The sequence below is a fragment of the Tasmannia lanceolata genome, unplaced genomic scaffold (assembly GCF_043159265.1).
Source record: "Tasmannia lanceolata isolate RefF3 unplaced genomic scaffold, GAP_Taslan_0.1 ptg000024l, whole genome shotgun sequence".
In the NCBI taxonomy this organism is placed as follows: domain Eukaryota; kingdom Viridiplantae; phylum Streptophyta; class Magnoliopsida; order Canellales; family Winteraceae; genus Tasmannia; species Tasmannia lanceolata.
Window position 1 is genome coordinate 15,729,065 of NW_027518701.1, and position 144,179 is coordinate 15,873,243.

The 144,179-nt window shown below is 39.2% G+C and overlaps 7 protein-coding genes across 9 annotated transcripts; 3 read left to right on the plus strand and 4 right to left on the minus strand.

Annotated features, from left to right (window-relative positions):
• Nucleotides 1–20,975: 20,975 nt before the first annotated feature.
• LOC143857324 (uncharacterized) lies at nt 20,976–23,039 on the minus strand. Its single transcript, XM_077367747.1, has 2 exons — nt 21,778–23,039; nt 20,976–21,665 (listed from the first exon to the last, which is right to left on the minus strand). The coding sequence occupies exons 1-2, from the start codon at nt 23,032–23,034 to the stop codon at nt 21,657–21,659; spliced, it is 1,266 nt and encodes a 421-aa protein (XP_077223862.1). The 5' UTR covers nt 23,035–23,039; the 3' UTR covers nt 20,976–21,656.
• An 88-nt stretch (nt 23,040–23,127) lies between these two features.
• Nucleotides 23,128–29,733, minus strand: LOC143857082 (uncharacterized). Its single transcript, XM_077367355.1, has 2 exons — nt 29,149–29,733; nt 23,128–25,025 (listed from the first exon to the last, which is right to left on the minus strand). The coding sequence occupies exon 2, from the start codon at nt 24,853–24,855 to the stop codon at nt 23,128–23,130; it is 1,728 nt and encodes a 575-aa protein (XP_077223470.1). The 5' UTR covers nt 24,856–25,025; nt 29,149–29,733.
• Nucleotides 29,734–63,561: 33,828 nt separating this feature from the next.
• Nucleotides 63,562–106,622, plus strand: ARP4 (actin-related protein 4). 3 transcript variants are annotated; one of them, XM_077367157.1, is made up of 22 exons: nt 63,562–63,621; nt 64,469–64,762; nt 64,958–65,011; nt 65,962–66,053; nt 66,369–66,542; nt 66,654–66,727; nt 68,529–68,609; nt 71,341–71,401; nt 71,567–71,616; nt 78,063–78,117; nt 81,693–81,770; nt 81,855–81,908; nt 86,902–86,955; nt 87,041–87,101; nt 88,413–88,464; nt 88,659–88,725; nt 95,404–95,466; nt 95,579–95,641; nt 96,372–96,434; nt 101,162–101,226; nt 104,545–104,613; nt 106,259–106,622. In XM_077367157.1, exons 3-22 carry the CDS (start codon nt 64,999–65,001, stop codon nt 106,302–106,304), a joined length of 1,335 nt encoding a protein of 444 aa, XP_077223272.1. In that variant the 5' UTR covers nt 63,562–63,621; nt 64,469–64,762; nt 64,958–64,998; the 3' UTR covers nt 106,305–106,622. The 3 variants fall into 3 exon arrangements, with proteins under 3 accessions (XP_077223272.1, XP_077223271.1, XP_077223273.1); XM_077367156.1 differs by lacking the exon at nt 64,469–64,762; XM_077367158.1 differs by lacking the exon at nt 64,469–64,762 and having other exon boundaries at nt 66,390–66,542.
• A 9,339-nt stretch (nt 106,623–115,961) lies between these two features.
• On the plus strand, nt 115,962–117,402 carry LOC143857083 (uncharacterized). Its single transcript, XM_077367356.1, has 2 exons — nt 115,962–117,334; nt 117,390–117,402. The coding sequence occupies exons 1-2, from the start codon at nt 115,962–115,964 to the stop codon at nt 117,400–117,402; spliced, it is 1,386 nt and encodes a 461-aa protein (XP_077223471.1).
• A 24-nt stretch (nt 117,403–117,426) lies between these two features.
• Nucleotides 117,427–118,821, plus strand: LOC143857234 (uncharacterized). Its single transcript, XM_077367650.1, has 4 exons — nt 117,427–117,624; nt 117,722–118,097; nt 118,186–118,517; nt 118,605–118,821. The coding sequence occupies exons 1-4, from the start codon at nt 117,432–117,434 to the stop codon at nt 118,655–118,657; spliced, it is 954 nt and encodes a 317-aa protein (XP_077223765.1). The 5' UTR covers nt 117,427–117,431; the 3' UTR covers nt 118,658–118,821.
• A 17,053-nt stretch (nt 118,822–135,874) lies between these two features.
• LOC143857086 (uncharacterized) lies at nt 135,875–140,772 on the minus strand. The gene is made up of 3 exons (XM_077367357.1): nt 137,517–140,772; nt 137,198–137,450; nt 135,875–135,947 (listed from the first exon to the last, which is right to left on the minus strand). Exons 1-3 carry the CDS (start codon nt 140,638–140,640, stop codon nt 135,875–135,877), a joined length of 3,450 nt encoding a protein of 1,149 aa, XP_077223472.1. The 5' UTR covers nt 140,641–140,772.
• A 108-nt stretch (nt 140,773–140,880) lies between these two features.
• On the minus strand, nt 140,881–142,774 carry LOC143857239 (uncharacterized). The gene is made up of 2 exons (XM_077367657.1): nt 141,427–142,774; nt 140,881–141,315 (listed from the first exon to the last, which is right to left on the minus strand). Exons 1-2 carry the CDS (start codon nt 142,222–142,224, stop codon nt 141,118–141,120), a joined length of 996 nt encoding a protein of 331 aa, XP_077223772.1. The 5' UTR covers nt 142,225–142,774; the 3' UTR covers nt 140,881–141,117.
• Nucleotides 142,775–144,179: the final 1,405 nt, after the last annotated feature.

Below are 144,179 nucleotides of genomic sequence, written 5' to 3' on the forward strand. Positions count from 1 at the left end.
TTAGATAAATATTTCTTGACCATGATAGTATTTAACTAACTGGAAGGAGATTCTGAATTTTAATGGTTCATCTTTCTGAGAAATTGGCTCAATCACCATTCCATCTGAGGCTCTTCCAAGCTTAAGGTGCCTTCCTGGGGTATGATCTTTTTACGGAAGCTGGGCTTTCTGATGTTTCTACTTCTGAATTTTTCTGAGTTGATCTTCCTTGAAATGAAGCTGCTTGACTAGATTACCGAGCTCTTTCATACGATCGCAGGGAGCTGCCGAGGCCAGGCCTCCTTCACCAAGACAGTTGCATCATTTGGACATAAGAACGACGATTGACTCTTTCTAAAGAGAAAACTTAGATAAAAGGCACTACTCAAAGGATTGAGCAGCCCTGAAGGAGTGAACATAGAATGACAAAGATTGACTAACTACACTGACAGACACAGTAATGCTTCTGACTTAGTTAACGTTTTATTTGGTAAGTCTATCCTTTCAAGGAATGTTTTTTTCAATTGGTACACACTGGACTTTTTATTTAATTACGATCCCTAAGATTACTTAGCTTCAATGCTCCAAGTTTTGAGGATGCCACTTGAATTTGCCTGAACTCCAGTTGATCTTCAGTCTTGATACCGGCTGTAACCTTCTTATAATGATTCTCTTACCGCGACCAAGTCACCTCCTCGAGGTTTTTAATTTGGCGGACCGTGTTAGCCTTAACTTTTGCCTGAACCACCTTTCTAGGTTTTTGATCCAGCAGGCCATCCCCTTAGCTTTTGCCTAAGCCTGCCCTTTCGGGTTTTCAACTTAGCAGGGGAATGATCTTAAATTTTGCCTAGACCGCCCTTTCAGGTTTTCAGTCTAGCAGTTCTTTTCTTATTCATCATCATTTTTTTTTGTTACTTATTGTGTCTCGGGACCTAGATCATTAGTTCTGAATACCGGAAGGACTTTATAGGTAAGATAGGGCTTTTCAAAGAATGGCTTAAGGCTCGACAAAGATTTCGACCGAACCTGTGAACAGGTTGCCTACGTATCCCAGGGTAGGAATCAGATCGTGCGTAGTTCAGGGCGAATGCCCCTAGTTTGAAGATAGATTGTTTGAAGGTTAATTGATTTTTCTTTTTTTTTCTCTTTCTAGAATAATTGACTTCTCTTCTTTTGGAACTTGTCCCCTTTTCTTTTCTTTTTTTGAATCGACCGAACTCGGTTCAACCGAGCTGCCTACGTACCCCAGTGTAGGGATCAGGTCTCGCGTAGTTCGGGGCGGATGCCCCTAGTTTGATGGGTTTTCAAGAAAATTTTATTCAGGCTCGAAGGGTTTGCAAACCGGTATTCTTTTGACATTGGGTTCTGATTTTGGGATTTATTCGGCCAAAGGAAGCCTTCCGATGTTCAGATTGAGAATCGATCTAGGTTACTAGAGTCCCTCTGGTACTGATTATTTATTTATTTTTTTTCTCTCTTTTGTTTTTTTTTCACGGAGTTTGACGGCATTTCCCGGTAAGAAATAATTACTCTTCTTCTTTCAAGATTCTAATATATGCTTTCGACTTTCATAGAGCGAAACTTGTTCTTTGACATCCTCCATCTATGAATTTGTAACTCTTGATATCTGATTATCACTTTTCAATGCTTGCTCTTGAACTTCTTATCTTGAATTTGTTGGCTTCATGTTATGAATTTGAGAACCAAGGTCATTGATTGGAAATATGAAAGTTGTTTCCGCTCTATGCCTCTTGTATAGCATATGTCTCTCACTTTCTTCATTCTCTTGAGCTTCCTATCTATGTCTTGCCCCTGGTATCGGTTGTAGCTTTTCTAGACAATCTTCTTATTCTTGAAATAAGTTTATCAATTCTTCACACTCTTCAGAGGGTAATGTACTTTTAGTCGGCATTCACTGAATCAAAGTTTCAGTGCCAATGTTTACCACTTCAATTTCATCTTTGAAAGGCTGGGACTGGCGCTCCTCCTCTTGTTCAAGTAATCACTGTAACTCAAGTGGAGGTTCGTCATTTTTGTCCTCATTTGAGGAAGGAGTCTTATTTTAAGATCAGAAGAATACTTAAGAAACAGACACCAGTGAACTTTTGGAACTTAAATTTTATTTAAAGAAAAGGCTATTACATCTGACGACCTATCCTGAACATTCTCAGGATTCACAACTCTAAATAAAAGGAAAGCAAAAGATAACTTGCCATGGACTAGGCATTGACCTTGAACCGTAAGCCGGACTCAACAATTGTACTGACCATGATGACTGACTCAACATAAAATAGTAAATGACTAAAACTTTAACTGCTGCAACTGTCTAGCTTCGGAGGCTCGGCGAAAACTGAATCATCATCATAACAAGTGCCTTTTAACTTCTGGTTCTTCTCATTCACTGCAACTGAACCTGAGCTTCTCAAACCCCAAGTGTCTAAACATCATCCAGCGGCGGTACAACATGGTTTTGCATAGGATTATCAACAATATTTGGCACTTGCTGAAATGGTAGCTTGCGCTCATTGATCAACTTCTGGATCACATGCCTCAGAGTTATACACTGATCAATACTATGCCCCGATCCTCGATGAAAATCGCAGTGCTCTTCCGCCCTCCATGTCCTGGGGAGCGGATTAGGAGGTTCCTTAATGCGAGGTAAATAGATATCGCCGGATTCCAATCCTTGCTGTAGTATGATAGATGGTGGAAACAAGAGAGGGATGAATTCCCTATTGGGCTTTTGCTGAGCTGCAAGCCCTGATTGATTATATTTGAATACCATAAGGTTCTGTAGCTCGTTGATATTTTTTGAAGTACAATTGCCGCCGCTACAAGCCCCATGTGTTGTGGCCACTTTAATTTCCTGACCTATGGAGACCGGGCTCAATGTATTTCGACCCATCATTGTGCATTGCTGGTTGCGATTATCGTGAGACTTTCTCTTCATTTGCTCAACCCACGGTTTGCGGTCATCAGGAAAGGATGGAGCTTCGCCGCTTGACAAAAGGTTTTGAGGGTCGAGGAGCCCCATGTCCATAAGGTCTTGAATATCATATTTCAAGCTGAGGCATTCATCAGTTGCATGACCATGACGTAAATGATAATCACAAAATTCTTTCATTTGGAAGGTCTCGGGACTGGGAAGAGGATTAGGAACAGGCTCTGATCCCAATAGTGTTATCATTGTTTCCTTGAGCAACCATTTCAAAGCATCAGGTCGCGAGATTGGCAAGTCAGTGAATTCTCTTTTAGGAGTTTCAGATGGCGGCTCTTGGTCATATTCAAGAATTAAGGACCCAACAGAATCCTGCTGGTGCTGAGAGACAGAGTTTCTGGTAACAACATCCTGGACTTTGGTATTTTTGTCAGCGAAGTGCTCCGAACTTTGGGACTGACAATACCAGGTTTGCATTTGTTGCTTCATCTGATGAACTTCTTCTGTTAGCGCAGCTATTTGTCTAGAGAGATTCACAATTAGCTCTTCCGAACCCATAACCATGGAGAGGCCCAGATTTTTGCCCTTAGAAATAACAGTGGTTGGACCAAATTTTTCAGTAAGTTGAGCTTTGATGAATTGATTTTTTTCCTTCAATTCCTTCACCTGTTGGACGAGCTGGGTCAAGGCTTCCATGATGTAAGAGAGTTGTGAATTTTTCATAGAGACTGTCATGAGTATGGAAGGAGAGGATTGGAGACGCTTCCAAAGAAAATGGAGAATTAGCTTCTTCACTGACCACGAATAGATTCAAACCCAAGAAGCTTTCCTGGATTTTAAGCTGTGAATAGTCCTGACATGGAAACAATAAGAACGGTATATGAGCTCGACATTCAAGGAGTGTCCATTCTCAATGACTGAAAAGAAGATTACACATTTAAGTAAGTAATTGGGACAATAGAATGAATCCTAAAGGACCAAGACATGACAATGATGACAGATTCGTATAGGGGAATGCCCCTAGTTCAAGGATTATGAGAGTGAACTCTGAAGGACTTAGCAAAATATTCTTGAAAAATATTGCCCTTAGAGTAAGAAAAGACTAAAGGTACAAGTACGATCAGATCATCAAGATTGCACAATCAAATGATTGAGACACAATTCCTGCCAATTGAGAAAGGGAATGAAGATATAATCTAATCACACAAGAGGCGAATGGTAGACACATGATCAAAAGATTAGATGAGATTACATAAGATTACTTTCAACGGGTAGATCAAGAATAACTAATCCTATGAGATCTTAGGAAAGATTGGATTTATATCCTAACCCCAAAGGAAAAATTTTTAATCTTCGTACATTTTAACAGTGTTACCTGACGGCATCAAACCCTAATCCTAATCTAGGGGAGTGGAGAGAGGATCTCGACTCATGACTTTGTTTGTGCACCTAGGGACCGATCGTAGCCATTGGAAGATGGACCACGGCCTAATCTAGACACAAATGGGTAGGATATCCTAAGCTAGGCTCACACACGTGATGCACATGTGTTCGTATACTACATGCATGTGTGGGTTAATCTAGGGGTAAAGCCAAGAGTTCCCTTAGCGCGAATCCATGTTCGATATACTGTACCAGTGTCCGGCGTATCAGTACGTGAACAAGAGATCCATTTACGTACCATGAAGGTACTAGGCTAAGAGTAGAATGCTTCTCTAGCACAGAGGCACCAGGTGATGAAATCCCAGTCAACAATGCTAGATAACACTCCGGGTTCCTAAAATAGGATGTGTGTGCATGTGAGATACAAGGATTTAGATGCAAGTGATGTAAGTGTGTGCAATATGTTTGCGCAATCTATGATGCCTTCAGGTTTTGTTAGATTAAGTTTGAGTATGATGTGATGAGAAAACAAAGCATGGAAACTAATCTAACAAGTATATAAGAGATAGAGTTTTCATGAGCCAGTTAAAATAGATTCAAATGAGTTATCCTTTGGAATTGTAATGAAGTTAGGTGGTCCCCAGCAAAGTCGCCAAACTGTGGGACCCGATCCCGCGAGAGGGGTGGGGCGCGAGCCGCCACGCTCTCTCTTGGTCTCTCATACCCACGCGATTGGCGTGTGCATTTTGATTATTGATTTTAATTCATCTTTTATGTGAACTTGGGATCACTAAGGCAACCGAATTCCACACAAAAGAGAGTGACAGAGTCGCCACCTAGATGTGGGATCTAGGACCCATAATTAGCCAGAAATCTAGACTCGTTACCTGGTTACAAGAATGGAAGGTATGGGGAGTTATCCACCACATGCACCATTCCTGCCCGATAATCGATCTTCAATTCCAAAAGTTAACTCTTTTAAATTTATTATAAATGGCTCATTTAACTCTTTGTTAATGTGCGAACTATGTGACATGCATCCTATGATCTAATTTCAATGTAGATCCTAAATGTGTATCTTGATTTCTTAATTTGTTTTAATTCAATCTAAGTGAGAGTTCTCCTAAAATTCTAATTTCATGGAAAAATCCTAAGTGATTTAATTAAGCATTTACAAGAAAATTAATATACAAAACCCCACAATTTGTTGTGGAGCCGACTCGCGGTTGGTATGCCATTAGACATCCAAGCTGCCTACGTACCCAAGCCTCACTGGGATCAGAGTCGACGTAGTTCGGTGCACCTAAGCTAAGCTACTTATGCCTAACTCAACTAAGACACCGATCTAGACTGGATTGACTGTTTCAACAGTTTTAAGAGAAGTTATTTAATTCAAGTTGAAGATTTTATTATCCTAGGATTTCATCTAAGATGCTATATGATCCTCTCTAAGTGCAAGTTGTCCCTTAGACTAATGCAGGTTAACCTACATCCTAGGTAACTAGGTTTGTCCTAGGAAAAATTTGGGTGACTAGTGTAACTAAACCTATGGCACGGTTGCTATCCATAGCAAACGTCCGTGATGAAGCTGGACTCCTAACTCTAGGACTCCCTAAAACCTAAGACTCCCTAAGACCTAGGACATGACCTGACATAAGTGTTCCTAAGTTGGGCTCTAATGGTTCTTATATCGGAAACCATAATCCAATGGTTCTGAAAGACTCGAGACAAATCGATTCAAGTTCTTGAAGTTAATTAATTTCAGATTTCAAGGATTTTCGGTTTCTGGACATTTAAGGAATACCAAAGGTTCTATGGTTCACCAATTTCGGCCTCGAATGGCATCCAAGGAAGGGAATCGTGCGCTCTTTCCTTGTGCAATTTAATACTTAGGTTATAGCACCTTATTGCCTGGCATATCTCAGGATTTCCGTGAACAGTAACCTCGGAGCCAATAACATGCTATAGCTTAAATATTCAAATTGTCAAAGATCGGTTGCAGTTGGGATACGATTATGGATGCACTAGTCATTTTACCAGAAAAATCTAAAGATCCTAAGATTTCTGTTTCAATGGATTAAAGAATTAATATGTAACAAAAATTTAAGGTTCTTTATCAATTTTGATCATGATTTTTAATTAATTTCAATTTTGAGTGGATTTTATTAATTTTAAACCGCATGAGTGATTTTACAAGTGAATTTATTGCAAACGAATTCAAAATGGATTGAAATTTCTACAGAAGCAGCAAGATGGGAATGCATGTAGCTTACTGGAAAAGTTTTGCAGATTTTTACATTAAGCTCCTATTTAATTTTGATTTAACAATAATATGACCAGATTGTTAAAATAACACAGAAACTACTAGAAATAGAAATATAAATTCATTAAAATTTCTACAGAAATAAGATATGGGTAAACATAGCATGCTGTGAGATTTGCATGAATTTTACATACCATTTACTACCAATTTCAAATTTTTTAATTTTAAGACCAGATTATGGATTTACACTACAACCCTTAGGAACCAAAATCCAAATCACTTGAATATTTTACAACAGCAAGAAATATGAAATATAAGACAACTGTAAAAATTTTGAGAATTTTAATTGTGATCTGATGTCAGTAAAAAGTCTCACAAAATCTGATAATTTTCAAAGAAAACATTAAATAATATATCAAACAAAATCCAAAAATTCTCAAAACTTCATGGTAGAATGTATCAGTATCATATTATGTTTCCACGAAATTTCATTAATTTTAGAATCTGTTTAGTATATATTTTATTTTTCTTCGTCAAAAAGATGTTTTTGAAGAGTTTTCTATTTTTAAAACACGATTTTCGAGAAAATTACGACTCCGGAAAATGTCCTTTAACCTTGTTCTGATGTGATGAACACAACAAAAATTTGAAATTCCACAAAACAAATCATCCTGAGATAGCTATTTTTTCAACTTTTGTAATTTCTCAGCCATTATTTTAAATGAAATTCCACTCTTCACTCAAATTTTCAAAATCCTTTGGTTCAATGTCTGATCCGATCCGATGGTTATTTTAGTCTATTTAAATACATCAGTGTATTAAATTTCGGGACGAATCAAAATTGAAACACTCATGTAGATCATGATTTTGAGCACACACATATAATATCGAATTAAATTCAATTAAATGCTAAAAACCATGCAAAAATATATAAAGAATACCAAATAATCCTGGAAAAATTTAAGAATAGTGCACCTACCTGTGATGGAGATCCTCGCCGAATCCAAAAGCCGAAAATTCCAAAAAATCTCGCCGACGCTCGATCCTGCGTCCTTTCTTCCCTTTCTTTCTTTATTTTTTTTTAATTTCCACCACGTTGATCGCGCTCCTTGTCTCTAGGGTGCGTAGATCCGAGGTATACGCTTTGTCGCACCCTTTTTTATGATGAAGTAGACCCAAAGAACACTCCAATAATTCTTGATTGTATGATGCCTTGGAGAAGAAGAAGGAATTCAAGAATTCCTTTTGTGAAGAACACTTGAGAAAGAGATCACACTTCAAGGGAGAAAAGAAAAATAATTGGGAGGAGAGAGAAAATGGACGAATTTCAATTTTTTCCTCTTTTTTTGGATTGTTTGCTTTGATTTTTTTATAAAAAAAAGTTAGGGTTAAGAGAGAAATAGCAATTTCCAATGTGAGAGCTCCCTTTTTGGCTTGTTTCCAATTTTCCCCTCTTGCTTTCTTTCTTTCTTGTTTCCAAATTGGATTTGATTCCAATCTTAATTTCTTGTAAATCAAGACATGTTATTCTCATTTCACATTGCTTCTTTGAAAGAAAACCTTTTTAAGCAATCATTCATCTTTTCCTTCTTTCATTCTTTTCATTTTTTATTCTTTTTATTTTTCTTTTAACAAATATGATGTCACCATTGTGACATCATCAAGGTGGGTTCTCAACTCATGTGGGTCAACCATGTGGGCTGCCCACCATGGTGGTTGACACATATGGGTGAACCCGCATGAGCTCCATCTTTGCGGGCTTTAGCCCAATGGGCCATTTCACACGGGTTTCGGGTTTTTCCGTAAAAAAATAATAAAATCTTTCTAAATTCAACATTCTATATATGGACCCAACACATTTGACATTTATGGTACATCCCTCACACTTGGTCGGACCATCTTTTTTGGGAAATAACTTTTCGGACCAAAATGCCCCTACTTGACTGTTAGACATCCAAATGCGACCAAAATACCCTCAGATAGGTTCACCCCTAAAGGGAAAAATTTAAAATGGAAAGTCTTTGTGGTCAAACTTCAAAAATAGAAACTTTTAAAATTGGGTCCTTTCGGTGAGCAATATTAAACAGAATCATTTGGTATCCCCTGAAAATACCCAAAATACCCTCAACACTTAAAATTTCCAAATTAAGCGAAACTCCTGAGAAATTCTAAATTTAGCAGGTTTTCCAAAATTCAGGAAATCATTCATAATCTCTCAGACATATTTCGGGGATCAAAAGAATTACACAGGAAAAGACCAAATTACCCCAAGGTGCTAGAATTTGGCGAGACTAGGAAAAACCCTGAAAAATTCTAAAAATAGCAGATTTTCGAAAATTTATGAACGGACTCAAGATTTCTTAGACACAACTTAGGGATCAAATATGATAGGTTTGGAAATGTCTAAAATACCCCCGAAGTGCAAGACTAAGAGAAAATCTTGAGAGATCTAAATTTAGCAAGTTTCCCAAAACTTACGAAATTACTCATAATCCATCATCCGTACCCTCGAGATGGTTTTGGACATATGAGAAATAATTGAAATATCCATAAGATGATGAAAATGTGGAAGCCCCATGAGTTTCTAAAAATAGTAGCTTTTTCAAAATTTGTAAAATCACTCAAGATTTCTCAAATATAACTCGGGGGTCAGACGAGACACATCGGGAATGACCAAAATACCCCTACAGTGCAAAATAGGCAAAAATGAGGGAAACCCTGAAAATTCTAAAAATAGCAGGTTTTTTCATTTGCTTGGAAACTTGAACTTTCATCTTTCTGAGGCCAAAGGAACCCCCTAGAGACCTTCAGGATTACGAATCAACTTCAAAACTCTCATAATGAAATGAAATCTACCATAAAATGCATAAAATCCTAATTTAATGCTGAATACGGATATAAAAATTGATGATACTACCGAATCTTTTGCTTTTTAAAGCCTAGCAAAATGGGGGTGTCTACAGTATGATAGGGAGTCTACTATATTTGACTGCTAGCCGCCCCGACATTATGTTTAGTGTTTGTCTATGTGCTAGGTTTCAATCAGACTTAAGGAATCACATTTCCTAGCTGTCAAAAGAATATTCAAGTATCTCAAAGGGACTCCTAGTCTAGGTTTATGATTTGAAAGTTCTAAAGAGTTTATCCTAACAGGGTTTTCAGATGCTGACTTTGCCGGATGTAGAATTGATTGAAGAAGTACAAGTTGCACTTGTCAGTTTCTAGGTAGATCCCTCGTATCTTAGTTTAGCAAGAAGCAAAATTCAGTTGCCCTGTCTACTACTGAAGCTGAATATATTGCAGTAGGGGCTTGTTGCGCACAAATCCTTTAGTGAAGAACACCTCAGAAGACTATGGTCTCAAACTTGATTGTATTCCAATCCAATGTGATAACACAAGTGCGATCAATCTAACCAAGAACCCTATCTAACACTCTAGGATAGAACATATTGAAATTAAGCATCATTTTCTTAGAGATCATTCACAAAAAAGATGACATATTTATTGAATATATTCACACTGACGCTCAACTTGCTGACATATTCACTAAACCCCTAAGTGGAAAGATTTTGTGATCTTAGGAGTGGTTTGAATATGTGGTCTCTTCAACAAGTAAAAGAATTTGATTGAGCTATTACATGTATATACATATATTCTATGTACTTGAGTGTTTGTGTGCTATTGAGTGCATGGTCTTGATGTCAACTTAACTTTAAAAGCTACTCAATCGGTGCTCTTAGTCCTCTTACCTAGTAAGATGGAGAGTGTACCCTCACCATTTAATTAAGACATCTAATCATTTAGCTATATGCCTCATCAAGACCATGAACATGTCTATTTGCTTCTTAGTACTATATTTACTTAGGCACGTATTTGTGGGACCCGATCCCGCGAGAGGGGTGGTGGCGCGAGAGCCGCCACGCACTATCTCTTGGTCTCTCGTACCCACGCGATTGGCGTGTGCCTTTTATTATTAATTTTAATTCATCTTTTATGTGAACTTGGGATCACTAAGGCAATCCGAATTCCACACAAAAGAGACTGACAGAGTCGCCACCTAGATGTGGGATCTAGGACCCATAATTAACCAGAAATCTAGACTCGCTACCTGGTTACAAGAATGGAAGGTATGGGGATTTATCCACCACATGCACCATTCCTGCCCGATAATCGGTCTTCAATTCCAAAAGTTAACTCTTTTAAATTCATTTTTAATGGCTCATTCAACTCTCTGTTAATGTGCTATCTATGTGACATGCATCCTATGATCTAATTTCAATGTGAATCCTAAATGTGTATCTTGATTTCTTAATTGGTTTGGATTCAATCTAAGTGAAAGTTCTCCTAAAATTCTAATTTCATGGAAAATCCTAAGTGATTTGATTGTTTCAACAGTTTTAAAAGTGATTAGCCCGAGTCCTCAGATGATCTGGTATTCATCCAAAGAAGCCTACGTATCCCCGCCTCCACGAGAATCAAGGCAACGTAGTTCTTCGCGCCTATTCTAAGCTAGGATGCCTAAGACACTTAGACTTCTATCCTAGACTCGATCTAAAAGACCGAACCGGTTATTAAAGTTTCTTGTACGATTATTTAAATTTCAGTGAATTGTGGATTTTATGACACCCTATATGCCCTAACTAAATGCAGATTAGCCCTAAGCTAATGCAGGTGGTTCTTACAACCTATGTGTGACTAGGCTGTATTTCCTAAGGAAAACCAAGGGTGGACTAGCGTATCCTACTCTAGTCATCACTCGGCGATATGGATCGCCGACTGACCGGACGGAGGCGCTCCTATAACTCTAGGACAGACCCCTAACTCTAAAAACAAGCACACAACAAACAAACAATCAAACTACCTATCAAAAGAAAAACCCTAACTCTAAAACTCTCTATCTAGGAGAAACTCCTAACTCTAGAGGAAGATCTTTTGAAAATAAGATTTTAAAGATTTTTGAAGAAAGTTTAAGATATTATTTACAAAAAAGGTTTGGCTGGACTTGGGATATAAATCCCAAGCTGCACTACGTACCTCGGAAGAGGATCAAGCCAACGTAGTTCGAAAACGAACTCTCAAACTACGCTTCTAAAAGAAACACTCACACTTCAGATTTTTTAAGGTTTTTTTATATTTTCAAATGTTTTTGATATTTTTAAAGTTTTCAAATGTTTTTGAGTTTTAAATTTCTAATGTTTTTGGATTTTAAAGCTTTTCCAATGCTCAGGACCTTTAGATGTTTTCAATCTTAAAGGGAACACGCAAGAACAACCACAAACTAGGGCAAAGCCCTAAATCCAAAAGGGGAAACCCCGAACAAACAACTAACGTCTCAAAGAGACGAACCATAACAAGAAAGATAGCGTCCCAAGAAGAGAGAAAATGATCCAAGATCCCAAGCAAGCAAAGCTCTAATAAGACTGAGTTAGCCTCTAATTAAAGCGAAGTAATCAACAACTCTAAAGGAGAAACTCCTAACTAAAAATATTAAAGAAGGGTACAAATGAGCAAATGAGTCAATGACTCTCTAATAGCGGTGGAAAAACGAGTCAAAGACTCCACTGATAACAACTAAAGGATAGACGAGTCAAAGACTCCCTAAAAGAGATGGAAACACAAGTCAAAGACTCACTGACAACAACATCACACAAACAAATGAGTCAAAGACTTTTATATGAGGCAAAGCATGCCTCCTATGGGTACACCAATTTCGGCCCAGAATGGCATCCAAGGGAGGGAATCGTGCGCTCTTTCCTTGCGCAATTTAATACTTAGGTTATAGCATCTTATTGCCTGGCAGATCTCAGGATTTCCGTGGACAGTAACCTCGGAGCCAATAACATGTTATAGCTTAAATATCTAAATTGTCAAAGATTGGTTGCAATTGGGATACGATTATGGATGCACTGGCCATTTTTCGAGGGAAATCTAAAGACCCTAAGATTTCTGTTTCAATGGATTAATGAGTTAACATGTGACAGAGATTTAAGGTTCTTTAGAAATTTTCAGATGATTTTCAATTAATTTCGGATTTTCAATGGATTTTATCAATTTTAAACATATGAGTGTTTTTACAAGTGAAACTGTAGCAAACGAATTCGAAATGAATCAAAATTTCTACAGCAGTAAGATGGGTATCCATGCAGCTTACGGGATGAATTTTGTGGATTTGTACATTAAGCTCATATTTAATTTTGATTTAACAACAATAAGACCAGATTGCAAAAATAACACAGAAACTACTAGAAATAGAAATCTAAATTCCATGAAATTTCTACATTAGTAAGATATAAGTGAAAATAGCATGCTGTAAGATTTCCATGAATTTAGAAAACTATTTACTATCAGTTTCGGATTTTTTAAATTTCAAACCAGATTATGAATTAACACTACAGCTCATATGAAACAAGATCAAAATCACTTGAAAATTTTACAGAAGCAAGAAGTATAGAATTTAAGACTACTGTAAAAATTTGGAGAATTGTATCTGTGATTTGACATCAGTAACAATTCTCCCAAAATCTGATAATTTTCAAAGAATGCATAAAATAATATACCAAACAAAATCCAAAAATTCTCACAAATTCATGGTAGAATGTATCATTATCATATTATTTTCCCACGAAATTTCATTATTTGTGGAATCTGTTTAGTATATCTTTTAGTTTTCTTTGTTAAAAATCATGCAAAAATCCGAAAATATACCAAATAATTCTAAAAAATTCCGAAAACAGTGTACCTACCTGTGATGAGTTCCTCGCCGAATCCAAGAGCCGAAGAAATCCAAAAATCCGGCCGACGTGCGATCCGCTCCGCTTCCTTCTTTGTTTTTATATTTTCCTCTCTCTCTTTCTCTCTTATTTTCTCTCCCTCTCTTCTTTTTTTTTCCTTCTCCTCTTTTTTTTTCTCTTCTTTTTTTTCTCCCCTCTTCCTTCTCTCCTCCTTTTTTTTCTCCTCATCACCTCTCTTTATATAGTGAAAAACTTAGTGGAGAGGTGGAAATAAATAATGAGAATGGTGGGTGTGGTGGAGAATAATGGAATATATAATGGTAATGGTGGGAATGGTGGTGAGAATAATGGAATATATAATGGTAATGGTGGGAATGGTGGTGGGGATAATGGAATATATAATGGTAATGGTGGGAATGGTGGTGGGGATAATGGAATATATAATGGTAATGGTGGGAATGGTGGTGGGAATAATGGAATATATAATGGTAATGGAGATAATGATGTTATTTTAAAGGGAAAAATGAAGTTAGTGGAAATGGTAGAGAAAGTTAAGTCATGCTAATGGTGAGTCCCACTTTGTGGGTTCCGCACAAGCGGGTCCCACATCAGCGGGTCCCACACAAGCGGGTCCCACACAAACGGGTCCCACACCAGCGGGTCCCATATCAACGGGTCCCACACAAACGGGTCCCACACTAGCGGGTCCCACACAAACGGGTCCCACACCAGTGGGTCCCACATTCTCTTTTGCTCGGATTCTCATGAATAACCCTTCTCAATATTCAACAGAAAAATACGAAACATGGCGGAAACGACCAAAAATATTTAGAAATGTAACAAACGGACGCGGAAAGGAAAGACATTGGAAAACCGATGGAAAAACCCTAATTTCTTAAGGCAGAGCAAAATGGGGTGTCTACACGTCCAAGCATAGCGAACTTGGGTCCGGTCAAAATGGGGTGTCTACAGATGCCCCTCTTTGGCAAAGCGTGTGTAACACGCGAATGGCAAAGCTGAACAGACGACACATTTTGACTGACCCGAAAGCAAAGCAAATTTTTGGGTTTTTAGTTTTAAAACGATATTCACAGAGATAAAACTCTACCAACAATAGGGAGATAGCCTCTCACCGACTCTTAACTCGGCAACGACAACTCAAAGAGATAGTCTCTCCCTAATACTCATGACTCAACTGTTTAAATCAATACGCAAAGACTCTATTAAAGCAAACACAAACATACTCTGTTAAAACAAAGCTTTTAAGAAAACGAACCCAATAAAATTACCTCAAAGAAAGCAGACCACTATCGATGCAGACGTAAATCAACCCTTCAAAGAATATCAAATCAAATTACTCAAAGAGTATGTAACACTCATAGAGTCTCAAATCAAACACTCAGAGAGCTTCAAACACATAGAAATCTTTATACTCAAAGAGCCTCAACCACCCGAAGAGTCTGTAACACTCAAAGGGTCTCAACTACTCAAAGAGTCTCAAACACATGCAAAAACCTTTATACTCGAAAGAGTCTCAACTACATAGAGAAACCTTTATACTCAAAGAGCCTCAACTACCCGAAGAGTCTGTAACACTCAAAGGGTCTCAACTACTCAAAGAGTCTCAAACACATCAAAGAAACTATTTATACTCAAAGAGTCTCAACTACCCGAAGAGTCTGTAACACTCAAAGGGTCTCAACTACTCAAAGAGTCTCAAACCAACACAAAACATTTATACTCAAGGAGTCTCAACTACCCGAAGAGTCTATAACACTCAAAGGGTCTCAACTACTCAAAGAGTCTCAAATCAACACAAAAACATTTATACTCAAAGAGTCTCAACTACCCAAAGAGTCTGTAACACTCAAAGGGTCTCAACTACTCAAAGAGTCTCAAATACACACAAAAAACCTTTATACTCAAAAAGTCTCAACTACCCGAAGAGTCTGTAACACTCAAAGGGTCTTAACTACTCAAAGAGTCTCAAACCGACACGAAAATATTTATACTCAAAGAGTCTCAACTACCCGAAGAGTCTGTAACACTCAAAGGGTCTCAACTACTCAAAGAGTCTCAAACCAACACAAAAACATTTATACTCAAAGAGTCTCAACTACCCGAAGAGTCTGTAACACTCAAAGGGTCTCAACTACTCAAAGAGTCTTAAATACACCAAAAAAAACATTTATACTCAAAGAGTCTCAACTTCCCGAAGAGTCTGTAACACTCAAAGGGTCTCAACTTCTCAAAGAGTCTCAAATTACAACATAAAAACATTTATACTCAAAGAGTCTCAACTACCCGAAGAGTCTGTAACACTCAAAGGGTCTCAACTACTCAAAGAGTCTCAAATCAACACAAAACATTTATACTCAAAGAGTCTCAACTACCCGAAGAATCTGTAACACTCGAAGGGTCTCAACTACTCAAAGAGTCTCAAATCAACACCAAACATTTATACTCAAAGAGTCTCAATTACCCGAAGAGTCTGCAACACTCGAAGGGTCTCAACTACTCAAAGAGTCTCAAATCAACACAAAACATTTATACTCAAAGAGTCTCAACTACCCGAAGAATCTGTAACACTCGAAGGGTCTCAACTACTCAAAGAGTCTCAAATCAACACCAAACATTTATACTCAAAGAGTCTCAATTACCCGAAGAGTCTGTAACACTCGAAGGGTCTCAACTACTCAAAGAGTCTCAAATCAACACAAAACATTTAATACTCAAAGAGTCTCAACTACCCGAAGAGTCTGTAACACTCGAAGGGTCTCAACTACTCAAAGAGTCTCAAATCAACACAAAACATTTATACTCAAAGAGTCTCAACTACCCGAAGAGTCTGTAACACTCGAAGGGTCTCAACTACTCAAAGAGTCTCACATCAACAAAGGAATTGCTAAATTATCTCATAAGACCCCAGATTTATATGCCCGTGGTGTAACACGGTTCCATATAAATCCAGATTTGTATGCCCGTCATGCAACACGGATCCATACAAACCCCCTCGCAGGTATGCCTGACTCCCAACTTGTTAGGTAGGGACACGCTGCGGACACTTAAAAAGTCCCAAATGCCACACTCAAAGAGTCATTCTTATTATTATTTTTTTTATTATTTTTATTTTATTTTTTATTTTTAGAGATTGAAGCTTTACCAAAGCAACACGAGCCAAATACTCGACAGGAGAGCTTGAACAAAAAGAGCGTGTTCAAACTCTCTAGTCTTATTTGAGGAGAATGTCCATTTCAAATATCAATGTGTATTTGACATCTTTTATGACGTGAGTCATAAAAGATGCCCCTAGTATGATTACTTCCATAACAAAATTCATTTGGAGAGCAACACAAGAAAAATGGGCCAAAGGCTTTCATTAATGTACACTTGGGGTTACAAACTTTTCTGATGAACACTTGGGCTTATAAGGCTCTTAAAAATACAAGAACATGGTTCTGCTCAAAATCCTGCTTCATCACTACCATCTGCTAATGCTGGAATTGGGCTGAAAGCCTATCAACCTCTGAATTGCTCTGCTTTGCACTTGTTCACAGGGGCCATAAATTCTCTGCTTCTCTGAGAGTTCTGCTTTCCCTCCTCTCTCTTTTTTTTTTTTTTTTTTTTTTTGCCACCCCGGCTTGGGGAGGAACAGGACTCTGAAGAATTGAACTCGACTTGACAAAGGAAAGACTTTGACAAACAACGAACGAGGACATTGACGGACATCTGACTCAAATACCAAGATAGACTGAAATCTGCTTCTTAGTCTGATAGGGTTTTTTTTTTTTTTTTTTTTTTTTTTAAACAAAAAAAATGGTAAAAGCCACTCTCTTAGAGTCTTTTGAATACCGTGTTTAAAGGTGTTTCAACCCTCTTTTCAGGATTTCTGCCATGGTTATCCTCCCTTCAGATTGCTCGATTTCAACTTCTCTGGCTCAAAGAGTACCAAAAGAAGTCTTGATGGTGCTTACTTAGACTTTGAGAAGGTGCCAGAGAAAATCGAAAGTTTAGCTGGCTTTTTAAAGCCTTGTCCTCTCTCCATGAAGTCACTGCCATGACCAAATCGCCTTTTCAGGTTTTCGATTCGGCGGACCATATGCCTTAATTTTTGCCTGGACTGTCTGCCCTTGCAGATTTTCCATCCAGCAGGCTCAGCACCCTGATTTTTGCCTAAGCCGCCCTTTCGGGTTTTCAGCTTAGCGGGTGAATGACCCTAACTTTTGCCTAGACCGCCCTTGCGGGTTTTCAGTCTAGCGGGTCTAAGACTCCATCATTTTTCTTTCTTTCTGTTTCTCTACAAACCTGGGCCTGAGTACACCAGAAGGACTTTCGGGTGGGCTTAGGTTCAAACCGGTTAGACTTTGGTATGTTTGCATGTATCTGGACCGAATCTGGATCCTCCAGACTGCCTACGTATCCTTAAAGAAATTGGGAATCAGGTCACGCGTAGTTCGGGTTTAAAATCTTTTATGACGAAAGTCATAAAAGATGCCCCTGGTTTAAGTTTAACAAAGAAATTTTGATTTTGCTTTTGGCTCACAGGTTCTTTTAGCGGAAAGGGGTTTCATTATTCATTTTTTTCTAGGCCCAACGGGTTTGCAAATAGTTTAAAACATTTGGGTATTGGCTTGAAGCTCAAATCGTCCAAGGATGGCCTCCTGGTGTACTTAAGCATAATATTTTTTTAATTGATCCAGGTTTGTAGGTTCATTTAATTTTTCTCCATTTTCATTGAGCAGTCTTACGGCTTTTCCAGGCAGGACTTCATCAACAATGTAAGGACCAGACCAGTTTGGCCTGAACTTTCCTCTTGGGTCAAATACCGGTGCCCTGTAGGACTTCAATACAAGATCTCCAGGCTTCAAATCTCGGACACGAACCTTCTTATTGAAAGCTCTCTCAATCCGTCTCTGATATCCTTGGATATGATATAAGGCTCTCAGCCTCTTCTCATCTATCATCTGTAGCTCATTGTGTCTGGCCTTCGCCCATTCTGACTCTGGCAGATCGGCCTCCACCATCACTCTCAAAGAGGGGATTCTTAACTCAACAGGGAGAACAGCCTCCATTCCGTACACCAAAGAATACGGAGTCACGCCTGTTGAAGACCTGATCGATGTTCTATAAGCCCATAAGGCATAAGGAAGTTTGTTCGACCAGTCCTTATATGTCTCAGTCATCTTACTGATAATGACTTTGATGTTCTTATTTGCTGCTTCAACGGCCCCATTCGTCTGCGGCCTGTAAGGAGACGACTTGTGATGCCTTATCCTGAACTCTTCACACAGGTGTAACACTTCTTTCTTGAAATGTGATCCATTATCTGAAATCAACTCGTGAGGTACTCCGTATCTGCAAATTATATTGGTACGGATGAACTTCGCAACTGTGTTCGAAGTGATGGAAGCATAAGATGCAGCCTCTATCCACTTTGTGAAATAATCAATAGCCACCAGAATGTACTCATGTCCGCTCGAGGATCTCGGATAAATCTTCCCAATGATGTCTATTCCCCATACCGAAAACGGCCACGGCGAAGTCAGGGAGTGCAACTCCGAAGGAGGAACATGAATAAGATTCGCATAGACTTGACACTTATGGCATTTTCTTACAAATGCGAAGCAGTCTGTTTCCATTGTAGGCCAATAGAATCCAAGTCTAAGGATCTTTCTAGATAGCATCTTCCCGTTCATATGAGGTCCACAAACACCCTCATGAGTCTGCTCAATAAGTTCTGCAGCTTTATCTTCATCAACACAAAGGAGTTGTATGCCATCAAATGACCTTCTATATAGCTCTTCACCGCAAATGATGAAATTCGCAGATAACTTCTGGAGAGTTTTCCTTTCCTTGCTTGAAGCTTCCGGAGGATGACCCTTGCCTGAAATGAGGTTTCTGATATCTGTGTACCAAGGCTTCCCATCTGGACATCTAGCTGAAATCTCTATAGCATTTACGTGCGCAGGGGCCCATTGCAGTCTGATGGCTAACGGTTGAACTTCCATTGTAGCGGAGATATCTAACATCGAGGCCAAAGTGGCCAAAGCATCAGCAAAATGATTTCTGGTCCTTGATAAGTGAGTAAATGTGACGCTCTTGAATTTTTGGACTAGAGATTCCAAATACATATTATAAGGGATCAATCTATCTTCTCGAGTTTTCCATTGCCCATTAATCTGGTAAATGATCAGGATGGAATCCCCGAACACATCAATATCTTGAATCTGCAATGCTAAGGCTGCTTCAAGTCCGGCAATACAGGCTTCGTACTCTGCCATGTTGTTGGTGCACTCGAACTGCAACTTGATGGAGATAGGAATGTATTCTTTCTTCGGAGAGACCAAGACTGCACCTACTCCTTGCCCACGACTGTTTACGGCTCCATCAAAGTACATTAACCACTTGGTACTGAGAACCTCTTCTTCTTCGATATCCATAATTTCTTCATCAGGGAATTCGGCTCTTAGAACAGCATTCTCCTCAACTGGAGCATCGGCCAATTGTTCAGCTATAACCCGCCCCTTAACTGATTTCTGAGTGACATAACTGATGTCGAACTCAGACAATAACAATAACCACCTTGCAGTCCTTCCTGTAAGGGCAGGTTTCTCAAACAAGTACTTTAGAGGGTCCATTCGTGAAAGCAGAAGAACCTTGTTTGAAAGCAAATAATGTCTAAGCCTCTGGGTTGCCCAAACTAATGCGAGACAAGTCTTCTCCAAAACAGTGTATTTTAATTCATACTCTAGCATCTTCTTGCTGATGTAGTAAATGGGTCTTTCTTTCTTAGACTCAAGATCCTGCTGAGCAAGCATGCAACCCATCGCTGTATCCGTGATAGATAAGTACAACAGCAACGGCTGGCCTGGAATAACTGGTGAAAGAACAGGGGGCAAGGATAGGCATTGCTTAACCTTTTCAAAAGCCTCCTGACACTCTTCATTCCACTTCTTCGAGGAATTCTTCTTCAGAAGCTTGAAAATGGGTTCACATGTCATCGTCAGATGTGCTATGAACCGTCTCAGATACTGAACTTTGCCAAGGAAACCTCTGATCTGCCTTTCTGTCTTCGGCGGCTGCATTTCTTGAATCGCCTTGATCTTCTGCGGGTCCACTTCGATCCCTCTTTCGCTGACCATAAACCCCAAGAGTTTCCCTGACGTAACGCCAAATACACATTTACTCGGGTTCAGACGAAGCTGATACTTCCTGATCCGCTCAAAAAACTTTCTCAGGGCAACAGTGTGCTCAGGCCGAGTCTTCCCCTTTACGATCATGTCATCAACGTAAACTTCAACCTCTTTGTGAATCATATCATGAAGAAGAGTCGTGGCGGCTCTCTGATATGTAGCACCAGCATTTTTCAAGCCAAACGGCATCACTCTGTAGCAATATGTACCCCACTGAGTGATGAACGCTGTCTTCAACATGTCTTCAGGTGCCATTTTAATCTGATTGTACCCTGAGAATCCATCCATAAAGGATAAAAGAGCATGCCCAGCAGTGTTATCCACCAGGAGATCAATGCTTGGAAGAGGAAAGTCATCTTTAGGACTTGCTTTGTTTAAATCTCTAAAATCAACACACATTCTGACTTTCCCGTCCTTTTTGGGCACCGGTACTATGTTAGCGAGCCATTCAGGATATTCCACCACCTGAATGAATTTTACTTCTAACAATTTCTTCACTTCTTCATAGACTTTCAACTCCCATTCTGTTTTGAGCTTTCGGAGTTTTTGCTTCTTTGGCTTAGCACCAAGGATTAAGGGTAATCTGTGCTGGACGATTTCCTCACTTAATCCTGGCATATCATCGTAAGACCAAGCAAAAACTTCTTTGAACTCTTTAAGCAGGGTGATCAATTCCTCGCGTTCTTCAGGGGATAAAGTTTTGCCAATCTTTATTTCCTTAATTGAGGTTTCATCACCAATATTCACAGTTTCAACTTCCTCATCAAGTGGTTTTGCTCGGCGACTCTCCTCCTGTTGGATCATATGTCTGATTTCAGGGGGAGTTTTGTCGGCATCCTCATCAGAGGGGGAGTCTTGATTGTTATTATTAAGATTATCAGATTTTATAGCAGATTCAGCAGATGAAATAGAGACAGGAATGTACTCAAAAGAAGAATCCTTCATTTCATTGAAATTTGAATCATATACATCAACAGACGAATTACCCTCATCGGGGGGTACAATGAACTTTGGACTCATTTTTACAGACTCGATGGAAATGTTGACACCTGCGTCAACTGACTCAGAACTATAAAAGGAAACAGCAACAGATGCTTTATTATGAACAGACTCCAACTCAATCTCGCTTGAAAAGGAAGAAACGTCGCCGATCTTAGGTGAATGGTCCTCTATGGTACCTGCATCAAAAGACTCATTAGAAGATATAGACTCTGAATCAAACCCGGAGACTGACACGTATTTATGGACGACTGACTCTTCTGAAGGGATTCGTTTGTACTGGAAAATAACCTGGGGTAGGACTTGAGAAGTCCAGTTAGTCAGAGGTTCCTCAGCCGGGGTGATAAGACGAGTTGGGTCAAGTATCAGCGGGCTCCTGCCAATCACGGCCACAGTCTGTGACCCTTCTTGGAAAAGTGAATTCAGAAGACTCGGCTCTATGTGCTCTGTCCAATCAGCCTCAGACTCTGTCTCTACAATCTGCATACCCACTGGCTCATCTTCTAGCTCAAGATCGAAGAAAATCTCAAACCCCGGAAGCATCTGACCTGTGCTCTCATCCAACCAAAACTCTGCAAAGCCACAGAAAGGAAAGGCTGCGCCTTCTTTTCGGAATCGACCGTTCATTTTCAAATCAATGGGTGCCATTGGTAGCCCCAAGCCCCGACGACGGTTTTCTGCCCATTTCAGCATCAACTGCTTCATCTCTACAATTTCCTTCTTTGTAGGCTTGTAACCCAGTCCGAACAAACCATTGAATGTTTTGAACACAGGAAACTCGGTCAAACCTTGATGATATTTGCCTAACCCGGCGCCTGGCATATAGCCCTGTCGGCGAATCATTCTGATGACATTCGAATTTGTACTGGTCAGGAAACAAATTTCCTCATTCAAAGCCTCTTTGAAAGTGATCGTAGTTACCTCTAGTGAAAACCCCGTCAAATTGACATCTTTGGATCTTTCCCCAGTTATGTCCGGAGTGATCTGCCCTATCTCGAGATCAGGATCCCCCTTTACTGTTATCACTCTGTTCCTGCGAATGAACTTCAGTTTTTGGTGGAGAGTAGACGGAACAACCCCGACCTTGTGCATCCAAGGACGGCCAAGCAACAGTAAGAATGAAGCCTTAATATCTAAGACTTGAAATTCTACCTCAAAGTCTTCTCCGCCAATCTGTATCTCAGTGACCAAAGTCCCGATTACATCTCGGCGAGTGCCATCATATGCTAGAATACCCTGCTCGGATGGAATAAAATTCTCAGGACTGAACCCCAGGGTTGCTGCGGTGCTTAATGGGCAAACATTCAGTGCAGAGCCGTTGTCAACCAACACCTCTGGCACCTTCTTCTTGTTACAGAAGACTGTGATTTTAAGAGGCTTAGTATGGTCTCGGCCCTCAGGAGGTAAATCGTCATCAGCGAATGACAATGTTTTCGCAGCTCTGGCCATGGCTACGAGACTGACAAGCTCGTCAGGTGAGGTATTAACAGAAACTTGTGCTGCATTAAGCTCTTGAAGGACTAGCTTTCTGTGCTTCGATGAGGCCATTAGTAAACCCCATATCGAGATATTAGCCTGAGTCTTCTTCAGCTGCTTTAACAGGCTCTCATCTTCTTCGTCTGCGCTCACTTTATTCTGCCTCTAATTTTCTGAGTTTCTTGCAACCCCTGCCGGGTTTTCTACACTCAATTCTGGTGGTTTGAACACTCGCCCACCTCGGGTCATGTGACGCATCTCGTTACACTGATCATCCAGCAATAGCAGTTCGTCTTCGTCCGTTCTGAAAACATAAGGTGCATTACTGACATCCTCTTCAAAGTCCTCCATCCTTAGAACATAGGTGGCTTCCTTTGCTTCTTCCAGACCAACATTCTGAAGCGCATATGACTGGGCTGAAGATGACTCAGCGAGTTCAGCATCGTCAAACGACAGCACATAAGGTTCTTTTTCTCTGAATTCTCTGAGCTCTTCATCGTCAAAGTTCAAAACATATGTTTTATCAGATGTAATAGCGCAAATGAGAGCAGAGGGATCAAGGATGGGCTCATCTACAAAGATAGCGTTTGTAGTGGGAGGAGCAACAGCACGGTGGTTGGGGAGAGGATTCTGAGTGATATTCGGCCTTTCAACTGCAAGCTCATCTTTATCGATCATGTTCTGAATCGCGTGCTTCAAGGCCAAACAGTTCTCAGTCATGTGTCCCGGGCCCCTGTGATATTCACAGTATTGATCCCTTCTCCAGTTTCCGGGCAGCGGATTAGGTACAGGTTTGACATCCGGAAGTCTGATCTTCTTGTCTCTGATCAACTTCTTAAGTATCATGGGCAGTGGAAATGGTAATGGGTCAAACTGCCTGAACTGCTTCGTCACCATTGGTCTAACAACTTCATCAACAGGCTTGGTCACTGGTCTGGTATAACTGACTGCTTGTACTTCCTTCGGTTGGATCATAGGCCTCTTCCCCTCTCGGACATCAGATAGCGTTTTGGCTCGGAGGCCCTTAGCAATAGCATCCTCGATCTGGGTGCCGGTCTTAATCAAATGATCGAAATTCTGATAGTGCTGCGGCGCCATGAAGTGAAAGTACTGCGGGGACAAGCTCTTGAGGACCAACTTTATCTGGTCTTCCTCTGACATTCTATGGCTCAGTTGGGCAGACTTGCGCCTCCAGCGCCTAATGAAAGATGTGAATGTCTCCTGAGGATTCTGCTTCAACAGCTTCAGATCTCTTTTAGTGACCTCGATCCCTTCCTCCATGGAGAATTGTTCTACGAATCGGTTAGAGATTTCTTCTAATGTCCTAATCTCTTCTGGTTTCAACCTCAAAAACCATCTTTTGGCTACCCCTATAAGAGACATAGGAAACAAATGAGCCATCTGCTCTCGACTTAAGCCATGCTGCTGGGAAAGAGTGATGAACCATCTGACGTGGTTTCTCGGACACCCAGTTCCATCATATTTGTCATAGTCTGGTGCCTTGAACTTAGGCGGGAATATGGCATTAGGGGACATCAGAAATTCAGAAATATCGAATCCCTTGGACGCTTGAACCTTCATGCTCTCAATGTCACGAGCCATCTTCTCATACTTATCGAACAACTCATTCTCCTTGTTAACCGGAGGGACAAAGTATTCCCCAGCATATTGCTCATCTTTTAGATCGATCTCTACGGGAGAGATGACTGGTCTGGTGAGGTTAGGAGATGTGGCCGGAGGAGGCTGAATGGCGGGATCTTTAGAAGTAGAGACCTTTTGAGTACTCTGGTCTTTTAGATGAGTCACCTCATCTTTCAACCCTGCTATATCTCGACACATATTTCTCAACATTTCCTGTATAGTTATCATGGGGTCCACTGGATCATTAGCCATTTGGTTGACTTCAAAAGAACCTGACAACTCTGGTGAAGATGGTAAAGGTGCTGTTGGTGACACAGTGGGATCAAAGTGACGAACAAGTCTAGATATTGAGGTAGGTCTAGACCAGGTAGGTTTAGCTTGGGTGCCCTTTTTTGAAGCGATGGTTGCTATCTTTCAGAATCCTGATTGGAAGTTAACATACTAGATCAATAATCATGAGATAAAGATTCTGAACAAATAGAGAAAAGAGTAATCTTGAAATACATCAACGGGTATGTTAATTTGGAAAGAATCCTCAATCTATTCCTTAAGGGTATAACCGTTCTTCTTTTGGGAATGAAAGAGTCAGGAACGATAAACATCCCTAATCAAAATAAGTTTCGATCTCAGCAACGATCATGCACTCAAAGAATACAGGTGAGATCAAACTTTTTCATCAATGATTTCGATATGATCCAGGGGTAAAAGATATATGATAAACATGGATCAATCAATGGCTCAGATAATAGACCATGGCCATAAGAATGACAAAAGTCGGGTCAAGGACCAGATCTAAAATCTGAATGATGGATATCAACAACAAGATGAGATCAAGATGAGATGAGATAGCATAAGATTGCTTTCAACAGATGGATCATGAATGACTAATCCTATGAGATCTTTGGAAATGAATGGGATTTACATCCTAACCCCAAAGGAAAAGTTTTTTAATTTTCGCACATTTTATCAGTGTTACCTGAAGGCATCAACCCTAACCCTAATCTAGCGGAGTGGAGAGAGGATCTCGACTCATGACTTTGTTTGTGTACCTAGGACCGATCGTAGCCATTGAAAGATGGACTACGGCCTAATCTAGACACAAATGGGTAGGATATCCTAAACTAGGCTCACACACACAATTGGGTAAGATATCCTAAACTAGGCTCACACACGTGATGCACATGTGTTCGTATACTACATGCATGTGTGGGTTAATCTAGGGGTAAGGCCAAGAGTTCCCTTAGCGCGAATCCATGTTCGATATACTGTACCAGTGTCCGGCGTATCAGTACGTGAACAAGAGATCCGTTTACGTACCATAAAGGTACTAGGCTAAGGGTGGAATGCTTCTCTAGCACAGAGGCACCAGGTGATGAAATCCCAGTCAACCATGCTAGATAACACTCCGGGTTCCTAAAATAGGACGTGTGTGCATGTGAGATGCAGGGGTTTAGATGAAAGTGATGTAAGTGTGTGCAATAAGTTCGCGCAATCTATGATGCCTTCAGGTTTTGTTAGATTAAGTTTGAGTAAATGTGATGAGAAAATAAAGCATACAAACTAATCTAACAAGCATAAAAGAGATAGAGTTTTCATGAGCCAGTTGAAATAGATTCAAATGAGTTATCCTTTGGAATTGTAATGAAGTTAGGTGGTCCCCAGCAGAGTCGCCAGTCTGTGGGACCCGATCCCGCGAGAGGGGTGGTGGCGCGAGAGCCGCCACGCACTATCTCTTGGTCTCTCGTACCCACGCGATTGGCGTGTGCCTTTTATTATTAATTTTAATTCATCTTTTATGTGAACTTGGGATCACTAAGGCAATCCGAATTCCACACAAAAGAGACTGACAGAGTCGCCACCTAGATGTGGGATCTAGGACCCATAATTAACCAGAAATCTAGACTCGCTACCTGGTTACAAGAATGGAAGGTATGGGGATTTATCCACCACATGCACCATTCCTGCCCGATAATCGGTCTTCAATTCCAAAAGTTAACTCTTTTAAATTCATTTTTAATGGCTCATTCAACTCTCTGTTAATGTGCTATCTATGTGACATGCATCCTATGATCTAATTTCAATGTGAATCCTAAATGTGTATCTTGATTTCTTAATTGGTTTGGATTCAATCTAAGTGAAAGTTCTCCTAAAATTCTAATTTCATGGAAAATCCTAAGTGATTTGATTGTTTCAACAGTTTTAAAAGTGATTAGCCCGAGTCCTCAGATGATCTGGTATTCATCCAAAGAAGCCTACGTATCCCCGCCTCCACGAGAATCAAGGCAACGTAGTTCTTCGCGCCTATTCTAAGCTAGGATGCCTAAGACACTTAGACTTCTATCCTAGACTCGATCTAAAAGACCGAACCGGTTATTAAAGTTTCTTGTACGATTATTTAAATTTCAGTGAATTGTGGATTTTATGACACCCTATATGCCCTAACTAAATGCAGATTAGCCCTAAGCTAATGCAGGTGGTTCTTACAACCTATGTGTGACTAGGCTGTATTTCCTAAGGAAAACCAAGGGTGGACTAGCGTATCCTACTCTAGTCATCACTCGGCGATATGGATCGCCGACTGACCGGACGGAGGCGCTCCTATAACTCTAGGACAGACCCCTAACTCTAAAAACAAGCACACAACAAACAAACAATCAAACTACCTATCAAAAGAAAAACCCTAACTCTAAAACTCTCTATCTAGGAGAAACTCCTAACTCTAGAGGAAGATCTTTTGAAAATAAGATTTTAAAGATTTTTGAAGAAAGTTTAAGATATTATTTACAAAAAAGGTTTGGCTGGACTTGGGATATAAATCCCAAGCTGCACTACGTACCTCGGAAGAGGATCAAGCCAACGTAGTTCGAAAACGAACTCTCAAACTACGCTTCTAAAAGAAACACTCACACTTCAGATTTTTTAAGGTTTTTTTATATTTTCAAATGTTTTTGATATTTTTAAAGTTTTCAAATGTTTTTGAGTTTTAAATTTCTAATGTTTTTGGATTTTAAAGCTTTTCCAATGCTCAGGACCTTTAGATGTTTTCAATCTTAAAGGGAACACGCAAGAACAACCACAAACTAGGGCAAAGCCCTAAATCCAAAAGGGGAAACCCCGAACAAACAACTAACGTCTCAAAGAGACGAACCATAACAAGAAAGATAGCGTCCCAAGAAGAGAGAAAATGATCCAAGATCCCAAGCAAGCAAAGCTCTAATAAGACTGAGTTAGCCTCTAATTAAAGCGAAGTAATCAACAACTCTAAAGGAGAAACTCCTAACTAAAAATATTAAAGAAGGGTACAAATGAGCAAATGAGTCAATGACTCTCTAATAGCGGTGGAAAAACGAGTCAAAGACTCCACTGATAACAACTAAAGGATAGACGAGTCAAAGACTCCCTAAAAGAGATGAAAACACAAGTCAAAGACTCACTGACAACAACATCACACAAACAAATGAGTCAAAGACTTTTATATGAGGCAAAGCATGCCTCCTATGGGTACACCAATTTCGGCCCAGAATGGCATCCAAGGGAGGGAATCGTGCGCTCTTTCCTTGCGCAATTTAATACTTAGGTTATAGCATCTTATTGCCTGGCAGATCTCAGGATTTCCGTGGACAGTAACCTCGGAGCCAATAACATGTTATAGCTTAAATATCTAAATTGTCAAAGATTGGTTGCAATTGGGATACGATTATGGATGCACTGGCCATTTTTCGAGGGAAATCTAAAGACCCTAAGATTTCTGTTTCAATGGATTAATGAGTTAACATGTGACAGAGATTTAAGGTTCTTTAGAAATTTTCAGATGATTTTCAATTAATTTCGGATTTTCAATGGATTTTATCAATTTTAAACATATGAGTGTTTTTACAAGTGAAACTGTAGCAAACGAATTCGAAATGAATCAAAATTTCTACAGCAGTAAGATGGGTATCCATGCAGCTTACGGGATGAATTTTGTGGATTTGTACATTAAGCTCATATTTAATTTTGATTTAACAACAATAAGACCAGATTGCAAAAATAACACAGAAACTACTAGAAATAGAAATCTAAATTCCATGAAATTTCTACATTAGTAAGATATAAGTGAAAATAGCATGCTGTAAGATTTCCATGAATTTAGAAAACTATTTACTATCAGTTTCGGATTTTTTAAATTTCAAACCAGATTATGAATTAACACTACAGCTCATATGAAACAAGATCAAAATCACTTGAAAATTTTACAGAAGCAAGAAGTATAGAATTTAAGACTACTGTAAAAATTTGGAGAATTGTATCTGTGATTTGACATCAGTAACAATTCTCCCAAAATCTGATAATTTTCAAAGAATGCATAAAATAATATACCAAACAAAATCCAAAAATTCTCACAAATTCATGGTAGAATGTATCATTATCATATTATTTTCCCACGAAATTTCATTATTTGTGGAATCTGTTTAGTATATCTTTTAGTTTTCTTTGTTAAAAATCATGCAAAAATCCGAAAATATACCAAATAATTCTAAAAAATTCCGAAAACAGTGTACCTACCTGTGATGAGTTCCTCGCCGAATCCAAGAGCCGAAGAAATCCAAAAATCCGGCCGACGTGCGATCCGCTCCGCTTCCTTCTTTGTTTTTATATTTTCCTCTCTCTCTTTCTCTCTTATTTTCTCTCCCTCTCTTCTTTTTTTTTCCTTCTCCTCTTTTTTTTTCTCTTCTTTTTTTTCTCCCCTCTTCCTTCTCTCCTCCTTTTTTTTCTCCTCATCACCTCTCTTTATATAGTGAAAAACTTAGTGGAGAGGTGGAAATAAATAATGAGAATGGTGGGTGTGGTGGAGAATAATGGAATATATAATGGTAATGGTGGGAATGGTGGTGAGAATAATGGAATATATAATGGTAATGGTGGGAATGGTGGTGGGGATAATGGAATATATAATGGTAATGGTGGGAATGGTGGTGGGGATAATGGAATATATAATGGTAATGGTGGGAATGGTGGTGGGAATAATGGAATATATAATGGTAATGGAGATAATGATGTTATTTTAAAGGGAAAAATGAAGTTAGTGGAAATGGTAGAGAAAGTTAAGTCATGCTAATGGTGAGTCCCACTTTGTGGGTTCCGCACAAGCGGGTCCCACATCAGCGGGTCCCACACAAGCGGGTCCCACACAAACGGGTCCCACACCAGCGGGTCCCATATCAACGGGTCCCACACAAACGGGTCCCACACTAGCGGGTCCCACACAAACGGGTCCCACACCAGTGGGTCCCACATTCTCTTTTGCTCGGATTCTCATGAATAACCCTTCTCAATATTCAACAGAAAAATACGAAACATGGCGGAAACGACCAAAAATATTTAGAAATGTAACAAACGGACGCGGAAAGGAAAGACATTGGAAAACCGATGGAAAAACCCTAATTTCTTAAGGCAGAGCAAAATGGGGTGTCTACACGTCCAAGCATAGCGAACTTGGGTCCGGTCAAAATGGGGTGTCTACAGTATTTAGTTATCTAGGGGGAGAAAAGGCTTTTACAAAAAAAAATGGGATTTTCACATGCTTTTATCTTTCCCCATTCTTTTTTATGTGACTAAATGGGGAGAAGAATGGTAAATTGATTATGTGTTTACATGCACTTGCTCATTCTTGCTATTATTCTTTGTATTTCATGTGTATGTTTCCTCTAGTCACCAGTATTAGCTCTACCTATGCTTATCTTGTGCTCATTGTATAATCTTAAATTCATGCATACATTCGTCAAACATAAAGATTATGATAAGCATATATTGAGGGGGAGGCACAATTTATATAATTGTTTTATTAAGGAAGAGCCTCCACCCCCATAATCAATTTAGGTTTGTCATCATCAAAGAGGGGGAGAATGTAAGCCCAATGGTACATCCCACACATGTTTTGATGATTAACAAACCCAAATTGATGGTGGTTAGCTAATGGCTTCTCTAGTGTTGTGATTTAGATAGGTTTCATTCATGTCAACACTTGAAGCTAAAAGATCAAGGGCGAGTCTTGGAGAAAGTCATGTCTTGGCGGTCATCTTTCAAGCCGTATGGTCTATCGAAGAATCAAGGGAACCACAAGCGCAAGAACAAGTTTGAAGACTATCTCAAGACAAAGAACAGATCATGCAAGCGATCAAGAAGATTGAAGCAAGAGAAGACTCAAGGTTTATTTACTTTAGAATGCATTGGAGTCATCCTGGCATTTAGTGTTTGCATGATTTAGTATTTTCAAAACTCATTGAAACTTATCTTAACAACTCATAAAAGATATTTGAAAACACATGTTTAAAGTCCAAAGACCATGGCCCAAAGTCCCTTGAACTCAATGTTTAAAACCAAGTTTTTAAAGCAGGGCCGGTCGACCAGGCTAGGCTGGGCGACCGCGGGTTGATGGCTCGAAATCCAGTATCAACCCAACTAAGGCGAACCGGTCAACCGAGGTTACACGGTCAACTGCGGATCGATTTCTTAATACTAAGAAACCATCCAGGAAGGTCTTGGAGGGCGAACGCAATCCCCCGGTCGACCGTGGAAATTTTTGAGCCGAAGTTTTTAAATCAACAGATAGCCCTTGACGGGCGACTGCGCTAGTCCGGTCGACTGTGCCATGTTTGAGCCCAAATTTTTATTAAACAGATTGCCCTTGGCGGGCGACCAAGGACACTCATGTTATCCGCGGCGGTTTAAAATTCAAAAAAAAAAAAATGAGCACCTGATAAGGGCGGGCAACCAGTCTAGCAAAAGAGTTGTTGGGTCTGCGCAGGGTAGGTAAACTTGACCTGTTTATTACAATTTTGCCCCCAAACGGTCTTAAATTTGCTAGGGCTATTTAAACATATTGATAATGGCAGTCGACAAAATAAATAAAAATCAATGAAAGCCAGAAATAACTATCAATTCTGAGTTAGCATAAAGCCATGTTAAGGCTTCGGCAAATTTATTTTACCCAATATAATGGACTTATTATACAGGCCAATAACCACTGGAGAAATACTGTGAACTAGAATTAGAAAGAGTTGAGCCGTTGCAACTGAGGATCTCAGGTTACAAATCCCCTTGGACGAATCAGTCAAAACAACAGCAAAGACAATCATTGTGTTACAGTGGTTGAGTTTGAACCTATGAGCCCAATTTTGTGATCTTTGAACCCATACAATAAAAGCATAAGGCCAACCAAAAGATAACATTTTTGGAGAAGATTCTTTAAAAACACAGTGATCCTACTTATAACTTGAATTGGAGAATTGAGTCCAAGGATCTCAGGATAAATGCCTACTTTGATGAAAATCAGTCAAAATAATGGGAAAGAGAATGATTTGCCTCATGGAGTGAGATTGATCCCAATACCTCACATTATGATCGCTACACTAAATGTGCTAGGTCATGGGGACAACCGAAAATAACAATTTTGGAGAAGATTCTTTAAAAACTTATGGATTAGGTCGGAACTTGGTTGGATCTATTCGATTTGGCAGGCCCCATATACAAAGTCCAAACTCAGAATCCATAAATAATCTGAAAAAATCAATGATCTACTACTACTAGATGAATTGTTTAAAAAGTTAGAAAGTCTTTAATTGACACACAATTTTTACTCAAAAGTCGATTAATATGACACATAGGCAGACCTCAACTGCAATAATAACACAAATCCAACAGATTTAACTCTTCATCATCTAATTTACTACCAACTAATTACACATAGAAAGCATTCTTCCCTTCAAGATAACTCAAAATCATTGTATGTGTTCGCATAAATAAAGAGATCACAAAACCAAGCATCCTCGCTCACAGAGCAAAACCATACTTAAGAAGGATTCCCAAAGCCACTAACGAATATCAGCTTTAAGCTATCAAATGAAATAAATCTTATTGTTTTTTTTAGCAGCAAAAAAATCAGAAATAGTTAGCAAATTTCATAAATTCTAAAAAATAAAATAAAATAAAATAAAAACCAAGGCAATCCTATTTGTTGGGGACCAACATCATGGGAATCGGCAAGTCCTGTTTTACTTTTTGCAATGGAAAGATTTTCCTAGATTGGCACATCCCCTCTTGTATGTTTTTCCTATTATTAAAAATATTTAAGGTGTCGTTCCAGGTTCCTAGATAAATTCCAGGTTTAAAAAATCCATGAACGGTGAAAAAATGGAGTGTGTCTATGCTATGCCACTTATTCCCATATTATAAATGCCATGTAATGCATCAATAGTTTTTTATTCTATTGTGCCTAATAGAATCGAATTCTATTGGATGATTTGCAAAGAAGAAAGTACACGGCAAGATATAAATGAAAGTAACAAATGATGCTATGAGTGATTACTCGTCTTACAAATCTTCCACAAAAGAAAAGGAATTTTCTGACCTCTACGTAAAAATAGTCAGTCAAAATGATTAATTTCAATGAAACGTGATTTATTAGTTCTTATCAATGAGTCAATAAGGCCATGTTTGGACTGCAGGAATTCTCAAGAAAAGTTTGGAAATGAAAAATATTTGTAAAAATTCCTACTTTGTTTACACGTGAAAAAACATACCTTGAATGAACCCTAGTCAATTTTTATTTGGAGGAGCCTACAATTTATGATAATATCCCTCTAAATCAATGACAATCATATTATTCCCCTCCAAATTTAGGCAAGGAAAAAATTCCCTTGAGAAAAGTTTTTCTTGCAATCCAGACAGGGCCTAAAATTAAAGAGATTCAAATTCCAAGTTTTAAAGCAGATATGCAATCTTTCAAGATCCAATCATAGCAAATCAAACTAATAACCACGAAAATCAGGTTAGAACACTAGAATTATGTAATGTTAAGAAAAGAGAAAATCAGGAGAGAGAAAAAAAAGTCTGGATTGATAAAAATTCAAAACAGGATGCCTTGATTATCAGGAAAATGGCATGACCAACAAGTCTCGCATCAAATCAAGCAAAAGATAACAAAATAAAGTATAAAAATGATAAAAATTCAAAACAGAGGGCATCGATTATGTGAAAAACAGCATGAACAACACATCTCGCACCAAATCAAGCAAAAAAAATAACAAAAAAAAGCACAAAATGAACCAAAATTCGTATTAGAAAAGTTTCAAAGATGGAAACCATCAAGTAACTGGAAAATCAGCAAGAACATAATATCTAAAATCAAATCAAGCTAAAATTAACAAAAAAAAATCTTATCGACAAAAATTCAAAGGCATCTGAAAAACCATCAAGAACAGAATATCTAAAATCAAATCAAGCAAAAAATAACAAAAAAAAGGAATATTATCGACAAAAATTCAAAGGCATTGATTACCTGGAAAACAGCATGAACAACACATCTCGCATCAAATCAAGCAAAAAAATTTAAAAAAATAACAAAAAAAAGTATATGAACAAAAGTAATAAAAAAATAACAAAAAATGAACCGTATAAATAAAAATTCAAAACAGACGGCGTTGATTATCTAGAAAACAAGATGAACAACAAATCTCACATTAAATCAAGCAAAAAACTAACAAAATAAAGTATAAAATGAACAAAAACGCGTATCAATTAACTGAAAAATCAGCAAGAACATCATATCTATCATCAAATCAAGCTAAAAATTAACAAAAATGAATACAAATAAGAGAAAGATCTAAACGAATAGAAAAAATCTAAATTTGACAAATATAGATTAAGAAAAAGAACAGATGAGAGTTCATTCCAAATCTCTTAGAGGAAATTTCTTTTTCAAGGAAATGCACTAAAGGTGATATGAAATTATTTTCCTTGAACTCAAAAGCTATGATTTTATTGCGTTGTGGTTTAACTTCAAACATTTTTAACAATATTTCAAATTGCATCAATGCAAAAGATATTTGGACTTCATTAGAAAACACTTTTGAGAAAAATGTTTGTCTCTTTTCAAATGATACAATTTCTAGACAAAAAGATATTTCAGAAAAATCTTTTGCAAATGAAGTTTCTTTCAAACATTTAATTTTTTATTTGAAAATTCAAATTGAAAATTTAAAATTGGAAATAAATGAATGTTTGAAAAGAAATGAAAAATTAAGTCAATTGAGCACATTTTTTATAAATAAAAATGTTGACTTATTTCAAAGATGCAATGCCTTTGAGAAAGAAATTAAAAGCCTTGAAATCACAAACATTGAACTTGTTGAAAAATATAAACATGTTTGTGAAAATGAAGAATAATTAAATAAAAACTCTCTAATAAGGATCAAAGACTTCAAGAAGAAAAAGATAAACACACTTCTAAGTCTTACCATTCGAATTGCTCATCATCTACCAATCATAATTGTTGTGGTAGAGTTGAGCATCACAATTCTGAGTGTAAGCTTGGAATTGTGAAATATAATAAGTTTGTTTGGATAAGAAAAGGTACACTCACACAAACAAACTTGGATGGAACCAAAGGGATTTGGGTTCCAAAAGAATCCATCTAATCTAATTAGTGAATGAGTTGGTTTAGAGGCTATGTTTAACTGTTATATTATTCACATTCATGCTAGATACTTTAAATTCATTGAATACATTTTGTATCTAGTTTTCTTGAGCTTAAATGATCATATCTTATTTATTTTTGTGCTTATTGAATATCTTTTAGAAAAGCCTATCTAAGTGCAAATCACATAACTTGTGCACTTAGCATCCACATACCAAATCCACAATAGAAAATTAAATGTGAGAACCATATGTGTGCTTTCATGAAAATTAACCATCATTTTTGCCCTTGAGTCCAATTGATCTTTCAAGTTCATTCATTGCATCCTTGAACTCTTTTTATGACAATTTTGGCATTTGCTAGATCTTTGTATATTCAACTTAGGTAGAATAGCATTTCTAGTAAAATTGAGTGCTAAAAGCCATGTCTAAGGAAATTCACTCGAATTCTTTCTTAGACATCTCATTTGCCATAGGTAAGTGTGTTTCTTACTATGCACCTAGTTGTCCTTCTAACCCATTCTTATGTGCTTAATGATGATAATTAAATGCATAATAAATCTTGATGGGTTAAATTAATGTATTCCAAAAATGCTTAAAATGAATATCCTCTCATGACCAAGATAAAACTATCTGGTCATAGTAGTTCATTTTGGAATGCATGTGTCCAAAGTGTTCATCACTTGACATTCTTTAGAAGTCCTTGGATTATTCTCCAGTCCTGCATGAATATCTTTGTTTGTGTAGAGAATTGAAAATGTATCTAGATTTAATGTATGAAACTCAATTGAATAAAATTGAAAATGTTATAGGAATCTAGTACCATTGTTGGGCAGTTTCTCATTGTTATGGTTATCATGTAACACATTGTGTTGGGAACACTTGTTTCTCACAAATCTTGGTTTTCCATGGGCGTTCGCACTTTGTGCTTAAATGCCCTATTTTTATATGGTGGTTTATGGATATAGGCATAGATGTTTGGACCATGATTTGTGTGTCCAAACATGGTAGACTATTCATGAATGCTCTCATTGAATGAGCCATGAATGTCTCTCTTAGACATGGGATTCTATTGATCCCTCTTATAATGTCTAAGTCCTATAGAATTGTGCTTAATTGATATTATATATGTATTCTATAGTTTTTCCTTTTGTATGCTACTAGTACATGATAAAGATGGTAAACTTAAATTTAAAAATCACTCAATTGGTACTCTTAGTCATCTTACCTAGTAAGTTGGATAGTATACATTCATCTTTAATTAAAACATCTAATTACTTTGGCTTTTAGCCAGCATCTTAACCATAATAAGCCATATGTGCCTTGTGATATATTTACGCATATTTAGGGGGAGCATAGTTTGCTAGGTTGTCATCTCTTTGGATATCATATGACTACATGTAGCAATTATGCTTTAGTGGCCCACGGGTGGTTTGAAAATCATTCACCTTTAAATCCCTTGGTGTCTATGTGGTTGGACAACCCTTTGGATTCATACATTGTATGAGTCACTTACAAAGGGAGAGCTATACATGCTCAATGTCTATCTGTCCACCTTATCATATGATGTGTGATGTGCATCACATATGATAAGTACACTCATGTGGAGCCACATTGCTCCATGTGTGTTGTAGTTGGGTCTTGTCCTATTCTTTAAATTTGAGATCATCTCTCATCTTTTGACAGGATCCCTTTGCCTGTACGTTAGTGCCATATCTTCTCAAGCATTATACTTATCTTGGATAGACTTATATGTTTCTATCTCTGCCATTGATAAGTATCTTGTTTTAGAGTTTGAAAAATCTTTAGAACTTCTCTTCATAGAATAGTGATTGAGATGATCATCCTATCTCCTATGAAGTAATCTCTTATCATGTGCTCTTAAAGATAAGAACATCTTTAATCATGATAAGTTCTAATGGTTGTGCTTTTACATTCTTATCTATAGCCATTGTGTATTGTCAAGCCTTGCAATATAAGAATTATCAAAGGCCAATGACCATCTCTTGGAAGATGGATGATTTAAAAATATTTTTGAGTTTGTCATGTCCCATCATCTCTTCCATGGTTTTAGCTTCGGAGGACCCCACTTAGATCATATGTCCTTCGCAGCTTGTCTATGGTACTTGTCTCCTTCCATCGTGCCTGTTGTAATAAGATGGTAGATGTATTCAATTTTCCTCTGTCCATCTTTACATTCTTCCACAGTGAAGGATAAACAGAGACTAAGGAAATTGAAGACTCTGTCTAAAGGTTGTCAAGTGTACTCATGATCATCCTCTCAAGGATGACCTTTTGATGAAGGAGAAGAGTTGAAACAAGTACCCAATCTCTCAATCCAGAAAGAACTTTTAAAGATGCTCCCTTATATGAAAGAAAGGGTCAAGCATTGATCTAAGCTCTTCTAAACATTCATCAGTAGAAGAGTGTCGATAGAATAAAAGAAGTTCAATTTTACTTCTTTCAAGAGATTTTCAATTACCACTTTTATCATTTCTTGAAGTGATAAAAGAAATGTGGTATTAATCTTCCATTTTGATCATGTATATTGGGCTCTGATATATGATCTCAAATAAGATCAAACTAAACCGCGCCTTTGTTTCGATTTTTTCCTTTACTTCCTGTACAATCATTTTCTGTTAATTTACGGAGAGGGGCGAACTTATTTGGGATCAGTTGCAGGTCTCCTTTGGAGTCTGTGACATATGATCTCAAATAGGATCGAACCAAACCGTGCCTTTGTTTTGATTTTTTCCTTTACTTCCTGTACAGTTATTTTCCGTTTGATTTAAGTTAACCCGTTTTGTGAGCAAGTTGCACAATCGGGCTTTGCCGTAGTAACTTACAATATCAATCTGGTTAACTTTCACTTACTTTTTGATTTTTTTGTAAATCAACTCCATTTACATTCGGAATTAAGCATAACCTAACAAGGGAATAAAATCAAATTATTTCATTTCAAATTCTTTAAAAATAAAAATCTAAGCTAAGAGACCAGATTAATCCGGGCAAGAGGGGTGCTGATAACCTTCCCCAATTGTAACCACGACCCTTACCCAGATATCTTTAAATACCACGCCTTATGGCAAACAAAGCAAAATATAAGGTTCTAGGCCCAGAGCAAAAGAACCCCTGATTACTATTCTTCCAACGAAATTCGAGTCGTTACTCATTTCCTTGGAAGAATAGACACGGGTCCTAGGCCCTAACCTAGGTGGCGACTCTGAGTTTCTCTAACTTGCAAAGTTAGGACTACGGTCCCGAGTTCGCAAGTAGCGCAGATCAAATGCACCCCCCTTCTTCTGAAATCCAAATCGTGGGTGATCCCTTGCCGTACTGCGCAAACGAGGGAAAAAGCCGGCTCCCACACCTGGTATGTGCCAGGTTTAGGTACTTGACATATTCGTCAAGTACCTAACAGTTCCATGGAGAGATAACCCCGTGGCTCTTTCCATTCTACAAGCAAGATTGGTTGGATTAGCGCTCTTTTCTGTAGGTTATATATATATATATATATATATATATATATATATTCACTTATGCTGCTTTCATTGATACAGTACAAAGGAAATCCGATCCCTTTTTCATTTCTGAATTTTGAGTTTAGAATTTCATTTTTTTTCCTATTTACTTTGTTTATTGGATTCATAGGAATTCCTTTCGATCGAGTAGTGAGTTTGGATATATTATCGAAATGGTTAACCCCATCAATAAGTCGCCCGAGTGAACTTACCACAAAGTGGGTTGTCATGGAAAGGGTGACTTGTGGAAAGGGCTACTTGAAAAAAGGGGCCAGAGTAAAATATGTCACAAAGTGGTACTCATAAGTTGGTGATGTGGGAAGCATGGTGGAATGTTGGGGTCTTGAGTGGGGTCTGCCTAAGTATGTGACTAGGTGGGGCCAACCTACTATGAGACATGTTTAAAGTACCAAGCCCGTTGCGTTCTATAGCCACTAAAGCTTTCGGCATATTGGTTAGGTACCTTCCATATGCGATTTGAAAGGGCAAGAATGAGAGAAAACAAAAAAAAAACTCTAAGTAGGTAATTTATTTTATGTGTTAAAAAAATGTAGGTAATATTTTTTTCGTTAGTTTTTAGGGATTTTTGATGATATATCAACTCGTGTCAGCTCAATTCTCTTCCTATCTGAAAACAAAAATGAGCATATAAATATTCCAATATTCCATGGAATATTTTTTCATGGTTTCCAAACATGGCTTTAGAAGAAAAAAAGGGACAAAAAATCATCCACATGAGAGATTATGGGGGCATGGTCCATCCATGACATGGTTTCAATCATCATAATTGGTGGGCCCCCATACTGTAGCTCATCAAAGACATGGGTGGAAGTACCAAAACAAGGTTATGGCAAAAAACATACGAGTGGAAGTACTAAAACATGGTTATGGCAAAACCACTCTTTGCGCTCTCTACTCTAGTCTCGAGAGCCTCAACGCGGGAATCCCCTCTTATTAACAACAGACTTAATGAGCAAAACGAAGAGAAAATTTGAGCTAGTGTTTGTGAAAGAAAAGAGGTCTTTTTTCAAAACTGGGGTTTTATCCTTTTCCAAAACTAGTGTTTCATTCTCCCCCTTTTATTGTAAGTAATACCCCATTCTCATCTCAAATCTCACTTCTACACCCTTTGATTCGTCTGCACTTGTTTCTATTATCTTTTAGACATTATTGAGGCAATACTTTGAATCCTTCTCGTTTATGTGACTTTTTTATGGACTTTGTTGAATATAATGAAAGAAAGAAAAAGGAATTCTTACAGATCCTCTCTTTTGCCAGTGTTTATTCTCTTGTAGAACTTTTATTTAAGCTCAAAATCATGTATGGAGGTGGTGAGTACGATATATGTTTTTCTTATTTATGTATTTATTGGTTTTTGATATCCTCGTGTTGAATGTATGTAGTAAAGTTACAGAATTTTAGTTTGGTTTCAGTAGTTAGGGTTTTTAGTTGCAATTCGTGTTGAAAATTAAATGATTAAATGACACAAACTCTAAGGCCTTGTTCGTTTTAGATTATGATAGTTGATTGTCAGTCCAAACCAATTATTGGACTCAAAATTACATTTAACTTTCAGTCCAATAATTGGTTTGGGACTAACAATTAGTTTTCATAATCTAAAACGAACATAGCCTAACAACTTAAGCTTTTGGCCTAATCTGTTGTAAAAATAAATGATTGAATAATACCAACTCTAAGACCTTATTCGTTTAAGATTATGACAACCGATTATGAGTGCCAAACCGACTACTGGGCTCAAAATTAAATTTAAATTTGAGTCCTATTATTGTTTTGGCAATCACAATCAGTTTTCAAAATCATAAACAAACAGGGCTTAACAGCTTAAGCTTTGGGAGCAATTAGTTGTTTTCATGTGATATCAGAGCTATTGCCTCACGGCAGGTCATGGGTTCAGTAATCAAAAGCTCCTTGCTGTTAAAAATCCATGAGTGCGGCCTACCCAAAATAAAGAGGGGCCCACATCAGGAGTGTTGAAATATAAATGATTAAAAAACACCAACTCTAACAACTTAAGCTTTTGGGGTAATTGGTTGTTTCATACGGTATCAGAGTTATTGCCTCACGGCAGGTCTGGGGTTCAAATTCAAAACCCAACAACTCCTTCATATTAAAAATTCACGTGTATGTTCAATCCCTACAAGAAGGGGCCACATGTGAGTTGGTGTTGAAATGACTTTTCTGCATACGCAATCAAGATCCTCTTAGTTTCATGACTTCGAAAGGTGTACTCGTCGGTAAGCTGATCGAAGCCTTTTCTCCTATTCAAAATATAAATGATCTCATCTATCAAGAGACTCGGCACAAGGCTCTTTTGTTCTGCGTTTACACTAGATACCTCACAAGGCAAAACTCCAGTGAAGCTTCATTTGGTATACTCAGTATAATAGACCAAGTTCTAGATGAGGCTAATCCAGTGTCTATCATCCTAGCCGAAACTCTGAATGGATTAGACAGGATTCAAGAAGATCCTGATCATCAGTTTTCAGGATTCCCCATCCTTCTCTACATTTGGCTTTGCTTAAAACTCTACATTGCTACTCCTAGTACCCTGCTAAATGTTTCCATTTTCAATTACCAAAACTGGCATCATTTTGAGCGCCTCAAGACAGTCACCAACTGGTATTCATGGATGTCCAGCTTAAAAGCTAATAACATTTATTGGAGAACTCTTATGTATTGTCGTGCTATCATGTCCACACCAAGATCTTGTTACATCCAACTCCTTGGTCTAGAAAAAACTTCATTCTATATCCCGAGCCGCATCACACGTCAATATGGAGCCAAGCAAGGGATCGTTGAACCAATCATTCGCTTCCGTCCCCCTCGAGAATCTTCCAACGCTCTCGCCAAATCTATTGCATTCGCTTGGAATACTAGGGAGGCTATGATCACACCTAATCTAGTTGCTACAATCGCGCACGATGAGGCAGCCAATTACTACTCCGCACTCAAAAGGGATGTTCTCGAAGGAACCGCATCCATCAGTCGCTGACCCCACATATGAAGAAGACAGAGAACACCATTTTTTCTTTTCTTTTACCTATTTTGCTTTGAAAATAGCCTGTTACAAGCCCCTGTGTAAAAGAAAAAGGAAATGTGAATAAATAAAAGTATGTGCATAAGTATTATATCTACTCTTTTGTTTGTCTGAAAATTTTCTTGTTATCTTTTGTACAAAACAGACCATGTCTACTGATACAATATCCGGATGAATACAAAGTTTACCTTTCGCTCGGTTCATAACCACCAGTCTATGGACTGCTTCTGTACAAATGATATCAAGTTCCTCTATCCTTTTTTACAAAAAATTTGTAAAATTGTTTTGTAAAAATGTCGTTAGATGTTAGGCTAGCACATACCTTGTTGTACAAATTGTAGAAATTGGTCTGACATTTAAATAAAAGTCTTGTTTGTACTCTTCCAATTGTTTGCATAATTCTTCTTTTCTTGCATAGAAAAGTTCTAAAACTAGTGTATGAATATTTCCATCTGCAGGAAGAAAGTTTTTACAATTGAAACCGTCATACCCAAGAAGTCAAAAGCCTGGTCCCGTACCCAAGTTCGTCTGGAGAAAACCTTGGATCTACCTAGCTCTCCAATTCCCGCTCCTTCGGTAGAAATTTCAGATTCTCCTAATCCTTCAACTCTTCTCGCCATCATGGCAGAACTTTCAGACCTGTTCCAGGACATTCAGGAACTGCAACCGCCGATAGCACCAATGTTGGATCTCTTTTTGCAACAGAGAATTGTGATAAGGTAGCAGAACCTCACTCCCCTCCCCCTGCGTGACATGGATGTTCATTTCTTAGCAAGTCTAAAGTCCTTTAAGACACTGAGAGTAAAATAGAGGCCCACATGGTTCATAGATGGATTGGTGATGTTAATTTTTTTCGGAGACTATTATTCATTGCACCCAAAGAAGTTAACACAGCAAAGAAAGTCGAAGAAGCTTCTGAACTAGCTTTTGTCTGGCAACAAAATGGTGCACCTCAAGGGCAAGTCATTGCAAAAAGATCTCGAAGAGAATTTTCTCCCTTGCCTGCCAAACCTTCTACCGTCATGAGGGTACTTCTCCGGGAAAAGAAGTTGTTCTTGCTCACACCTCGTCCGCCTCCTAACCCTTTGCCAAGAACTTGGAACAACGGAGAGTACTGTGAATACCATCAAGGTAGAGGACACCTGACCGATAAATGTCTTGCTTTGAAAAATGATATCCAAGACCTTATCGAGAAAAAGCAGTTTGTCCTCCCGTCTGAGCCAATCTCTAAATCAGAATACGATTCCAATCTGATCCCTCTTCTAAAGTGTGCATATTCCAAGAATCATGAATTAGGAGCAGAAATAAACAACCCTTCAGCCAAAGTAAGAAAACTTGAGGAAAAACCGTCGCCACGGTCCTACAGGGAATTATCCGCATTACCATCTGACCTGGTAACAGTTATGAGGCTCTGATCAAGAACAACAAGCCCACTGCTCGTGCACCTAACCCTCCCCCAGATCCACTACCAATACGGTGAGTGGGAATTCTGTGAATATCATCAAGGGAAGGGCCACCCAACTGAGAAGTGTGTCTCCTTGAAGTACGCCATCCAGAAGCTCATCGACAAGGGTGACTTCATCATCCCATCAGGGGCGGATGTTGCCCTCTAAAGGTCGTAGTTGCAAGCGGGAAAGCACGGCATTCACATTTTTTTCTCAGAATATGATTATCGAAGCTGGCAATGCAGAACCCTCCAACTGGTCGGATACTTTTATCCCACTCCTTACTCCTTCAGATGCAGACTTCTTGTCTTCTGAGTCAGACTCCCTTTCCGATTCTAACTCATATTTTGAAAAACATCAAATGTAGAAGAGCCCGATAAGGGCGCGTAAGTTAGTTGTTCTTCTGATGTATCTTGCGAATAAATAAAAGAACTTTTTCTGTATTCACTTTTGTCTCTCGATTCTTCTGAAGCAAATGCTTTAAACTAAAATGAACAAGCCCTCCTCAAACGAGGATGCAAAACCTCTAGAATATGAGCTTGAAATTATTAACGTAAGCACTGAATTCCTGCTTTAGGAGATTAAGATAGGCAAAACCTTATCCCCTGAAGAGAGTACGGAATTAACCAAATTGTTAAAAGAATTCAAAGAGGTCTTCGTCTGGTCTTACGAAGGTGTGCAAGGATTAAGTGAGAAAATTATCCAGCGCCATATCCCTCTCTTCCCAAAATTCATGCCGAAGAAGCAGAAGCTTAGAAGAATAAAGACCTGAATACGTCCTCAAAATCAGAGAAAAAGTGATCAATCAATTGTCAAGTATCCTGAATGGTTATCAAACATCGTTCCAATTCCCAAGGAAGACAGAAGAATACAGCGTTGCGTTAATCTGAACAAGGCCTGTCCAAAGGACGACTATCCAAACAATGGAACACTGAATGTCAAAAAAAAAAAGAGGGAGAGAAGAAAAATCAAGGAGTATTTATCTTCTCCCCCAATGTTGTCATAAGCTGTCGCCCGACAACCATTCGTCAAAATTCAACATCAGGAACGTTACTCAAAATTTTGTCAAAGACAAATTCGTCACAGAGCAGTTGACTGATGCACCTACTGAAGATGCAGAGCACAGCAGTGAATTTCTAGAGAGGGGGATATGGTGTTTAGATAATGCCGAACTCATGAAATCCTGTCTGAAAAAGCCGTCAGACTTTTTGACCAAAATGGAGATATAATTTCCAAACCAACCAACCTCGATCAAATCAAAAGATACCAAGAGCCTCCATGTGTCGACCAGAGCCAAAATGACTCACCTACAAAATCAAAACCTCCTTCTAAGATGCCATCAAGCCATGAACTACGCGGACCTGATCCCAACCCTTCTTTGGGGTACGTAGGCAGCCTGGGCAATTCAGGTTTAGTCACATTTGGCGAAGCCACACACCCAACTAGTTTTCCCGCAGAAAACCACGAACTACGCGGACCTAATCCCAACCTCTTTGGGGTAAGTAGGCAGCCTGGCAAAACTCAAGTTCGGTCATCCTTTTTGGCAAAGCCAACAAAAATCATCCCCCTTCGATCCTTTTCCCCGTAGAAAGTCTCGAACTACGCAGATCTGATCTCAATCCTTCTTTGGGATACGTAGGCAACCTGATTGTCTCAGGCTCGGTCGCAGTTGCCAAAACTAACAAACCTTTTTCAGGATCCCCACTAGTCTTCCCAAATGTTCAGAACAAGAAGATCTGAAGATCCACTAAGTCAAAAATCTGAAAGGGCGGCTTAGGCAAAAATTAGGATCATCGTGCCTGTAGAAACAAATCAGAAACACGTTTCTAGCAAAAGTTAAGGTACAAACAGTCCGTTAAGTTGAAAATCCGCAAAGGACAACTTAATTGTTGGAAAGGCATACCCTTCGAAATAACCAGATGAAGAATTATTTGGTCCAAAACAAGATGGGTTAGTACTTCAAACAATCTAAAGGGTCTCTGGAGCATGATTAAAAACCAGAGGCAAGGAACACTGCCTATGCGTAAGAACATTCAAACTCATCTATCTAGGGTTCGACTTACCTAAATAAATCAAAAGTATTTATTTCAATAAACTCGAGTCTCCTCTCTTTCCTCCCTATATGGGAATCCAGAAAAGAACCTTTCCCTCAGCTAAGTCAGTTGCCCAGCAAATGTAATCATATGTTGAAAGAAAACACTGCAAATTCTCCTATCTTAGAAGGTCCAACTCCATACTCCAAGTACAGAAAATCAAGATCCAGCTCAGTACTCCGTGTACAGGTCTTAGAAGGACCAGATCCAGTTTGGTACTCCGAGTACAGGAAAAGAATGTTCAGAAAGACGTAACCCCATGATCAGGAGCGCTCAGAAAGAATCATCTTGTCATTCCAATGAAATTGCTCTCTCATTTCTTACCTTGTATTAACTTTCTCTTGTCAATGGGAATATATACACTAGGGCATTTTGTATTATTAGCCATAGAAGTATGACTAATAATACAAAATGTACCATCAAATGATTAAGGAAACCATACTAGGGGCATTTTGCATTGTTAGTTGTCACTAACAATACAAAATGCTCAAAATCAAGTTGTTTAAAGAACTATACTATGAGCATTTTTGTATAAATACCCATCTAGAATATATGTCTATTTATACAAAAATACTCTTTATTTCAATACAAACAACACAAACAAATGCAGATAAAAACAGACAAGTCAAAACTGATCCATATCTATGTCTGATCAAGATAAAATACATCTCATCTCCAACTGGGGGAATCAAAAATCATTCTTCATCAGTAGGGTACGTCAAACCCTTCCCCTGAAGATCCTGGATTACATCCGAGATGGACGATGGGTCTACTCTCAGCTTGGAAACCAAAGACTTCCTCGACTCTCAAGATCCCTCAGCTGGCCTCTCTCTATGGTGATGCTCTAGCAAGATCACTATCAAATCAAGGAGTCCAGGAACTCCCGCTGTTTTCGGCTCATTTCGCTGATGTTTCATCCATGGATTCCCAGAATCTTTCAGCAATAGATCAATCAACTCTTTGGGCACTCCTTGAAGTCTTCCAAGCGCATTTATTCGATGTCCTCCAAATAAAGTTGAGTTGTTTTCTGTGGACCCCGATCCTGAGAGGGCGAGTGAGGGAACGTGTCCCCAACACCTTCTGGATCATCCACAAAGTGAAGAGAGCTCTGCCAAGGAACTCTCGAAACGGATGTCACCCTCACAGCATAGCATGAGTGGCAATATAAAAGGAAAGAGATACATCCTGATCCGGAGCCAGGGCTCGAAACCAAGATATATCTAGAAATAACTCAGAGTCGCCATCCATGGATGCGCCATGGAACCAAAACAAATGCTCTGTTTGCAATGGATAACCAGAGATAGAGAAGGTCCGTGCCTGATGACTAATGGAGAAGGTCCGAAGAGCGCCCCCAATTTGTCCGAGTGCGAACACTTGGTCTCTTATGCCATTTATTATTAACCTCGAAGAGTTTTGGGCAAAAATCATGTGAAATGGGAACAATCCTCAGGAGTCGTCTACCTAAGCATGCATTTCCTGAGGATAAAGATAATAAACACCCATAAAATAAAATGAAAGATGTGTTGCCTAAGCATAGCTAGGTTATGAGTGGCATGCCTACCAGGTGTCTAAGTTCTGGTGGACGAACACATGCATGCTACAGCTAAAGGTATCGGTCTGCATAAGAAAGTAAGAAAACACAACAAAATATACAATATAACAACATAACAAATCCTAAGACTCTAAACGATTTAGCCCGAGTCCTTGGATGGTCTGATGTTCATCCAAAGAAGCCTACGTATCCCGGCCTCCACGAGAATCAAGGCAACGTAGTTCTTCGCGCCTATTCTAAGCTATGATGCCTAAGACACCTAGACCTCTATCTTAGACTCGATCTAAAAGACCGGACTAGTTATTAAAGCTTCTTGAACGATTATTTAAATTCCAGTGAATTGTAGATTTTAGGACACCCTATATGCCCTAACTAAATGCAGGTTAGCCCTAAGCTAATGCAGGTGGTTCCTACAACCTATGTGTAACTAGGCTGTGCTTCCTAAGGAAAACAATGGGATCACTAACGCATCTTAGACCTAGTCATCAGTCGACGATGTGGATCGCCAACTGACCGGACGGAGGCGCTCCTATAACTCTAGGACAAACCCCTAACTCTAAAACAAGCACACAACAAACATACAACAAATCAAAGACAAAAATCATAACTCTAAAACTCTCAACAAAAAAACAAACTCCTAACTCTAAAACTCTCTATCTAGGACAAACTCCTAACTGTAGAGGAAGATCTTGTTGAAAACAAGGTTTTGAAGAAAAAGGGTTAAAGCATTTTTATTTACAAAGTTTGGCTGGACTCGGGATATGTATCCCAAGCTGCACTACGTACCTCGTGGGAGAGGATCAAGCCAACGTAGTTCGAAACGAACTTTCCTAACTACACACAAAACTCAACACTCTAGACTTTTTTAAGGTTTTTGATGTTTTCAAATGTTTTTGAAGTGCTTTTATATTTTTGACGATTAAAAGTGCGTTAACACCCTTTCAGCTAAAGGGGATCCGATAGAAGAGCCTCTATACCCACCATATCGCGGTAGAGTATTACAGAGGGAAACGGGATCCCTAAAGCCTACGGGGAAAGAAATCAAAACGGGGGAACTAAAGTTCCGATACGAGAAAAATAATCTCAAAGAGATGACCAAAAGCTGACGAGGCTTAGCCAGCAACCAAAAGAGACGAGTCCTAACCTGCGAGGGAAAATCCTAAATAAATGAGAGATGAAAAGCCTCTAACCCTAAGGGTGAACTTTTAAACAAAAGGGGACAGATAAAAACTCTACAAGAAGATCTACTAAACGATCAGCCGCTTAGGAATGGTCCTAACTGGCTAAACACTCTAAGAGGAGAGAATCTCTTAACCTGCGAAAACTCTAAGGCAGGAAGGGAAGAGGTTGGCTCAAGAAACGTTCCATCGTTGCCAAACCCGACAAAGCGTTCCCAAAATCGAGAGAATCCCGAAAGTCGAAAAGAATCCCAAGGAACGCACAAAGAATGATCTCGAAAGTGAAGGAACTCCTAAACCCTATAAGAAGTAATGATCTCGAAGAAGGAGAAACCTCTAAACCCTGTAGAAAGTGATGAGATAGGAAAATGGACACGAAGGGCAAAGGGGTGGCTCAAGAAACATTCTGTCATCGCCCAAACCCGACAAGATGTGCTCTCAAGATCGATGGAATCTTAAACTTCGAAAGTGATCCCGAGGGCCAAAGAAAAAAGGATTCCCAAAAACCAAAGATAAAAAGGAAAAGCCAACACTTGGAAATCGAGAGGCAGCGATTAGGATCTGTCCATGGTAATGGAATCTACTATTGAGGTGATAATATGGGCCATGAATATCCTAACCAAAAGGTGAATCTGATATACTCATTAGAATGAAGCAATGCCAATATCATCCTATGACACCATTATCCGTACTACAATATTTGGATAAAGTCACTGTTAGCATTGCCATACACTCATCTGTTTAAATGTTGATTATATGAATGACATGCCATGTAAGTGAATCAATCATTAAACCTGATGAGTATTAAACAATATAACGATGCTATTATCCTGATAGAGTAGCATAGATATCAGCCCTTTAACACCCTCTCAGAGCAATAATATCACCTCAAGTGTATTTTCCAAAGATACACCAGCTTATCTTGCTTCTTCCATCCGATATAACATTAAAAAATCATCACAATTTTTCAACGAAAATTTAAGACAACCATTCTAACAGAAATGATAAGCTGAGATAAGTGCACTTAGCAAACAAGATAGTTCCAACTGTATTTGGCGCACTTATCGAAACAGGGTATACTCATCAAATCATTAAAATACCAGCCTCCTATGACGCAGGGAAATGGCATTAGCATAACCATGCTAACTTAATTGTACATTCCAATCCTGTCCCTTATCACTTATGGAATCCTCAAATGCTCTCACAATCCATAGAGTTTTCTCAAATCAGCTAAGAAAAGAAAAGATAAACTGAATTGGTCCAGTTAGCAAAAGATAGCGGTGTTAATGAATGGAAGCTGAGATCAACACCTCCATGTTAAAATAGTTAGACCCAGCTCATCCCCTTCCTTTCAGCTGATGGAACCCAAAAAGAACATAAAATGATATCCCTCATACCCATCAACTAAATACTTATTTAATTTCTAGAGGTTATGCCACAGAGTGAGATATACTCAGCAAAGAAAAGGTAAACCAGTTTAATATCATTGAAGTAGCATTGAGCCCAAGATAAAATGGAAGCTCTGTCTCAATTGAGGTCAGTGAATTAATTTTAACAAAAATTTCTTTGCCCACAGGATATGTTTGCATATAACTCCAAGGAAGATAAAATTCATTGCTTAAACACATGAAGAAAGCCATGAAGAGAAAAACAGAGAAGATCAAAGAAGCCATCGGACCAAGAACACAGAACTGTCAGGCTGGTACGACTCGATCTAAAAGATTCTCAAACAATACGCAACAGCCAAACCAGATCTTTCAGAAACAAAATTAAGCAACATGTAACTCAATATTAATCTACAATGTTAATATAAACCCAAATCTAAAAATGCTGACAGCGGCTTAAGAACTCACCAGAATCCTTCAAGCCCTCATTTCTGGTTGCTTGAAATTGGTTTGAAACCCGTTCGGAATCGCATGAAAAATCCTCCAACCGAATCAAACGAAGAAAAATGGAGGACCCTAGGGTTTGCGAAAATGAAAGTTGTAAGAGTTGGATTTCAGAGATTGGAGAAAACGATGGAAGAAATTGGGGTTAGAGAGGTGAATGGCTGGCAGGGACTTGGGTGGTGGGAGAGAAATTGATGGCTGTGAGGTTTAAAGATGATGGTGATGACAGAAACAGAGGTGGCTGACGGTGGCTCGTTGGAGGAGGTAGCTGGTGGGTGGGATTTGGAAATGGGTTTGGAGAAGAAGAGAGAAAAAGAAGAAAAAAATGAAGAAGAAAAAGATGGAGATGGTGGTGGGATTCGGCCGGAGCTCCGGCGGAAATGGAATCAGAGAGGATGGAATCGGTGGCTCTCTCCCTCCCTTAGCTCTTTCTCTGTTTTTCTCTTCCTCCCTCAAATAAAAATCAATGGAATAGAAGGGATTTAATGGCTGTGAGGGTGAATGGGTCTTGCCGGATTTAATGGCGGCCGGCCGGAATCCAATGGGTTTGAAGGTGGAGATGATAATGGAAATGGGGGTTTGTGATTTGGGTTTAAGGAGAAAATGGGAATGGGTTTCAGAAGGAGATTTTGGTGGTGAGGGTAAAGGTAGCAGAAAAAGGGAGATGGTGGTGGAGTGATTGGCCGGCGGATGATGGATGGAGGTTGGTCGAATTTAATGTTGGCTGCAAAATGGGTGTGAAAATGAAGTGGGTTTGATGGTGGTTTGGGTGGAATATGTATAAGACGGTGGTGGGTTTTGAAATGGATGGAAGAGGGGTTGATTGTGGGGTTTGAGAAAGGGGTGGTGGTGTTGGCCGGTGGCGAGGGGAGTGCTCGGAGAAGATGGAGGTGCCTGTAAATGGGTTTGGGTAAGAAACGGTGGAAAGGGAGATTGAGATGGGTTTGGGTGAAAAATCGATTGAAGGTTGTAGATGGGTTTGAGGTGGAAATGAGATGGGTTTTAGAGAGATGGTGGTGGCTGTCGGAGAAGATGGAGTGGCGGATTGGAAGAAAAGGAGAAGAAGAAGAAAAGAAGAAGCAAAGGGGGGGTGGTGCTGACCAGTGGTGGGGATGAGGCTCGCCGGAGAAGGGAGAAGAGAGAAATGGCCGAGCCTCTCTCTCTCTCTATTTCTCTGTAATTTTTTTATGAAAATCTCCTCCTCTTCACTGCTTCGATGGCTTTTCTTTTTATACAAAGGAAAAATATATATTTAAACCCGCCCCCTTTCTACCTGGACAGCCACCTCTAGTGTATTTTTAATACCCTTTAACCAGCAGGGGGGGTGCCCAAGAAGAAAAAGAGAAACGATATATTTGCTACCCTCAAACCTTCCAAGACAGCCCCCTTGGCAAATTTAGGACAACTATTATTCCGTAAGAGGCGGCCCAAGCAGAAAACAGGGGGAAAAATTTGCAAAAAAATATCTTCCTTTGAAAAATTATCTCAACCATTAAAATCACCTTTTCATTCAATGGTGAGGATCTAAGGGTTTTTAACCACCTAGGAAGCTTCCTAAGATGCTCTCATAACTAATCCTACATTAACCTCCCTTGAGCTAGATTAGGGTCTAATGATTACTTGAAAAAGAAGAAAGGAATCTTTCTTATTTACAGAAATGCCCAGCTTCTGGATAATGCACCCCTCAATTAAGTTGTACACTAATCTGTGCACCCACATATCCTCCTGGACAGCCCGCAATGGCTAATTTGAACTGGTTTTTTCATATTCCAACACAACCCCTTTTCTGGCTAAATCGCCACCCTTCTGAACTTGCCCCACGACACTGTCTTAGCTCGTTTGCTAGGCAAACGGGCTCGGATCGCGACGAAATTTTACAGGGACCTTGGTGGGACCCTAAGCTAACCTAGGGCATAATTTGGGACCTTAGAACACTAGTTTATTAGGACAATTATTTAAAAAAAAACATGAAAGGGTTCGGTCAAAATGGGGTGTCTACATTTTCTCTCCCGAATAACCAAAGATTCGTATATCTTTCCCCGTAGGGTCTGTATAAAGCATGATCGAGGCAACCAATGCCTCCCAAAAATCTTTTTTATCAGGATTCTGAGATCCTAGGAGACAAATCCAATATATCTTGCATCATCCGTGGCAGAGTCCAATCACACCAAAGGAGTCTCACACCATGTCAAAATCCAATCCAAGGTGCGAAATCGTCCCGATTTCTCCCCAGCTGAGTGTATCAGCATTCACTCCCCGTTGGAAATATTCCTAGGTAATTGTCTGCCATCTAAAAGCCCTTCTCCTCAATAGAGTCAAGATAAACAAACGTTTGTCAAGTGCTCCCTGAATGAGAAGCCTTTGCTCGGGCAATCCGTCTGTCAACGGATTCATCAAATCATGGTCAAACACGACCGATTTCGACACTGATTGATGGATGTTCACATCCCCTTCAGAGTCGATTCTCCAATCAGTAGATAGAACATCGGCTCCCTCGACATAGTCAGGATCACCATCATCAGAATCAATCCCGATTGATTCTCAGCCAATTTTCGGCATCCAAGGAACCTTACTAGCTCAGATAGCTCAAACGGTCTTCCTCACCAGGGTCGAGGCAACACACTGTCATAGATCCTACTATCACTCACACCCGACATCCCCAGAGAGTCATTCGAACTTAATCTTTTAACAAAGAATGTATGTTCCCAAATTCTCCAACATGATATACCCAGCGGACTTTGTACCCAAACCCCCAACGGTATTTGCAACCAAAATCCTCAGCAAACTTTGTACCCAAATCCCTAGGAGAGTTTGCAACAAAATCCCCAGCAGAGTTTGCAACCAAATCCCTAGCAAAGTTTGTACCCACGTCCACAACAAAGTTTATGACCAAACCAGGTACTCAAAACCAGTGAGAGTCCCCTGAAGCATCAAACCAGTGTGAGTCTCCCTGAGAGCACCTGCCCTGAGCAAACAACTGAAGTCTCCCTAAGAGCACATGCCCTGAACAAACAACTGAAGTCTCCCTGAGAGCACCTGCCCTGAGCAAATAGCCAAAGTCTCCCTGAGATCACCTGCTCTGAGCAAAAAGCCAAAATCTCCCTGAGAGCACCGGCCCTGAGCAAACAACCAAAGTCCCCATGAGAGCACCTGCCCTGAGCAAACAACCAAAGTCTCCCTGAGAGCACCTGCCCTGAGCAAACAACTGAAGTCTCCCTGAGAGCACCTGCCCTGAGCAAATAGCCGAAGTCTCCCTGAGAGCACCTGCCCCGAGCAAATAACCAAAGTCTCCCTGAGAGCACCTGCCCTAAGCAAATAGCTGAAGTCTCCCTGAGAGCACCTGCCCTGAGCAAACAAACCAAAGTCTCCCTGAAAGCATTCTACCAAGATTTTTCATGCTATAAAAACTCTTTCGGGTAATCCAAACCGAGACAAATCAAATCCATGCAGTGATCCTACAAATCAAATCAAAGCCCGAGCAAGTCCGTTTTTACACGGTATCTCATCAAAATCATATATACTATCGAAGCAGAGTATCATATAAAGATCATGCATACGGTTCGTCATATCAATCGCCAGGTGCCAATTTGGCATTCCTGTTATCAGTGTTTACACTGGATGTCAAATGACATCCCCAGAGGTCCCTTCCCAAATCAGGTGTCCTTAACTTGACCCAGATGTCCCTCCCCAAAGTCAGGTGTCCTAAACCTGACTTCCAATCACACTCCCGGCTATTAGTAATGATGTCCATCCCAGGTCTCGTTCTAACAGTCGTATTTTCAAAACCCCGTCGGTGAGAGGTTTCCACTCAATGACCTGAAAGCAAGGTTCCTCGGTGAGGGCTGCACGCCCTAGCATCTGATGTGAGTCGTGCAAGCCTATCATTAGTCTCCATTGACAAAATTTTGCTGTCTCCTTACTTTGGCATTCAGGTGCCTTGCACCCTCTACCAAAGAGGGGCATCTGTAGACAACCAATTTTATCAAGGTAGTATTAGTGATAGGTGTCGCGAGGAAGAACCGTCGGTAAAACCGTGTGCACACGACATTCTAAATCGATAGGTCAACTTTCGGTCCAAAACGCTCTTTTGGCATCCAAATGACACCCAACTTCCCGAAAGCACCTGATATCTGGTCCAATGGAAAGCCCTGGAGACAAAGAATCCAGCGGACCTGACCGCGTGCGAATCGGAGTCCAATCGGAAGAGATATGGACGATAGAAGACGAAAATCACTACAGGACGAAAAAGCCACTCCCGAATTACCAGAAAGCCTGTTTTCATGCAGCAAACGACCTTTTCGTCAAACCAGAAGCATGTCTCCTCAGTACCCGCCATTTACGGCGCAAAATGATAAGCCCGTCTGCACACGACATTCCCAATTGGTAGGTTAACTTTTGGTCTGAAACTCTTAATTGGCATCTAAACGACACCTGGCTTCCCGAAAGCACCCAATTTCAGGATCATTGGAAAGTACGCAGACAACAAATCCAACTCACCTGACCACGCGTAAATCGGAGTTCAAACAAAGGAGTTACGCCCGTTTTAAACTACCGATAAAAGACGAAAACACTACTAACAAACGGAGAAGAGAGGAACCATCGTGGGAACCGAGGGTTGCACCATCCCCCCAAATTCGTCCCAGACGAATTCCAAAATACCCCCTCCCCCCCATCTACCTATAAATAGGAGAGGGGGGTAAAGGTTTTCTCATCCTAGGGTTAATCCCATTCTTCTCTTCCTCTCTCTTGGTTGAGGTTTCTCTCTCTCCCCCCTGTGTGATTGGATCTACAACCCTGCTTGGGTGTAGTTCTAAGGTGAGGCATACAACCCTACTTGGGTGTATTACTGAAGCCCCAAACCCCTGCTGAAATTTAGAAAAAACCCTAGTTACCGTGCTTTTTAGAAGAGAGAAAGTAGAGAAACAGTAGGTAGCTCACACTGGGCGTCGGCACTCCGCCGAAATTCCGAAGGTTTGGACCGACATCCTCTTTTTTACGCCGCTGTTCTACCAAATTTCACAGAACTACGAGCTGCTTTTCAATAGCAGCGCCTGTTCTGCCGAAATCTGGACAAACTCGGAGGCGATTTGGCTTTACAGCGCAGTTACGCCGCCGATTTCTCCGCAGCCACGAGGCTCTTCTCAAACAACCGCGGTTACGCTGCCCAATTTTCACTGGTAAGATGTAATCCATTTACTTTTTATTTTGTAAAGTAAGTTGCGAAATCGGGCTCTGCTGCAAGAAACTTACGATACAAACCTAAAACAAGGATAATCCATTTACTTTTTCTGTCGTGAAGTGAGTTGCGAAATCAGGCTCTGCCGCAAGCAACTTACGATACAAATCTAAAACAAGGGTAATCCATTTACTTTTTCAGTCATAAAGTAAGTTGCGAAATCAGGCTCTGCAAGCAACTTAGATACAAACCTAAAACAAGGATAATCCATTCACTTTTTCTGTCGTATAGTAAGTTGTGAAATCAGGCTCTGCCGCAAGCAGCTTACGATACAAATCTAAAACAAGGGTAACCCATTTACTTTTCTGTCGTACAGTGAGTTGCAAAATCAGGCTCTGCCGCAAGCAAGTCATGATACAAACTAAAAAATGTAATCCCTTTACTTTTTCAGTTGTGTATTTAATAAACTTATAGAGTGGTTTTCGTCCTAAAACCTCCGGCTCATTTAGCCCCCAGGTTTTTTACGCTAAAACCCTTTATAACCCTTTTTTTACTTTCTATCATTTATAGCTTTCTGCACACAGAAGGTGTGAGGTGGTGTCGTCATTATGACGTAAATCCCTCCGCCTTCTCTACTTTCTGCTTTTACAGCTTTCTGCACATAGAGGGTGCGAGGTGGTGTCATCATTATGATGTAAATCCCTCCACCTTCTCTACTTTCTGTACTATTATTTTTCGTTAATTTATGTAGATGGAAGAACTTATTTGGGATCAGTTGCAGGGTCTCCTTTGGAGCCTGTGATATATGATCTCAAATAAGATCAAACTAAACCGCGCCTTTGTTTCGATTTTTTCTTTTACTTCCTGTACAGTCATTTTTCGTTAATTTACGGAGAGGGGAGAGCTTATTTGGGATCTGTTGCAGGGTCTCCTTTGGAGTCTCTGGCATATGATCTCAAATAGGATTTAACCAAACCACGCCTTTGTTTCGATTTTTTCCTTTACTTCGTGTACAGTCATTTTCCGTTTGATTTAAGTTAACCCGTTTTGTGAGTAAGTTGCAAAATCAGGCTCTGCCGTAGCAACTTACAATATCAATCAGGTTAACTTTCGCTTATTTTTCAATTTTTTTGTAAATCAACTCCATTTACATTCGGAATTAAGCATAACCTAACAAGGGAATAAAATCAAATCATTTCATTTCAAATTCTTCAAAAATAATAATCTAAGCTAAGAGACCGGATTAATCCGAGCAAGAGGAGTGTTGATAACCTTCCCCAATTGTAACCACGACCCTTACCCAGATATCTTTAAAGACCGCGCCTTACGGCAAACAGAGCAAAATATAAGGTTCTAAGCCCGGAGCAAAAGAACCCCTGATTACTATTCTTCCAACGAAATTCGAGTCGTTACTCATTTCCTTGGAAGAATAGACACGGGTCCTAGGCCCTAACCTAGGTGGCGACTCTGAGTTTCTCTAACTTGCGAAGTTAGGACTACAGTCCCGAGTTCGCAAGTAGCGCAGATCAAATGCACCCCCCCTTCTTCTGAAATCCCAATCGTGGGTGATCGCTTGCCGTCCTGCGCAAACGAGGGAAGAAAACGGCTCCCACACTCGGTATGTGCCAGGTTTAGATACTTGACATATTCGTCAAGTACCTAACAGTTCCATGGAGGGATAACCCCTTGGCTCTTTCCACTGTACAAGCAAGATTGGTTGGATTAGCGCTCTTTTATGTAGGTTATATATATATAACACTTATGTTGCTTTCATTGATACAGTACAAAGGAAATCCGATCCCTTTTTCATTTCTGAATTTTGAGTTCAGAATTTCATTTTTTGTCCTATTTACTTTGTTTATTGGATTCATAGGAATTCCTTTCGATCGAGTAGTGAGTTTGGATATATTATCGAAATGGTTAACCCCATCAATAAGTCGCCCGAGTGAACTTACCACAAAGTGGGTTGTCATGGAAAGGGTGGCTTGTGGAAAGGAGTACTTGAAAAAAAAGGGCCAGAGTAAAATCCGTCACAAAGTGGGCCGCTGAAGATGGTGATGTGGGAAGCGTGGTGGAATGTTGGGGTCTTGAGTGGGGTCTGCCTAAGTATGTGACTAGGTGGGGCCAACCTAGTATGAGGCATGTTTAAAGGACCTAGCCCGTTGCGTTCTAAAGCCACTAGAGCTTTCGGCATATTGGTTAGGTACCGTCCATATGCGAATTTGAGAGGGCGAGAATGAGAGAAAACAAAAAAAAAAAAAACAATTCTGAGTAGGTAATTTATTTTATGCGTTAAAAGATGTAGGTAATATTTTTTTCGTTAGTTTTTAGGGATTTTTGATGATATATCAATTTGCGTCAGCTCAATTCTCTTCCTATCAGAAAACAAAAATGAGCTGATAAATATTCCATGGAATATTTTTTCATGGTTGCCAAATATGGCTTTAGAAAATAAAAAGGGACAAAAAAGCATCCACATGAGAGATTATGGGGGCATGGTCCATCCATGACATGGTTTCAATCATCATAATAGGTGGGTCCCCCATACTGTAGCTCATAAAAGACATGGGTGGAAGTACCAAGACAAGGTTATGGCAAAAAACATACGAGTGGAAGTATTAAAACATGGTTATGGCAAAACCACTCTTTGCGCTCTCTACTCTAGTCTCGAGAGCCTCAATGCGGGAATCCCCTCTTATTAAGAACAGACTTAAAGAGCAAAATGAAGAGAAAATTTGAGCTAGGGTTTGTGGAAGAAAAGAGCGCTTTTTCCGAAACTAGGGTTTCATCCTTTTCCAAAACTAGGGTTTCATTTTCCCCCTTTTATTATAAGTAAAACCACATTCTCATCTCAAATCTCACTTCTACACTAGTTGATTCGTCTGCACATGTTTCTATTATCTTTTAGACATTATTGAGGCAATACTTTGAATCCTTCTCGCTTATGTGACTTTTTTATGGACTTTGTTGAATAAAATGAATGAAAGAAAAATGAATTCTTACAGATCCTCTCTTTTGCATGTGTTTATGAAATCCCGAAGGGCAACAACCAAGAGGGGGGTGAATTGGTGTTTTCAAATTTTTCTATTTAAAAAGCTAGAGCAAGTGAGTTTGGCCTAATTAGTTCTAACCCTTGTTCAAGTTATATTAAAAATAAAAGGGAAAGAGATTACCAGCACTACAAGAGAGAGAAGAAAGAATGAGGAGACCACACGATGATTTATAATGGTTCGGTCACAACTTGACCTACTCCACTACCCAAGTACTTCGCCTTTCCTTGGGATTTTCTCCACTAAGGTGAGACTCCTTGACGCCGTCTCACAAAGCGTATACACATTCACCCCCTCCACAAGGGGACACACCCTTGTATTACAAATCCACCTCCAAAGATGTTCTTCTTCGTTGCACTCCGGCCTTGAAGCAAGAAACTCCTCTTTGTAATCTCACATACACATGAACAAAAGAAGAAAGGAAAATGAAAAACACTGAAGCCTCTTATAGGCGTATACAACTCTCAAAGCTCACAAGACTCCCAATGATTAACACTAAAACCTTAGAGAGAACCTCTTGACAAGAAATGAATGCAAGTTTAAATGCTCAAGAGATTTGAAGAAGAATCATTTTGATTTTCAAGAGAAAAGCTCTAAGTTTGATATTCAAATATTCAAAAGATGTTTAGAGAAGGTCTTTGATGGGGTTTAAATAGCCCTAGTTCATGTGGGAGAGAACAAGGGCAAAACTGTAATAAAACCGGGTGGTTGCACCTACCCACTATACACTCCAACGTCTCTTTTGCGAGTCCGCGGCGGTCGACTGAGCCACCGCGGTCGACCGAGCCACCGCGGTCGCCCGCCCTTATCGGACGCCCTTTTTAAATTTCAAAATATTTATCGCTGCGGTCGACCGAGGTAGTCGCGGTCGCCCGCCGATAGCTTACTGTTTTAGAAATATTTTGGCTTAAAAAGGTTACGCGGTCGACTAGACCTTCGCGGTCGCCCGCCATGGGCGTACTGTTTCTAAAATTCATTTTGCCTAAAAACTTTTCACGGTTGACTGAGGGGTTGGCGGTCAACCGGCCCGATAAATTTCGAGATGTCTTGGAATTCCAGTAAGCATATTGCGGTCACCCGGCATGTCCCGGTCGACCGGCCTTGAGTGAAAATCTGTTTTTAACTTTGAAATTCAGGGGCTTTTGGGCCATGGTCTTTGGCTTTAGACATGTGTTTTCAAATACATTTATGCACTTAGAAAAATGGTTTTAGAGATGATTTGAAAATAATAAATATGCAAACACAAAATGCTAAGAGGACTCCCATGCATTCTACGAACTATAACCTTGGATCTTCTTGATCTTCAACCTTGTTTAGCGCTTGCACGATCTTCTCCTTGTCATGAGATAGTCTTCAAACATGTTCTTGTACTTGTGAATCCCTTGATTCTTCAATACACCAAACAGGTTAAAGGGAGACCACCAAGACTTGACTTTCTCCAAGACTAGTCCTTGATTTTCTTGCTTCAAGTGTTGACATGAATGGACCCTGTCTTAATCACAACACTTGAACAACCATTAGCAAACTACCATCAATTTGGATTTGTTGATCATCGAAACAAGAGAGGGATGTACCCTTGGGCTTACAATTTATTATGTTGTAGAAATTTTATTTAAGCTCAAAATCATGTATGGAGGTGGTGAGTACGATATATGTTTTTTCTTATTTATGTATTTATTGGTTTTTGATTTCCTCGTGTTGAATGTATGTAGTAAAGTTACAGAATTTTGGTTTGGTTTCAGTAGTTAGGGTTTTTAGTTGCAATGCGTGTTGAAAATTAAATGACACAAACTCTAAGGCCTTGTTCACTTTAGATTATGACAGCTGATTGTTAGTCCAAACCAATTAGTGGACTCAAAATTACGTTTAACTTTCAGTTTAATTATTGGTTTGGGATTAACAATTAGTTTTCGTAATCTAAAACGAACATAGCCTAACAGCTTAAGCTTTTGGCCTAATCTGTTATAAAAATAAATGATTGAATAATACCAACTCTAAGACCCTGTTCGTTTAAGATTATGACAACCGATTATGAGTGCCAAACTGACTATTGGTCTCAAAATTATGTTTAAATTTGAGTCCAATTATTTTTTTGGCAATCACAATCAGTTTTCAGAATCTTAAACAAACAGGATTTAACAGCTTAAGCTTTGGGAGCACTTGGTAGTTTTCATGCGATATCAGAGCTATTGCCTCACGGCAGGTCGTGGGTTCAGTAACCAAAAGCTCCTTGCTGTTAAAAATCCATGTGTCCAGCCAACCCAAAAGAAAGAGGGGCCCACATGAGGAGTGTCGAACTATAAATGATTAAAAAACGCCAACTCTAACAACTTAAGCTTTTGGAGTAATTGGTTGTTTCATACAGTATTAGAGCTATTGCCTCACGGCAGGTCCGGGGTTCAAATTCAAAACCCAACAACTCCTTCATAACAACTCCACGTGTATGTTCAATCCCTACAAGAAGGGGGCACATGTGAGTGTGTTGAAACATAAATGATTAAATAAAACCAAGTCTTTTATAGCTTAAGCTTTTTGAGTAATTAGTTGTTTCACAATGCAAGCTTGTTAGTTTTTTATGATTGCCTTTGTGTGCATAGATGAAGTGTCAGCTATAGTACTTGACTTGGGTTCTCACACATGCAAAGCTGGCGAAGATGCTCCTAAGGTTGTGTTTCCATCGGTAAGTGTGTGTTTTAATGACAATCACTTGTACTGTAAATGAGTTAAATATATAAATGTATATAGATATGTGATGACAATATCCTCAAAAGACTTGCTTGGAAATCTTCCTGATTTTGTTATGTTTTAACTGATTTATTCAAATTTGAATTGTGATCTCTGCCATTTAATTCTAGCGACATGCTGCGGTAAACATTTGTTTCACTGGTTGCCAACTGGGTGTTTGGTCTTTCTATATCTTAAGCCTGTAGTGATGTGTTTTGTGAAAAAAAATTTGCTGCGTAGTTATCCTCATACAAGATATATTTTTGTTGAGGTTGTTGGATCCATTGATCAGACGGGAGTTGAAGATGCCGTCAAGTCTGAATCTGAATCTATTATGGATTCCAAGAATATTGTCAGACCTTTCTCAGATTTGAAAAAGCGAAGGGAAAACACAAATTATATGTGGGACCATATGGAGGTTGGGTGTGGATTTACTTATTCTATTTTTTTTTGTGGTTTTTCTATATGTTGTATTAGAGGTCTTGTTTTTTATTCTTTCTAATTTTGTTCTTGACCTCTTATTTAGGTGCTTACGCCTATGAAGGATGGAGTGGTCGTTGATTGGGAAATTGTTGACAATATATGGACTTTGTTGAATAAAATGAAAGAAAGAAAAAGAAATTCTTACAGATCCTCTCTTTTGCAGGTGATTACTCTGTTGTATAACTTTTATTTAAGCTCAAAATCATGTATGGTGGTGGTGAGTACTAGATATGTTTTTCTTATACACATATAGTGGTTTTAGATTTTTGAAACCAGTTACAGACGGACGAATACAGAATGACGAAGTGTGGACATCCACTGTTGTAAAAATTAGTTTTTCAGCCCGTTTTGTAAAATTCATATATCACTCGTTTTTCATCTGATTTTGACGCTCTTATACTCGATTTGAATGGAAACGATGAGATCTATCTATTAAAAATATTTGTAAAAATATTTAAAAATATTGTTGACTAATTGAAGTAGAAATAAGTTCTGTTGTTCACTATGTAACTGTTAGTTTGATGTCATTTCTGAACTTGGCAATTGAACTTTGGTTCTTGGGATATTGCCTTTTGTTTTAACAGTGTTTAAGACCTTTGAAATTTTTTTTGCATGAAATTGAAATAGGTCTCAAGGTTGGTTTTTAAAAAGGTTTGAAAACACTTTGAAATGCAAAAGCACTTGAAAGAGATCTCGAATACAATATAGAAAGTTAAACTACTTAGCGCCTTGATCGTATTGGCTTCAAAGGTCTTCATTGGGCTCTTGGCTTGTAAGTGAACACTTGAGAATGCATGGTCCATGTGACTTCCTCTCTTGAATGAATCTTCACTTTTGAGGCATGAGAAGGTCACCAACATTTTATTCAACTTCAAGCTCCTCTTGGCATTTGGTAGGCTTGCTTGTGGGATCCTCAACTTGAGCTCTATGCTTGAACATCTTCCATGGATGCTGTCTTCATTGTGTGAAAGCTCTCTTGGTTCATTTGTGCATGTTGATCCTCAAGCCATGTGTTATGTTGTATTGTGTAATGACGATATGACATGTCAAGTTCCTATCTAAGACACAACACTACAAAACAACACAACACATTAGTCCACAAAAACTAATCAATTTAGGTTTGCTAACATCAAAACAACAAGGAAAATGTGATTAGTTGAACCCATGGGGAACCTTTGGGCTAACAATAGTTTAACACTTCAGCTCAGTACTTGATACTTTTGTAGATCAAGACACAAAATAACAAGGGATTTGCTAGGCAATTTCATGGAAAGCCATTTTGCGGCTGACTTTTGCATGCGAGATCAACCACGCAGGCTCATGGCTTTATGCGAAATTGCCTAGCAAATCCCAAATAACAATAGAGGTGATGTTGATGGTAGAGCGTGGGAATCTTTAGGCCACGTTTGGATTGCCGGTATTGAGAATTAGAATGAGAAAAAAAAACTTTAATTTTAAAAAATTAAGAACAGACTTAAAGAGCAAAACGAAGAGGAAATTTGAGCTAGGGTTCGTGGAAGAAAATAGCTCTTTTTTCGAAACTAGGGTTTCATCCTTTTCCAAAACTAGGGTTTCATTCTCCCCCTTTATTGTAAGTAAAACCCTATTCTCATCTCAAATCTCACTTCTACACCTTTTGATTCGTCTGCTCATGTTTCTATTATCTTTTAGACATTATTGAGGCAATACTTTGAATCATTCTAGTTTATGTGACTTTTTCACTTGCGTTATTGGGAAATTGAATCCCGGGAAAATACCCATTTTTTTTTTCCCGAGAAAGCTAAAATATCGTTGTTCACTTGTTTTCCTTCGAAAAAAACAGAGCCCAGATGGATAATGTAGAAAATGACATGGAAAAGATTGAAAATGACGTAGATACCTCTTTTTCCCACAAGAGTGGGAAACCAAATCCGACTAAAATCGGTGCGATTCCTTTTCTCGAGAAAACGAAGTCGCGTGGGGCAAAAAAAGGGCATTCCTCTCGCTGCAAAACTTAAACCAGTGACTTCGTCTTCCACCGAAACCCTAGTTTTTGCAGCCACTTCAACCCGGGAAGATAGGGCATTCTCCTCAGGTACGCCATTCTCCCCCCGCTGTATCTCTCTCCTTCCTCCAGTTTAAAGCTAGGGTTTTTTTTTTTTCAATCCAGTTTAAAGATCTCCACCCAGTTTGATTTTCGCTCCTGTTTAAAGCACCCCACCTGAGGTGGTTTTCAGAAAGATCCCCTAAAAAAGCTAGGGTTTTTAATTTTGAAAAGCACACCACTTTGGCTTGATTTAAAGCTAGGGTTTTTATTTTTTCAGTTCTGAACTAGGGTTCTTAATTTGTTGCAGGTTTGGAAGGAGGTGGTGGTGTTGAAGCTATATTGGTTCTACATTCCTCCCACTCTCCCAGGTTGGAATTTGTAATCTAGGTTTTGTTTTGATTGGTTCATGTTAGGGGTTTTTCTGATAGAAATGGGTAAATTTTTTTTTTTTTTAAAAATAAAATAATATGAGAGTTGCAATGGGTTTGTTGACTGGAGAAAGAAGATTGCTGGTTAGGGTTCTTGGGGTTAAGGCAATGTGGTTTGAGAAGATAGATAGGGGTCGTGAGTATAGCAAAGAAGATAATGGCGGTTGTAGAGGGGTGTCCGAGAAGTTGATGGGGGTGCCGGATTCCGGTAGGTTGGTCGGAGAAGATGAGGAGTTGGGGGGTTTTTGAAAAATAGGGGTGAATGAAAAGGGGCCAACACTCCCAGCAATCCCATTTTAGCCAACACTCCTCAAAAAGTGAGCTGCTGTTGGATCCATTATCAAGGATGGGATGATGAGTACATGTTCATAAGGCCCTTCATATTATAATTTATCTTGCTATAGTTTATCAACAAATTAGAGGGTTAGGTAATCCAATGGCGATGATTTTTGAGGCATAATGTATAAATATTGGGACCAAAACAACTGAATGGTTTGGATCTTTGAACAAGGTGGGCTTCATTGTATTTTTCAAAATATAGGCTCACCTACAAATGGCCGTAATACACACTGGGGCACACCTAAAAATCGTCTAATTAGAAAGAATTTTGGGATAACGTATCCTTGGTGTGGGCAAACAAATGAATAATATAGATTGTAGACACAAATCCCACTTTTTGAAGCAAATGACCATTTAACCCTCTCATTGATCAGTTGTGTTTTTTTTTCATCGTTTTATATTTTTTAATTTCATAAGCTTCAAATTATAAATTTCTCGGGATTTTCAGCGCAAGTGAACAAGCGCGGGAAACCTCTTCCTGCACAGCTTCCCGGGATTTCCTGCGCAAGTGAACAGGCGTGGGAAACCTTTTCCTGCACAATTTCTCGGGATTTCGTTTCCTTTTTGCCACGCCAGATTCTCGGGAAACCTTTTCTTTTCCTTTCCCGAGAAAACAAGTGAACGGAGCCAAAGAGCAAAACGAAGAGAAAATTTGAGCTAGGGTTTGTGGAAGAAAAGAGCTCTTTTCCGAAACTAGGGTTCATCCTTTTCCAAAACTAGGGTTTCATTCTCCGCCTTTATTGTAAGTAAAACCCCATTCTCATCTCAAATCTCACTTCTACACCCTTGGATTCGTCTGCACATGTTTCTATTATCTTTTTAGACATTATTGAGGCAATACTTTGAATCCTTCTCGTTTATGTGACTTTTTTTATGGACTTTGTTGAATAAAATGAAAGAAAGAAAACGGAATTCTTACAGATCCTCTCTTTTGCAGGTGTTTATTCTGTTGTAGAACTTTTATTTAATCTCAAAATCATGTATGGAGGTGGTGAGTACGATATATGTTTTTCTTATTTATGTATTTATTGGCTTTTGATTTCCTCGTGTTGAATGTATGTAGTAAAGTTACAGAATTTTAGTTTGGTTTCAGTATTTAGGGTTTTTAGTTGCAATGCGTATTGAAAATTAAATGATTAAATGACGCAAACTCTAAGGCATTGTTCATTTTAGATTATGACAGCTGATTGTTAGTCCAAACCAATTATTGGACTCAAAATTATGTTTAACTTTCAGTCCAATAATTGGTTTGGGACTAACAATTAGTATTCATAATCTAAAACGAACATAGCCTAACAGCTTAAGCTTTTGGCCTAATTTGTTGTAAAAATAAATGATTGAATAATACCAACTCTAAGACCCTGTTCGTTTAAGATTATGACAACCGATTATGAGTGCCAAACCGACTATTGGTCTCAAAATTATGTTTAAATTTGAGTCCAATTATTGTTTTGGCAATCACAATCAGTTTTTAAAATCTTAAACAAATAGGGCTTAACAGCTTAAGCTTTGGAAGCAATTGGTTGTTTTCATGTTATATCAGAGCTATTGCCTCACGGCAGGTCGTGGGTTCAGTAACCAAAAGCTCCTTGCTGTTAAAAATCCATGTGTGCGGCCAACCCAAAAGAAAGCGGGGCCCACATGAGGAGTGTTGAAATATAAATGATTAAAAAACACCAACTCTAACAACATAAGCCTTTGGAGTAATTGGTTGTTTCATACGGTATCAGAGCTATTGCGTCTGGGGTTCAAATTCAAAGCCCAACAACTCCTTCATATTAAAATATGTTCAATCCCTACAAGAAGGGGCCACATGTGAGTTGGTGTTGAAACATAAATGATTAAATAAAACCAACTCTTTTACAGCTTAAGCTTTTGGAGTAATTAGTTGTTTCACAATGCAAGCTTGTTAGTTTTTTATGATTGCCTTTGTGTGCATAGATGAAGTGTCAGCTATAGTACTTGACTTGGGTTCTCACACATGCAAAGCTGGTTATGCTGGCGAAGATGCGCCTAAGGCTGTGTTTCCATCAGTAAGTGTGTGTTTGAATGACAATCTCTTGTACTGTAAATGAGTTAAATATATAAATGTATATAGATATGTGATGACAGTATGCTCAAAAGACTTGCTTTGAAATCTTCCTGATTTTGTTATGTTTTAACTGATTTATTCAAATTTGAATTGTGATCTCTGCCATTTAATTCTAGTGACATGCTGCGGTAAACATTTGTTTCACTGGTTGCCAACTGGGTGTTTGGTCTTTCTATATCTTAAGCCTGTAGTGATGTGTTTTGTGAAAAAAAATTTGCTGCGTAGTTATCCTCAGACAAGATATATTTTTGTTAAGGTTGTTGGATCCATTGATCAGACGGGAGTTGACGATGCTGTCAAGTCTGAATCTGAATCTGTTATGGATTCCAAGAATATTGTCAGACCTTTCTCAGATTCGGATAAAGCGAAGGGAAAACGCAAATTATATGTGGGATCTCAAGCCCTAGAATATCGTCGGGACCATATGGAGGTTGGGCTGTGGATTTACTTATTCTATTTTCTTTTTTGTGGTTTTTCTATATGTTGTATTGGAGGTCTTGCTTTTTATTCTTTCTAATTTTGTTCTTGACCTCTTATTTAGGTGCTTTCACCTATGAAGGATGGAGTGGTCGTTGATTGGGAAATTGTTGACAATATATGGGACTATGCTTTCAAGTGAGTACCAAATCTGCACAGAATGTTTTTTATATCATTCTGCAGCCTCTTGGGCTAATTGTTGATTTTATAAAAACCATAACATGTAATTTGTAGCTTTGCTACATTTCTTTTTGCCATTCGAGGTATGATAATTAGTGCTCCTCTATGGATTGGCTCTCTGCTACCAAATTACGATACAACTTATAACCGAAATAAAATCCAAGAGTCGTTGGTAGCTCTTGGTTATAAATATCAACAAGATACTTCTAAAAGAAGAAGTTCAATTGCTATAGAAAATGTTGGAAACTAACCTTCAACTAATCAGTCCACAAGAATGAAATTTACAGCAAAAAAATATATCTAATCCAGCTCGATTACAATCATATATCAAACGGATGCAAATCTTGCAAAAATTGCTTTAAAAATCTCGCAAAAATTGCTTTAAAAATCTCGCAATCTGAATTTTCTTCTCCAAGAAAATCCCACGAACAAGAAATAGGTAGTGAAACCCTAACTCCTTTCTTATTTCAAAGGATACAAAATCTGCCCAAGAATGGAGCGCCCTGTAGTAGCTGGTTTTTGCATGGTGCCCTTCAGTTTAGCATTCATCTCTCCCTCCTTCCCTCTCTCTCTCTCTACACACACACACATAGAGAATTAGAAAGCTCTAAAACCGTGAATTAAAAGCTTCCCATTTTTGATAAAAATACTCACTTAAAGCTCCCTTTGAAACCCTATGAGCAATGATACGAATGGTGACATTAATAGTGTCGTGGGAATGCTGTGAATCCTTTTTTATTGTAATTCACTTATCTAACTTAAGTGAAACTTAAAAATATCTATCATGCCCCTATGACTTAAACTCTCATAAAAGACTCATTTAGAACTCTGACTAAAATAAAAAGTCACTTTAGTATTAATTATGGGTTCATCTGCGTCAAAACTTGTCTCAGAGCAGTACTTTTCCCTTCTTTGGCTCATATCGCTGGTCTAATTCTGGGTCATGAACAATCTATATCTTGGCTCTCCTTGTATTGGTTTTAACAACGTTTCGATGCTCCATCCTTTGCACATGCTCCACTTCATTTTCAAGATCACATTGTTGTCCTACATAATGGTTGCCTTGGAGAAATTCTTATTTGTCATTGATATCTTAAGGTAAAATGACACAGACTAGGCCCGGGGATTGTTTCTCCTCCAAGATTCATTTACTAATCCAACATATGGTAGCACGCAATAGAGAGTTATTGCTATTGCATTAATGTCTTGGTCTTAGACTTGTCTATTGCCCGCATGGGGTTGTATTATGTGTCTTTATACACAATAAATGACCAACAAAAATACACATTTCTATGCAGTTAAGCTTGACACATCTAAGCTATACATCCTTTCAAGAAGCAACCTGTTTGTGGCGGCTCGGCCGGCCGCGCGTGTGTGGGCTTGTCATTTTTTTGTCTTGTTTCCCTACCAAGACATTTATTTTTCTATTGTCTGCTCTCTGGTTGCTTTTGCTTATATTTGGCATCATTTTAAGCTCCTATTTGCTTCACACCTACAACTTACAACATGCATCTGAAGACTTATGTTGGCAGTTTGCTAACTATCAGAAGTTTGCAGTTGACCTCTCTGCCTTGATTGTAGCATTTTGTGTTGAAATCAGGGTTTAACCTTCATCATTACTTAAAATAAAAATGATGCACTCTAGTGTGTTATTCTGCTTTCATTTTGAATTCAGCATGCTCATAGGGTTTTGAATAGTAGAGTTTGATTACTATGAGAATAACAAGATATTGTGTTATATGACTTCTGTCTTCTGCAGGGAACGCTTGTTAATTGATCCTAAAGAGCATCCTATGCTGCTTGCAGAACCATCTACTAATACACCACTGCAAAGAGAAAGGTGATCTGGCAATGAATTTGACATTTAATGGGCTTTCTTTTATTAATTGAGAACTCACTGAAATTAGGAATTTGAATTCTTTTACGGACTATTATGTCACGTGTTTTTGTTTCCGAATAGTTCTGAAGTTTTTTCTATGGATTTTTTTTTATTGTATCCATATGTCTACCTCATGGCCTTACGACGCCTTCAAAGGTTTACCTATTCTAAGAGGTAAGCCGTGGTAGGCCATGGGTAAGCTCACAACTTTAATATCAATGTCACGGCTGAATCAGTCAAGGATTATTATGTCACATGTTTTCGTTTCCAAATAGTTCTGAAGTTTTTTCTTTAGGGATTGAGCCTCGAGCCAATTGGATGAGGATTCTGTTTAAATCTTGATCAACCAACATATCTGCCTCACATAGTATGACAAAAAGACACCTCTAACCTAGAAGATGCTTAAATTTCTTCAAGAATATGTGCCAATCTCCAAGAACCTGGATTCACTTACTAGGCTCAAGTAATAACATTGCTAGAGTCCCTTCCACTACCATGCAACTGTTTAGATTCATAAATACAATTCTTATACTTTTTTTTAAAGAGCTGGCACCTTTAGCAGGTGTTACTGCACGAATGAGACTTTAACTGAGTCAGCCGTGTCATTGATATTAAAGTTGCGAGTTTACCCATGGCCTACCACGGCTTACCTCTTAGAATAGGTAAACCTTTGAAGGCGTTGTAAGGCCATGAGGTAGACATATGGAGAAAAAAGTTGTCTCATTGGAAGAAGTGCCTTCTATTTTGGGGAAAGGGTTACCCTCATAAATGCGTTCTTGTTCAATATTGCTATTTAAAAACTTCCCGAGTCTAATCATCGACTTGTTTGAGTCTATTTTGTTGGTCGAATTGTGGTCCGATTTTGTGTTTTGCTCTACCAATTCAATCAGAACTCATCTGACTCGCCTAAGTTAATGAAGACAGTGTGCCAATCATTGACTTGTCTACGTTGACTCCCTTTTGCCTAGGCCGGGTTCTCATTCAAGTCAGAGTTTTTAAGCACTACTCCTTTTGGGAAGTGGTTATTGAGACTGGATGAAGAATATAAGGACTTTTGAGGGAAATTGTCATAGGAAGTATAGGTCGGGATAGGGGGTTTGGTACTATTAGAGTGAGCTAAAGGAAAATGAAAGCATTTGTTTGAACATAGTTTTAAATTTCCACCGAAATTGACACAAAACCACCAAAATATTTCTATTTCCATCCCCACCGAAACACATACTGAATCCAAAACTTATACTAAAACCAAAACAGTAAGTGTATACAATAATTATAATATAATATATCAGTATGTGTTATATAATTTAATAATTATATTTATATATATTGCATGGGAAATATAATATATGTATTATGTGTAAATGTTTATACGAATTACATGTGAAATGTGATATTTGCTGAATTATTAGACATGCACGACAGTACATGTTATGGTTGTCTTTCTTATGTTATGGTTTCTAAGTGTGTATTTTTTGCTTATTCTGTCATTTTCTGATGTTTCAAAGTTTAATCATCTGCATATGTTTCAAAATGTTTCCGCTATGATTTAGTCGTCACTTTGAATTTATTGTTGACACATGTGTCCTGCTGTGTTCGACACGACACGTGTGTCCACACGTGTCGACACTCGTTTGGACACTTTTAAATGCATTGCTTGGAGTGTTAGAGTTAATGTGGGTTTGTGGGCACATATTTGTGTAATAATCAATAATTTTATGTGTATGAACGTGTCACCATTTCTAGATTTTTAGATGCTGCCATGTCAGACAACTCATATCCGTGTCAAAACTTGACACACTAATTCATATCGATAAATTATGATTATATATACTTTGTATTTTAGCCATGTCCCTGTTAATAAATTTTGGGGGTTTGCCGTGTCCGACACTCCGTGTTGGTGTCGACATGCGACACTTGTGTCCGTGTCCACAAATCATAGCGTTTCCGTGATTTTACCATATTTCAGCTGAAATTTCCAATCCAATCCGAAACATTTTTGTTTCCATGGCAATTGAAATTGAATCAAAAACCGAAATTAAAAAAATAAAAAATGATTTCACTTTTTGGACATTCATTTGTTCAGTATTTCATATATTTCACGGAGATTGTGTCCATAAAGCTTCATAATGGCATCTTTTTTTTTTGTTCGAAACAAGAGTTGATGTAACCTCCACCGTGAGGAATTAGTCGCACAAAAAATGAGAGGCTTGAAATGGTTGAGGCCAGCCTTGTTTTCCTTTTGCTTCTAATCTCAGCCCATTTGATTATTTGAATGTCCAATTTTGTTGTAAGGAACTTCCTTTGCAGCTGAGGTTAGATGAAAGAGATGGGATAGAAATGGAATACGAGTGGGAGAGAATAGGAGTAGGTTTTATAACAACTCATGTGTGTGTGTCTATATATCTTATATATATATATATATATAAAGTTGTATGATAGCAAAAGACCCAATTGCCCTTGATGAAAGACCCCTATTATAGGGATGTCTTAAGAAAACCACCTCTCTAAACAGTACCAACTATGAGATACCAACATTGTAGATATTGCTGTTTAACGTTATTGCATTTTGTTTGATTTTATTCTAATATCTTAATATGTTTTGATTGCCTTCCATGATTTATTGTTTAAAAGGTACATAACCTGTTACTGTTTATGGAGAGTGATATAACTTTTTCTTTGGCATATCTGACAGGACGGCGGAGCTTATGTTTGAAAAATACCAAGTCCCAGCATTGTTTTTAGCCAAGAATGCTGTATGCTTTTGGTCCATCCTTGCTTGTTTATCTTTCTACCTGAACTTCAATTCAATTCGAATCACAATCACATGTTTGTTATTGTATTCTTCATTTTTCCATTCTTACCAGTCCATGATTGTTTGTAATCTTGGACCCTTAAACTTTTGTCTTTTCCATTGTCAGGTTCTCACATCTTTTGCTTCTGGACGTGCAACCTCATTGGTTGTTGACAGGTTGGAGTTAATTTACTTTAATACTTGTTCTAGTTTCATTTTTCTCCTTGGCATTTTATATTGTTATTCATGGACAGTTTTTTCTTTTACATAAGTTGGTCTGGGCAGAACAAAACCTTTTAGGCTTTTACAAAGATAACTCAATGAATTTCAATCTTGTGACCTCATTATATGGTTTCTGCAAAGTGCTCTTGCTACTTGCTATCGAGGGCTTTGGCTATTCCTACACACAATTCTCAGTACTTAAATGCATTTCGTAGTCTGAATCAGTACATTCCTTTTGGTTTTGTTCTGTCAAATCTATATAATGTTATTCATTCTACTATATCTATATTTATGGCCGTAATTATTTTGAATGATTCTGACGATCCTAATTTAACATCTTGCTTTGATGCATTTAATTCTGTAGCACTGTATACATGGGATCTTTTTACTTCAATTGTTTCCTAACCTCATAGGAAGTATTTTCTGAATAATACCACGCAATATTAACCCCTGTTTAATTCACAATCAAGTCATTCTATCATCATTTACATTTATTGACTAGTCTAGCGTCTTCCAGAGTGGCTAGTGTGTGGACTATTCCAGTCCCTCCTAGAGTAGGTACTTTTGAACGGGCAGCAATAAAGGAAAGAATTAAGACGGTGGACTTCTTATTCATTCATTGCAAGTTTGCTAGAGACATTTGAAGTAAGCTGAATAATAGATTCGTCATATCCTGGGTTTTTCCTGAATCCCTTCTAGACTTGCTACTAAGTTGGAAGGCTAATCCGTGGAACGAAAGAGGCAAAATTCTATGGTACATGTCTTTTCTGGCCACATTATGGGTCATTTCGATGAGATCTCTGATTATGGTTCTGCTTCGCCACCGTGGAGATTCCTCAGTATTATGGATGAGATCTCTGATTATGTTTATGATTCGGCTACCTTTTCTCACATATTCGGAGATCGGCAAATGGCAAATCTGATTCCCTTGCCAAATTTGGGGTTAGCAGGGCTAGTTGAGAGTGGTTTGATTATCTCCCTCCGTAAATTTTATTTTCTTTTTCCTTTTCTTTGTATTTTGTGAACCTTCTCGGTTCCTTCCTTCAATATATTAATATTTCAAAAAAAATAAAAATTATGGGTCATTTCGAAGGAAAGGAATGCTAGGGTTTTCAAAGGCAAATCCAAGAGCTCTTCCTCTTTCTATTTAGAATTGATGAAGAAAAGGTAAGTGATTGCGTCATCTATTTCTTGGGTAAAAATCTTGCCCATCATTTAAATTTATGTCTGCATATGACCTTGGGAGAGGTGGAAGGACATTGGTGTCAGCGGGGAGAGAATACAGAAGACGATTTAAGATTGGATACCCCCTCTGCCAGGTTCCTTAGAGCGTAACTTTGATGGCTCAAGCTTGGGGAATCCTGGTCCTACTGGTGTTGGGTGGAGTTCTTAGAAACGAGTTGGGAGCGGTTCTATGGGCTTATGCTGGGCCTATTGGGACGGTCGACGCTTCGGAGGCAGAAGTGCGCGCTGCATACCAAGGTCTGGAGCTAATTAAGAAAAACAACCTTGATAATATAGTGGTAGAAGGAGACTCATCAAATATTATTAGATAGCTCAAAGGTGTGCATAAACCTCCTTGGAGATTTAAGAGGTTGTTCAATGAGATTTTTGACTGGGTGAGACCCATGAAGGTAGAGTTTATTCAAGTTCGGTTGTTCAATGAGATGTTTGACTGGGTGAGACCCATGAAGGCAGAGTTTATTCAAGTTCGGTGATCGGCTTATCAGGTTGCGGATAGTTTAGCTAGAGAAGGAGTCTTTAAGGATTTTCTTTTAAAAAAAAAGGGAGTCTTTAAGGGTTCTCTAGCTCTCTTTGATTCTCTCCCGCCGTGATTTTGTCTTTGTATTTTCTTATTAATGTTGTATTCTCTTTCTCTCTGTGTTCCTTGACCATCTCGGTCATTTCATTAATATATTTGGTAACCATTTAAAAAAAAAAAAATCCTGCTTACCTCCATTTTTTTGAATGACAATAAAATATCAGTAAGAAATAGAGAAAAATGAAATGACAAGGCCGAGGGGGACTCAAAAAAAGAAAAAGAAAAAGAAAAAGAAGATAAATCACAACCCCTAGAAAGAAAAGAAACAAAGCTACCAAGACTACAAGGACTCAAGGAGGAAGAAAATACAAAACAGTAATATGATCTCTATCAATCCCAGAGTGGGCAATCTGGTCTGGCTCACTGGTAGCCGAATGCCAAACATGTCGACGATCCACATTTTGACTTGATCACATCCTGAATTTCTTCGATGGTGTTAGCGAATCTCCAAGGATAGAAATCATGTTACTCACACGCCTAATAGCATTGAGGGAATCCCCCTCTATGATGAGTTATGTCACAAATATCTCCGATATTTTCAAAATATCACTTTTTTATCGTGACATTTTGATAAAACGGCAAAATACCAAAATAGATGAGTTATGTCACAAATATCTCCGATATTTTCAAAATATCACGTTTTTATCGTGACATTTTGATAAAACGACAAAATATTGAAATAATCCCGAGATTTTAAAAATATAGCTATATTTTCATTTTTGTCATAAAATGTCGCGATAATATCACTATATTAACCTGATATTTTTACAATATTTTTATTTTATATTTTATCTTAAATTTATATTTTATATATTTTTTAAATAGTTTTATTTTTATCATTTTTCATGATATAAACCCGAAAAATAAAAATATTTAATATATCCCAAGATTTTCCCTTGCCGAGAAATTCCCGAGAACGATAAAAATAATTTGTGACATAGATGATGAGACGATCTATTGCATTTTAATCAAATAGCATACCACACAGAGGAGCATGGACAAATTGCCTCATTAGGTTCTTTCTCGCTGATGAGACCTAAGAAAGCCCATCTAACCTCACTCAAAGGGCTCTTTAGCAGACCTCCAATGCTAGCAGGGCCTGGATTTCCGAGACTTGACTCATCAAAGTTCAACTTCAAAATCGCAAGAGCATGATTTTGAATTTCCCAAAATTTCCCCAGAATGATCGAGATTTCAATTTCCACCCCACTGAAACGAAATCTATATGACTTCCTTTTACATCATTATTTCTCTAGAATTTTGACTGAAATTTCTGAAAATCGACTAAAATGGTCGGAACGACAAAAAAATAAAAATAAAAAAAATGAAAAAGATTTCATTATTTGTATTTCATTTCATTTTATTAATGTAGAGAATGATATCTGGTAGGCAACATCATTGAACTACAGAACAAATAACCTCATCTTATGCATGGGATGTTAGATCGGCATGGGACGATTAATACCTTGTAACTCTATGTGGTATTGACATAGAGTTGGGGTCCTTAAGTGGGAGACTAGTCATTGTATCTTTTATACTTCACTTCATTATATTTCTCTATTGACTTTACTATGTTAGAGATCCGCGACAATGCATGTCACTAGGTGTTCGATGTGATTTATTTTAGTCATAGGTATTCGATGGGATTAAGCCATTTTTTTGAATGATAACGATGGGATTAAGCCATTACGGATGGTTTTATTGGTTATGTGATGGTTTCTAAGTATGTATTTGTGCTTATTCTAGCATTTCCCAATGTTTCATCTTAAAATTTCATCATTTTCAGATGTTTCCATATGTTTCTGTGATTTTACAACAGTTCCACCGAAATTTCCACTGAAACCGAAATGTTTCCATTTCCATTCTGACCGAACCCGAAACCGGAATTTAAACCTTGCCCAGGAAGGATCCCATCCGGGGCAAGGGCGATCCTTGCCACAGCTGCTTAGTCGGATTTCTGTTTAGCTCCATTGTGCTTGGTTTTCCTTCTCAATTGATCTACAAATTCTGGGACAAATGTCATTTCAACTAGAGGCAGATGCTAGGTTAAGTGGTTAACACACGCAAACCCTTTTAAGTTGCTCTAGGCCTTTTCACCATTACGATGTTCTAAGTCTTTCTTGCCTCAAAATATCTTATTAGCATCTTAACGATTGAATTTGTTCATCTTCTAGTCACATTTGTCATTGGCCTGCATATTTACTAATTCATTCTAGAAAAATAGATACCAAGTAGATTGTTGTAGGTAATTTATAAAATGTTATTGCATATATACTGTGTATTATGCCTTACTTTTGTTCTATACTTATCCCAACACTGCAAAAGAATCTTGTTATTGTTCATATCTACATTTCCCTCATGTTTTCTTGTGTCTGATTGTGTCTGTGGAACATGAAAGTTGTGGAGTGATTGATATAGTGTTTCCTGTTTACATCTAAAGTATCTTTGTATGATCTTTCTTCATCAACTTATAGTCTAACTATCCTTTCTCTTTCATCCTTTTTTTTTCTTTTGTCTATTTTCTTTGATACTCTTCTACGTCATTTTGACTTGATTACTCGTGCTTTCCCAATCAACTAGTGACTACATGGTCGTCTTCATATTAGTTATTTACTTTGATTGAAGATATATGAACATGTTTGTTTTCTTCTTTTTGTGTTATCTATTCTGCTTGCTTAACAAGAGATATAATGGCCAAACATGCTTGCCCATCATGGTTTCCTACTGATTTAACTACAATAATAATTTTACGGAGCTGATATATTCACCCCTTAATTTTATGATGGGCGCCCCCTTTCCATAGTTTCATGAATGATTGGGTAATGCCGCTGTGTGTGTGTGTGTGTGTGTGTGTGTGTCAAGTCTCAACTCTTTTTCCCTCTATTTCTACCACAATGATCTTGACCTCGACTGAAATACAAAGACCGTCTTTGTGTTGGCATGTGCTATCACATCCCCAATTTTATCATTCTAAACTTTCAACTGCTCCTTGTTCTTTCATGCTGCTGGATCTGACGATCTTGATACTTTTTCTTGGCAAATCTCCCTGCCTCTTATCGTTTGCGAATCGTTCAAGCAGGTCTCAAGATTGGAGACCAATAGATGGATCAGATTGTTGGGTTCTTTGAAGTGCAGCAAGAGAGATGACTGATATTATATGGTCCATATCATCCAGTCATCTGTGAAATTTTATGGAAAAGGGAGTTTGCCACGGAAAAAAGGAGGGGAGAATTTATCAGCTCTCTAATTTAATCATGCATATTTGTCTATAGGAATTTGTTGCATGACTTGAATGGATGTTTTAAGAGGTCAAGGTTGTTGCTATCATGGTTTCAAATTTCGGTTTCGGAATGCATTTCGGTCCTCATCGAAACCGAAATTTTAACCAAAATATTAGCCGAAATTTTGAAATTTTAGCCGAAATTTGCTGAAATTAATTCGATGGCCTATTTTTTCTCTAGTTTAATTTCGGTAATTTTGGTTGAAATTTCGGGATAATATTAAATAATTATCGAAATTCGAGATTTTTGGGTGAAAATCCCTTAGATTTCGGATGAAATTTCGGGATAAAGAAATTTTGGCCGAAATAAACTTACGGTTTCGGGTATTATCGATTTCAGTTTCGTTCTCCACCGAAACCCGAAATTTCGGATTTCAGTCAAAATTTAAAACCATGGTTGCTACCATGATTTTAAATTTCGGTTTCGGTCGCCACAGAAACAAAAAGTTTCGATTTCGGTGGGAATCCTGTAAAATCACGGAAGCATATGGAATTGTGAAATCCCGGAAACATATTGAAGCATATGCCAATCTAGAATTTAAAGACGAAACTTCGAGAAATGCTAGAATAAGCACAAATACACATTTAGAAACCATCACATGCAAGACAATCATCCATAATGGTTTAAAAACATCGAACTCCTTATGACATGCACTGTGGCGCATTTATGATGATCTAGTACTTACCAAATTCATATAAATATTTATACATAATACATGAATCATATTTCACATGCAATTCATATTAATATAATGATAAAGCAAATAGCTCCAAATGTAGTAAATTTCCACATAAACCGACATGAAACGACCGACATGTTTCTGCTTCCATCCCCACCGAAACCGACACTGAAATGACCGAAATGCATAAACCTAAATCATGTGTAATAGTAGTATACTATATCGGTATATGCTGCTTTCTATTCGTGTCTACCTTGGCTTTCTATTCCTGTGTCATCTGGTCATATTTTGAAACTAACTTGGCTTTCTATTCCTATGTCTACCTTTCTTTAAATTTTGATGCTTCTTTTGTAGGTTCATTTTTGTATGGTTTATATTTTGCACATATTCTACTTGCACCTTCCAAGTTGTATCATATCGCCCAAAATGTGTTGATACCTTAGTAATCTTTTAAAATTTCAAGATAATTCTTGATTTCATGTCTGTAGCTTTTCTTTTTCAGTTTATCTTGATTTATTGGGATTTTATTTGGCCACCTCTGTACTCTCATTTTATTATACAAACTGGTTGTGCATTCTGCCATTATGAGTACTAACAAATATTTGTGTCAATTTCTCAGTGGTGGCGGATCTACTACCGTTGCGGCTGTGCATGATGGTTATGTTCTTCAAAAGGTATTCTGGCGATTTATATATTTAATTAATTGGCTACTTTCTCTTAGAAACAACATAATCAATAATAGAATGCACAAGGGAAAAATAACAAATTGTGCAGCTAGTTTTGAGAGGTAGTCTAAACCTAAGAAGCATGGGTACGGGTGCGGGTACGACACGACACGGGTACGTGATTTTCAAAAAAACCCGGGTGCGGGTACGTTTGGGTACGCTGAATATAATAATATTTTTTATTATTTTATTTTCAAAGTTTCAATTCTACTCCAGATTTTATCTGCCAAACAAACAGCTAGGCCTAAACAATTAAAGTAAAAATTACCCACAATCTCAAACAAACAAAGCCTAAACAAACATCTACTGATTTTTTCCTATTCATTTAATTTATCTGAGGTGCATGTTCTCTCCAGAGAAAATGAGCCCTGAAATGGTTTTTTGCAAAATTGCCTAGCAAATCCCAATCGGATTTCAAAATCTGAAACGAACAGGGCCTTAAAGGCTTAAACCCTAGATGGCTGGCACAATGGCACCTTAGATAAATTAAATGAATAGCACAAAACCTGTAATTTTGAGATTGTGGCAACTGATTATGAGCCTCAAACCTATTATCAGACTCAAATTAGATTTGGGGAACACAATCAGTTGGCATAATCTCAAGAAAAAAAATGGGAGAGAAAGAAAGAGAGCAGGAGAGATAAAGAGAGAGAGAGAGAGCAATAGAGAGAGAGAGAGAGAGAGAGAGAGAGAGAGAGAGAGAGAGAGAGAGAGAGTGCAGTATCATTTCAAGAGAAATTATATGGTGTAAGGGCTTACAACAATAAGGCCTTTTGTACGGTGGAAGTACCACCCTTGTCTTTTGATCCAACAACAGCTCCTCAAAAAGCTCAAAAAGTAAGCTGCTGTTGGATCAAAACGGTACACCTACCATTTTGTTGTAAGCCCTTACACCACATAAAATTCCTCATTTCAAAAAAAGAAAGAAAGAGAGAGAGCAGTAGAGAGAGAAAGAGAGCAGTAGAGAGAGAGAGAGAGAGAGAGAAATACCTTTGAGAGAGAGGGAGGGAGGGCCGGAGAGAGCCGCGGCTGGAGAATCCATCCGGAGAGGGAGTCACATAGAGAGAAGGGGAGAGAGCAGCGTTAGGGTTTTCTAAAAAAGAAAACCCTTCGTTTGCTTTTTATCTCATTTTTAAACACCCCCCCCCTTTTTTTTTTACTCCACACAACCCATTAATATATTCAGTAACATAACACCCCCCCTCCCCAACTAATTTTTTTTTAAAAAAACATCTGGTGCGTGTCGGGTGCGCACCCCGATACGCACCCGAAACTCAAATTTTGTTTTTTTTAAAAACCCATCTTTGGGTGCGTACCCGGGACGTACCCGAGCGTACCCGTACCGGATACGCACCCGACACGGGTACGAGGCTTTTTAGGGGTACCCGTGCTTCCTTGGTCTAAACTGAAGGGTGCCCTTGCATAAATAAGGTGAAAGGGCGCCCCCATTGGTTAAAAGTGCATTTAATGGACTTAAATGCACTAAATGCACTTTCAATCTATGTCAGGAATGTCGTTCTCCTGAATTTCTTGGCAAGGGAAAATCTCAGGATATATTAATTTTATTAATTTTTTTGGGTTTATATCTGGAAATAAACGGTAAAATTAAAATTATTTAAAAATATATAAAAATATTAAATTTAAGAAAAAAATATAAAATAAAAATATCGGCATAATATCACGATATTATCTGGATATTTTATGATAAAAACGGAAATATCGCTATATTTTTAAAATCTCGGGATTAGTTTGGGGTTTTGTCGTTTTATCAAAATCTTGCGATAAAAACGCTATATTTTGAAAATATCGGAGATATTTGTGACATAGCTTCCAATAAGATGTAAAAGTCAAAGCATTAAATGCATTTTCAACCAATGGGGGCACCCTTTCACCTTATTTATTCAAGGGCGCCCTTCAGTTTAGACTTCCTCTAGTTTTGAAGATACCTTGTTTTTTCTTGTCAAGAAATTTGAGTATGCAGTAGATTGTGGTTAATGGAGGCTTCTCTCATCTAGGCCACTTCTTACTTGGATACCGATACTTATGTTGATGTTTGACATCACAACAAAGTGTTTATTTTTATTTTTATTTTTTGGGAAGGTACATCACTATGAAATGCTGATATAGGATTTCTAAATGGGGGTAACTAGATACACGAGGAATGCACCTGTTAGAAGTTCACTCTTCTCAAGAGAACAAAAATTCCACTCTCTTCAGCGTTACATTCATTCCAGTTAGAAGTTCACTCATGATCCACAATATTGTTGGTGTTTCATTGTGTATGCTTGAACAAAAAGAGACACTTATCTACTAATATCAAACACTTCTAGAATAAAGATGGCTAATTTACCCTTGGGGAAAATCTTGTAGCTCAAGCTCATACACTTCCTTCAAAATTAATCTTAGTGATATTGGGAGGTGCAAGATTCCGTATTGGTTCAATGCTATCCATTGAAACCCTAGTGCACAAGCGCTTCCAATTCTGAAGTACCTTACTTCTCAACAAAATTCAATCTTCATATTGATCCACCAAATGGTTTGATCTCTAGGCTGAGAGATTCTTTCAAATAAAGTTACAAAGTTCGAATTCTGAAATCATTCGGCAAGGCAATTGTTCGTCAAAGTCAAGAAATGTTTGGGAGCCCTAATGGCTTAGCCGATAAATTAGCCAAGTCGGGTTTCGCTAGGCAGAATTTTTATACAAGGCACATGCTGTCTGGCATGTTTCTTTGTAATCCCATTTCCTTTAAGAAGTTTTCATTACCTTTAGAAAAAAAGCAAGTCATCAGAAAATCATCAGGGCCAGATGCTCTATCTCTTTCCATACTAAAAATCTCATGCCAAACCTCCTCTTCAGATCCTTCCAACCGCCTCATGTTTTCCCTTTTATAAATACACATATCAGTACCTCATCTAAGTACCAATTCGGCAATTCCATGGTGTCATTGTTGTCTGCATAGTCACAAATATCTCCAATATTTTAAAAAATATTGTGATATTTTGTGATTTTGACAAAACTACATAATCCCAATTTTTTTCTAAGATCTTAAAAAATCATTGAGTTATCTTCGTATTTTATTTTTTGCTGTGAAAATATCACAGAATATCTCCATAAATTTATGATATTATTCTCTGTCCTAATTTTGTTCTATTTTTTAAATTTTTTTAATGGAAAATTTTACATATTTTAATTTAAATTTTTTTCCCAATATAAAACTGAAATAAACAAAAAAAAATTAAAAAACCTCAAGGAAAACCCTTCTTGAGAAAATCCCGAGACAAATATTTATGACTATGGTTGTCTGTGGCTTTTGGACAGTTCGACCATTATTGGTATCATTTCTCTTTTAGGTTTTCATTTGGCTAAGTACCTTAATTCATAATGAGTATTTTAGAACAGTAAATTTGGAAAAGTTAGTGCCTTTCACACTAAGTTCTGATTCTCTTGAATAACAGATGCTGCTTTGCTAATGGGACTCTACTTCCCTTTTTCTGCTAACATATCACTATCTCTATGACTCCAGGCTGTTGCAACATCTCCGATTGGAGGCGAATTATTGACCGACTGCATGATGAAGAGTTTGGAAAGCAAAGGCATCATTGTAAGTTCCTTTTTAATATAATTTGCAGGATCCAGAGACTGCTATCTGAGTTTGTCTTTGATTGACTATTTTTTGGTTTTGCAGATGAAACCTAGATATTCTTTTAAGAGAAAGGAAATACGCCCAGGAGTATTCCAGGTAGCATAGCAGGCATTTTACTTCTCACTATAGATTGGTGTCTACAATCCCGTTCCACAAATTTTTTTTTGTTCCTTTTCTCTTACTAATTTTTATGGGATTTCTTGTTTGAAGTACTTAAAGGAGTCTAATGGAACCACAGAGTGCTTGAGATATTGCTGAAATGTGCATGGACATTAATATTTTACTTTGAGAATATTTTGAAGCTGTGGATGATACCAGTCACACACTTCTATCAGACTGCTAAGTCTTAGACATAGAACTCTTCTCTCTGGAAAGGCTGAAATAGGAGGATCTGTTTCATGGGTGCCAATGCTCTTTCTTTTATTAAACCCTGTTGGAGAAATACCTTTCAACATCAAACGGCAATATGCAACTGTGACTATGCTAGGCAAATAAATTTATTATTATCATATATGATTTCTATCAAGGAATACAGATGAAAAATATGACATTTGGAAGCCACCATGAATAGCTTATACACGCCCCATGTTGATCTGATCAAACTCAGAAGAGCCGCATCATGAAAATCTGGGAAGCCTTGAAGTGAAAAATGCTTTTTAATTATCCCTAAGAGGCTAGCTAAGACCATCTTTTGGATAGGCCTCACAAGACTGCATTTATCAACTCTTTTAGCCAGATTGTGAGTTCTCCTTGGAAGGCCATAGAAATAAACGGAGAGCGCAGGACCCCCAAAAGATCTACCCCAACACGTCGTGCAATCTTTTCTGCAGGAAATCTCAGCCATACCCCTCAAATGACAGGGTATTATCTCGAATGCCCCTCAAAAGGTCCTCAAACTAGTGTCATGTATCCTTCTGTAACCGTCTACCTCCTCTTTTATTTCATTTCTTTGTTCTATGAACAAATTTCAATCAGATCTCTCTCTCTCTCTCTCTCTCCACTGCAGCCCATCACCGTGCTTTCATTACACCCCAAGGCGGGAATTGCATTCTATGATGGAGTCTGCATTCTAATTTTTAAGTGTCTTTTAGGTGCGTTAAGTTAGTTATAAGAGGGGCAACACAGTTTTTCCCCACTAATATAATGTGGTTTCTTTAAGTTTTAGGTGCTTATAAATGGAACCCACATGTTTATAACAAAAATCTTAAGTGATTTAAGTCATTTGTAATTAATCATTTAAGTTGTTAAGTAACCTCAAGGGCCCACATTACAACATAAGAGAGTCCTTGTATTTGTGGGACTTGAAATGGGTTAGTTTCCATGATGGGTTTGAAGAGTCCTAGTTTATTTGTTGTAGGATTAGATAAAGTCCATCTAATGAGACTGAGTTGAATAAATAATTTGACATTTGCCTTGTTACTATTGATAGAAAATTGGAGCCCTTAGGGTGTTAAGAATTTTGTTTTATGAAGGAAAGTCCATGTAAAAAGTCTTAAGTTGGTAGAAGTCCTAAAACTCCTAATAGGGGCAGGAATTGGAGTTTACAATTTGATTTGGGTGATGTTTAGGAGTTCCAATCCTCCCCTAATCATGAATTTCGTGGGGTTTGAAGTATTTATAAATTGTAAAGGCCTATGGTCACAGCTACCATGATATAAGTGAATAGACTCTCTCTCTCTCTCTCTCTCTCTCTCTCTCTCTCCCTCTCTTTAAGGGAGCATTAGTCCTCCCTCCTCATTCCCTTTCTTCTACTTTTTTTCTATGTTCTTTATCTTCTTTGGTTGAGATCAACTCCCCCCTCCCCCTCTCGGATGCCACTTACAGCTGGACGACCAGCGCATGATGCCCAACACACCATCCCAATTCCTAGAAAAGTACCCTACGAACCTTGCATTTGCACCAATTTGGTATTAAAGCCTAGGTTCTAATGACTTATAGGAATAGCGAGATTATGATAGGAAGATTTGAGCCTATGGACCGTAATCATTACATAATGATGATTTGACATATACCATGATTTTATGGAGTTATTGAATTTGAACGTCTTGATTGCGTAGAAGCATTGGGGGAATATTTATGAAAACATAATATGGATGATGACCAAATGATTTGCATTACTATGATAACTTTGGCTTGGCATGCCTTAGAGTGGTGGCTAACACTAAAGTAGAAACGACACATAATGGGAAACCACTTGTTATTCATTGGATTTATATAAGGGAGCAATTTTTGTAAAAAAGCTAGCTCCAAAAACTTTTCAAGCATTTAAAATACTATGAGCTGGAAAACTTGGTGATAACTTTTCAAGTATTTCAATAGGAGAAAGTGGAGAAAGCCAAGCTCATGCGAGGAAATTATTTGCTTGGTTGAAGATCCAGAAAACTTGGCGAATGTACTTGGCCAAGAAAGTATGCATAAGATGCAATTATCTTCGGTCATCCAGATCCAAGCTTGTACAAGAGAATTGGCAATGCAACAATCGCTCAACTTAAAGCAACCGACGGGAGCTGCATGAGAGATCTAATGACCCTCCTGACAGAATATTGCTTGCTCACTTTATTTGAGGATTCTGAAAGAGGTTGTCATCCATCAGAGTTGGTTCCATCAAAATTTATCCAGTGAACACTATATGAGGATCAAAAGAGCAACTAGTGAGTGTTAGCCAACCTGCATGGAAGAGACAAATCGTTTGACATATTGAATAGGAATAACTTACACTTATACTACAACAAGAAAGGGATATCCAAGATGATACTTCTGTTGATATGTACTCCACGGAGTTACCATTCCCTTGCAAAATTTTAGTACCTTTTGTTTTAACCTATTGGTCAAGTATTGGTGCCCACCACTTAAATAACTAAAGCCCCTCTATAAATATCCATGAATCCACATCAAAGCGCCTATCTTGAAAAAATCTGAAAGAAAACCTCCCTCCCCCTTGACCGACTTTCCCTTCCCCCTCTCTCCCTTTCCTCTCACCCAATCGACCCCCCTTCCTTTTCCTTGTCTCTCTAATATATTTCCACTTCTCTGTCCTCTTTCCTTCTCTTGTCACTGCATCTTTCCGTCTTTCTCCCTTTCTCCTTTCTTCCCTCACCTTCTCCACCCAGCCGTTTTCCTCCTTTCTTACCTTCTTTTCTCCTATACCCCTCTTTCTTCTCCCAATATTTTATTGTAGTCTCATTTCTCTTTTACCCTCATTTTCTCTCATTCCTTTTGTTTTCACCCCTCTTCGGTTGGGTTCATAAAGCATTCTCCCGTTGGGTTCACAAGCTCTTCCTCCTCGGTTGGGCTGCTTCCCTTTCTCTACCTTCTTGATTTTGATCTCTTATTGGTCTTAATCTCGATCTCTTTCTTGAACTTGATCTCTTCCTTGTTAGCTTACCCAATGTTGTTAAAATCGTATGAATCCTACGATTCAAATCGAATCGTGGGTTGAGCGATTCAAATCGGAAGAAGAATCGTTTTTCGTAAAATTCGCACGATTCAAGTACGATTCAACTTTGAATCGTGTGATTTTTACAATTTTTATGATTCTGTCTGTTTTGGATTTTGAGATCTGATTGTGATATGCTTTGTTTATTACTGGCATTTCATTGAATGATGATTTTTATAGAATTGAGTATGTGCTTTGTTTACTATTGTGATAAATTATATAATGATTTATTGTATGATGAATATAGTTTGTGCCTTGTTTAGTGATTTATTATACGATGAATATGGTCTGTGCTTCGGATTACTAATCATGGAATTTATTATTTAAGTTAAAAAGTTTTGAATGGAAAATAGATAATTACTCACTTTATTCTTATTTTTTAATTTTTATATATTTTTCTCATTTATATATATAAATCTGAAAAAATCCTACGGTTTACAATCCGATTTACGATTCGATACGATTCAAACCCTGTTACGATTTACGATTCGATTCCGATGTTCAGAACCTTGAGCTTACCCGTAACTTGCTTGACTTTTCCCTTCAACCTTAGCCCTAATGTTTCCTGTCTTATTACCTTGCCTGATACTACGAATTATTAACCCCATTAGCCTTACATCCTGTCAGACTTCTTTTGGGCTGTAGTTAGACATTGTTAATAGATCTGATTTTGTTTGATAGATTTATATTGACAATTGATTTCCTTTCTTAGTTAGTTGGTTACCTTCTTATTAGAATCTATTGTTGGAACTTATACTCGGATGAGCTGAATTCTATTGATGAATTAATCTTAAAGGCTTGGATCTTTATGAAAATTCTAGCTGCTTCTATTATTATGTGCTGTTTATTTCGATTTAAGAATCTAAGTTGCTGTTAATTTGAATTACAAACCATTTCTTGTGCACGTAAGTTCCCAGAAATTGACCCACAAACCCTATGTTGGCACTAAATTGGTACCAGAGTCGGATTCAAATAAATTGGTATCAGAGCTAGGTATGCATCATTAGTACAAGAGTTCAACCACCGAACCCATAAAACTGTTGACCTCCTCACTTGTGCGAGAGAGAGAGAGATCCACTTTAGAAACATATTAAAGTTAAGAATTTTCCTCTCTGCCTTACAAAAAAATGGAAAGATCTCACCCAAGACCACTCACGACTAAAGTTCCCAGTATTCTCTTATAGCTCTAGAAACAAGATCTTGCTCAAGACCACTCAAAGCTAAACTTCCTAATGTGCCTTTCACACGTCACTGATCTGGACTATGACAAAATCTTGGCATGTAGGCAACTTGCAATAGAGGAAAAGCACAAACATGAGTAGAGCCATGCTTACCACAATTAAACCTTATTTTTATGTCGCATAACCTTCACCTTGCACTTGGATGTGCTTCTAACTCCAGTTTACGGGATATGAAATGATCTTCAAAACAAATGCCTTATTATGGGTTATATGTGACTTTGAGGCTGACGTTTTCAGGGAGATGCCTATGCATGGCTGTTCTATGTGGTGCTATTTTGTATGTTGTTATACTAAAAATTTATTTTCTGTAATTATTTATTTTCTTTTTGTTTTTAAATTTACCATTCTTTTTCCTTCTTTCCACTTTCCATTTTTTTTTCTTTTCTAGTTTTTAATTATATGGATTTCACAGACAGTTGATGTTGATTTCCCAAATACGACAGAAAGTTACAAGCTGTATTCTCAGGTAATTGGTTACTGCATGGAAGGTTTCTCTGTCACTTATTGTAATGTTTCTTGACTGTTTCTTTACTACATCATTTTTATGACAGAGGATAATTGCTAGTGATATCAAGGAATGTGTATGTCGGGCACCAGATACTCCGTTTGATGGTTTGTTTTTATTCCACTGTATTCTTGTTTTTACTAGATATTTTTTTGTGTCAATGTGAGTTGAAGATCTGTTATTTGTCGTAAATGTTAAAAAAACAAAGGTATTGTCATAACATGCCTAACAAGCTTCATGTATTTGTATGACAGAAGTTGCAAAAAGAAATACACTATTCATATTTTACCCTTTGTTGTTAATTGTTAATAGTTTATTGTGTAAAAAGAAATGCACTATTCATATTGTACCCTTTGAAGAAAAAAAATGGAAAGACACTATATCTGATATTAATTGTTAATAGTTTATTGTGTCTGCTACTTCTGGATCACAGTGTACTATTGATATTTATGAGATGTTTTTTTCGACCTCTTCCCATTGGGTACCCGTCTTGAACCCTACACCTCTTGGCAAGAAAGCAGATATTTATGGGATGTTCTGCAACTTTTTTTGAAAATATCTAAATTTGGGATTTGCTAGGGACTGGGCATCGCAGAAGGCATTTCGCGCCTGGGCTGTTGTATGTGAGAGCAGTCACCTCAGATGAATTAAATGAATAAGACAAAATCTGAGCCTGTGTGGCTGCTCGCTCTCACATGCAACAGCCCTGACGTGTAATGCCTTCTGCGATGGTCCCTAGAAAATATCTCTAAATTTTTGTTAGAATGTTAGTTTTTTCTGAAGCCTTATAGCTTGGAGTGCAATATTCCCAATTAGTGCTGTGTTCTAAATTCTAAATCTTCATTTTCTTTTTATTTACTACTATGATTTGGTACCCAATTATTTCTTTAATGTTTGTATCTCTGTTTGCTTCTTTTCAATGTTGGGGTGTTGTCCTGAATAATCTGTAAATGTTCTATCTCTGTCTGGATCTGTCAATTGTGGAAAGTTTCTTACTATGAATGGATCCTTCTGTTTTCTATAAACATGGCATATAACATGTATAATCCCCATTTTCAGAAGTGATTTTGTATCATCTTTAGGTAATGTTCAAAATTAGCTTTTTTGTTTTTTCATATTAAATCATTGTGAAGTTCTATAGGGCCAGGGTTGTCTTTCAGTTTAAATTTACTGTCAATAGTTTCCTCATTTGGTATTTTTGGCATTTTAGCTGTTGGAATCAACTCTGATTTTCTGAATGGGCGTCTGGATTTCCATAATCTTTTTTTTTGGTTTCGGCAAATGGCAACTAACAATTCGTAAATAGGCAAATGCACTGGATTTTTAATATATTATTGCATATGTCCTATGGTACACATAGGACATGCATTGTATCTTTTGTTTGAATACGCTGACAATTAAAGGCCTGTGGTTTACAGAAAGTGCATATGCAAACATTCCCATGACACCTTATGAACTTCCGGATGGACAGTAAGTTCCTTATTATTTTATATTCTATTTGGTCTTCTGTTTTAGGCGTGTGTTATTTTAGTGTTGTGTGGTACCTTTTGGTATTATTTATTTCCTATTTTTTTAGTTCATTCCTCATGTAGACGGTAGTAGATGCCATGTCCTCAAGATCTATCATTTCCGTGTGTTTTGTTTTCTTGTTTTCCATATTGCAGGACTATAGAAATTGGGGCCGATAGATTCAAGATTCCTGATATTCTCTTTAATCCATCTTTAGTCCAGGTATGTGGCTCACAACTTCTCTTCTTTCCAATTTTTGTGTGTTGATTTTTTGCCTCATCTATGAATGCTTTGGATCACCCCAAAAAGGTGGGCCCACATGATTTTTTTTGCACTCGAGCGCAGGAACACTTTTCTGATATATATATATATATATATATATATATATATATATGAGAATAGTGTTTCTGAGCTTATCCGAGCTCGTGCATCAAAAACTCATATGGGCCCATGTTTTTGGGGGGTCCAAAGCATTCATTTAAAAGGCCCTAACATCGATAGAGTGTGTACCAAAAATCAGGTCCATAGGATCATGCTAACCCTTCCATTTGTGGAGGGAAATATGGACAGTATCTCCACAAATCTGCCCATTTTTCCCACCACAAATGGAAGGGTTAGGATGATCCAATGTAGCTGATTTTTTGTGGGCACCCTGTCCATGATAGGGGCTTCCAAATGAATGCTTTGGATCCGCCAACAATGTGGGCCCACACCTGTTCCTGAGCTCGAGCTCAGAAACACTATTCTCTCTCTCTCTCTCTCTCTATATATATATATATATATATATATATATATGACTTGTTCCAAAAGGTTTGGGAGAAGTTACGATAGGTTGGAAGAGTGCAAGGGGAGAGAAAAAAAAGTAGAAACTTTAGAAATAGGGGCAGGGAAAGAGAGGAGAGATAACTCAAGGGCGGGATGGGGTGAAGGAGGTCGGGTACAGGGGCAGGGAGGAGGGGCGGGTAGCGGGGGATGGGGAGGTCGGGAGGTGTGCATGGGTTGGGGGGGGGGCGGGGGGGATAGTTACGGGTGGGGCAGCGGAGGGAGGGAGGTGGGTGACCGTGGGGGTTCGAGGGTGGTTTAGGGGGGGTGGTCTGGTGATGGGTGGGAGAGAGGGAGAAGAAGGGGGGTTGGGAAGGGTTAGGGTTAGGGTTGTAGATGGAAAAGGGGAAAAAAGAGAGGGAAAAAGAAAGGGAAGAAGAAGAAGAAACAATCGTGGTCCCTAGGGATCCAAACCCTACGGCTCTGATACCATATGTTGAAGGAGAAGAGAGTAAAGAGAAAAGAGTGAGTTAGGGTGTGCTCCCCGTCACTTATGTATTTATATATAAGAGTGAGAACATTCAAATGACCACTATGCCCTTAGGCAACATACACAATACCCTTCTAACAAATAGTTCTTGATCATATATTTTGTGTTTAACTAGATAAATATATTCATAATCATGTGCTGTGTAATTTTGTGTACAAGTTAAGATACCTTCTAGTTTGGGACAAAGGCTTTGTTGAGTTGAGTTAAGATACCTTCGCAATTGATTTAAACCGCTTATCTGCTTTGTTGTTATGTCTGCTTGCATGGACATTAAAAAGGGCGGCCCAGTGCACGAGGCTCCTGCCATTGCGGGGTTTGGAGAGGGCTAGATGTACGGAGCCTTACCCCTGCTTTGAAAAAAGGTTGTTTCCATGATTCGAACCCATGACCACCAGGTCACAATGGAGCAAACCTTGCATGGACAATCAAGGTTTTAAATGTTTGGTTTGATATGCTTGTTGATCACCACAAAAATGGAAACATGTCAGTTTTGGTCATATATTTCGGTGGAAATCTTGTAAAATCTTGGAAATTATGGAAATGTGTGCAAAGAATAAAATTTAAGATGTAACTTTAGGAAATGCTAAATAAGCACAATACATACTTTTTCTTTAAATGGAAGCACAATACATACTTAGGAACCATAACATTAGCTAGACAACTATCCATAAGGTTTTAACAAGGTCAAACACCTAATGACGTGCATTGTTGTGTATGGTCGGAACAATAACGTCCATTATAAACTGAAAATTATACAACCACACACACACGCGCGCGCGATGGAGTTGTTTCGGTTGGGATGGAAACAGAAACATGACGGATCTTTTGTGTCATACTTCTTCTTCCCTTCTCTATCTTCTTCCCCTGTTTTCTCTTCATACTTTCCTTTGATATCTCACATTCTTACATGGCAGCAGAGTGGGTCTAAAAAAAAGAAGGAATCATATCTATTAATCCTTCGATCTCTAGACTTCTAAGAAGCTTTTATACAAGATATTGAGGATTGAGAGCCAAAGATCACATCTCCATCAGGTCGTACGACTGAAATCATCAGCCATAAGACTCATCTCATGTCAGATGTAAAAGACCTATGGATATTTGAGTAGATCTATCTCAAAATGTATTTTAAATGTTTTTTATGCAATTTTGGATTGAGTTATAGTGAGACTTATGCAGATTTAGTTTTAAATTTGTAAATTAGAAGGATCCGATCCGGAGTATTTTGATCTAATCTCTCAAACCCACCCCATATTTAGGCAGTTTATAATTATGTGTAGTGGGCCTAGTCGGAGAATAAACGCTATGGGCTTCGAGGTGTACCTTATTTCTTGAATGTTCAACTGGTAATCGATCAAGCAGTGGTACTTGACGGAGATCTAGTTGCGGTGGTATGACGTCATCTGAGAATGAAAAGTTGAAATATAGCCATTGTGGAAAGACCGAAAGAGGAGTCATACATCCCCACCTACGATCAAGGATAAGAGGTCCTAGTGCTCATTCAACTATACCTATGGGGAGAGTTTATATTTTGATGAGAGGCACATTCATGGGACTCAATTCACATTTAACCTCTGGTAACGCACCTACGGAACATGCTGTTGATGACCTTTGTAAGCGTCTTGATGTCTAGGATCTCTCTTCGAGTTTTAGATCCACTTTGGAACAACTAGGTACTTAAACTTATGCTTACCATACCTCCTTGTTATCTCCTTCCGCATCCTTGATAATTGATCCAGAAGCCTTAGATCATATGACCTTGGTAATGATAATGTGAACATTGTTGATGGCTCTTTTTCTTCTGTTTAGGGAGGCGTACCTTAGGTGTCTCATTCCCTAACTTTATCTTTTGTTCATCTTGTTTCATTTTTTTTTTGTAAGAAGGCTAAGCTTTATTAAAAGAAAAAAGAGAAACACCAAAAAGGTTCGAGAGGTCCCCAAAAAGATAAAAAAAAACAAAAGAAACAACAAAACAAACACCTAAAAGAAGGAAAAATAAGAGGTGGCCATGCAGCTACGGGATGGGAAAGGAATTGGAAATGATCATGCTCTCCCAGATAGATCTCAACTTGGCCAGCTCTCCAACTAGTCAAACACAAACATAATGGTTTAATTGAAGGTTGAAAGTCCAGATTAGTTGCTAAGAGGTACACTCAATTGTTTGGGATTGATTAACGGGAAATTTTTTCATCTATTACACAACTCAATTCAGTTCGAGTTCTTTTGCAGCTAACAAGGATTGACCTCTCCATCAACTAGATGTGAATAGTGCGTTTCTTGCATTTCTGAGGATCTCCAAGAAGTGTATACGGATCTCCCTCTCAGTTATCGCATAAAGAGGAGAAATGGAAGGAATGTAGGATGAAAAAGCCAATCTATGGGCTAAAGCAATTTCTCGGAACTTGGTTTGACATATTTAGTTCGATGTCAAGTCTCATGGGATTCAAAAGAAGCTAGGATGATCACTTTGTGTTTGTTAAAAGGGAATGGTAGGAGTACGACCATCAGTCGTATATGTAGATGACAATTTCATTACAAGCAATGATGCTCAAGCTATCAAAGAAGTGAAAGAGCATCTTGGAAGGGTATTTGACATCAAAGACCTTGGGCCTTTTAAATATTTCTTGGGAATTGAAATATCAAGATCAAAGTGTGGAGTATTTACATCCTAAAGTAAGTCCTGGACCTACTTCAAGAAACAAGAACATTGGGTTCCAAACCAATGGACATTCTTAAGGAAGAAAGTCATAAACTACGCGATCAGCATGAAGAGCTCTTCTCTAATCCGGTTTTGTATCATAGACTGGTTTATAGACTAATTTATCTCACGATCATTCGCTCAGATATTGCATATGCAATAATTGTAGTAAAAAAGTTCATGCAGGCACCTCGTTCGACTCACCTTGAAGCTGTCTACACGTTTCTCAACTACCTTAAAAGGGCCACTAGTAAAGGCATCTTTTATAATGATCATGACCATTGGGATTTTGAGAGGTGTTTTGATCAAGGTTGCCAGAGCGGGAATCGAAAGCGGGAATCGAAACGGGAATCGAAAGCGGGAATCGAAGGCTCCCAGGGAAGAATCCTGCTCAAGGTTGCCAGAGCGGGAATCGAAATGGGAATCGACAGCGGGAATCGAAGGCTCCCAAGGAAGAATCCTGCTTCCTTGGTTTTGATGCTGACAAGGGTAGCTTTATCGATGATCGTAGGTCCACTAGTTGATGTTGAACATTTTTTGGAGGCAATTTGGTTACATAGAAAAGTAAGAAGCAAGCAATTATCTCCGGATCAAGTGTCGGCATTGAGTATAGAGCAATAACACTTGCTACTTGTGAGGTCGTGAAGGTAAAATACTTCTTAGAGGTATGAAGGTGAGAGCGAATATGCCTATGAAATGGTTTTGTGACAATCAAACAACACTTAATATCACCACCCCAATCCAGTATTCCATGTAGGGCCAAACACATAGAAGTAGACTGTTACTTCATCATATATGAAGTAGGGGACAAGGTGACCTCTATTACTTATATAAAATCAAAATATTACCTGACAAATATTCTTACTATGGTATTGGCAGGTAAGCAGCTTTGGGATATTCTTCATAAGCTGGACATGTTCAACATCTATACTCTAGCTTGAGGGGAAGTATGGGAGCGTTGAATTAGTCATTTTAATGTATTTTGCATATGGGGGGCATTTTAGTCTTTTTGATTAATTTGCTTAAGATAATTAAAGAGCAAAACCCACATGAATTGTGTAACTTTCATCCCCATGTAATACTTCTCTTCCTCTTCTTCCTTTCTTTTCCATCTTCCTCTCTTTTCTCTTCGTACTTTCTTTTTTAATCTTATGTTTTTCCATTTAACTAAGGTGGGTCAAAAAAAATTGTTGATTTGACTTGGTAAGACAAAACTCTGCCTCAAATGAGAACTTGGCCAAGGTAAAATTGAGTCAACTAGGGCGAGTTGATGATCGATTCAGGGAGTTTTTAAACAATGATTGGGGCATAGTAGATGGAAACTCCTTGGGCTGGTGGGAAACTTGTTTCCCCCTAAAACATGCTTTGGAAACATTTCTGAAATGTGATAAAAACAATTGGGGAAACGTTTCCAAAATGTTTCCGTTAGGCATGGTAACATATGAGAAACTTATGTGAAACATGTGTTAAATGGGTGAGAAACGTATGGAAAACTTGTAGAAAACATATGTGAAACATGTGTGGAACTTACGGAAATCATTTTGTAAAACAACACACCAAAAAATTGTGGAATAGATATTAAAAAGGAAAATAATAGCATATTTTGTAATAAAAAAATTAAAAAAAAGAAATATTCAAATAGAAATTTGAAATTGAAAATTTTAAATCTACAAAACCATATGTTTTGTGTTTTCTTGTTTCCTTGTTAATTTTTAAAATGTCAAGTTGCCTTGCAACTTACAAGCAAGTCCTAAGAAGCTGGAGAATGATTAAAATATTATAGTGAGGGTGTTGCCACTTGTACTAAGACTGGCATCACTTATGATTCATCAGCTCAGAATGAAAGAGAAGCTGGTCGACATTGATATTACTAGTCCACATTTCTTTCATGTCATCATCATCTGTGGTCGCCATAGTTGCTGCCTTGCTGGCTGATGGGCCTATTCTACTTTGCTTATGCTTAACTGATACAACGTTAACAAATTTATTTGTTCTAGTTTATATTCTATATCTAACATGGCATAGCTCATCTCTTTTGGGTTTGTATCTCGGAGTTGAACGACATAACTTCCCTTTTGGGTTTTTGTTTGGCCTACATAAGTGAAACCTGAGTGCAAAGTTACACACCCTCTGGAAGTTAGATGTTCACTACCTAGATCTTGATGCGCTCTTTGAAATTGGCACTTATATAGCCTAAGTGGACGCTCAATAGGCAAAGTTAGGCCCACAATTTGACATAGTTTTTTTCCTTCCAGATATGCAATTACTAATCCTGTAACTGTTGATGAACTTTATGTAAGTTAGATGTTGTCCATGCATTCTAGCAGAGATAGATATAGTTATTATCATGGTTTAAAATACCGGTTTCGGTCCCTAGGAAAACCGAAATTTCGGTCAAAATTTGGTAAGAAATTAAAAAGAGTATTTAATTAATTTCGGAAGTTCGGACCGAAATTCCGAAATTTTGTAACAATTAAAAAAAAAAAAAAAATGTCCCAAAAACGAAATTTCAAACCGAAATTTAAATTTCGGATTTAGCGAAAAATGGGATTTCGGGAAATTTCGGTTTCGGTCCCCACCGAAATCCAAAATTTCGGATTTCGGGCGAAATTTAAAACCATTGTTATTATTATCAGCTCGTGTAAATTTTTCTACTGTTTTCATGATATGAATTTGTGAAAAGTCGCTTGTTGATGTTTTATCCATGCAATGTGCGTTTAAAATTATTTTTCATTCACATCATACTGGTTATTTTCAGAAACCTTTCAGAAGTTGTTTACATATTGTGGGCAATAAAATTTGATTTTCTCACCTTCGCTTCCTTTTTTCATGCTGATATCTTCCAATGAGTGAGTGTTTATTGGATATTTTTTATTTTGATCTGAATTATTAGACAATTCCTGGTATGGAGAGCTTCGCAGATACTGCTCCTTCTGTCCGTGGTCTTCCACAAATGGTGAAGTCTTTTTCTTTTGGTCTTGCTGGTGCGTTATCTTACAAGTTGGCTTGAATAAATCTAGTTGTGCTTTAATATATTTTGGTCATTCTTGTTTTGTATTAATGCCTAGGTTATTGAGAGCATAAATAAGTGTGATGTGGACATCCGAAGAGAACTATTTAGCAGTATACTGGTAAACTTTACTCGCCTTCTTCTGCTTTTGATAATTTTTAATTGGTCTAGTGCATCTAAAGCATTTTAATATATGTCAATTTCTTGAAGTGCATGAGAAGCATGACGTGGACCCTCCCACATGATGTCAGCATGATGCAAACCTTTCATTTGGCCCCCGCCCTCACTGATCTTGTAGATGTCAAAGCCAAAATTTCTAATTCTCTATTAACCATTCATTTGCAATCCACTGGTTGGACAATGAAGATTAATTGAAACATTCCTAACCATTCAACTGAAAAATTTCAATGTAGGCCATTTGCAATTCTTTATTAACCATCTTTTTGTAGTCCACTGTGGACAATGAAGATCAGCCAATAAGTGTGATGTTTTGTTTATGTTATCTACATGGGCAGACCCCATATGAACAGTCCATATCAGGCTGATGTTATGTCTGTGGGATCAGATCCAGCTCATGAAATTCTGATAGTATAATTCCCTGTCAAAATATGTAGAGTTTGAAATTCCCGGTAAAGTTTGGATTTTGTTACGCTTTGGGCTATCAATCTCTCTCTCTCTCTCTCTCTCTCTCTCTCTCTCTATAATCTGACATGGACTACATAATCTTAAGGGACACGTTTTAATTACCACGACCACATGTAGCATAGGTTACTTAATTGAATGCTTCTCCGAATTACAATTAATTTTCAGTCAATTTTAATTTCTGACAGTTTGCTTTTTCATTTAACCAGCTTGCTGGAGGCACAGCATCAATGCAGCAATTGAAAGAACGGCTTGAGAAAGACTTGATAGAGGTAGTGTTTCTGACAGAGGCTTACAATATGAAGCATTTTCATTCAATTTTCGAATGAATGAACTAAGTAATTTTTGTTCTGTTTTGGTGACCTTCAAAACTAGGATTTTTTTCTAAGATCAGGTTAGTGGCCAAAACTTCCATAAATTTAGTCAATCGAAGGCTGACAAATCTTTCAGAATGACCATTGATTTTAGGGTCATACCGAACTGAGTTTGATCACTGCATTTGCCTCTTTTCCATTTCACAGCGATCTCAGCTTTGTATTGGTTTTTGAAGTGCTTTGTTGAGATGTGCAAGTATTTCCTTGATAGGCAACCATTTCTTTGTTAGTGTTACAATAGGTTGACGAATTTAAATGTCTCCATTTTACTTTTGCTGATATATTTCACCATATATGGTGACAGTGTCACTCTTCACTTGAATAGTGACACGAATAATGACTCATGAATAGTGAAAATGTAACTCATATTTGTAATGTTTGTCCATATATAATAAACTTGGGGGATCTTAGGATTTTACTTTGAAACCCATGAACTCTCCTCTCCACCTTGGTTCTCTCTTTTTTTCTTCTTTTTTATTTTTTTTACAGGATTAAAATCCAACTTGGTATTGCTCTGGAGATTTGGAGAACAGAGTCATCATCTATGGGCTCGAGTCATTCAAATAAAGTATGGCTTCCTCCCAAGACATTGGATATCAGACGATAAGTTCAGAAATAGGAGATTGACGGTTCAAAGTGAAATTATGTGGCAGAAAGACAAATTTAATGAAGGGTTTTGACTTTTGATATAGGCTCTATTCTGGGGAGAGAATATGATTCTGGCACAATGAGTGGTCTGGTGAGACACCATTGAAGGAAGTGTTCCAGATCTATTTGCAATGGTTGTAAATAAGGAAGCATGGGTCAATGGATACTTTGACTGGAGGGAGAGCAGAGTCTCTTGGAAAATTGAATTCAGGATAAATTTTTTAGACATGGAGTTAGATTGGGTAGCTTGTCTCATATAGCGGTTGGAATCTCATTATATCAGAAGGCCGGGCGAAGATTAAAGGGTTTGGATCTGGAGCTCTACCGGGGTATTCTGCGTCAAGTCATTCTACCATCAAATCTTCTTTGGTCCTTTAGCCTCTCATTGCCAGAGTGTGGGACATTCTAGATCCGCCTCAGGTGTGCGCGTTTGGACGGACTGACAGTGTATCACCGTAGAGATCGTAATATGCGGATAATTGTTCAGTGCACCCTTTGCATCAAGTCAGGTGAGATAGTAGACCACATGTTCCTTCATTGCAGCCTGGCTAGAGAGGTATGGAGTAGAGTGTTCACTAGATTCGGTATAACGTGGGTTTTGCCATATAATCTTAGAGAGTTATTAGCGGGGTCGTTTTATGCTAGAGAGGAAAAACCGTATGGAAAATGATCCTACCAGCCATACTATGGGTTCGTTGGAAGGAAAGAAATGCCAGAGTTTTTAGAGGTATAATAAAAAGTCCTCAATTTTTTTTTTGGAAGGTAATAACCCTGTCTATTTCTTGGGCAAGGATCCTTCCGACTTTCTGGTTCTTTCAGCCCATGATTTGTGGTATGGGTAAGAGGGAGTTCCGTGCTAACTCCGAATATGTCTCAGTTCTAGTCCAAGAATGGGAAACCACGGGCTCCTGGGTTCTTGAAGCTCAACTTTGATTTTTCTAGTATGAGAATTCTTGGGCCTGCTGGAATTGGAGGTGTTCTAAGAGATGAAAACAGGACTACATTGTGGGCTTTCTCAGGTTTGATTGACATCGCTTGACATTGCGGACTCAAATGAGGCGGAGGTAAGGGCAGCACTTAAGGAATTAAGGCTGTTATATCCTCAACGCGTGAACCAAGTATCAGTGGCGGGTGGGGATTTGTTGGCTTTTATGAGCACAATCTCGATGTCAAAGCCAGGTTCGAAATAATCTTCAAGCTTAAAAATCGTTGGTGGATCAAACAACATCACGTCTACTTTTACATCACCATAAACTTTCTTTGGTGCTAGTTGAAGCTCTTGTAGACTCTGTCGAACAACTCTTCTTTTCTAGGCATATATAAGATCCAAGCGACATAGCTACCCGTCAAATTTGGCGTTTAAGTTTTCCAATACCTCAACTATTCGACCGTAATCGCATCTAGACAACATGTTTCCACCCTAAGCTCTGATACCAAATTGATGCAGGATGATCGAAGGTTAAACCGTTAAACTAATATTTTGCTCTTATACCAAATCTGATGCACGGTAAAAATAGGATTTTGACTCTTAAAATAGGTGATTAGGTTGGGGAAATAATTCTACGGGCTTTAGGATAGGTTTGGGGTGGTGCATAGTTGCATACATATGTGGGGAAGCTTCTGAAGGATGCCAGGAAGGTGTAAAATGAGTTTTGGGACAAAAAGAGAGAGATGCGAGATAGGGATGGATTTGAATGACGTTTCTACGGTTTAGAATTTTTTTAATGGATGTTTTAGGTGTTTTGGGTAGGAGCTAGGTAAACAAAATTATCGAATGTTGAACTTGTGAAACAACCAATAACTCCAAAAGCTTAAGCTGATGGAGGTGGCATTATTTAATCTTTTATACTTTAACAGATTAAAGTTTGGGCTACATGTGGCACATGTGGCCCCTCTTTTGGGTTTGGCCATTGCATGTGGATTTTTGCTATCTGAGAGGTTTGAACTTAGAGCCGAAGGTTCTGATACCATGTGAAACAACCAGTAACTCCAAAAGCTTAAGCTGATGGAGATGGCGTTATTTAATCTTTTATACTTTAACAGAACTAATATTTTGCTCTTATACCAAATCTGATGCAGAGTGAAAAATATGATTTTGGCTCCTAAAATAGGTGATTAGGTTGGGGAAATAATTCTACAGGGTTTAGGATATGTTTGGAGTGGTGCAAACATAAGTTGGGAAGCTTTCGAAGGATACCAAAAGTTGTTGAAGGATGCTGGGAAGGTGTAAAATGAGTCTTGGGACAAAACGAGAGAAACAAGGGATATGGATGGTTTTAAATGATGTTTTTGCGGTTGAGGATTTTTTTAATGGATTTTTAGGGGTTTTGGGTAGAAGTTGGGTAAAAAAATAATGCAATGTGAGATTAATGAAGGTGTCGGGTTCCTGGGAAGGTAATTTTTGAGAAAAAACCAATATGTGTGTGTGTATGTGTGTGTGTGAGGAACGCTGAGCTCGAGCCCAGATTAGCTTATCTGAGCTCGAGCTTAGAAACTCATGTGGGCCCACATTTTTGGGGTGATCCAAATCACTCATTTGAAAGGCCCTTTCATAGATAGGGTGTGTACAAAAAATCAGGTGGTTAGGATCATCCTAACCCTTCCATCTGGAGAGGGAAAAATTGGAGAGATCCGTGGAGAAACATTATCTGTCCATTTTCCCTCCACTTTTGGAGGGGTTAGGATGATCCTAACCACCTGATTTTTTGTACACACCCTATCCATGCTAGGGCCTTTCAAATGAATGCTTTGGATCACCCCCAAAATGTGGGCCCACATGAGTTTCTGAGCTCGAGCTCAGAAACACACACACACACACACACACACTCTCTCTCTCTCTCTCTCTCTCTCTCTCTCTCTCTATACACACACACACACAAATAGTGAAATATCACATATAATGTGACCCCCCCACCCCACACACACACACACACGCGCACGCACGCACGGGCCAAAAAAAAACGATGAGCATAGATATTGATCATGCCCAGCTTGCACAAGGTAGACTCTAGTTTGGGCTTGACAACCCAGTTAGTTAAGGCATCTGCATGTTGATGCCCTATCTTCGCCAATGACAAACATATCTCTTTAAAAGCAACTCTCTCGAACAAAGAAACAGTCAACAACTGTGTTTGCAACAATCATGTTGAATTGGATTTAGACTTATAATAATCGCAGTTTTGTCGACGCAATAAAGCTTCATGGGTCTTTCCACCTTCACTCCCAGATTAAATAGAAATAACAATAGCAATAGTAAGTTGGCAAGCCCATAGGCCACAGCCCCTTTTTTATTAGTAGCATTTGTTAGGGAGATGATAAATTCGCACCCCCTTGTAGGGCGATTCGCACCCCTTATAACATGAATTGTGGCAGATTTTTAACACCTTTTGAAGTCAAATCACGTTAAAAGGGGTACAAATCATCCTACAGGGGGTGCGAATATATCATCACCCTTTTGTTATTAGTAAATGTACACCCCCTTGACCCCTTCTGCATAGAGATTAGGGGCTTTTAGTTTTAAGTTTCGTCTTTGGCTGTTGAAAGCTTCTAGGAATTGTAACAGAAGATGAGAGAAGTTTAAATAGAGGTGCAAATTTCAGAGCCGGGGGTAGAGAGAAACAATATTAGAAAGATGTATTTGAAATTGGTGATAAATTGAAATAAAGTGGAAAAATGGGGAGTTATCTAGGAAATTTAGAATAGCCACCCTCAGATGAATTAAATGAATACGACAAATTCTGCTACCAGGTGGCTGTTAAAAATCATGAAATTGTATGTTCATTATATGCTGACTAATAAACTGCATGGAAGTATATTCGTAAGTTTTACTGTATAGGGAACTGAACCAAAAAGGTTTTTTAACATATCTAGGAGACCAGCATTCTCTCTTTTAAATTTTGCAGAATTTTCATATATATATATATATATATATATATATATATATATCTTTCTGATACATATCATTCTTGGCTTCACAGGAGTCTCCTCAAGCTGCACGAGTTAAAGTACTGGCAAGTGGAAATGCAACTGAAAGACGATTCAGGTCTGATTTGATCTTTTAAACTCTTCTGCATTATTCTCTTGAGCTAGATTCTCCTGGAATTTTCTCCTTTCCAAATTATTTCCCAATCTTATGAATAACTGATACATCAGTGGTTCTTTTATGAATGCACTAAACATCATCATTACCTCTTTCAATTTAAAAAAAAATAAAAATCATTACCTCTTTTAAGGAAAATAAAGAGTAAAAGAATAACAGGGAATTCCAATAAATGCAAGAATACCAGAGAAAAGAACCCACACTAAAGGAAAAGCATGCTTAACATACAAATGGTTGTCCATTTCACGCACACAAATGGTTTTCTAAATATTCATCAAGCAAAGCTACCTGCTGTCTCATCGACTTTACAGTGGGTGTGATAAAATAAAGCATCTACGTCACTTGCAATGTTATTGTTCTTGTTAAGGAGGCAAGCTAATCTCCATCGGTCTCGACGTTTGTATTAAATTTGTAGAATCCCCTTCAGTCTATAGAATTTTTCTTTCAAGTCTATAGTGAAGATTTTTAAGCCTTTCCAATTGAGCAAATGCTTTTGCTTCATATGAGTGTAATTAGACCCGAAAAGCTAGCATACCTTCACCTCTACTATCTCAAAAAACTCCACTTATGCATGCAACGCCCTTGTCCCCTATTAAACTACACGTTACAATCAAATGAACCCTAAAAGTCCATCTTTCTTCTAAACGCTAACTCATCTCCTTTTATTAACATCTCATCCCCGCCCTTCTCCTCTTTCTTGTCATATCCATATTTGCTCTGTTGCATTCTCTCTTCTCAATCTTTCCTATACTTTTTAGTGGCTTCATTTCGATCCTGTCCCTTCTCTGTGCAATATTACGGCTAGTCGACTACCCCCTTCAAGATTCTGCCCCACTTGGGGTATGTTTGATGGTGGTAGAGGGTGACTCGTCTAGTTAAATATCTTGGATCAAGGGTGAAGCTTCGGACCCTTAGTGATTCACCAGCATTATCTATGAGATCCCAGATATTGCTGCTTGTAGTTCGCAGCTCCATTCCGTATTCTACAACCCTTGTATTTATAATGCGATGGCTTATCTGCTAGTGAAGGGGTGTCTCCAGGGAATCTGTATTTGTTGATGCAATCTCTATCCCATGTTACTTCTGCAATCTCTTTTCTGTTTTCAATAAAATATTTATTACTGTTTAAAAATGGTACAAATAAGTGCCGTTCTGCTGCCTAATGATAAATATTGCTTTTCTGAGCCCACTTTTTTTTCTCTCTCTTGTGACCACAGAGTACGATAAGGTTTTTTTTTTGTAGTATACCAGTACCCAATTGCAAACTCAAATATAAGATGGATAGAGTCTCAATCTTGCATCCTAGGCCCTCCACAAAGGGAATTACTTTTGTTAGCTTCTCTCTACACACCCCTGCTGCACTGCTGCTGTTGCCAACATTCAAAATTGACTCCAACTGAAGCAACATTAGAATGCCCCTGAATAACACAAGTTCTTGAATCGAGTCACCACAAGTGGTTAAACCTATGTTACATGGGTTCTTCTGAATGAGCGAAGAATTCGTGTTGGACACGTTTCAACTAAAAATTTTAATATATTATTTATTATAATTAAAATTTCAGAATTAATTAAAATATTTTGGTGAATCCACAAATCTTTCTTTTTAAGGTTTGTCGAATCCGACACTACCCGTGTCGGATTCCGACACTCGTACACGTACTGATGCGACATAGGGTTAAACGTTATTGATGAATTGGACGTGAGATTGGGGTCATCAAGTTATTGACATTAGGGCTCAAGTTTGTATCTTTGTTGAAAGGTGCTTTGTGTTACATAGTCCACGAGGTTGTGGGTTCAATCCCAGCTCACCTACCAAAAAAAAACAGAAAAATTTACTGACCTTAATGCTTTTTTGGGCCTGATGCAACTCTAGAGAAAACCATATTAAGGGCCTCTGCATCTATCATGGAAAAGGTATAATGGATAAAAGGATCCTAATGCCTTAACCGTCTAGACTTACCAAGGCAGCAACAGATGATCCATTGAGAATACAAACTTATGTCATGGATGTGCTTGCCTTCATTTAACTTCTCTACTTTCCTCCAAAGTCAAACTCATATTCTATTTGTTAGAGTCCAGAAATTTTAATTTTATATGATCATAAAGCGTTTTTTCCTATCTACTTTGCAAAGAATTCCTGGTTGAAATTCTTCAAAGGGTAACTCAAACAGCCTCCCTATTTATGTTTTCAACTCCAGCCATTTAAAACTATCAGTCTTCTCCGCCCCAACTAAATTGACCTTGATGTCTTCAAACATCTCACAAGAAATTGAATCATCATGTCTCTCTTGCCTTTCTGTTAACTTCCAAATGAATCAGACCTGGCGGAGAAGTTTCTCTTAGTATGTTATCCCCAAATCAATCCAACATAGAGCCTATCAAGTGGACAGTTCAGCTAAACAAAACATGGGGCTAATACATTATTTTAGACATGATGGCCATTGGTTTTTATGTATTGGGGGCATTCATCTCACTGAGGGCTGCCCCCATTGGGTGGCTAACACCAGGGTGGCGGTAGATCCTGGTCTAACAGGCCCAGTCCAGGACCTTTGATAAGATATATTAACTGTTTCAGCAATCATGAAATTGTATATAATTCCATTTTTAGTTAATTGTACGTTCTTTTATACATATATATATATATATATATATATATATATAGAGAGAGAGAGAGAGAGAGAGAGAGAGAGAGAGAGAGAGAGAGAAGGGTTCCTGAGGTTAACCTCATATAGCTTATATGAGGTGGCGCTCACAAAACATAAGGGGCCCACATTGTTAGGATGATCCAAAGCATTCATTTGAAAGATAGACAGGGTGTGTACAAAAAATTAGCTCCATTGGATCATCCTAATCCATTCAAAAGTGGAGGGCAAAATGGATACACACTTTTTGCCCACAAATCTGCCCATTTTTGCCTCCACTTTTGGAGGGGTTAGGATGATCCAATGGAGCTGATTTTTGGTACACACCCTATCTATGATGGGGCCTTGCAAATGAATGGTTTGGATCATCCAAACAAAATGGGCGCCTTATGTTTTGTGAGCGCCACCTCATATAAGCTTATATGAGGTTAACCTCAGGAACCTATTCTCATATATATATATATATATATATATATATATATATATATATATATATATATATAACTCATGCTCTTCCTTGGGTTAGAGTAAATGGCAGCTTGTTTTCTTTATTTTTTTCATTATTCTCCTAGTATAATTGGTTACAATTGATGCCTTTGATACATGAATGCTTGTGCAGTGTGTGGATAGGAGGGAGTATTTTGGCATCTCTTGGTTCCTTTCAGCAAATGTGGTTCTCCAAAGCAGAGTAAGTTTGCCCTTAAGGAATTAATATATGTACACCCACTCTACCAATGAGGACTGCTTCAGTGGTGTGCAACTAACTGGTTCCAATTCGGGAAAAAGACAAAGTTCTGGTTTCAGTTGGTGCAAGCGGTGGGATCCATGCCAATGCATATGGGGTCCTATCTCAATTCGCAATTCATATCTCACTGGCACTTGCTTGCACCAATTGAAACCGGTTTTGTTCTGACCCCTACCTGCCTATTTTCCCCTTTTATTTGTGGCCCATTCTATAGTTTAAAGTATTGGTTGCAACTTGCAACAACATATTAGCAAACGAGTCTTTACACTTAGAAATACATCTCTCTCTCTCTCTCTCTCTCTCTCTCTCTCACACACACACACACACTCGCGCACATATACACACTTTGGTAGGAAAAAAAACACGTATTTCTCACCGAAACCACCACACCTTTTCTATCTCTCTCACCATTATCCAATTTCCCTTTCTCTCTCAACCATCGAGACCAAGGTATGACAGGTCTGTCCATTGAAATATGATGTTGATGTAAAGACCTTCAAATGCCGGTTTAGTGGTGGAAAATGTTTATATTCCCTTTTTAGTTGATTTCTTGATGCTGATGGTGGTCTCATTTTGCAATTTTCAATTTTATAATTTTTTTCCCTATGGATTCCATTTTTGTTTTAGTGTTGATAATTTGGGTTCTATGCTAGATCTCTAGCATTCATTGGTTTGATTTGGTACTTTTTCGATAACTTTATCTTGCCTTCCATGCAATCTCTCTTTACCAATTTACATTTTAGCTCATATTTCCTTTTTCCTTTTTTTTTTTGGAATTGTTTGAGAAGTGTTGATGTGTGAAACTTTACAATTTCGATCACATATTTTTTCATATTTCCCTGTTCAATTTTATTTTGGAATTGTGAAACTAAGCATGTCATCGTTATGTTTAATAGTACCTAAAATGTTAAATATCCACATACTGCCCATGCATTACTCTTAACTGATATTTTAAACCATGGGTCTTATCCTATGGATGAGCTGAAAAGATCACTGTGGGAGCAGTGAAAGTTTAAGAATTTTGCTCTACACACTTGCGAAAAATATGGGAGCAAATACACCCAGTGTGCAATTATTTAGTCTCTTAGAGGTAAAATCAGGTGGCACCTGATCATACACTTGCTGTGATTGGTCAATGACATAGTCACAAGTATTTATGTCGGGAATTTCTCAGGAAAGGTGTATCTTGAGATATTTTAAAATTTTATGTTATTTTCGTATTTATGTTTGAAGCATCTGTAAAAATAAAATATTTAAAATATATAAAATTTAAGAACAAAGCTAGGACAACAATAATTATCTTGAATTCCCGACGATTTCTTTTGTAAAATTAAAATATGAAGATGTCTCGATGATTTATTTTTCTAAATCTCGAGAAAATTTTAGAAATTTATCGTTGTATTAAAAAATCATAAATTACGGAGAGATTTTTTTTTAAATATTGGAGTCAGAAATAGTCGGCCAAGAGCCGCTTGTACACAACCCAGCACCTGTTCCGACGCCACCCGATAACCCCCGACGTCTTTACTTAATTCATTTTCTGGTACGAGGACTCTTCATTTACTTATTTCCTTATTGCCTGTGGCAGGTATGAGGAGCATGGAATTTCCTATATTCAAAGAAAATGCCCGTAAATGGCGTGGTTCCTAACAGAACCGATAACGCCATGGCTGTATTTATGTTTCTCCGGTGAACTGAAAGATTTTTGGAGGACGTACACAAACCTTTCTGATGATTTCTCCTGTTATCAGCTGGAAAACCTTTATCTGCTGTTGGATCAAATATTAAGGGTGGTACCGCTTTCACGGTGCTTGATGGTCGGGCACCGTGAAAATAACTTACATTTTTGGTTCCAAAGAGACCCTAAACAAACAGTTGATAATACTGATACTTAAGGACAAAATTGTAATAGAGGAACAGGGTATCTAAACGCATGATGCTTGTTTTTCCAAGTCAGGGGGCTCATCTGGGAGCTGTATCTATAAGCTTTCTCTGTCATCATCCATAGGGCTTTGTTCACTTGCGTTCCCGGGAAAGTAACAAGCCTAGGTGGAAAATGTCAAATAATGACATGGAAATTGTCAAAAATGATGTGGAAATGTCTCTTTTCTCACAAGTGTGGGAAACCAAATCCCACTATTTTGGTCGGATTTGCTTTCCTGGGAAAACTAGTGAAAAAAGGTGGGCAAGCAGTTTCTCGGGAAACCTTTTCCTACACACAGTTTCTGCACACGTGAATAGGCGCGGGAAACCTTTTCCTACACAGTTTCCCTGGATTTCTTTTCCTAATGCCACGTCAGATTCCCGGGAAACTTTTTCTTTTCCTTCCCTGGAAAAACAAGTGAACAGAGCCTACAAGTAAAGGGTGGTAAAATACTTCTCTTTTGTAATTGAATGCTCACTTACATCATTTCCAACCCAACCCTTCTATGGGTATGAAAGAGAGATGCAATATTATGGGATCCACCTCAGTTGTAATGTGGTTATGGAATTGAATGGGGGCATCCATATTATCAGGTCGGCATCTCTAGATATAATTGTTGTGTTGTGTGTGTCAAGCCAAAGACATTACTTGGTCTATAGCTGTCCTCAGTCACTAATGTATCTGAAACTGAGTGCAATCCACAGGTGTCTACAAAAAAGGTGAATCACTTCCTGGTAGATGATTTTTCTTGTTAGAGACAAGTGTCATGGGAAAATGATATATTCGCCTCCTTCTTTCCCCGGGCCACCCCCTTTTAGTGTAAAAGTAGTACTTGTAAATACACTAGAGGGGGTTGGCCCGGGGAAGAATATATTACTTCCCTTTTCTCTCCTCTTTTGGGGGGTACCCAAGAGCCATGCACTCCAAGTTCCCAAGCATCTGGTTCTAGTAAACTCATTTGCCAACCATTGCTTGGCTTCCAAAACGAGGGAAGCATAGTTTTCAAAACTCCGCTTTGTCATCAACTCTCCTGAGTCAACTCCCTCTTACATTGGCCGCATTCTTGTTTGAGTCCGGGTTTTGCCCTATAAAATCAAAACTCCTTTTGATACTCGTGAGTTATGTGCACACAATAGTTCTCGGACTTTGAGCGGGATTTTGAAAAATCGTATTTGTCAGCTGGATTGTGGTGGAGAAATCGGTGTGACGTGGCAGGTCACGATCTTGACTTGGTGGACCCCATAAATATTACACTTTTTGCTGGATTCAATTCAATTGAGGCTACTGGGTAATGTAAGGGGTAATGAGTTTTTTCGGCCAGGGATAATACTCCTGGGCAATTCATACTATGTAAATCTGGTGGGACTACTTGTCCGATTGTACTTTTGCTGGTATAAATATATTTGTCAATTTAAAAAAAAAAAAAAGTTATAAACCCATCAAACCTATCACTCAGCTGCATTAACCTAGTACTCAATCATGTTACACTGAGACAACTGGGATTTGCTTTGGTCACTTTTTGGCTAGTATCCGTGTTTTGAAACACTGGAGAGAAATGGTCTAGCAAATTCTTCATTAGGGGTTGAAAGTGAGAATTGATAAATGGTTTAGAGAGCAATCACACCTATTCCTCTTCATGCAGTCCCTATCACTGCCTCTGTTCTACACATCATCATTTTGAGATAAAAAGAGAATCGGATGATCTTTCTTCTTTCAAACGCATAGAACATGTTTAGGCTTGTCGTCAACTGATTCTCCATCGTCACTAGTGGGTTCCTTACATGAAACCAATGTTTTGAGGCGCCTTTGAGAGGATCCCAAGTGTTTTCATTTTCTAATGCATTTTACTACATTGGTGGGCTTCAATTTAGATCATGTTAGATATTTTCGAAAAACAAAAAAAAAAAAAACTGTTGATTTGTAGGCTTGTAAGTGTGCTGTAGAAGGAAAGCAATTGAAGTCAAGGGCAGAAATGAATAGCTCAACACCTTTAGCTACTGACATAATGCTGAGTATATATTCCAAAACATGCAAGGACTTAGTTTTGAATCTTGGAGAAGAGGAAAGGGTTTTTTCAGGAAGTAAAAATGGGTGGCCGTTAATTTGGCATCACAGTTGGATTTCAGTAGCAAATTGGCTTTTAGTGACTTGGGTTCTTAGATGCTTTTGAGCTTTATTGCACTTTTCCACGGCATAGATAGTTATGGCTCTAGGGTTTTTTTTATTTTATTTTTATTTTTTTATCATGATCAACAACTTTATCCATGCATCTACCTTACTAGGAAGACATTGTTAAAGTTTAAAAGATTAAATAACGCCTTTTCCAGCAGCTTAAGCTCTTGGAATGGAAAAATCCCTCAAGGAAGATCTCGTGGTTCCCACGTTCCTACTGCTTGGAAGGGCGAGATTGTCCACATTGCTTCGACGTGGAAGTGGAGGGGTTCCACGTGAAAGAAAAAGATCCCACACTGGAAATGTTAGTGGGTGTGGATGGGCTTATAGGGGATTGGGCACCCTCTCCCCAACAATCTTCCCCCTCCACGTGGAAGCAACATGGACAATCTTCTTTTTTTTTTTCACTAAATCTTGAATACAATACAATCAAGCCGAATAAGTGTCAACACTCAGGAGGATAAACATAGAGACAAGAAGATTTATGAAGATAAACATAGAAAGAGATTATGATAGGAATGGAAAGAGATAAACAAAATCTAATCTAAATGCCTAATCAAGCCTACCTACGTACCTTAATCTACCACACAATCAAATCAATGATCTTATTCTAGTTGCATTATTTAGCCAACTTACCCAATCTACCTCCAAGATGATCCAACGGTGAGATCTTAACCCAATCCAACCGTTGGATCTTCTATATTCTAACATGCCCCCTCAAACAATCCAACCGTTGGAAGCTTTTGGAGTAATTGGTCGTTTCACAGACATACCCATGTCAGGGATGTTCATAACAGCCTCTAATTATGCGGAATGTTTTGTGAGAATCCTGACACAAGCGAGTCTTCGTATCTATTTCCTTCTCAATTAATCCAAGGGAAAAATGATATCCACACTCCTTTTTTTTAATAATAACACTACTCACTCAAAGAAACATAACTGACTGTTGATTAAACAGTCTCGAACAACTATTCATAAAAGTGGTGATGGTAAAGGGCCCCTCGTTTAACTGTGAATGTCCCCTTGTAGTGGTTTCATGTAGGGGTGCAAGTTTGGCCCTGTCAGCCCTGACCCGCCCCGAGCCCGAACAGGGTCAGGGCTGGATTTTCCAACCCTGAGGGCAGGTCAGGGTTCATTTTTTTAGACCCTGACTTAGGTCGGGTCGGGTTCTGGGTTAATGCCTCGGGTACCTGACCCGGCCCGACCCCCTAAGTTTTCTATTATAGAATTGAACCATCTGTGCATGTTTCTTTTGCTAATGTTTTCTATTATCTTGGATTGATGTTTCTTTAGATTATTATTATTAATTGTCTCTGTTGCCCGTCATGTTGTTGAATTCATATTGTCTTATTTTGTTCCCTTTTTCTGTTTATTGATCATTTTGTTCTATATGATAAGTGGTTGCTATATTTTTGGCACTCTTAAAAGGTATTTGCACTAAGGTCAATTAGGGCCGGCAAGCCGGCCCTGCCCAATCAGGGCCAATCAAAGCGGGCCAGGGCCAGCACTGAGCCCTGTAGGGCGGGCAATGGGTTGAGGTTTTCCGAGATAATGGAATACAGGATTGGGCTAGGGTTTTGAAAAACCCGACCCAACCCGACCCTGTTGCAGCCCTAGTTTCATGAGTAAGTAAATCATAGAGGTGTCCAGTTCGGATCGGATACACCTATATCAGGGTCACAGTCTGTTTGGATCCCTTGTCGGTCTGATCCTTTTTTGAATTGGACTGTCCATAAGAGTGTCTTAGGTCTTACTAGTGTTTTACAAAGCTAGGTCTTAGGGTTAGGAGAGGGAAAAACGAAGAAACTAGAGAGAGAGAGACTTACTAGTGTTTTACAATTCACTGTCCACAAAGTTTTTAGCTGACATGTAATTTCTAGGTGCCTTTTGCCTATCTGTAATTTCTTATATGCTGTGGATGGATACATTTGTATTATGACAACAATAGATCATTGCACCAGGTAAGAAGCCGAGATCACATTATAATTCAAAGCACGTTCTTCAAAAGAATCATATGATATGTGAGGTCATTTATAAAGGAGATGTAGCCATTATTACTAATATAGTTTTAGCAGATAACGTGGTGAATCCCTTGACCAAGTCTCATTTGCTAAGAGAGTTTAAGAAACTGGGAGAATGGGGCTTGGATACATGCATACCTAAATATGTGGGCTCCATTATTTGTCTTGGTCTATTCGCGTATCAGTATATAAAAATTTATGAAATTATGTGCAAATAACTTAATTTTAGGGTCCCAACAGCAAATAATGCTGACACTTAAAAGAGGACAAAATTGTAACTGAGGATCAAGGTAGCTAGACACCTGATGCTTGTTTTTCCTAGTCAGAGGGCTCATCTGTGAGGTGTATCGATAAGTAAGCTTTCTCTGTCATCATCCATGGAGTAAAGGGTGAAATTCTTTTCTTTTGTAATTAAATGCAAGGAAGCCGGATTCGCACCCGGAGTTGGGGATTCGCGATTCCCCGAATCGCGAATCGGAATCGCAATTCGATTCGATTCCCCGATTCTGGGGAATCCCGAATCCATACTATCGGAATCGCGAATCGTAATTTGGGAATCGCGATTCTGTTTACACCGGAATCGCGATTCGGGAATAGTAAAAACGCATTTTATGGAAATAAAATCCGCGATTTTTATTCATTTGGATTCGGGAATCACATAATTGGAAATCGCGATTCCCATAAGATCAAATCCGGTCTTTTAGTGATGGGAATCGCGAATCCCAACTTTTGATGTGAAATTACTTATATAGCCTATTTTAACAGTAAGGGTTTTTTTTTAGTGGGGTTATTTTGGTAATTTCACTTTATAACCTATAAAAGCTTAAAAAAAAACCGTAAAAAACGAAAAAATCAGAAAACCTAAAAATCTAAAATCCCTCTTCTCCTCCTCCTCACAGCCGCCCCTCTCCCCCATTCCTCTCTCGCCGCCGCCCCTCCTCGCCGCGATTCCCGCCGGCAAGAAGAAGAAGAAGAAGAAGAAGAAGGGAGTAAGGGTATGTATATTATTTTTTCTATTTTTTTTATAAATACTAAAAAAAACGGAAGGGTTTGAGAGGGTTTCTGTGTGGATGGTTTCTGTGAGAAACCATTCTCACACAGTTTATGTGAAATGCACAATTATGTTTTTGATTTTGAATTTTTGATTATGGTTTTGATTTTTGATGAGGGCACTCCTCACGGCATGGCCCGCACCACAGGATAATCCAAACCGTGGATTATCATCACGGTTTGGAACTTTGGAGTTTTGATTCTTTTGAATTTTGATAATCCATGATTTTTTATTTTTTGTATTTTTGATAATCACGGCATGGCCCGCACCAGAGGATAGTCGAAACCGTCCATTAGATGGGTGGCCTAAAAATATTTTTTTTGCCCCAAAAATCATTTCCATAATTTGATCCTAAGTTCCTAAGTCTATGGATCCGAGTTAAACTGGGTTTTTTTTTCTGAATGGTTTAACTATCTGCAATACTTTATGTTCACAGATTCAAGCAAATCCATTTTATCCCATCTATACACTCTACTTGCACATTAATTCATTAAATCAGCACCTATCATTTGTGAGGATAATTTAAAGTTAGTTTGAACATTTCATCTTCAACCTGAGGTTGCATCCCAATTTTTTGTGCAAAGTGGATCATGAATTACTGATACGTGTGTTATCTTAGCTTAAGAAATACTGTTATATTATGGGGTATTTACAAGGGATTTATTCTTCATATGTTGTTAATTTTACCTCCTGATTTTTATGGCTAATGTGTAAAGGGTGCTTGTGATTAGAGAAAAGGCTAATATAACTTGGTTTTCTTTATGGCTGTTCTTGTGTCATACTTTGGGAGTGTTGAAGAGGAAAGTGTATTTGAATTGGAATGCCAATAAGGAAAATTTGTGCTGACACATTGATTTAAATGTAGCTATTGTTATGTGACTTGAGATTTAGGTCCCTTTTCTGATTCTTTTATCACAGTTCATGTTGTTTATGTAGCCTCTAATGTAAGAATCAGACAGTAGGAGGAAATGTTCTGAAGGGGTTAGCTTTAACCCTAATCCTAATACCAATTCATTGTTTCTTGGCCCTCTAGAATAGTATCAGCACAATTTTGTTTGATAATTTCACAAGCTTTATCTGCTTCCATAGTGTCATTTTGAAGGGTTATAATTGTTGTAGTCTGTTGATATAAAGATAGTGAAGAAGTTGATGCAAATTGTCGGAGTGTGGTTAAGGGGACATTCATTCCATGAGTAGTGACATGGTGTATGCATCTGCGTGTGAGTGTGTTAGTGACATGGCGTGTGTATATGCGTGTGAGTGTGTGAGTAACATGGTGTGTGTATGTGTGTGTGAGTGTGTGAGTGTATGTTAGTATATATGTGTGTGTGAGTGTGTGAGTTTATATGTGTGTGTGTGTGAATATGTGCTAGAGCTGTGTGGTTCTTTACCTCAATATGGTTTGTATGTGATTGGATTTCTCTTATGTTATGCGTTTACTATCCACTTCATCAAGCTCGAATATTATGCACCTGTTTGAGCTAATAAGATATTGTTTATCATTTGCCATTCGATAATAGTACGAGACTACATAACGAGCCTACGTGGGGCCTTTATGAGTGATGGCGAGCGGAATGGCTGAAGTATCCAACAATGGTTTACTGGCATGGATCAATGGGTTGCATCAAGTGGAAGGAGTTAATCTTGGCACGGTGGGCTTATGCACCTTACGCAATATTGCCACTATCTGTGTCGATTGGGGTTTACTTCGTGCCGCAATTAGTTGTTGGGATCCAGATTCGCATGTGTTTCATTTTGGAATGCAAGAGCTTTGTCCGACTCATGAAGATATTTGCATGATGCTCTGCATTTCTCCAGATGGTCCCATATTCAAGCCTTCCTTTAAGGAAGGCTATGATAAGGCATTGAGCCGTCTGATTGGCGTGCCACAGAAGTCCCTACGTCACTACCGTCAGGCAAGTAGTATCTTCATGCATAAGCTAGTACAAGTCTTTTCACCAAGTAGAGAACTGGATATGGAGTATCGTCGTTGCCGTGAAAATGCATTAGCATTGTGTGCTTATCTAATGTTTCTCTTTCCGGGCCGATCAGAGTCATCAGACTTGATTCCATTATATTTTGTAGACTTGGTTGATCAAGTTCGCCAAGGTGCAAATCTAGCTCCTACTGTCTTAGCGGAACTTTTTGATAGCCTAGATAGTGCTCGCCTATCTACTGGATCTGACTTCTTGGGAAGTTCCGTCATTCTTTATGTAAGTATTGGATGGTTTATTAAAAATGCTTGAATGATGTACTTGGTTATGGATAATTATTGTTTCTAACTTTTTTTTATTTAGGTTTGGCTAGTGGAGAGATTACGAATTTTGGCTCCACCACCTTTGCCAAGACGAGCCTGGACGAGGAGTTTTAATACTCGGGAGGTGTTTGTTTCATTCGATGATCACGACAGTTGGGCTATATGGCTTAAGGGTCGCGAAAGTAAGGACATTGAGTGGACTCTCCCATGGGCTCCCATTTCCTCTGCAGTCCTTGAGACTTCTGGCCAGAAGTGCGTTCGGATAATGGGTTTCCAGAACAGTTCCTTTTACTTGCCTCTTCGGATCCTCCGACAGTACTTTGGAGCCCAACATCACATAGCGATGATGAATGTTTCGGTACCAGACTCCATTCACCCTCAATCCTTGAAGAAGATGACAGTGAATGCGATTGATAGAGACTGGAATCGGCGAACCATCGTTGTCGTTCAGAACAACCCCACCCCTGGAGAGGTGAACAACTATTTTTGGGAATGGTATGGGACCGGTGAGGCAAGTGATGCTCCTGAGTCAAGTGCTGCTTCTATGAGCGGTGCTTTTGAATTAGTTGATTGAGTGATTGACTGGTGAGGCACAGTCAAGTGCTGCTTCTATGACTGGTGAGGCAAGGGGGTGATTTATTTGTATTTTGATGATGTATTTTGTTGAATGGATATCAGATCTATGTAATAGTTAATTAGTTGATTACTATTTTGTATTCTCAAATACGGCTTATGTAATGGTAGTTGGATACAAATTCAATGGATTCGACACTGCGCCACGGGAAACCCAACCCTGACCCTACCCCTGCAAAATAGTGAACACCCTCCTCGGGAATTCCCACGTAAGACGGTCTGTTGGATATAAATCCAATGGATTCGACACTGCGCCACGGGAAACCCAACCCTGACCCTACCCCTGCAAAATAGTGAACACCCTCCTCGGGAATTCCCACGTAAGACGGTCTGTTGGATATAAATCCAATGGATTCGACACTGCGCCACGGGAAACCCAACCCTGACCCTACCCCTGCAAAATAGTGAACACCCTCCTCGGGAATTCCCACGTAAGACGGTCTGTTGGATATAAATCCAATGGATTCGACACTGCGCCACGGGAAACCCAACCCTGACCCTACCCCTGCAAAATAGTGAACACCCTCCTCGGGAATTCCCACGTAAGACGGTCTGTTGGATATAAATCCAATGGATTCGACACTGCGCCACGGGAAACCCAACCCTGACCCTACCCCTGTAAAATAGTGAACACCCTCCTCGGGAATTCCCACGTAAGACGGTCTGTTGGATATAAATCCAATGGATTCGACACTGCGCCACGGGAAACCCAACCCTGACCCTACCCCTGCAAAATAGTGAACACCCTCCTCGGGAATTCCCACGTAAGACGGTATGTTGGATATAAATCCAATGGATTCGACATTGCGCCACGGGAAACCCAACCCTGACCCTACCCCTGCAAAATAGTGAACACCCTCCTCGGGAATTCCCACGTAAGACGGTCTGTTGGATATAAATCCAATGGATTCGACACTGCGCCACGGGAAACCCAACCCTGACCCTACCCCTGCAAAATAGTGAACACCCTCCTCGGGAATTCCCACGTAAGACGGTCTGTTGGATATAAATCCAATGGATTCGACACTGCGCCACGGGAAACCCAACCCTGACCCTACCCCTGCAAAATAGTGAACACCCTCCTCGGGAATTCCCACGGAAACCCAACCCTGAGCCTACCGCTGCATACCCTTGCATGCATGCATGTAAGAGTAAGACATTCACAGTAGAAAATATCTATCAGACTATTCTAATATTTTACAATTTGATTTTGTCAGAGGAAATTGAGGAAAGATGGATGAGACTGTCGACCAACAATTTCAAGGCCAAGGTGTAGGTGATGATGACATAGTTTTTGAAGGGGACCTGGAATACAACTATGAGGAAGAATATGTGGAAGAAGATTATGACGAGGACATAGTGTTGACTCCGAACGCAAGGTCAGCGACAATTTTATGGTCACACGTAGTCAAAGGAAAGAAAGCTAGCGAAGGACATGGGGGAACCAAAAAGTGGAAATGTAAGCACTGTAAGAAGGTTTACACTGGGACTTATACAAGGGTGCACGCACACCTTGTGAAAGCACCAAGAGGTCAAGGTCAAGGAATAGCATATTGCAGTGCGGTTGCAAAAGACAAACAATTACAAGAGCACATCAGAAGCCAAGTCCAAAGAGCAGAGAATTTACCTGGGAGACTACCACTGAAGAAATCACGGTTAGACATGCTTGGCAAGTCTTCCAGCTCCGGTGCGACTTCTTCAAGTAAGGTTGGTGAATCACCACTTGGCAAGTCTTTTAGAGCAAAGGATAGAGACGATGTTGATCATAAAGTGCTGAGATTTTTGGCCGCCAATGGGATTCCCTTTAACGTCCTCCGATCTCCATATTTTCAAGAGATGATAACTGCCGCCAATTGTGTGCCTGGATACAAGTTGCCTTCTTATGAGAAAGCAAGAACAACTTTATTGGACCATGAGAAAGATAATGTAACAAAAGATCTAGGTGTTGTGAGAGAAAAATGGCCTGAACATGGGCTTTCTATTGTCTCTGATGGATGGACAAACGTGAAGAACAAAGCCCTGATCAATGTACTGGCATCGAATATGTTCGGTTCAATGTTTCTCAATGCGCACGACTTCTCTGCCGTGGAGAAATCAGGGAAAAACATTGCAAAGTTTTTGTTGAATGCCATTGAAGAAGTAGGGCCTTTTAATGTTGTGCAAGTGCTGACAGATAATGCAGCCAATTGCAAGCTTGCTGGGACAGAGGTTAATAAAGTTTATCCCCACATATTTTGGTCTCCTTGTGTGGTTCACACATTAAATCTGATATTCAAAGACTTGACCAAGCATAAACACCTAGGTTGGATTGGAGAGACTTACCGTTCCTGCAAGGATGTCGTCAAATATATTACCAATCATTCGCAGGCTCTTGCTATATTTAGAAGCAATTCGAAGTTTGAGTTGCTGAAAGTTGCGAAGACGAGATTTGCAACTCATTATACTACACTTAAGAGACTTCTTGATGTAAGGGAGGCGTTGCAGATGACAGTATTAACAGATGCTTGGAAAGATTGGTTGAATGCTTGCACCGACAAAGTGATGATAGAGAGGGGCGAGATGACAACTACTTGTGTAGTCTCTGATGAATTTTGGACGAACATAAAGTTGGCATTATTAATTACGAAGCCCGTCTATAAAATGATTAAGTTCACTGACCAGGAAGGCTGTCTGATATCAGAAGTGTACGGAGGCATGGACAATATGTTAGGACAAATAAAAGATAACTTGAAAGATGTGCCTGACATGTACAATCATATTCATGGTATTGTGGTGGGACGATGGGGGAAGATGAATGTTCGAATTCATGCCTTGGCTCATGTACTCACTCCAAAATATTATGACCCTGCATATCTCAATATTCCAGCACCAGGCGGTGGTAAACGAGTAACCCCAGGTATGTAATTGTTTCTCATATTGTGAATTTTCATAATGTAATTGTATTTATCTTCATTTATGTTATCGACTGATCGATTATTCAATTTTATTTTCAGATAAAGACCCTGAAATCATGGATGCTGTATATGAAGCCATTATGGATCTCTCCCCTGATGATGAGATGAGTGGTATGATTAGACGCCAGTTATATGATTTCATAGGAAGGGTTGGAAGGTTTTCCAGTAAATTTGCCAGGGACGATGCGAAAGATCCCAATGTGTGTGTCACCAAATGGTGGAACTTTCATGGAAGTCATGTACCAGAGTTACAGTCAGTGGCCATCAAAATTCTCTCACAGCCTATTAGCACATCTTCTGCAGAGAGAGTATGGAGCACGTATAGCTTCATTCACAATGTAAAGCGTAATCGCTTAAATTCACATCGTGCTGATACTCTTGTGTACATCCACTCAAATCTTCGACTCCTATCCAGGTTTAAAGTTTGTTTCGTTTTTGCATGCAATAATTTTTTTTTATTATTTATGTCAGATTATTTATTTAATTTCGAATCTATTATTTAGATTTAATGCGGCTGCATACAAAGAAGGACAATATAGAAAATGGGACATCAACCCAGAGCTCCCACTTATGGATGACTCCTCTATCAGAATGGAGGATATGCGATGGCAAGATCTCGATGATGATTTCCTTAGACCTTCTACATTTCGTGCGTCATCTCAGTCATTACTTTCAAGTCCTTCACTCACTATTCGTGACTTAGATGACAATGACGAAGCTGCAGGATCTGGGACTCCAAGAGTGGGCAGTAGCTCGGAACTTGAAATTGGACGACCATCCAACACTCAAGGTCGTATTACTAGTTTCCTGGGGCGTGGAGAACGTACAAGGGAAGGTACAAAATCTTTAACACTTGCAATTTCCCAGTGAAGATATTAGTCTTATAAATATTAATTCATTTATTTAAACTTTTCATTTACAGAAAGAAGAGGACGAGCTGATCATGCTTATTTGAAGGGAAAGAGAAAAGCCTAACTTTATTTCTTTTTATTTGAAAGTACTGGAGAAATTATGTAATAATTTTGATATTTTGCTTTTTGGAAACTGAATTTTTTGTTTAATGGTGGAGTCCTGGTTCCTGAGGACCTGAACTCCTGGCCTCCTGGCTCCTTAATGAAGAAAAACTGTTATAATTTCAGTATTTGGAGAATCATGTTCATGTTTAATGGTGTATAGTTGAATGCTTAGATTTTGATTTTCAGGTATTTTTCCTTAAATTTTATCTTTTATTAATTTTCTATCGCTCTCCGACGACTCTCCGGCGAATCCCCGGCGATCTCCGGCGACTCCCCGACGAATCCCCGGCGAATCTCCGGCGATTCTCCGGCGATTCCCCGGCGAAAAATCGAATCCCGCTCCCAGCCATCCCCGGAACCTTCGAATCCCGCTTTCGATTCCCGAATCGAATCCCGAATTCGAATCCCGACCTGGCAACCTTGATTAAATGCCCTCTTTATCATTTCCAGCCCAACCCTTCTATGGCATGAATGAGAGATGCAATATTATGGAATCCACCTCAGTTGTAAGGTGGTTATGAAATTGAATGGGCATCTCTAGATATGATTGTTGTGTTGTGTTGTGTGTGTCCAGCCAAAGACATTCCTTGTTCCATAGCTGTCCACAGTCACTAATGAATCTGAAACTGAATGCATTCCACAGGTGTCTACAAAAAGGTGAATCACTTCCTGGCAAGTGTTTTTTCTTGCCAGACAAGTGTAAGGGGAAAATGATCGATTAGCCTCCTTTTTTCCCCTGGGCCACCCCCTTTTAGGTTAAAAAGATAAGTCATAAATATACTAGAAAGGGATGGCCCGAGGAAGAAAAGGGGGCGGATATATCACTTCCCTTTTCTCTCCTCACTTTCGGGTGGTACCCAACAGCCATGTCCTCTAGGTTCGAAAGCATCTGGTTCTAGTAATACTCAAACCTCTGCTTGGCTTCCAAAAAGTGAGAAGCATAGTTTCAAAATTCCATTGTCATCGTTGACTCGCCAGAGTCCTCCCTAATTTTATCTTGGTTACGTTCTTTTCTGAGTCCATATTTTGGCCTACAGAATCAAAACTCCTTTTGACACTCCTGAGTTATGAACGCGTCAAACTGAGTACTCACGCATCAACCTAGTACTTGATGGTGCCATGCTGAGTCAGCTAGGATTTGCGTTGGTTGCATTTTGGCTTGGATTTGGGTTTTGAAATAATAGGGGTGTCAAAAGTGAGAACCTACACCGAGTAAACTAGGATTTTCTTTGGTTGCACTTTGGCTTGCATCTGGATTTTCAAACAATGGAGGGGTTCAAAAGTGAGAAATGATTGATAGTTTAGAGAGCAATCTGGTTGATTTCTCTTCAGACAGTCCCTATCACTACTTCTGTGCTACATATCATCTTTCCAAGATAAAAGGAGATTTGGATAGTCTTGCTTCTTTCAAATGCATAGAACATGTTAGTTATAAAGGAACACAAAGCTGTGGAAAACTGTTGATTTGTAGGCTTTTAAGTATGCTATAGAAGGAAAGCATTTAAAGTCAAGAATAGCTTTGATGCTTTAAGGGCAGACATGGATAGCTTAACACATTGAGAAGACATAAAGCCAAGTATATATATTCCAAAACATGCTTGAGACTTAGTTTTGAATCTTTGGTACAAAGAGGAGTAGGCTTTTCAGGATGTAGAAATGGATGACCATTAATTTGGCCCCATAGATGGAATTCAGTAGCAAATTGGCTTTTAGTGACTTGGGTTTTTAGATGCTTTTGAGCTTTGTTGCACTTTTGCATGACATAGATAGTTACGGGCTAGGGTTTGCTTTATCATGATCAAGAACTTTATCCATGCTTCTGCCTAACTAGGAAGACAAACCCATGTTAGGTATGTTCCTAACAGCCTCTATTTCTTGCGCCACAATTTCAATTATACATTGATGACCATTTTTCCATGGCTAGAAAAGCCTTGTGTTTTTTATTATATGACAAATATATCCCTGCATTTGGAACCATCTTGAGGCAAGGAAAACTGATATCCACACTTTTTTTTAATAGAATAGGGTTGCTAGCAAAATGGGATCCCGTGCTGAGAAAAAAGAAAAACAGGATGTCCTTTATTAGGAGCTCTCTACCATCACCACTTTTATGAATAGCTGTTCCACACTGTTCAATCAACAACCAGTTGTTTCTTATAATGAGGTGTTATTATAAAGGAAAACACTTCTAAAACGGGATCGTGCTGAATGGCCCCTTGTAGTGGTTTTATGACCAAAGCAAACCATAGAGGCTTCAAGAGCCCACTTCGAATTGGATCCACCTATGTCTGTGTCATAGTTTGCAAAAAGTGAATTGACAAAAAAAAAAAAAAAAAAAACAGGACCGGAAAAATTCGAGTTTAATACTGTATTGGTTCAAAAAAAAAAAAAAAAATGTAGTAAAAAAACAGAACGCAAGCGCGTTTAATACGTTTAAAACGCGTTAAAAGTTTTAAATGGCAAACCAACAAAACATACGGTTTAAAACAGAGTTTTGCTAACTATGGTCTAGGTTACGTTCCATTCGCCTCTCTTATGGGTCATGATTCAATTTAAATTGGACTGTCCATCGGAGTGTCTTAGGTCTTGTGAGAGAGAGGGAGGAAAAATGAAAGTTGTTTTTAGTTTCGAGTAGGTTTCTAAATGTTACGAAAATACTCCTCATGAAATGACATAAATGAACGAAAAAAGATAGGTTATTTTCATATATTGGCACCCTCCAAGCCTCCATACTTATCTAGGTTCCAACAGTTTGGATCCAATGGACACGGGTCGGATCCAACAGTAGCAGTCAAATCTTTTCCAACTAGTGTTCGGATCCTTTAGATTGACATCCCTAGTAAACCATTGTCTTGAAGTAATAAAGCCACTAAAAATGGGTGTTCCTGGCAAATAGAGGGGGTGAATTCATCTCCCTTAAAAAGTGTGAAAGTGAAACAAAGATTTGTGCATATCACTGCTGCTTATCAAAATTCAGTCATAATCTACCATTATTTTTGCAATGCAGTGAGTAGTTAGTCCATAGTTAGCAAAACTCCGTTTTAAATATAAAAAAAAAAAAAAACACGTTTTATTGGTGTGCCGTTTAAAACATTTAAAATGAATAAAACTCCGTTTCTTTTAGGCAAACGTTTTAAACACGTTTAAAATGCGTTTTAAACACCTTTTTTTGGCCAACTTTCCAATTTTACCCTCACAGGCAACTAGTTACAAAGACCCAGAGGACCAAGGAAAGTCTAGTTTTTAAACATAATAAAAATGGCCCATATTTTGTAAATGACAAAATTCTAAACTCATTTTCTTGTGTTTTCATTTTTTTTACTACGTTTTCTTTAACCAATACTGTATTAAACTCAAATTCTTGCCATCCCGTTTTTTTGCCAAATCACGTTTTGCTAACTATGGTTCAGTCACACTCCCATATCTATGCAAGTTAAAAAAAAGGAAAAAAAGGAAATTATGTTTAACGAACAAGAAAATGGCATGTGTTACACATTTAAATTAATCACAAAAATATGTGCTTTGTGACTAAATTTTATGCTTTAAAAATAGAGCTGAGTTTAAAAATGTAAGATATTAAATAGTTATCAATAATTTTTTATCTATGATATATTTAGGCTACTGATGTCTGCACCACTATGCTTTGAGAATGGAGCGAACTCACCTTGTTTTATTTTGTTTAATCCGCTGTCGAATAAGTTCCCAAAAAAACTATCGGCAGCCAATTAAAAATTGTAAAACAAGGTGTGTTCGGCCCTTTATCAAAACAAGGTCGTATGGATATTAGTAACCTATATTTAATATCTATTATATTACATTTATAAAATATTTAATACTTAAAGAAAACTTTTCATTTATAATGTTTTAAATAACGTAGGGGGCCACCCAAGTTTTCCCATTACATACACTATACATATAAATGGTTGAAAACTTTCATTAATCGTGGACACTTTAGTATCTGCCTCACATATATTTTGCATGGGAAAATCTTCTATACAATTTTTACTTTTCTAATCAGCGACTAGAGCACTCTTACAATTTCCAAAGAACCCTATCGACATCCATCGAGAAAAAGCTTAATAATTTTAGGAGTGCGATTATCAAAATATAAGTAAGATTGTTGTTAGGCCTAAAATCGGTAACAGATACGGCAGTGACGTAAGAGCTGAGTTGGAGGACCCGAGGAACCGAAGTGAAGGAGCTGAGTCCTGCACAAGAGCACACGAGGTCAGAAGACCAACCCGAAGTCGTTACTCCGGACAGACCCTTCGACACTCAAGTTAATACGAGCAGGAGTGTAGAGCTAGTTTTTTTAAGAGTGGTAATTCAGGAGTTATTACCCCTTGATCTGAGCATTGAGAGGCCTTTTATAGAAGGGGACCTGAGGTGGTTGGATTACCTACCCCAGGACAGGTGTCGGACCCTCTGTGGGTTTAGGTCCACCCACTATTTAGGAAATTACCAGATTACCCCTGCGAAGCAGTTGGGCTTGTGGTGGGCCTTCCTAGGGCCACGTGTCGACAGCTCATTAGTTGCTATTTTTTGTACCCCATCAGTTGCCCCCCAGTTCTCCAAGTCATTGTAGTGATTTGGGGAAGTGTGAGGAGTTGTATCCTTAAATGGTAGAATGAGCCGGTATCCAGGATGGCTTGATGGAAAGTCTGTCCGGCTAAGCCGTCTGTCCAGCCTGGGAAACCTGTCCGAAAAATCTGTCCAGTTAAGCCGTCTGTCCGGCCTGGGAAACCTGCCCGGAAAATCTGTCCGGTTAAGCCGTCTGTCTGGAAAATCTGTCCGGCCAGGGATCCGTCTGGAAAAATCTGTCTGGCTAACCCGTCTATCCGGAAAATCTGTCTGGCTAAGACGTTTGTACGGCCTGGGAAATCTGTCCGGTTAAGCCGTCTGTCCGGCCTAAGAAATCTGTCCGGAAAATCTGTCCTGCTAATAAAACGACTGTACGGCCTGGGAAATCTGTCCGGCTAAGCCGTCTGTCTGGCTTAGGAAATCTGCCCGGAAAACATCCGGCTAAGCCGTCTGTCCGGCCAGGGATCCGTCTGGAAAAATCTGTCCGGCTAAGCCGTCTGTCAGGCTCGGTCCGGGCAGATTTTTGTTGTCTAGCGAAAGCGTCATATTCTGTCCGGCTTGGGACGGGCAGATTTTTGTCGTCTAGCGAATGCGCCATATTCTGTCTGGCTTGGGCCGGGCAGATTTTTGTCGTCTAGTGAATGCGCCATATTCTGTCCGGCTTGGGACGGGCAGAATTTTGCCGTTTAGCGAATGCGCCACATTCTGTCCGGCTTGGGCCGGGCAGATTTTTGTGTACGGTTTGGACCAGACATAACTACTCCAAAGGTATCCCGTGCTCAAGCAGTTTTAATAACCTGACCGTTTTCCGATTGTACCGTACGCGCGTTTTCCGCCTCGGCACGTGAGCCCTCCATTAATGAGAAACATGTGGCACCATACAAGGGCCCTCGAAGTGCGTGCCTTCCATAAATGCGAACCGCCTTAAGCCAAGGCCTATAAAAGGGGGGTTTCACTTTTCACATTTCACTTTTACTCTCTCGCTTTCTCTCCCTTTTTCTTTTTCTTTCTTGCTCCGATGTGGACCCCGATCCGAGGACGAGTGCGGCGAGGGACGCGAGGTCCCCCCCTGCAATCCTCAAAGATCTCCACATGTGAAGGAGAGCTCTACCAAGGAACTCTCGAAATAGGTGCCACTCTCATAGCATAGCATGAGTGGCGATACAAAACGAATGAGATACATCCTGATCCGAAGCCAGAGCTCGAAACCAAGATATATCTGAAAATAACTCAGAGTCGCCATCCATGGATGCGTCATGGAACCAAAAGAAAAGCTCTGTTTGCAATGGATAACCAGAGATATAAAAGGTCCGTGCCTGATGACGAATGGAGAAGGTCCGAAGAGCGCCCCCAATTCGCCCGAGTGCGAACACTTGGTCTCTTATGCCATTTTTATTAACCTCGAAGAGTTTTGGGCAAAAATCATGTGAAATGGGAACAATCCTCAGGAGTCGTCTACCTAAGCATGCATTTCCTGAAGATAAATAAACACATAAAAAATAAATGAAAGAGGTGCCACCTAAATATTGCTAGGTAATGAGTGACATACCTAACTGGTGTCTAAGTTCTGATGTGCAAACACATGCAAGCTATAACTAAAGGTATAAGATCAGTACAAGAAAGTAAGAAAACACAACAAAGTATACAATATAACAAAACAACAAATCCTAAGACTCTAAACGATTTAGCCCGAGTCCTCGGATGGTCTGATATTCATCCAAAGAAGCCTACGTATCCCCGCCTCCACGAGAATCAAGGCAACGTAGTTCTTCTCGCCTATTCTAAGCTATGATGCCTGAGACACCTAGCCCTCTATCCTAAACTCGATCTAAAAGACCGGACCAATTATTAAAGTTTATTGTACGATTATTTAAATTCCAGTGAATTGTGAATTTTAGGACACCCTATATGCCCTAACTAAATGCAGGTTAGCCCTAAGCTAATGCAGGTGGTTCCTACAACCTACGTGTAACTAGGCTGTATGCCCTAAGGAAAACAATAGGATTGCTAACGTATCCAAGACCTAGTCATCAGTCGGCGATGTGAATCGCCAACTGACCGGACGGAGGCGCTCCTAGCTAGGACAAACTCCTAACTCTAACACAAACACACAACAAGCACACAACAAAAGACAAACTCCTAACTCTAAAACAACACAAACAAGCACACAACAAATAAAAGACAAACTCCTAGCTCTAAAACTCTCTATCTAGGACAAACTCCTAACTCTAGAGGAAGATCTTGTTGAAAACAAAGCTTTGAAGAAAAAGGGTTAAAACATTTATTTACAAAGTTTGGCTGGACTTGGGATAAAGATCCCAAGCTGCACTACGTACCTCGCGGAAGAGGATCAAGCCAACGTAGTTCGAAACGAACTCTCCTAAAGACTATTTTTAAAAACACTCAACACTTTAGGCTTTTTAAGGTTTTTCAAATGTTTTTTATTTAATTTCTAATATTTTTGAGTTTTAAAATATTTAATGTTTTTTGGATTTTAAACTTTTTCCAATGTTCTTGAAGTTTTTAAAGAGTTTTCACCCTTTTGGTCAAAGACCTAAGGGAATATACAAAGCAAAACCCTAGGGCTAAACCCTAGGGCAAATAGGGGAAACCCCTAAACAAATAACACTATCAAAAGCAAAGGTAAACGAATCAAAGATTCTCTAATAACACTCCTAAAAGGACAAATGAGTCAAAGACTCTCTAATAACACTATCCAAAGGATGAGCGAGTCAAGGACTCTCCAGCAAAATCATCCAAAGGACGAATGAGTCAAAGACTCTCTAAAAGAAAAGGAAACATGAGTCAAAGACTCCAATAACACCAACTAAAGAACAGACGAGTCAAAGACTCTCTAAAAGAGAATGAAACACGAGTCAAAGACTCCACTAATACCAACTAAAGGATAAATGAGTCAAAGACTCCCTAAAAGAAAAGGAACACGAGTCAAAGACTCCACTAATACCAACTAAAGAATAGACGAGTCAAAGACTCTCTAAAAGAGAAAGAAACATGAGTCAAAGACTCCACTAACACCAACTAAAGAATAGATGAGTCAAAGACTCTCTAAAAGAAAAGGAAACACGAATTTGCACATTTGGCAGAGGTAAAACACCCAGCCGGGCCGGACAGCTAACTAGCCCTAGGGTGCAACAAATGTGCAACCCAATACCCATAAGAGTAGGGGTATGCTGCCAAGCCGAGTAGGGTGTTCTCCCAAAACCAAACGACGCACAGAGAGGAGGACTAACGAGAGAATGAGACCGAGCGGGTCTCCCAAACACATACAAAGATGGGCTCCAAGTAACCTTATCATTGCCCTTGCAAGGGGTAAGCAAGGCTAAGACAACTAATTGAGAGGATTCTACAAATGAGGCCAGGCAGGCCTTCTAAAGGCTAATTACTTACAAAGCCAAGACAGATGACTCCCTAATAACATCAATAAAGATCAAATGAGTCAAAGACTCCCCCGATAACATCACCACACAAGCGAATGATTCAAAGGCTCTCTAAATGAGGCAAGGCATGCCTCCTATAGGTACACCATTTATCAAAATCAAAGCAACCTCCCTGAGGTTAAACTAAAAAAAGAGGCTTGCCTCCAAAGGAGGATTGCCTAACGAGACAGAGTATGTCTCCTAGTGCAGGGGTCTAATATCTAAAGAAATTTAACAAGAATCTATAAGACTGTGTTAGTCCATCCAAAGAGAGAAGAAAAGGCTACCAGATAATCGCGAATTCCATTCCATTCTTATAAAAATAAATCAAGTGTTAAGCAAAGAAGAATTTTCAATTAAAAAAATACACAACCTATAGCAATCATAAAATGATAAACAACATAAATTAGTTCAGACCAGCCGTTGGATAGCCTAATAAAGCAAAAAAACAATATCAAACACTTCTATGTCCAACCACAAACACCACCCCAATATGGGGATGAAATCAGATGATGCTAAATTAATCATCTGATATCATAATACACATGATAATATTTCTAATCCCGCCTTGAAATCAGACAGTACTCATGTCGATAATATCGAATAGAGTAGTCATCTGATCTCCTTCTTTCCCAAAACCATTTATTTAAATAAAATTTAAACAAATATGATAAGCTTCAAAATAATCTCACCTGAACAGTCCATTCATTATCGTCTTCAAACCCTAACTCAAAGCTTAGTACAAAAGAAGAATATTAAAATTTTTAACAGATTATACAAATGCATGCAATGATATTTCTGATTTTTATAAATTTTGGTGCATAACAGGGGGCATCAACTTGTGCAGATTCAAGTGCAAAAAAAAAAAAAAAAAAACGGTGAGCCACAAAACACAAAGATGGGCTCTAAGTAACCTTATCATTGCCCAGAGAAGGGTTCTTTTCAAAAAAAATGGTTAAAAGAAATCCAAAAGGTTGGGCAGGCCTACTAAACAAAAGAGAGGAGCGCTACTTGGATTGAGCGAGTCCCCTAAAGATGGGCTTGGGCTAGCGCCTTCATCGCCCGCAAAACTCTCATCGGGAACTGAAACCGCAACCTCAACACAAATCAAATTTAAACACCACACTCATCCTTTGCATTCCAGATTTCAATATAAACAAAAGAAAGAACAACAATTTTAACGCGATTGAGGGCATAAGATGAGTAGTATCAAACTGCGAAAAGAAGAATATTAGTATATTGATCATGCTGCTTAGAGACCAAACCATAGAGATGAAATCAAGCAACTCGAAGGCGAACCCAAGTGAAGAACCTTATGTGAAAACTCTGCAAAACATGAGCTAAACACATCTCCGGACCAAACGCCTTATATGCAAGAACTTAGACCTCGGATCAAACTAAGCTAAAAGGTAGGTTGCTAGCCTAAACTCCTTGAGCCAAAATCTAGCAACCCGACCAAAGAAAAGCTACCATCAATTTCATGACTCAATCAAATTGGCTTCTGATTTGGATACTAGAAATGGAACCATGAGCGAGCCCCACTATCTAGAGAGTGACAATTTAAACCAGCTAGCACTTTCTAACCAACGAATCTCATCTTAACCCACAGATTAGCCAAAACAGACAACAAAATGGGATAGACCTAAGTATCCAGAACAGAGGAGTGGAGTTTAATCCAACTTAGTTTCACACCTCAAGGATAGCTTTGATTGTCTAAAACAAAGGGGGATCTAACATGGACCAAATCTATGTGCAAAACAAGGCAGCAACATGGACTGAATCTCTGTGCTAAACAGGGCAGCAACACGGACTGAACCTATGTGCCAAACTGGGGCAGCAACATACCTGTCCTATATTGAATTTCATATGACATTTGGATCATCAAAAGAAAGGAATGAACTGATCAAATGATGAATCACAACAACCCAAAGAATGGAATACTTTTAAAGGTTCTGAACTTGCACAAGCCCGAGCAATTTGGCACGGAGAATGAACTGTGCGGATTTTCTCTTCAAAACCCTTACCACTGCAGCCATGCCTCTGCACTATTCAGATATACCTGATCTACATGGCAAGCTAATACCCCATTGCAGACACAAAGAAAACATAAGAGGGTACCAAAGAGGAAATTATACTATTCAACTTATATCAACCCCTCTTATTTCCAGCAATAACAGATTTGGTGCTATAATCAACTCAAGATGATATAAAATCTAATAAAAGACCTAAAGACTTAAGGCAATATCCATTTCATTGCGATGGCAATATCAAATCTAATGCAAGACAAATAATTTCTAGCGTAATATTCAGTCCAAACCAAACCAAAGCATTGCAAATCATTTTTGCTAGCAGTAATCGCTTCATGATCGCAAATCATGAAGGCTGGAATCATGATTAAATCTAAAACCAAACAAAGATCCAACACCCAAAATTAGTAATGAGATTAAAAATACAAGACACAGAAAAAATAAAAAATAAATAAATAACCAGGAATAAGCTTGGTTAAAATTACCTACCTTTTGACCCTCCCTGAAACGATGATGCTGAAGAGAGCTATGAAGAAAAATACAATTGGATTCACTTTTTCCTTTCAGCTCCTCTCTGTAACCCTCCCTGTTCTCACGCCTCTCTCTGAAAACCCTAAGATCGTCCTCTCCCGCTGGTTTTTTAGTATCTCTCTCAATCCCTCCCTAAATCTGCAATTTTCTACGAAAATCCCCTACTCTCCTCACTGGTTTTCTTCTCTCTTTTTCTTTCTCTCTGCCCTTTTTTTCCAGAAAATGGGTTTTAAATGAGAAGGGGTTTGGGAGGTGAAATGGAAAGTCTGTTGAGGGTTTTGATTTGGGTTTGGACCGGGATTTGATGATGGGTTTGGAGAGAAATGGAGATTGGAAGAGGAAATGGGTTTGGATGTTAATGGAGGAGGGACGGCTGGATTTCGGTGAGGTTGCCGGAGATGGTGGTGGTGGTTAGAGGTGCAGAGATAGGTTTGATGGAATGGGCTTAAATCTGGGTGGAGTAGTGGTAGAGAAGGTGGTTTAATGGAGGTGGGGAAGAGATCGTGGCTTCGCCGGATTTAATGGCGACCGGCCGGAGATGCAGAGAAATGAGAGGTGGGTTTGGGCTGATGGTGGTTGTGGTGGAGAGGTTGCGATGTGATGGTGGTGCAGGGAGATGGAATGGGTTTGGATAAAAAAAATGAAATGAGTTTAAGTGATGGTGGGTTTTAGAGGTTGAAGGAAAAGGAAGATGGAGGAGGTGGGTTTCCGCCGGAGAAAATGGTGATTGGGGAAGAAGAAGAGGTGGCCGGCCGATGGAAAAGTGGAGAAGAAGGTGGAGATGGCTGGTGGGATTTGGATGTTAGGGATCTGCTTATCCTCTTCCCTCTCTCTTTCTGCTTTTTGTAAAAGAAAATCCCTCTCTGTGTTTCTCCCTCTCTTCTTCCTCTGCTCTCTGTTTCGAACGAGAGAAAAAAAGAAAAAATTCTCCTAAACCCTAATTCGTGAGGTGCCTATATAGGGTAAAGATAAATTCGACCCCTTTTCCCCCTGGACAACCCCCCTCTATGGATATTTATGACTACTTTTTACTCGACAGGGGGTCCAGGAAAAGAATGGTCTAGAAAAAAAAATGATATATTATGCCCCCTTCCTCTCCTTTGGACAGCCCCTATCAATGCATTTTGTATATTTCTTAACTTACAGGGGGGGCCTCGGGCAATGGCGGAGGGGGAAAATTTTATGGAAAATATCTCCCTCCCCTTGATCCTAGCCCTTCAAATCAGCTTTTGTTTAAGGGCTGGGATCAAAGGAAGCCTAATCTACATAGGATTCCCCTCTGGCTAATTCTAGTCCTAAAGCTCTCACTAACCTAGCTTAGGCCTTAATGGTGACTTGGAGGGGAAGAAAAGCATCTTTGCAAATTACGAAATTGCCCTGGTTCAGGATAATACACCCCTAATTACGTTACACATTAATTCGTATACCCCTATTTCTTCCCGGACAACCCATGACGGAAAATTTGAACTGGTTTTCTAGGTTACTGCGCACCCCCGCTTCTGGCTGAATCGCCACCCTTAATCCTACACTACACTACTCTACAAACATCGTCCGTTTGCTAGGCAAACCGCGACGGATTCGGACGAAAATTTACGGGGACCTAAATGAGACCCTAACCTATTCTAGGAACAAATTTGGGACATTAAAACACTAGTTTAATAGGGTTTCTACCCTAACGACTTTGTTAGGGTTCTGTCAAAATGGGGTGTCTACAGATGCCCCTCTTTGGCAGAGCGTGTGTAACGCGCGAATGCCAAAGCTGAACAGACAACACATTTTGGCTGACCCGAAAGCAAAACAAGTTTTTGGGTTTTCGGGTTCTAAGGATGGTATTCACAAGGGCTCACAAATGGGAGATAACTCGGCAATCACGACATCTCAATGAGATGGCTCCCCTCTAATACTCACGACTCAATTATTTTAACTAATACGCAAAGACTCTATTAAAGCAAACACACACTCTTTTAAAAACAAAGCTTTTAAGAAAACGAACCTAATGAAATTACCTCAAAGAAAGCAGACCATTATCGATGCAAACGTAAATCAATCCTTCAAAGAATATCAAATCAAATTACTCAAAGAGTATGCAACACTCATAGAATCTCAAATCAAACACTCAGAGAGTGTATAACACTCAGAGAGCTTCAAACACATACAGAAATCTTTATACTCAAGAGAGCCTCAACTACCCGAAGAGTCTGTAACACTCAAAGGGCCTCAACTACTCAAAGAGTCTCAAATCAACACAAAAACATTTATACTCAAAGAGTCTCAACTACCCGAAGAGTCTGTAACACTCAAAGGGCCTCAACTACTCAAAGAGTCTCAAATACACGAAAATATTTATACTTAAAGAGTCTCAACTACCCGATGAGTCTGTAACACTCAATGGGCCTTAAATACTCAAAGAGTCTCAAATCAACAAAAACATTTATACTCAAAGAGTCTCAACTACCCGAAGAGTCTGTAACACTCAAAGGGCATCAACTACTCAAAGAGTCTCAAATCAACACAAAAACATTTATACTCAAAGAGTCTCAAGTACCCGAAGAGTCTGTAATACTCAAAGGGCCTCAACTACTCAAAGAGTCTCAAATCAACACAAAAACATTTATACTCAAAGAGTCTCAACTACCCGAAGAGTCTGTAACACTCAAAGGGCCTCAACTACTCAAAGAGTCTCAAATCACAAAAGGAATTGCTAAATTATCTCGCAAGACCCCAGATTTACACGCCCGTGATGTAACACGGTTCCATATAAATCCAGGCTTGTATGCCCATCATGCAACATGGATCCATACAAACCTCCCTGCGGATACGCCTGACTCATAACTTGTTAGGCAGGGACACACTGCGGACACTTGAAAGGTCCCAAATGCCATGCTCAAAGAGTCACTCTTATTTTTATTTTTATTTTAGAGATTGAAGCTTTACCAAAACAACACTAACCAAATACTCGACAGTAAGAATTAAACAAGTACGCTAATCACTCAAAAGGCTCTTTTTTTGCTGAGGATAAGATTTTTTTTTTTTTTTTTTTGAAAATCTTATTCTAAAAGAAAACAACTCGACGGGAGAGCTTGAACCAAAAGAGCATGCTCAAACTTCTCTAGTCTCTATTTGAGGAGAATGCCCATTTCAAATATCAATGCATTTGACATCTTTTATGATGTGAGTCATAAAAGATGCCCCTAGTATGATTACTTCCATAACAAAATTCATTTGGAGAGCAACACAAGAAAACAGGCCAAAGGCTTTCATTAATGTACACTTGGGGTTACAAACTTTTCTGATGAACACCTGGGCTTATAAAGCTCCTCAAAAGTACAAGAACATGGTTCTGCTCAAAATCTTGCTTCATTACTGCCATCTGCTAACGCTGGAACTGGGCTAAAAGCCTATCAACCTCTGAATTCTGCTCTACTATACACTTGCTCACAGGAGCCATAAATTCTCTGCTTCTCTGAGAGCTCTGCTTTCCCTCCTGTCTTTTTTTTTTGCCACCCCGGCTTGGGGAGGAATTTTAACTAAACAGGACTCCGAAGAATTGACCTCGACTCGACAAAGGAAAGACTTTGACGAACAACGAACGAGGACATTGACGGACACCTGACTCAAATACCAAGATAGACTGAAATCTGCTTCTTAGTCTGATAAGATTTTTTTTTAAATGGTAAAAGTCAACCACTCTTGGAATCTTTTGAATACCGCGCTTAAAGGTGCTTCAACCCCCCTTTTGGTATTTTCGTCATGGCTATTATCCCTTTAGATTGCTCGGTTTCAACCTCTCTAACTCAAAGAGTATCAGAAGAAGTCTTGATGGCGCTTACTTAGACTTTGAGAAGGCCAAAGAAGCGGATAGTTAAGCCGGCTTTTAAAGCTCTGCCATCTCCTCATGAAGTCACTGCCATGACCAAATCGCCTTTTCAGGTTTTCGATTCGGCGGACCGCATGCCTTAATTTTTGCCTGGACTGTCTGCCCTTACAGATTTTCCATCCAGCAGGCTCATCACCCTGATTTTTGCCTAAGCCGCCCTTTTGGGTTTTCAGCTTAGCGGGTGAATGACCCTAACTTTTGCCTAGACCGCCCTTGCGGGTTTTCAGTCTAGCGGGTCTAAGACTCCATCATTTTTCTTTCTTTCTGTTTCTCTACAAACCTGGGCCTGAGTACACCAGAAGGACTTTCGGGTGGGCTTAGGTTCAAACCGGTTAGACTTTGGTATGTTTGCATGTATCTGGACCGAATCTGGATCCTCCAGACTGCCTACGTATCCCCAAAGAAATTGGGAATCAGGTCACGCGTAGTTCGAGTTTAAAATCTTTTATGACGAAAGTCATAAAAGATGCCCCTGGTTTAAGTTTAACAAAGAAATTTTGATTTTGCTTTCGGCTCACAGGTTCTTTTAGCGGAAAGGGGTTTCATTATTCATTTTTTTTCTAGGCCCAAAGGGTTTGCAAATAGTTTAAAACATTTGGGTATTGGCTTGAAGCTCAAATCGTCCAAGGATGGCCTCCTGGTGTACTTAAGCATAATATTTTTTTAATTGATCCAGGTTTGTAGGCTCATTTAATTTTTCTCCATTTTCATTGAGGAGTCTTACGGCTTTTCCAGGCAGGACTTCATCAACAATGTAAGGACCGGACCAGTTTGGCCTGAACTTTCCTCTTGGGTCAAATACCGGTGCCCTGTAGGACTTCAAAACAAGATCTCCAGGCTTCAAATGCCGGACACGAACCTTCTTATTGAAAGCTCTCTCAATCCGTCTCTGATATCCCTGGACATGATACAAGGCTCTCAGCCTCTTCTCATCTATCATCTGCAGCTCTTCGTGCCTGGCCTTTGCCCATTCTGACTCTGGCAGGTTGGCCTCCATCATCACTCTCAAAGAGGGAATTCTTAACTCAACAGGGAGAACAGCTTCCATTTCGTACACCAGAGAATACGGAGTTACACCTGTTGAAGACCTGATCGATGTCCTATACGCCCATAAGGCATGAGGGAGTTTGTTCGACGAGTCCTTATATGTCTCAGTCATCTTACTGATAATGACTTTGATGTTCTTATTTGCTGCTTCAACGGCTCCATTCGTCTGCGGCCTGTAAGGGGACGACTTGTGATGCCTTATCTTGAACTCTTCACACAGGTGTAACACCTCTTTCTTGAAATGTGATCCATTATCTGAAATCAACTCGTGAGGTACTCCGTATCTGCAAATTATGTTGGTACGGATGAACTTCGCAACTGTGTTCGAAGTGATGGAAGCATAAGATGCAGCCTCTATTCACTTTGTGAAATAATCAATAGCCACCAGAATGTACTCATGTCCGCTCGAGGATCTCGGATAAATCTTCCCAATGATGTCTATTCCCCATACTGAAAACGGCCACGGCGAAGTCAGGGAGTGCAACTCTGAAGGAGGAACATGAATAAGGTTTGCATAGACTTGACACTTATGGCATTTCTTTACAAATGCGAAGCAGTCTGCTTCCATTGTAGGCCAATAGAATCCAAGTCTAAGGATCTTTCTAGACAACATCTTCCCGTTCATATGAGGTCCACAAACACCCTCATGAGTCTGCTCAATAAGCTCTGCAGCTTTATCTTCATCAACACAAAGGAGTTGTAAGCCATCAAATGACCTTCTATACAACTCTTCACCGCAAATGATGAAATTAGCAGCTAACTTCTGAAGAGTTTTTCTTTCTTTGCTTGAAGCTTCTAGAGGATGACCCTTGCCTGAAATGAGGTTTCTGATATCTGTGTACCAAGGTTTCCCATCTGGACATCTAGCTGAAATTTCTATAGCATTTACGTGCGCAGGAGCCCATTGCAGTCTGATGGCCAGCGGTTGAACTTCCATTGTAGCAGAGATATCTAACATCGAGGCCAAAGTAGCCAAAGCATCAGCAAAATGATTTCTGGTCCTTGACAAGTGAGTAAATGTGACGCTCTTGAATTTCTGGACTAGAGATTCCAAATACATATTATAAGGGATCAATCTATCTTCTCGAGTTTTCCATTGCCCATTAATCTGGTAAATGATCAGGATGGAATCCCCGAACACATCAATATCTTGAATCTGCAAAGCTAAGGCTGCTTCAAGTCCGGCAATACAGGCTTCGTACTCTGCCATGTTGTTGGTGCACTCGAACTGCAACTTGATGGAGATAGGAATGTATTCTTTCTTCGGAGAGACCAAGACTGCACCTACTCCTTGACCACGACTGTTTACGGCTCCATCAAAGTACATTAACCACTTGGTGCTGAGAACCTCTTCTTCTTCGATATCCATAATCTCTTCATCAGGGAATTCGGCTATAACCCGCCCCTTAACTGATTTCTGAGTAACATAAGTGATGTCGAACTCAGACAATAACAATAACCACCTTGCAGTCCTTCCTGTAAGGGCAGGCTTCTCAAACAAGTACTTTAGAGGGTCCATTCGTGAAAGCAGAAGAACCTTGTTTGAAAGCAAATAATGTCTAAGCCTCTGGGTTGCCCAAACTAAAGCGAGACAAGTCTTCTCCAAAACAGTGTATTTTAATTCATACTCTAGCATCTTCTTGCTGATGTAGTAAATGGGCCTTTCTTTCTTAGACTCAAAATCCTGCTGAGCAAGCATGTAACCCATCGCTGTATATGTGATAGACAAGTATAACAACAACGGCTGACCTGAAATGACAGGTGATAGAACAGGAGGTAGAGATAAGCACCGCTTAACTTTTTCAAAGGCCTCCTGACATTCTTCATTCCATTTCTTCGAGGAATTCTTTTTCAGAAGCTTGAAGATGGGTTCACACGTCATCGTCAGATGTGCTATGAACCGTCTCAGATACTGAACTTTGCCAAGGAAACCTCTGATCTGCCTTTCTGTCTTCGGCGGCTGCATTTCTTGAATCGCCTTAATCTTTTGCGGGTCCACTTCGATCCCCCTTTCACTAACCATAAACCCCAAGAGTTTCCCTGACGTAACGCCAAATACACATTTACTCGGGTTCAGACGGAGCTGATACTTCCTGATTCGCTCAAAGAACTTTCTCAGTGCAACAGTGTGCTCAGGCCGAGTCTTCCCCTTTACGATCATGTCATCAACGTAAACCTCAACCTCTTTGTGAATCATATCATGAAGAAGAGTTGTAGCGGCTCTCTGATACGTAGCACCAGCATTTTTCAAACCGAACGGCATCACCCTGTAGCAATATGTACCCCACTGAGTAATGAATGATGTCTTCAACATGTCTTCAGGTGCCATTTTAATCTGATTGTATCCTGAGAACCCATCCATAAAGGATAAAAGAGCATGCCCGGCAGTGTTATCTACCAGGAGATCAATGCTTGGAAGAGGAAAGTCATCTTTAGGACTTGTTTTGTTTAAATCTCTAAAATCAACACACATTCTGACTTTCCCGTCCTTTTTGGGCACCGGTACTATGTTCGCGAGCCATTCAGGATATTCCACCACCTGGATGAATTTTACTTCTAACAATTTCTTCACTTATTCATAGACTTTCAACTCCCATTCTGTTTTGAGTTTTCGGAGTTTTTGCTTCTTTGGTTTAGCACCAAGGATTAAGGGTAATCTGTGCTGGACGATTTCCTCACTTAATCCTGGCATATCATCGTAAGACCAAGCAAAAACTTCTTTGAATTCTTTAAGCAGAGTGATCAATTCCTCGCGTTCTTCAGGAGATAAAGTTTTGCCGATCTTTATTTCCTGAATTGAGGTTTCATCACCAATGTTCACAGTTTCAATTTCCTCGTCAAGTGGTTTTGCTCGGCGACTCTCCTCCTGTTGGATCATATGTCTGATTTCAGGGGGAGTTTCGTCGGCATCCTCATCAGAGGGGGAGTCTTGATTGTTATTATTAAGATTATCAGATTTTAGAGCAGATTCAGTAGACGAAATAGAGACAGGAATGTACTCAAAAGAAGAATCCTTTATTTCATTGAAATTTGAATCAAATACATCAACAGATGAATTACCCTCATCGGAGTTTACAATGAACTTTGGACTCGTTTTTACAGACTCGATGGATATGTTGACACCTGCGTCAACTGACTCAGAACTATATGAGGAAACAGCATCAGCTGCTTTATTGGGGACAATCTTCAACTCAATGTTGCCAGAAGAAGAAAAACCACCACTGACCTTGGGAGAATAGTCCTCTATGGTACCTGCATCAAAAGACTTGTTAGAAGAAATAGACTCTGAATCAAACTCGGAGATTGACACGTACTTACGGACGACTGACTCTTCTGAAGGGATTTGATTGTACTGGAAAATAACCTGGGGTAGGACTTGAGAAGTCCAGTTAGTCAGAGGTTCCTCAGCCGGGGTGATAAGACGAGTTGGGTCTAGTATCAACGGGCTCTTGCCAATCACGGCCACAGTCTGCGACCCTTCTTGGAAAAGTGAATTCAGAAGGCTCGGCTCTATGTGCTCTGCCCAATTAGCCTCAGACTCTGTCTCTACGATCTGCATACCCACTGGCTCATCTTCTAGCTCAAGATCGAAGAAAATCTCAAACCCCGGAAGCATCTGCCCTGTGCTCTCATCCAACCAAAACTCTGCAAAGCCACAGAAAGGAAAGGCTGCGCCTTCTTTTCGGAATCGGCCGTTCATTTTCAAATCAATAGGCGCCATTGGTAGTCCCAACCCACGGCGACGATTTTCTGCCCATTTCAGCATTAACTGCTTCATCTCTCTGATTTCTTTCTCTGTAGGCTTGTACCCCAGCCCGAACAAACCATTGAACGCCTTGAACACCGGAAACTCAGTCAAAGCCTGATGGTACTTGCCTAATCCAGCACCTGGGATATACCCCTGCCTGCGAATCATCCTGATGACATTTGAATTTGTGCTGGTCAGGAAACAAATTTCCTCATTCAAAGCCTCTTTGAAGGTGATCGTAGTCACCTCTAGTGAAAACCCTGTCAAACTGACATCTTCGGATCTTTCCTCAGTTAAGTCCGGAGTGATCTGCCCTATCTCAAGATCGGGATCCCCCTTTACCGTTATCACTCTGTTCTTGCGAATGAACTTCAGTTTTTGGTGGAGAGTAGACGGGACAACCCCGACCTTGTGCATCCACGGACGGCCAAGCAACAGTAAGAATGAAGCCTTAATATCTAAGACTTGAAATTCTACCTCAAAGTCCTCTCCGCCAATCTGTATCTCAGTGATCAAAGTCCCGATTACATCCCGGCGAGTGCCATCATATGCTAGAATACCCTGCTCGGATGGAATAAAATTCTCAGGACTGAATCCCAGGGTTGCTGCGGTGCTTAACGGGCAAACATTCAGCGCAGAGCCGTTGTCAACCAACACCTCTGGCACCTTTTTCTTGTTACAGGTGACTGTGATTTTAAGAGGCTTAGTATGGTCTCGGCCCTCAGGAGGTAAATCGTCATCCGCGAATGACAATGTTTTCGCTGCTCTGGCCATGGCTACGAGACTGACGAGCTCATCGGGCGAGGTATTAACAGAAACTTGCGCTGCATTAAGCTCTTGAAGAACTAGTTTTCTGTGCTTTGATGAGGCCATGAGTAAACCCCATACCGAGATATTAGCCTGAGTCTTCTTCAGCTGCTTTAACAGGCTCTCATCTTCTTCGTCTGCGCTCACTTTATTCTGCCTCTGATTTTCTGAGTTTCTTGCAACCCCTGCCGGGTTTTCTACACTCAATTCTGGTGGTTTGAACACTCGCCCACCTCGGGTCATGTGACGCATCTCGTCACATTGATCCTCTAGCAACAGCAATTCGTCTTCGTCCGTTCTGAAAACATAAGGTGCATTACTGACATCCTCTTCAAAGTCCCCCATCCTTAGAACATAGGTGGCTTCCTTTGCTTCTTCCATATCAACATTCTGGAGCGCATATGAATGGGATGAGGATGACTCAGCGAGTTCAGCATCGTCAAACGACAGCACATAAGGTTCTTTTTCTCTGAATTCTCTGAGCTCTTCATCGTCAAACCTCAAAACATATGTTTTGTCAGATGTAATAGCGCAAATGAGAGCAGAGGGATCAAGGATGGGCTCATCTACAAAGATACCGTTTGCAGTGGGAGGAGCAACAGCACGGTGGTTGGGGAGAGGGTTCTGAGTGATATTCGGCCTTTCAACTGCAAGCTCATCTTTATCGATCATGTTCTGAATCGCGTGCTTCAAGGCCAAACAGTTCTCAGTCATGTGCCCCGGGCCTCTGTGATATTCACAGTATTGATCCCTTCTCCAGTTTACAGGCAGTGGATTAGGTACAGGTTTGACATCTGGAAGTCTGATCTTCTTGTTTCTGATCAACTTCTTAAGTATCATGGGCAGTGGATACGGTAATGGGTCAAACTGTCTGAACTGCCTCCTTATCGCCGGTCCAGCAACTTCCGCAACAGGCTTGGCCACTGGTCTGGTATAACTGACTGCTTGTACTTCCTTTGGTTGGGTCATAGGTCTCTTCCCTTCTCGGACATCAGATAGAGTCTTGGCTCTGAGGCCCTTAGCAATAGCATCCTCGATCTGGGTGCCGGTCTTAATCAAATGATCGAAATTCTGATAGTGCTGCGGTGCCATGAAGTGAAAGTTCTGCGGAGACAAGCTCTTGAGGACCAACTTTATCTGGTCTTCCTCTGACATTCTATGGCTCAGTTGGGCAGACTTGCGCCTCCAGCGCCTAATGAAAGATGTGAATGTCTCCTGAGGATTCTGCTTCAACAGCTTCAGATCTCTTTTGGTGACCTCGATCCCTTCCTCCATAGAGAATTGCTCTACGAATCGGTTAGAGATTTCTTCCAATGTCCTGATCTCTTCTGGTTTCAACCTCAAAAACCATCTTTTGGCCACCCCTATAAGAGACATGGGAAACAAATGGGCCATCTGCTCTCGACTTAGGCCATGCTGCTGGGAAAGAGTGATGAACCATCTGACGTGGTTTCTCGGACACCCAGTTCCATCATATTTGTCATAGTCTGGTGCCTTGAACTTAGGCGGGAATACGGCATTAGGGGACATCAGAAATTCAGAAATATCGAATCCCTTGGACGCTTGAACCTTCATGCTCTCAATGTCACGAGCCATCTTCTCATACTTATCGAACAACTCATTTTCCTTGTTAATCGGAGGGACATAATATTCTCCAGCATATTGCTCATCTTCTAGATCGATCTCTACGGGAGAGATGACTGGTCTGGTGAGGTTAGGAGATATGGCCGGAGGAGGCTGAATGGCGGGATCTTTAGAAGTAGAGACCTTTTCGGTACTCTGGTTCTTTAGATGAGTCACCTCATCTTTCAACCCTGCTATATCTCGACACATATTTCTCAACATTTCCTGTATAGTTATCATGGGGTCCACTGGATCATTAGCCATTTGGTTGACTTCAAAAGAACCTGACGACTCTGGTGAAGATGGTAAAGGTGCTGTTGGAAACGCGGTGGGATCGAAGTGACGAACAAGTCTAGACACTGAGGTAGGTCTAGACCAGGTAGGTTTAGCTTGGGTGTCCTTTTTCGGAGCGATGGTTGCTATCTTTCAGAATCCTGATTGGAAGTTAACAAACTAGATTAAATGATTTGACAAATGAAATCAGGTAAATTCCACAAGTAGAGAGAAGAAAAGAAACACATTTGTATTGATTATATCCAAACAGATTACAAAGATGGCGATTGACAACATAAAAATTGATGGAACTTTGAATCGCCAACTGTTTATAACATGAATTAAGTAAAATTCTTTTCTTTATATTTTCATCTATAATGAGACCGGGATTACAATCTTTGACTTTGATTATGTTCAAGTAAAACAAATGAAGATAGTAAAGAAATGATAATCTCATGTCGAAGATCCTCATGGTTCACCAATCCGAGCTCTCCGGTTTGCAGGCCCTCCAAATATTCCTCCCTTCCGAAGTTTAGACGTGAAAGCAGATCTTCTCTCCGTGATTTTGTCCCTCCAAGCAGCTACTATGGATGCAATGAGATCAGGAGTAAGGTCTTCACAGCTAGGTGGTGTGATAACCTTAGGAGTACAAGAGTTTGCAGTAATCTGACAAGGGAAACACAAAGGTGCATAGAAAGATGATATTTCTAAACCCATAAGATAAACAAATGAGTACGGGTAGGTGCTGGTGATAACTTGTGGACAGGATTGACTCACCCAATGAAATTGGTCTTCCCCTACATTCTGTAGCCAATGGTGCCACTCATTAAGCTGGGGTTGCTTAATCTTTGTCTTCCAAGAAGGAAAATTCTTAAGAGTGTACTCAATGCTGTTTTGTGGCTGAAGGATAGTGAGTTTCTCACATAGCCAAACATATAACAGCTTAGCACATCCGAAAAAATTATCCTGTACCTTTTTACTAGCAATAAGGTCTAAGCCATAAAAGGTTTCGGCTAGCATGGTAGGGGCAGGATTTCTCCTCTCATTTATCTGATCTACTATCGTCAACAAAGTAAAAGGGGCGGCCCTGGAGTCTCTGCGAAGGACATGGCGTGCAAAGACTGCAATGACTAAGGCATTACGCCGACATTCCTGAAAACGGGTGTCAGTAGGATCGACGTTTTTGGAAAACAACTCAATGAGGGTCTGAAATTGCACATTTTTCTCTGTTAAGCAATGCAGAGTTTTCACAATCTTATTTTCGAATAATCTGCAAAAAAGATCATGAGGAGAGTCTATGCTCGAAGGTCGGATCCAAAGTCCCTCAAGAGGAAGCTCTAACAAGGCACACCAATCTTCATATATAGGACAAAGTTCAAAAGACCCAAATCGAAAGACATGGAAAACAGGGTCCCAAAATCCAGCAGCTGCTTGAAGAAACTTCCAATTTATACCGCGACTATTCAGATGGGTAAAAGAACTGATGAAACGCTCAGCCACACTCCTTTCTTCACATCTTAACGGAAAAGATTTAACAGTCTCAGCTATCCATTTGTCTAACAAATTATTCGCCATGATCAGACCCTGCTATTCAGATAGGACAAAGATCAGGAGAGAACGGGGATAACCTTGCATAGACAAACTACCAGGATAAACTGAAAATCAACTACATGAAAAGGATAAAATCTGTGATAATGAATTTTTCATCAAAGATGGGGGGGTAGCCAATAGATTAGAAAAATAGACCACGGCCATAAGATGACAGACGTAGGCCATAAACCGGATCTAAATCTGGTGATGAATACCAATAACTGTACGATCAAGAGGATCAACATGATAGACCATGGTCATAAGGATAGCGAACGAGCTATCTGCCAGATCTCAAGACAAAAGGGGTAGACAAACGAGCACACCCTAATGAACAATAGATATACAAATTGAATCTATGACACAACAAAAGAATAGATATATAATCAAAGGGTAGCAAATAAAACTGTGGCCACGAGAACGACATGTACAGGCCACTAACCTAGCGAAACTGAAAGGAAACAAATACGACTTATCAAACCAGAAGCTCTCACTAAAATGGGCTCTAAGCTAAATCAAGGCTATACAAGCGAATCGAGACAAGGAAAACTGACTCTAAAGAATAGCCATCATGCTCAAAATTCAACAGCATAACGGCTAGACAAGGAAGCCAAGGTAAGGTAAACTCATGGTTTAACCAATTCTAAAGGATAGCGGTCATGCTCAAAATATTCTGGACAAAATCCAACAACATGACGACGCTAGAAAGGGTTCCCACCACTCAACCAAAGGTATATGAATAACGGTGGTAAGATAGGCTCGGAATATGGTTACCAGATAAAGGTGACCAAATGAAAGACCGACCAAAGGTGAGAACTCACGCGACAACGGGTCAAATCCTATAATCAACAGATCAAAGGACAAAACCCGGCCAAAGAAATGGCAAGCAAAAGCCACTGCCTAGATCTAGACCTAAACAGAGAATGGATATAACCAAATGAAATGAATAAGGAACTCTAACTAAGAGGAGAACCCTAATACACATAATCAGCATATATATACACATATATCCTAACCAGGGGCACCAGCCCTAATCTAATCTAATGGAGTCAAGGAAGTCTCAACTCAAGACAGACTGATGAGCGTGCTAGGACCGTGTTGTAGCCATATAAAAATGAGCTACCCTAGTCTACAAATGGGACAAGGCTCCTAACTCTAGGCTCAACATGTGTGAGCAACACATGTTCGATCCCATATGAATGCAATATACTTATATAAACACGGGTACTTCCTAGTTGGATTTCACTAAGTCAATAAGTATATACATAATATATAAAAAAACAAAGTAGGGCTCCGGACTCAATCTAATGGGTACTATGCGTATGAAACATACTTAACATGTATAACACAAGTACGCCCCATGTTATACATAGTATGCTTCATTGCTCATCGGCTGCTGTAGACAAAAGTACGCCCAATGTCTACGGCTGCAGCACCGACGCATATCTTGGAAATAGATTCAACAGTACCATCAGGGTGAAGACATCCCAGTCGGGTACGCATCGAATCTATCCCGTGGAGCCAAGAAGGAAAAACAATGAAATAAATAACAAATATGATAATGCATGATGTGCAGTGTGTGAATCCCTTATTTTAATTACGCACCTGTCTGGTGCCCCTGGATTCTAAAGATAGAGTTCCCATTTAAAATGATTTTAGCTCAAATTTCTCCAAAGTTAGTAAAAATGGCATTTTTAACAGAGTTAGGCAATGTTTCAAGAACTCCCCAGCAGAGTCGCCAGCCTGTGGACCCCGATCCGAGGACGAGTGCGGCGAGGGACGCGAGGCCCCCCCCTGCAATCCTCAAAGATCTCCACATGTGAAGGAGAGCTTTACCAAGGAACTCTCGAAATAGGTGCCACTCTCATAGCATAGCATGAGTGGCGATACAAAACGAATGAGATACATCCTGATCCGGAGCCAGAGCTCGAAACCAAGATATA

Bases quoted from the DNA above. Each gene is read 5' to 3' on its own strand.
- LOC143857324 (XM_077367747.1), bottom strand. From the start codon at position 23,034: ATGGCCTCATCGAAGCACAGAAAGCTAGTCCTTCAAGAGCTTAATGCA.
- LOC143857082 (XM_077367355.1), bottom strand. From the start codon at position 24,855: ATGGCTAATGATCCAGTGGACCCCATGATAACTATACAGGAAATGTTG.
- ARP4 (XM_077367157.1), top strand. The intron at 87,102-88,412 runs GTTTGTTTTTAT...TGTGGTTTACAG, and splicing joins ACCAGATACTCCGTTTGATG to AAAGTGCATATGCAAACATT. The intron at 88,465-88,658 runs GTAAGTTCCTTA...TCCATATTGCAG, and splicing joins TATGAACTTCCGGATGGACA to GACTATAGAAATTGGGGCCG.
- LOC143857083 (XM_077367356.1), top strand. From the start codon at position 115,962: ATGGATGAGACTGTCGACCAACAATTTCAAGGCCAAGGTGTAGGTGAT.
- LOC143857234 (XM_077367650.1), top strand. From the start codon at position 117,432: ATGTTAGGACAAATAAAAGATAACTTGAAAGATGTGCCTGACATGTAC. The intron at 117,625-117,721 runs GTATGTAATTGT...TTTTATTTTCAG, and splicing joins TGGTAAACGAGTAACCCCAG to ATAAAGACCCTGAAATCATG. The intron at 118,098-118,185 runs GTTTAAAGTTTG...TCTATTATTTAG, and splicing joins AATCTTCGACTCCTATCCAG to ATTTAATGCGGCTGCATACA.
- LOC143857086 (XM_077367357.1), bottom strand. From the start codon at position 140,640: ATGGCTAATGATCCAGTGGACCCCATGATAACTATACAGGAAATGTTG. The intron at 137,451-137,516 runs GTAAGTACGTGT...CTTTTGATGCAG, and splicing joins TTCAGAAGAGTCAGTCGTCC to GTACCATAGAGGACTATTCT. The intron at 135,948-137,197 runs GTACATTCCTGT...CTGTCATTTCAG, and splicing joins ATAAAGGATTCTTCTTTTGA to GTCAGCCGTTGTTGTTATAC.
- LOC143857239 (XM_077367657.1), bottom strand. From the start codon at position 142,224: ATGGCGAATAATTTGTTAGACAAATGGATAGCTGAGACTGTTAAATCT. The intron at 141,316-141,426 runs GTGAGTCAATCC...TTCCCTTGTCAG, and splicing joins GGGAAGACCAATTTCATTGG to ATTACTGCAAACTCTTGTAC.